Source organism: Hypanus sabinus, chromosome 15, assembly GCF_030144855.1.
Source record: "Hypanus sabinus isolate sHypSab1 chromosome 15, sHypSab1.hap1, whole genome shotgun sequence".
NCBI lineage: Eukaryota > Metazoa > Chordata > Chondrichthyes > Myliobatiformes > Dasyatidae > Hypanus > Hypanus sabinus.
This window is the reverse complement of record NC_082720.1, coordinates 6,322,449-6,466,627: the sequence shown is the minus strand read 5'-3', so window position 1 is coordinate 6,466,627 and position 144,179 is coordinate 6,322,449.

Below are 144,179 nucleotides of genomic sequence, written 5' to 3'. Positions count from 1 at the left end.
TTTCAGCAAAATTGATCTGTACTCTCCATTGACGAATGCATTACTTTCTATACAATGCATTTTGTGATAAGGTTGTGTACATAACTACTCAGGGTGATTTGGAACTGTATAAATAGCGAATGTAGAGGGCTCAGTTGCATCGAATTCTCCAATGCAAGCTGAATTCAGTTACCTACCTGGTACCATTTACAGTGGAACAGACTGTGACTAGGTTTAGATCTGCAAACGCTAATGTTCCACTGTGTGGAAAAGAAGATGTTACTGAAAGTAACTTCTGGAGCTAAGGTAGCACACTCATAAGATTGGTTGCAGACTACTCTAAATCATACGGTGAGTATAATTATAAGGTTTACATCATGTTAGCACATGCTAGATTTCAGCAAAATTGATCTGTACTCTGCATTGAGTTGAATGCATTACTTTCTAATCAATGCATTTTGTGAGTAGGTTGTGTACATAACTACTCAGGGTTATTTGGAACAGTATAGATAGTGAATGTAGAGTGCTCAGTTGCATGGAATTCTCCAATGCAAGCTGAATTCAGTTACCAACCTGGTAACATTTACAGTGGAGCAGCCTTTGACTAGGTTTAGAACTGCAAACGCTAATGTTACACTTTGTAGAAAAGAAGATGTTACTGAAAGTAACTTCTGGAGCTAAGGTAGCACACTCATAAAATTGGTTGCAGACTACTCTTAATCATATGGTGAGTATAATTATAAGGTTTACATCATGTTAGCACATGCTAGATTTCAGCAAAATTGATCTGTACTCTCCATTGACGAATGCATTACTTTCTATACAATGCATTTTGTGATAAGGTTGTGTACATAACTACTCAGGGTGATTTGGAACTGTATAAATAGCGAATGTAGAGGGCTCAGTTGCATCGAATTCTCCAATGCAAGTTGAATTCAGTTACCTACCTGGTACCATTTACAGTGGAACAGACTGTGACTAGGTTTAGATCTGCAAACGCTAATGTTCCACTGTGTGGAAAAGAAGATTTTACTGAAAGTAACTTCTGGAGCTAAGGTAGCACAGTCATAAAATTGGTTGCAGACTACTCTAAATCATATGGTGTGTATAATTAAAAGGTTTACATCATGTTAGCACATACTAGATTTCAGCAAAATTGATCAGTACTCTCCATTGAGGAATGCATTACTTTCTAGTCAATGCATTTTGTGATAAGGTTGTGTACATAACTACTCAGGGTGATTTCGAACTGTATAAATAGTGAATGTAGAGAGCACATTGAATGGAATTCTCCAATGCAAGCTGAATTCAGTTACCTACCTGGTACCATTTACAGTGGAACAGCCTTTGACTTGGTTTAGTTCTGCAGAAGCTAAAGATCACCTGTGTAGAAAACGAGAAGTTACTGAAAGTAACTTCTGAAGCTTAGGTAGCACACTCGTTAAATTGGTTGCAGACTGCTCTAAATCATATGCTGAGTATAATTATAAGGTTTACATCATGTTAGCACAATCTAGATTTCAGCAAAATTGATCTGTACTCTCCATTGACGAATGCATTACTTTCTATACAATGCATTTTGTGATAAGGTTGTGTACATAACTACTCAGGGTGATTTGGAACTGTATAAATAGTGAATGTAGAGAGCACATTGAATGGAATTCTCCAATGCAAGCTGAATTTAGTTACCTACCTGGTACCATTTACAGTGGAACAGCCTTTGACTAGGTTTAGAACCGCAAACGCTAATGTTCCACTGTGTAGAAAAGAAGATGTTACTGAAAGTAACTTCTGAAGCTTAGGTAGCACAGTCATAATATTGGTTGCAGACTACTCTAAATCATATGGTGAGTATACTCATAAAGTTTACATAATGTTAGCACATACTAGATTTCAGCAAAATTGATCTGTACTCTCCATTGACTTGAATGCATTACTTTCTATTCAATGTATTTTGTGATAAGGTTGTGTACATAACTACTCAGGGTGATTTGGAACTGTATAAATAGCGAATGTAGAGGGCTCAGTTGCATCGAATTCTCCAATGCAAGTTGAATTCAGTTACCTTACCGGTACCATTTACAGTGGAACAGACTGTGACTAGGTTTAGATCTGCAAACGCTAATGTTCCACTGTGTGGAAAAGAAGATGTTACTGAAAGTAACTTCTGGAGCTAAGGTAGCACACTCATAAAATTGGTTGCAGACTACTCTAAATCATATGGTGAGTATAATTATAAGGTTTACATCATGTTAGCACATGCTAGATTTCAGCAAAATTGATCTGTACTCTCCATTGAGGAATGCATTACTTTCTAGTCAATGCATTTTGTGATAAGGTTGTGTACATAACTACTCAGGGTGATTTTGAAATGTATAAATAGTGAATGTAGAGAGCACATTGCATGGAATTCTCCAATGCAAGCTGAATTCAGTTACCTACCTGGTACCATTTACAGTGGAACAGCCTTTGACTAGGTTTAGAACTGCAAACGCTAATGTTCCACTTTGTAGAAAAGAAGATGTTACTGAAAGTAACTTCTGGAGCTAAGGTAGCACACTCGTAAAATTGGTTGCAGACTACTCTAAATCATATGGTGAGTATAATTATAAGGTTTACATCATGTTAGCACATGCTAGATTTCAGCAAAATTGATCTGTACTCTCCATTGACGAATGCATTACTTTCTATACAATGCATTTTGTGATAAGGTTGTGTACATAACTACTCAGGGTGATTTGGAACTGTATAAATAGCGAATGTAGAGGGCTCAGTTGCATCGAATTCTCCAATGCAAGCTGAATTCAGTTACCTACCTGGTACCATTTACAGTGGAACAGACTGTGACTAGGTTTAGATCTGCAAACGCTAATGTTCCACTGTGTAGAAAAGAAGATGTTACTGAAAGTAACTTCTTGAGCTAAGGTAGCACACTCATAAGATTGGTTGCAGACTACTCTAAATCATACGGTGAGTATAATTATAAGGTTTACATCATGTTAGCACATGCTAGATTTCAGCAAAATTGATCTGTACTCTGCATTGAGTTGAATGCATTACTTTCTAATCAATGCACTTTGTGAGTAGGTTGTGTACATAACTACTCAGGGTTATTTGGAACTGTATAGATAGTGAATGTAGAGTGCTCAGTTGCATGGAATTCTCCAATGCAAGCTGAATTCAGTTACCAACCTGGTAACATTTACAGTGGAGCAGCCTTTGACTAGGTTTAGAACTGCAAACGCTAATGTTACACTTTGTAGAAAAGAAGATGTTACTGAAAGTAACTTCTGGAGCTAAGGTAGCACACTCATAAAATTGGTTGCAGACTACTCTTAATCATATGGTGAGTATAATTATAAGGTTTACATCATGTTAGCACATGCTAGATTTCAGCAAAATTGATCTGTACTCTCCATTGACGAATGCATTACTTTCTATACAATGCATTTTGTGATAAGGTTGTGTACATAACTACTCAGGGTGATTTGGAACTGTATAAATAGCGAATGTAGAGGGCTCAGTTGCATCGAATTCTCCAATGCAAGTTGAATTCAGTTACCTACCTGGTACCATTTACAGTGGAACAGACTGTGACTAGGTTTAGATCTGCAAACGCTAATGTTCCACTGTGTGGAAAAGAAGATTTTACTGAAAGTAACTTCTGGAGCTAAGGTAGCACAGTCATAAAATTGTTTGCAGACTACTCTAAATCATATGGTGTGTATAATTAAAAGGTTTACATCATGTTAGCACATACTAGATTTCAGCAAAATTGATCAGTACTCTCCATTGAGGAATGCATTACTTTCTAGTCAATGCATTTTGTGATAAGGTTGTGTACATAACTACTCAGGGTGATTTCGAACTGTATAAATAGTGAATGTAGAGAGCACATTGAATGGAATTCTCCAATGCAAGCTGAATTCAGTTACCTACCTGGTACCATTTACAGTGGAACAGCCTTTGACTTGGTTTAGTTCTGCAGAAGCTAAAGATCACCTGTGTAGAAAACGAGAAGTTACTGAAAGTAACTTCTGAAGCTTAGGTAGCACACTCGTTAAATTGGTTGCAGACTGCTCTAAATCATATGCTGAGTATAATTATAAGGTTTACATCATGTTAGCACAATCTAGATTTCAGCAAAATTGATCTGTACTCTCCATTGACGAATGCATTACTTTCTATACAATGCATTTTGTGATAAGGTTGTGTACATAACTACTCAGGGTGATTTGGAACTGTATAAATAGTGAATGTAGAGAGCACATTGAATGGAATTCTCCAATGCAAGCTGAATTTAGTTACCTACCTGGTACCATTTACAGTGGAACAGCCTTTGACTAGGTTTAGAACCGCAAACGCTAATGTTCCACTGTGTAGAAAAGAAGATGTTACTGAAAGTAACTTCTGAAGCTTAGGTAGCACAGTCATAATATTGGTTGCAGACTACTCTAAATCATATGGTGAGTATACTCATAAAGTTTACATAATGTTAGCACATACTAGATTTCAGCAAAATTGATCTGTACTCTCCATTGACTTGAATGCATTACTTTCTATTCAATGTATTTTGTGATAAGGTTGTGTACATAACTACTCAGGGTGATTTGGAACTGTATAAATAGCGAATGTAGAGGGCTCAGTTGCATCGAATTCTCCAATGCAAGCTGAATTCAGTTACCTACCCGGTACCATTTACAGTGGAACAGACTGTGACTAGGTTTAGATCTGCAAACGCTAATGTTCCACTGTGTGGAAAAGAAGATGTTACTGAAAGTAACTTCTGGAGCTAAGGTAGCACACTCATAAAATTGGTTGCAGACTACTCTAAATCATATGGTGAGTATAATTATAAGGTTTACATCATGTTAGCACATGCTAGATTTCAGCAAAATTGATCTGTACTCTCCATTGAGGAATGCATTACTTTCTAGTCAATGCATTTTGTGATAAGGTTGTGTACATAACTACTCAGGGTGATTTTGAAATGTATAAATAGTGAATGTAGAGAGCACATTGCATGGAATTCTCCAATGCAAGCTGAATTCAGTTACCTACCTGGTACCATTTACAGTGGAACAGCCTTTGACTAGGTTTAGAACTGCAAACGCTAATGTTCCACTTTGTAGAAAAGAAGATGTTACTGAAAGTAACTTCTGGAGCTAAGGTAGCACACTCGTAAAATTGGTTGCAGACTACTCTAAATCATATGGTGAGTATAATTATAAGGTTTACATCATGTTAGCACATGCTAGATTTCAGCAAAATTGATCTGTACTCTCCATTGACGAATGCATTACTTTCTATACAATGCATTTTGTGATAAGGTTGTGTACATAACTACTCAGGGTGATTTGGAACTGTACAAATAGCGAATGTAGAGGGCTCAGTTGCATCGAATTCTCCAATGCAAGTTGAATTCAGTTACCTACCTGGTACCATTTACAGTGGAACAGACTGTGACTAGGTTTAGATCTGCAAACGCTAATGTTCCACTGTGTGGAAAAGAAGATGTTACTGAAAGTAACTTCTGGAGCTAAGGTAGCACAGTCATAAAATTGGTTGCAGACTACTCTAAATCATATAGTGAGTATAATTGAAAGGTTTACATCATGTTAGCTCATACTAGATTTCAGCAAAATTGATCTGTACTCTCCATTGAGGAATGCATTACTTTCTAGTCAATGCATTTTGTGATAAGGTTGTGTACATAACTACTCAGGGTGATTTCGAACTGTATAAATAGTGAATGTAGAGAGCACATTGAATTGAATTCTCCAATGCAAGCTGAATTCAGTTACCTACCAGGTACCATTTACAGTGGAACAGCCTTTGACTTGATTTAGTTCTGCAGAAGCTAAAGATCACCTGTGTAGAAAACGAGAAGTTACTGAAAGTAACTTCTGAAGCTTAGGTAGCACACTCGTAAAATTGGTTGCAGACTGCTCTAAATCATATGGTGAGTATAATTATAAGGTTTACATCATGTTAGCACAATCTAGATTTCAGCAAAATTAATCTGTACTCTCCATTGACGAATGCATTACTTTCTATACAATGCATTTTGTGATAAGGTTGTGTACATAACTACTCAGGGTGATTTGGAACTGTATAAATAGCGAATGTAGAGGGCTCAGTTGCATCGAATTCTCCAATGCAAGCTGAATTCAGTTACCTACCTGGTACCATTTACAGTGGAACAGACTGTGACTAGGTTTAGATCTGCAAACGCTAATGTTCCACTGTGTAGAAAAGAAGATGTTACTGAAAGTAACTTCTTGAGCTAAGGTAGCACACTCATAAGATTGGTTGCAGACTACTCTAAATCATACGGTGAGTATAATTATAAGGTTTACATCATGTTAGCACATGCTAGATTTCAGCAAAATTGATCTGTACTCTGCATTGAGTTGAATGCATTACTTTCTAATCAATGCACTTTGTGAGTAGGTTGTGTACATAACTACTCAGGGTTATTTGGAACTGTATAGATAGTGAATGTAGAGTGCTCAGTTGCATTATATTCTCCAATGCAAGCTGAATTCAGTTACCAACCTGGTAACATTTACAGTGGAGCAGCCTTTGACTAGGTTTAGAACTGCAAACGCTAATGTTACACTTTGTAGAAAAGAAGATGTTACTGAAAGTAACTTCTGGAGCTAAGGTAGCACACTCATAAAATTGGTTGCAGACTACTCTTAATCATATGGTGAGTATAATTATAAGGTTTACATCATGTTAGCACATGCTAGATTTCAGCAAAATTGATCTGTACTCTCCATTGACGAATGCATTACTTTCTATACAATGCATTTTGTGATAAGGTTGTGTACATAACTACTCAGGGTGATTTGGAACTGTATAAATAGCGAATGTAGAGGGCTCAGTTGCATCGAATTCTCCAATGCAAGTTGAATTCAGTTACCTACCTGGTACCATTTACAGTGGAACAGACTGTGACTAGGTTTAGATCTGCAAACGCTAATGTTCCACTGTGTGGAAAAGAAGATTTTACTGAAAGTAACTTCTGGAGCTAAGGTAGCACAGTCATAAAATTGGTTGCAGACTACTCTAAATCATATGGTGTGTATAATTAAAAGGTTTACATCATGTTAGCACATACTAGATTTCAGCAAAATTGATCAGTACTCTCCATTGAGGAATGCATTACTTTCTAGTCAATGCATTTTGTGATAAGGTTGTGTACATAACTACTCAGGGTGATTTCGAACTGTATAAATAGTGAATGTAGAGAGCACATTGAATGGAATTCTCCAATGCAAGCTGAATTCAGTTACCTACCTGGTACCATTTACAGTGGAACAGCCTTTGACTTGGTTTAGTTCTGCAGAAGCTAAAGATCACCTGTGTAGAAAACGAGAAGTTACTGAAAGTAACTTCTGAAGCTTAGGTAGCACACTCGTTAAATTGGTTGCAGACTGCTCTAAATCATATGCTGAGTATAATTATAAGGTTTACATCATGTTAGCACAATCTAGATTTCAGCAAAATTGATCTGTACTCTCCATTGACGAATGCATTACTTTCTATACAATGCATTTTGTGATAAGGTTGTGTACATAACTACTCAGGGTGATTTGGAACTGTATAAATAGTGAATGTAGAGAGCACATTGAATGGAATTCTCCAATGCAAGCTGAATTTAGTTACCTACCTGGTACCATTTACAGTGGAACAGCCTTTGACTAGGTTTAGAACCGCAAACGCTAATGTTCCACTGTGTAGAAAAGAAGATGTTACTGAAAGTAACTTCTGAAGCTTAGGTAGCACAGTCATAATATTGGTTGCAGACTACTCTAAATCATATGGTGAGTATACTCATAAAGTTTACATAATGTTAGCACATACTAGATTTCAGCAAAATTGATCTGTACTCTCCATTGACTTGAATGCATTACTTTCTATTCAATGTATTTTGTGATAAGGTTGTGTACATAACTACTCAGCGTGATTTGGAACTGTATAAATAGCGAATGTAGAGGGCTCAGTTGCATCGAATTCTCCAATGCAAGCTGAATTCAGTTACCTACCCGGTACCATTTACAGTGGAACAGACTGTGACTAGGTTTAGATCTGCAAACGCTAATGTTCCACTGTGTGGAAAAGAAGATGTTACTGAAAGTAACTTCTGGAGCTAAGGTAGCACACTCATAAAATTGGTTGCAGACTACTCTAAATCATATGGTGAGTATAATTATAAGGTTTACATCATGTCAGCACATGCTAGATTTCAGCAAAATTGATCTGTACTCTCCATTGAGGAATGCATTACTTTCTAGTCAATGCATTTTGTGATAAGGTTGTGTACATAACTACTCAGGGTGATTTTGAAATGTATAAATAGTGAATGTAGAGAGCACATTGCATGGAATTCTCCAATGCAAGCTGAATTCAGTTACCTACCTGGTACCATTTACAGTGGAACAGCCTTTGACTAGGTTTAGAACTGCAAACGCTAATGTTCCACTTTGTAGAAAAGAAGATGTTACTGAAAGTAACTTCTGGAGCTAAGGTAGCACACTCGTAAAATTGGTTGCAGACTACTCTAAATCATATGGTGAGTATAATTATAAGGTTTACATCATGTTAGCACATGCTAGATTTCAGCAAAATTGATCTGTACTCTCCATTGACGAATGCATTACTTTCTATACAATGCATTTTGTGATAAGGTTGTGTACATAACTACTCAGGGTGATTTGGAACTGTACAAATAGCGAATGTAGAGGGCTCAGTTGCATCGAATTCTCCAATGCAAGTTGAATTCAGTTACCTACCTGGTACCATTTACAGTGGAACAGACTGTGACTAGGTTTAGATCTGCAAACGCTAATGTTCCACTGTGTGGAAAAGAAGATGTTACTGAAAGTAACTTCTGGAGCTAAGGTAGCACAGTCATAAAATTGGTTGCAGACTACTCTAAATCATATAGTGAGTATAATTGAAAGGTTTACATCATGTTAGCTCATACTAGATTTCAGCAAAATTGATCTGTACTCTCCATTGAGGAATGCATTACTTTCTAGTCAATGCATTTTGTGATAAGGTTGTGTACATAACTACTCAGGGTGATTTCGAACTGTATAAATAGTGAATGTAGAGAGCACATTGAATTGAATTCTCCAATGCAAGCTGAATTCAGTTACCTACCAGGTACCATTTACAGTGGAACAGCCTTTGACTTGATTTAGTTCTGCAGAAGCTAAAGATCACCTGTGTAGAAAACGAGAAGTTACTGAAAGTAACTTCTGAAGCTTAGGTAGCACACTCGTAAAATTGGTTGCAGACTGCTCTAAATCATATGGTGAGTATAATTATAAGGTTTACATCATGTTAGCACAATCTAGATTTCAGCAAAATTAATCTGTACTCTCCATTGACGAATGCATTACTTTCTATACAATGCATTTTGTGATAAGGTTGTGTACATAACTACTCAGGGTGATTTGGAACTGTATAAATAGCGAATGTAGAGGGCTCAGTTGCATCGAATTCTCCAATGCAAGCTGAATTCAGTTACCTACCTGGTACCATTTACAGTGGAACAGACTGTGACTAGGTTTAGATCTGCAAACGCTAATGTTCCACTGTGTAGAAAAGAAGATGTTACTGAAAGTAACTTCTTGAGCTAAGGTAGCACACTCATAAGATTGGTTGCAGACTACTCTAAATCATACGGTGAGTATAATTATAAGGTTTACATCATGTTAGCACATGCTAGATTTCAGCAAAATTGATCTGTACTCTGCATTGAGTTGAATGCATTACTTTCTAATCAATGCACTTTGTGAGTAGGTTGTGTACATAACTACTCAGGGTTATTTGGAACTGTATAGATAGTGAATGTAGAGTGCTCAGTTGCATGGAATTCTCCAATGCAAGCTGAATTCAGTTACAAACCTGGTAACATTTACAGTGGAGCAGCCTTTGACTAGGTTTAGAACTGCAAACGCTAATGTTCCACGTTGTAGAAAAGAAGATGTTACTGAAAGTAACTTCTGGAGCTAAGGTAGCACACTCATAAAATTGGTTGTAGACTACTCTAAATCATATGGTGAGTATAATTATAAGGTTTACATCATGTTAGCAGATGCTAGATTTCAGCAAAATTGATCTGTACTCTCCATTGACGAATGCATTACTTTCTATACAATGCATTTTGTGATAAGGTTGTGTACATAACTACTCAGGGTGATTTGGAACTGTATAAATAGCGAATGTAGAGGGCTCAGTTGCATCGAATTCTCCAATGCAGGCTGAATTCACTTACCAACCTGGTAACATTTACAGTGGAGCAGCCTTTGACTAGGTTTAGAACTGCAAACGCTAATGTTCCACTTTGTAGAAAAGAAGATGTTACTGAAAGTAACTTCTGGAGCTAAGGTAGCACACTCATAAAATTGGTTGCAGACTACTCTAAATCATATGGTGAGTGTACTAATAAAGTTTACATAATGTTAGCACATACTAGATTTCAGCAAAATTGATCTGTACTCTCCATTGACTTGAATGCATTACTTTCTATTCAATGTATTTTGTGATAAGGTTGTGTACATAACTACTCAGGGTGATTTGGAACTGTATAAATAGCGAATGTAGAGGGCTCAGTTGCATCGAATTCTCCAATGCAAGCTGAATTCAGTTACCTCCCTGGTAACATTTACTGTGGAACAGCCTTTGACTAGGTTTAGAACTGCAAACGCTAATGTTCCACTTTGTAGAAAAGAAGATGTTACTGAAAGTAACTTCTGGAGCTAAGGTAGCACACTCATAAAATTGGTTGCAGACTACTCTAAATCATATGGTGAGTGTACTAATAAAGTTTACATAATGTTAGCACATACTAGATTTCAGCAAAATTGATCTGTACTCTCCATTGACTTGAATGCATTACTTTCTATTCAATGTATTTTGTGATAAGGTTGTGTACATAACTACTCAGGGTGATTTGGAACTGTATAAATAGCGAATGTAGAGGGCTCAGTTGCATCGAATTCTCCAATGCAAGCTGAATTCAGTTACCTGCCTGGTAACATTTACTGTGGAACAGCCTTTGACTAGGTTTAGAACTGCAAACGCTAATGTTCCACTTTGTAGAAAAGAAGATGTTACTGAAAGTAACTTCTGGAGCTAAGGTAGCACACTCATAAAATTGGTTGCAGACTACTCTAAATCATATGGTGAGTATAATTATAAGGTTTACATCATGTTAGCACATGCTAGATTTCAGCAAAATTGATCTGTACTCTCCATTGACGAATGCATTACTTTCTATACAATGCATTTTGTGATAAGGTTGTGTACATAACTACTCAGGGTGATTTGGAACTGTATAAATAGCGAATGTAGAGGGCTCAGTTGCATCGAATTCTCCAATGCAAGTTGAATTCAGTTACCTACCTGGTACCATTTACAGTGGAACAGACTGTGACTAGGTTTAGATCTGCAAACGCTAATGTTCCACTGTGTAGAAAAGAAGATGTTACTGAAAGTAACTTCTGGAGCTAAGGTAGCACAGTCATAAAATTGGTTGCAGACTACTCTAAATCATATGGTGAGTATAATTATAAGGTTTACATCATGTTAGCACATGCTAGATTTCAGCAAAATTGATCTGTACTCTGCATTGAGTTGAATACATTACTTTCTAATCAATGCATTTTGTGAGTAGGTTGTGTACATAACTACTCAGGGTTATTTGGAACTGTATAGATAGTGAATGTAGAGTGCTCAGTTGCATGGAATTCTCCAATGCAAGCTGAATTCAGTTACCAACCTGGTAACATTTACAGTGCAGCAGCCTTTGACTAGGTTTAGAACTGCAAACGTTAATGTTCCACTTTGTAGAAAAGAAGATGTTACTGAAAGTAACTTCTGGAGCTAAGGTAGCACACTCATAAAATTGGTTGCAGACTACTCTAAATCATATGGTGAGTATAATTAAAAGGTTTACATCATGTTAGCACATACTAGATTTCAGCAAAATTGATCAGTACTCTCCATTGACGAATGCATTACTTTCTAGTCAATGAATTTTGTGATAAGGTTGTGTACATAACTAGTCAGGGTGATTTCGAACTGTATAAATAGTGAATGTAGAGAGCACATTGAATGGAATTCTCCAATGCAAGCTGAATTCAGTTACCTACCTGGTACCATTTACAGTGGAACAGCCTTTGACTTGGTTTAGTTCTGCAGAAGCTAAAGATCACCTGTGTAGAAAACGAGAAGTTACTGAAAGTAACTTCTGAAGCTTAGGTAGCACACTCGTTAAATTGGTTGCAGACTGCTCTAAATCATATGGTGAGTATAATTATAAGGTTTACATCATGTTAGCACAATCTAGATTTCAGCAAAATTGATCTGTACTCTGCTTTGAGTTGAATGCATTACTTTCTATACAATGCATTTTGTGATAAGGTTGTGTACATAACTACTCAGGGTGATTTGGAACTGTATAAATAGTGAATGTAGAGACCTCAGTTGCAAGGAATTCTCCAATGCAGGCTGAATTCAGTTACCTACCTGGTACCATTTACAGTGGAACAGCCCTTGATTAGCTTTAGAACTGCAAACGCTAATGTTCCACTGTGTAGAAAAGAAGATGTTACTGAAAGTAACTTCTGAAGCTTAGGTAGCACAGTCATAAAATTGGTTGCAGACTACTCTAAATCATATGGTGAGTGTACTAATAAAGTTTACATAATGTTAGCACATACTAGATTTCAGCAAAATTGATCTGTACTCTCCATTGACTTGAATGCATTACTTTCTATTCAATGTATTTTGTGATAAGGTTGTGTACATAACTACTCAGGGTGATTTGGAACTGTATAAATAGCGAATGTAGAGGGCTCAGTTGCATCGAATTCTCCAATGCAAGCTGAATTCAGTTACCTACCTGGTAGCATTTACAGTGGAACAGACTGTGACTAGGTTTAGATCTGCAAACGCTAATGTTCCACTGTGTGGAAAAGAAGATGTTACTGAAAGTAACTTCTGGAGCTAAGGTAGCACACTCATAAGATTGGTTGCAGACTACTCTAAATCATATGGTGAGTATAATTATAAGGTTTACATCATGTTAGCACATGCTAGATTTCAGCAATATTGATCTGTACTCTGCATTGAGTTGAATGCATTACTTTCTAATCAATGCATTTTGTGAGTAGGTTGTGTACATAACTACTCAGGGTTATTTGGAACTGTATAGATAGTGAATGTAGAGTGCTCAGTTGCATGGAATTCTCCAATGCAAGCTGAATTCAGTTACCAACCTGGTAACATTTACAGTGGAGCAGCCTTTGACTAGGTTTAGAACTGCAAACGCTAATGTTCCACTGTGTGGAAAAGAAGATGTTACTGAAAGTAACTTCTGGAGCTAAGGTAGCACACTCATAAGATTGGTTGCAGACTACTCTAAATCATATGGTGAGTATAATTATAAGGTTTACATCATGTTAGCACATGCTAGATTTCAGCAAAATTGATCTGTACTCTGCATTGAGTTGAATGCATTACTTTCTAATCAATGCATTTTGTGAGTAGGTTGTGTACATAACTACTCAGGGTGATTTGGAAGGGTATAGATAGTGAATGTAGAGTGCTCAGTTGCATGGAATTCTCCAATGCAAGCTGAATTCAGTTACCAACCTGGTAACATTTACAGTGGAGCAGCCTTTGACTAGGTTTAGAACTGCAAACGCTAATGTTCCACTTTGTAGAAAAGAAGATGTTACTGAAAGTAACTTCTGGAGCTAAGGTAGCACACTCGTTAAATTGGTTGCAGACTGCTCTAAATCATATGGTGAGTATAATTATAAGGTTTACATCATGTTAGAACAATTTAGATTTCAGCAAAATTAATCTGTACTCTCCATTGAGGAATGCATTACTTTCTAGTCAATGCATTTTGTGATAAGGTTGTGTACGTAACTACTCAGGGTGATTTGGAACTGTATAAATAGTGAATGTAGAGACCTCAGTTGCAAGGAATTCTCCAATGCAGGCTGAATTCACTTACCAACCTGGTAACATTTACAGTGGAGCAGCCTTTGACTAGGTTTAGAACTGGAAACGCTAATGTTCCACTTTGTAGAAAAGAAGATGTTACTGAAAGTAACTTCTGGAGCTAAGGTAGCACACTCATAAAATTGGTTGCAGACTACTCTAAATCATATGGTGAGTGTACTAATAAAGTTTACATAATGTTAGCACATACTAGATTTCAGCAAAATTGATCTGTACTCTCCATTGACTTGAATGCATTACTTTCTATTCAATGTATTTTGTGATAAGGTTGTGTACATAACTACTCAGGGTGATTTGGAACTGTATAAATAGCGAATGTAGAGGGCTCAGTTGCATCGAATTCTCCAATGCAAGCTTAATTCAGTTACCTGCCTGGTAACATTTACTGTGGAACAGCCTTTGACTAGGTTTAGAACTGCAAACGCTAATGTTCCACTTTGTAGAAAAGAAGATGTTACTGAAAGTAACTTCTGGAGCTAAGGTAGCACACTCATAAAATTGGTTGCAGACTACTCTAAATCATATGGTGAGTATAATTATAAGGTTTACATCATGTTAGCACATGCTAGATTTCAGCAAAATTGATCTGTACTCTCCATTGACGAATGCATTACTTTCTATACAATGCATTTTGTGATAAGGTTGTGTACATAACTACTCAGGGTGATTTGGAACTGTATAAATAGCGAATGTAGAGGGCTCAGTTGCATCGAATTCTCCAATGCAAGTTGAATTCAGTTACCTACCTGGTACCATTTACAGTGGAACAGACTGTGACTAGGTTTAGATCTGCAAACGCTAATGTTCCACTGTGTAGAAAAGAAGATGTTACTGAAAGTAACTTCTGGAGCTAAGGTAGCACACTCATAAAATTGGTTGCAGACTACTCTAAATCATATGGTGAGTATAATTAAAAGGTTTACATCATGTTAGCACATACTAGATTTCAGCAAAATTGATCAGTACTCTCCATTGACGAATGCATTACTTTCTAGTCAATGAATTTTGTGATAAGGTTGTGTAAATAACTAGTCAGGGTGATTTCGAACTGTATAAATAGTGAATGTAGAGAGCACATTGAATGGAATTCTCCAATGCAAGCTGAATTCAGTTACCTACCTGGTACCATTTACAGTGGAACAGCCTTTGACTTGGTTTAGTTCTGCAGAAGCTAAAGATCACCTGTGTAGAAAACGAGAAGTTACTGAAAGTAACTTCTGAAGCTTAGGTAGCACACTCGTTAAATTGGTTGCAGACTGCTCTAAATCATATGGTGAGTATAATTATAAGGTTTACATCATGTTAGCACAATCTAGATTTCAGCAAAATTGATCTGTACTCTGCTTTGAGTTGAATGCATTACTTTCTATACAATGCATTTTGTGATAAGGTTGTGTACATAACTACTCAGGGTGATTTGGAACTGTATAAATAGTGAATGTAGAGACCTCAGTTGCAAGGAATTCTCCAATGCAGGCTGAATTCAGTTACCTACCTGGTACCATTTACAGTGGAACAGCCCTTGACTAGGTTTAGAACTGCAAACGCTAATGTTCCACTGTGTAGAAAAGAAGATGTTACTGAAAGTAACTTCTGAAGCTTAGGTAGCACAGTCATAAAATTGGTTGCAGACTACTCTAAATCATATGGTGAGTGTACTAATAAAGTTTACATAATGTTAGCACATACTAGATTTCAGCAAAATTGATCTGTACTCTCCATTGACTTGAAAGCATTACTTTCTATTCAATGTATTTTGTGATAAGGTTGTGTACATAACTACTCAGGGTGATTTGGAACTGTATAAATAGCGAATGTAGAGGGCTCAGTTGCATCGAATTCTCCAATGCAAGCTGAATTCAGTTACCTGCCTGGTAACATTTACTGAGGAGCAGACTGTGACTAGGTTTAGATCTGCAAACGCTAATGTTCCACTGTGTGGAAAAGAAGATGTTACTGAAAGTAACTTCTGGAGCTAAATAGCACACTCATAAAATTGGTTGCAGACTACTCTAAATCATATGGTGTGTATAATTATAAGGTTTACATCATGTTAGCACATGCTAGATTTCAGCAAATTTGATCTGTACTCTCCATTGAGTTGAATGCATTACTTTCTAATCAATGCATTTTGTGAGTAGGTTGTGTACATAACTACTCAGGGTGATTTCAAACTGTATAAATAGTGAATGTAGAGAGCACATTGCATGGAATTCTCCAATGCAAGCTGAATTCAGTTACCTACCTGGTACCATTTACAGTGGAACAGCCTTTGACTAGGTTTAGAACTGCAAACGCTAATGTTCCACTTTGTAGAAAAGAAGATGTTACTGAAAGTAACTTCTGGAGCTAAGGTAGCACACTCATAAAATTGGTTGCAGACTACTCTAAATCATATGGTGAGTATAATTATAAGGTATACATCATGTTAGCACATGCTAGATTTCAGCAAAATTGATCTGTACTCTGCATTGAGTTGAATCCATTACTTTCTTATCAATGCATTTTGTGAGTAGGTTGTGTACATAACTACTCAGGGTTATTTGGAACTGTATAGATAGTGAATGTAGAGTGCTCAGTTGCATGGAATTCTCCAATGCAAACTGAATTCAGTTACCAACCTGGTAACATTTACAGTGGAGCAGCCTTTGACTTGGTTTAGTTCTACAAACACTAATGTTCCACTGTGTAGAGAACTTGATGTTACTGAAAGTAACTTCTGGAGCTAAGGTAGCACACTCATAAAATTGGTTGCAGACTACTCTAAATCATATGGTGAGTGTACTAATAAAGTTTACATAATGTTAGCACATACTAGATTTCAGCAAAATTGATCTGTACTCTCCATTGACTTGAATGCATTACTTTCTATTCAATGTATTTTGTGATAAGGTTGTGTACATAACTACTCAGGGTGATTTGGAACTGTATAAATAGCGAATGTAGAGGGCTCAGTTGCATCGAATTCTCCAATGCAAGCTGAATTCAGTTACCTCCCTGGTAACATTTACTGTGGAACAGCCTTTGACTAGGTTTAGAACTGCAAACGCTAATGTTCCACTTTGTAGAAAAGAAGATGTTACTGAAAGTAACTTCTGGAGCTAAGGTAGCACACTCATAAAATTGGTTGCAGACTACTCTAAATCATATGGTGAGTATAATTATAAGGTTTACATCATGTTAGCACATGCTAGATTTCAGCAAAATTGATCTGTACTCTCCATTGACGAATGCATTACTTTCTATACAATGCATTTTGTGATAAGGTTGTGTACATAACTACTCAGGGTGATTTGGAACTGTATAAATAGCGAATGTAGAGGGCTCAGTTGCATCGAATTCTCCAATGCAAGTTGAATTCAGTTACCTACCTGGTACCATTTACAGTGGAACAGACTGTGACTAGGTTTAGATCGGCAAACGCTAATGTTCCACTGTGTAGAAAAGAAGATGTTACTGAAAGTAACTTCTGGAGCTAAGGTAGCACAGTCATAAAATTGGTTGCAGACTACTCTAAATCATATGGTGAGTATAATTATAAGGTTTACATCATGTTAGCACATGCTAGATTTCAGCAAAATTGATCTGTACTCTGCATTGAGTTGAATACATTACTTTCTAATCAATGCATTTTGTGAGTAGGTTGTGTACATAACTACTCAGGGTTATTTGGAACTGTATAGATAGTGAATGTAGAGTGCTCAGTTGCATGGAATTCTCCAATGCAAGCTGAATTCAGTTACCAACCTGGTAACATTTACAGTGCAGCAGCCTTTGACTAGGTTTAGAACTGCAAACGTTAATGTTCCACTTTGTAGAAAAGAAGATGTTACTGAAAGTAACTTCTGGAGCTAAGGTAGCACACTCATAAAATTGGTTGCAGACTACTCTAAATCATATGGTGAGTATAATTAAAAGGTTTACATCATGTTAGCACATACTAGATTTCAGCAAAATTGATCAGTACTCTCCATTGACGAATGCATTACTTTCTAGTCAATGAATTTTGTGATAAGGTTGTGTACATAACTAGTCATGGTGATTTCGAACTGTATAAATAGTGAATGAAGAGAGCACATTGAATGGAATTCTCCAATGCAAGCTGAATTCAGTTACCTACCTGGTACCATTTACAGTGGAACAGCCTTTGACTTGGTTTAGTTCTGCAGAAGCTAAAGATCACCTGTGTAGAAAACGAGAAGTTACTGAAAGTAACTTCTGAAGCTTAGGTAGCACACTCGTTAAATTGGTTGCAGACTGCTCTAAATCATATGGTGAGTATAATTATAAGGTTTACATCATGTTAGCACAATCTAGATTTCAGCAAAATTGATCTGTACTCTGCTTTGAGTTGAATGCATTACTTTCTATACAATGCATTTTGTGATAAGGTTGTGTACATAACTACTCAGGGTGATTTGGAACTGTATAAATAGTGAATGTAGAGACCTCAGTTGCAAGGAATTCTCCAATGCAGGCTGAATTCAGTTACCTACCTGGTACCATTTACAGTGGAACAGCCCTTGACTAGGTTTAGAACTGCAAACGCTAATGTTCCACTGTGTAGAAAAGAAGATGTTACTGAAAGTAACTTCTGAAGCTTAGGTAGCACAGTCATAAAATTGGTTGCAGACTACTCTAAATCATATGGTGAGTGTACTAATAAAGTTTACATAATGTTAGCACATACTAGATTTCAGCAAAATTGATCTGTACTCTCCATTGACTTGAATGCATTACTTTCTATTCAATGTATTTTGTGATAAGGTTGTGTACATAACTACTCAGGGTGATTTGGAACTGTATAAATAGCGAATGTAGAGGGCTCAGTTGCATCGAATTCTCCAATGCAAGCTGAATTCAGTTACCTGCCTGGTAACATTTACTGAGGAGCAGACTGTGACTAGGTTTAGATCTGCAAACGCTAATGTTCCACTGTGTGGAAAAGAAGATTTTACTGAAAGTAACTTCTGGAGCTAAATAGCACACTCATAAAATTGGTTGCAGACTACTCTAAATCATATGGTGAGTATAATTATAAGGTTTACATCATGTTAGCACATGCTAGATTTCAGCAAATTTGATCTGTACTCTCCATTGAGTTGAATGCATTACTTTCTAATCAATGCATTTTGTGAGTAGGTTGTGTACATAACTACTCAGGGTGATTTCAAACTGTATAAATAGTGTATGTAGAGAGCACATTGCATGGAATTCTCCAATGCAAGCTGAATTCAGTTACCTACCTGGTACCATTTACAGTGGAACAGCCTTTGACTAGGTTTAGAACTGCAAACGCTAATGATCCACTTTGTAGAAAAGAAGATGTTACTGAAAGTAACTTCTGGAGCTAAGGTAGCACACTCATAAAATTGGTTGCAGACTACTCTAAATCATATGGTGAGTATTATTATAAGGTTTACATCATGTTAGCACATGCTAGATTTCAGCAAAATTGATCTGTACTCTGCATTGAGTTGAATACATTACTTTCTTATCAATGCATTTTGTGAGTAGGTTGTGTACATAACTACTCAGGGTTATTTGGAACTGTATAGATAGTGAATGTAGAGTGCTCAGTTGCATGGAATTCTCCAATGCAAGCTGAATTCAGTTACCAACCTGGTAACATTTACAGTGCAGCAGCCTTTGACTAGGTTTAGAACTGCAAACGTTAATGTTCCACTTTGTAGAAAAGAAGATGTTACTGAAAGTAACTTCTGGAGCTAAGGTAGCACACTCATAAAATTGGTTGCAGACTACTCTAAATCATATGGTGAGTATAATTAAAAGGTTTACATCATGTTAGCACATACTAGATTTCAGCAAAATTGATCAGTACTCTCCATTGACGAATGCATTACTTTCTAGTCAATGAATTTTGTGATAAGGTTGTGTACATAACTAGTCATGGTGATTTCGAACTGTATAAATAGTGAATGAAGAGAGCACATTGAATGGAATTCTCCAATGCAAGCTGAATTCAGTTACCTACCTGGTACCATTTACAGTGGAACAGCCTTTGACTTGGTTTAGTTCTGCAGAAGCTAAAGATCACCTGTGTAGAAAACGAGAAGTTACTGAAAGTAACTTCTGAAGCTTAGGTAGCACACTCGTTAAATTGGTTGCAGACTGCTCTAAATCATATGGTGAGTATAATTATAAGGTTTACATCATGTTAGCACAATCTAGATTTCAGCAAAATTGATCTGTACTCTGCTTTGAGTTGAATGCATTACTTTCTATACAATGCATTTTGTGATAAGTTTGTGTACATAACTACTCAGGGTGATTTGGAACTGTATAAATAGTGAATGTAGAGACCTCAGTTGCAAGGAATTCTCCAATGCAGGCTGAATTCAGTTACCTACCTGGTACCATTTACAGTGGAACAGCCCTTGACTAGGTTTAGAACTGCAAACGCTAATGTTCCACTGTGTAGAAAAGAAGATGTTACTGAAAGTAACTTCTGGAGCTAAATAGCACACTCATAAAATTGGTTGCAGACTACTCTAAATCATATGGTGAGTATAATTATAAGGTTTACATCATGTTAGCACATGCTAGATTTCAGCAAATTTGATCTGTACTCTCCATTGAGTTGAATGCATTACTTTCTAATCAATGCATTTTGTGAGTAGGTTGTGTACATAACTACTCAGGGTGATTTCAAACTGTATAAATAGTGAATGTAGAGAGCACATTGCATGGAATTCTCCAATGCAAGCTGAATTCAGTTACCTACCTGGTACCATTTACAGTGGAACAGCCTTTGACTAGGTTTAGAACTGCAAACGCTAATGTTCCACTTTGTAGAAAAGAAGATGTTACTGAAAGTAACTTCTGGAGCTAAGGTAGCACACTCATAAAATTGGTTGCAGACTACTCTAAATCATATGGTGAGTATAATTATAAGGTATACATCATGTTAGCACATGCTAGATTTCAGCAAAATTGATCTGTACTCTGCATTGAGTTGAATCCATTACTTTCTTATCAATGCATTTTGTGAGTAGGTTGTGTACATAACTACTCAGGGTTATTTGGAACTGTATAGATAGTGAATGTAGAGTGCTCAGTTGCATGGAATTCTCCAATGCAAACTGAATTCAGTTACCAACCTGGTAACATTTACAGTGGAGCAGCCTTTGACTTGGTTTAGTTCTACAAACACTAATGTTCCACTGTGTAGAGAACTTGATGTTACTGAAAGTAACTTCTGGAGCTAAGGTAGCACACTCATAAAATTGGTTGCAGACTACTATAAATCATATGGTGACTATAATAATAAAGATTACATCATGTTAGCAGATAGTAGTTTTCAGCAAAATTGATCTGTACTCTCATTTGAGTTGAATCCATTACTTTCTATTCAATGCATTTTGGGAGAAGCTTGTGTACATAACTACTCAGGGTCATTTGGACCTGTATACATTTTGCATGTCGAGTGTTCTGTGCCATGGAATACTCCAATTCAGTTGCCTACCTCGTATCATTTACAGTGGAACAGCCTTTGACTTGGTTTAGTTCTGCAGAAGCTAAAGATCACCTGTGTAGAAAACGAGATGGTACTGAAAGTAACTTCTGAAGCTTAGGTAGCACACTCGTAAGACTGGTTGCAGACTGCTCTAAATCATATGGTGAGTATAATTATAAGGTTTACATCAGGTTAGCACAATCTGGATTTCAGCAAAATTGATCTGTACTCTCCATTGACGAATGCATTACTTTCTATACAATGCATTTTGTGATAAGGTTGTGTACATATCTACTCAGGGTGATTTGGAACTGTATAAATAGTGAATGTAGAGAGCACATTGCATGGAATTCTCCAATGCAAGCTGAATTCAGTTACCTACCTGGTACCATTTACAGTGGAACATCCTTTGACTAGGTTTAGAACTGCAAACGCTAATGTTCCACTTTGTAGAAAAGAAGATGTTACTGAAAGTAACTTCTGGAGCTAAGGTAGCACACTCATAAAATTGGTTGCAGACTACTCTAAATCATATGGTGAGTATAATTATAAGGTTTACATCATGTTAGCACAATCTAGATTTCAGCAAAATTGATCTGTACTCTCCATTGACGAATGCATTACTTTCTATACAATGCATTTTGTGATAAGGTTGTGTACATAACTACTCAGGGTGATTTGGAACTGTATAAACAGCGAATGTAGAGGGCTCAGTTGTATCGAATTCTCCAATGCATGCTGAATTCAGTTACCTACCTGGTACCATTTACAGTGGAACAGACTGTGACTTGGTTTAGATCTGCAAACGCTAATGTTCCACTGTGTGGAAAAGAAGATGTTACTGAAAGTAACTTCTGGAGCTAAGGTAGCACACTCATAAAATTGGTTGCAGACTACTCTAAATCATATGGTGAGTATAATTATAAGGTTTACATCATGTTAGCACATGCTAGATTTCAGCAAAATTGATCTGAACTCTGCATTGAGTTGAATGCATTACTTTCTAATCAATGCATTTTGTGAGTAGGTTGTGTACATAACTACTCAGGGTTATTTGGAACTGTATAGATAGTGAATGTAGAGTGCTCAGTTGCATGGAATTCTCCAATGCAAGCTGAATTCAGTTACCAACCTGGTAACATTTACAGTGGAGCAGCCTTTGACTAGGTTTAGAACTGCAAACGTTAATGTTCCACTTTGTAGAAAAGAAGATGATACTGAAATTAACTTCTGGAGCTCAGGTAGCACACTCATAAAATTGGTTGCAGACTACTCTAAATCATATGGTGAGTATAATTATAAGGTTTACATCATGTTAGCACATGCTAGATTTCAGCAAAATTGATCTGTACTCTCCATTGACGAATGCATTACTTTCTATACAATGCATTTTGTGATAAGGTTGTGTACATAACTACTCAGGGTGATTTGGAACTGTATAAATAGCGAATGTAGAGGGCTCAGTTGCATCGAATTCTCCAATGCAAGTTGAATTCAGTTACCTACCTGGTACCATTTACAGTGGAACAGACTGTGACTAGGTTTAGATCTGCAAACGCTAATGTTCTACTGTGTGGATAAGAAGATTTTACTGAAAGTAACTTCTGGAGCTAAGGTAGCACAGTCATAAAATTGGTTGCAGACTACTCTAAATCATATGGTGAGTATAATTATAAGGTTTACATCATGTTAGCACAATCTAGATTTCAGCAAAATTGATCTGTACTCTGCATTGAGTTGAATGCATTACTTTCTAATCAATGCATTTTGTGAGTAGGTTGTGTACATAACTACTCAGGGTTATTTGGAACTGTATAGATAGTGAATGTAGAGTGCTCAGTTGCATGGAATTCTCCAATGCAAGCTGAATTCAGTTACCAACCTGGTAACATTTACAGTGGAGCAGCCTTTGACTAGGTTTAGAACTGCAAACGTTAATGTTCCACTTTGTAGAAAAGAAGATATTACTGAAATTAACTTCTGGAGGTAAGGTAGCACACTCATAAAATTGGTTGCAGACTACTCTAAATCATATGGTGAGTATAATTATAAGGTTTACATCATGTTAGCACATGCTAGATTTCAGCAAAATTGATCTGTACTCTCCATTGACGAATTGATTACTTTCTATACAATGCATTTTGTGATAAGGTTGTGTACATAACTACTCAGGGTGATTTGGAACTGTATAAATAGCGAATGTAGAGGGCTCAGTTGCATCGAATTCTCCAATGCAAGTTGAATTCAGTTACCTACCTGGTACCATTTACAGTGGAACAGACTGTGACTAGGTTTAGATCTGCAAACGCTAATGTTCTACTGTGTGGAAAAGAAGATTTTACTGAAAGTAACTTCTGGAGCTAAGGTAGCACAGTCATAAAATTGGTTGCAGACTACTCTAAATCATATGGTGAGTATAAGTAAAAGGTTTACATCATGTTAGCACATACTAGATTTCAGCAAAATTGATCAGTACTCTCCATTGAGGAATGCATCACTTTCTAGTCAATGCATTTTGTGATAAGGTTGTTTACATAACTACTCAGGGTGATTTCGAACTGTATAAATAGTGAATGTAGAGAGCACATTGAATGGAATTCTCCAATGCAAGCTGAATTCAGTTACCTACCTGGTACCATTTACAGTGGAACAGCCTTTGACTTGGTTTAGTTTTGCAGAAGCTAAAGATCACCTGTGTAGAAAAGAAGATTTTACTGAAAGTAACTTCTGGAGCTCAGGTAGCACACTCATAAAATTGGTTGCAGACTACTCTAAATCATATGGTGAGTATAATGATAAGGTTTACATCATGTTAGCACATGCTAGATTTCAGCAAAATTGATCTGTACTCTGCATTGAGTTGAATGCATTACTTTCTAATCAATGCATTTTGTGAGTAGGTTGTGTACATAACTACTCAGGGTTATTTGGAACTGTATAGATAGTGAATGTAGAGTGCTCATTTGCATGGAATTCTCCAATGAAAGCTGAATTCAGTTACCAACCTGGTAACATTCACAGTGGAGCAGCCTTTGACTAGCTTTAGAACTGCAAACGTTAATGTTCCACTTTGTAGAAAAGAAGATGTTACTGAAAGTAACTTCTGGAGCTAAGGTAGCACACTCATAAAAGTGGTTGCAGACTACTCTAAATCATATGGTGAGTATAATTATAAGGTTTACATCATGTTAGCACATGCTAGATTTCAGCAAAATTGATCTGTACTCTCCATTGACGAATGCATTACTTTCTATACAATGCATTTTGTGATAAGGTTGTATACATAACTACTCAGGGTGATTTGGAACTGTATAAATAGCGAATGCAGAGGGCTCAGTTGCATCGAATTCTCCAATGCAAGTTGAATTCAGTTACCTACCTGGTACCATTTACAGTGGAACAGACTGTGACTAGGTTTAGATCTGCAAACGCTAATGTTCCACTGTGTGGAAAAGAAGATTTTACTGAAAGTAACTTCTGGAGCTAAGGTAGCACAGTCATAAAATTGGTTGCAGACTACTCTAAATCATATGGTGAGTATAATTAAAACGTTTACATCATGTTAGCACATACTAGATTTCAGCAAAATTGATCAGTACTCTCCATTGAGGAATGCATTACTTTCTAGTCAATGCATTTTGTGATAAGGTTGTGTAAATAACTACTCAGGGTGATTTCGAACTGTATAAATAGTGAATGTAGAGAGCACATTGAATGGAATTCTCCAATGCAAGCTGAATTCAGTTACCTACCTGGTACCATTTACAGTGGAACAGCCTTTGACTTGGTTTAGTTCTGCAGAAGCTACAGATCACCTGTGTAGAAAACGAGAAGTTACTGAAAGTAACTTCTGAAGCTTAGATAGCACACTCGTTAAATTGGTTGCAGACTGCTCTAAATCATATGGTGAGCATAATTATAAGGTTTACATCATGTTAGCACAATCTAGATTTCAGCAAAATTGATCTGTACTCTCCATTGACGAATGCATTACTTTCTATACAATGCATTTTGTGATAAGGTTGTGTACATAACTTCTCAGGGTGATTTGGAACTGTATAAATAGTGAATGTAGAGACCTCAGTTGCAAGGAATTCTCCAATGCAGGCTGAATTCAGTTACCTACCTGGTACCATTTACAGTGGAACAGCCCTTGACTAGGTTTAGAACTGCAAACGCTAATGTTCCACTGTGTAGAAAAGAAGATGTTACTGAAAGTAACTTCTGAAGCTTAGGTAGCACAGTCATAAAATTGGTTGCAGACTACTCTAAATCATATGGTGAGTGTACTAATAAAGTTTACATAATGGTAGCACATGCTAGATTTCAGCAAAATTGATCTGTACTCTCCATTGACGAATGCATTACTTTCTATACAATGCATTTTGTGATAAGGTTGTGTACATAACTACTCAGGGTGATTTGGAACTGTATAAATAGCGAATGTAGAGGGCTCAGTTGCATCGAATTCTCCAATGCAAGTTGAGTTCAGTTACCTACCTGGTACCATTTACAGTGGAACAGACTGTGACTAGGTTTAGATCTGCAAACGCTAATGTTCCACTGTGTGGAAAAGAAGATTTTACTGAAAGTAACTTCTGGAGCTAAGGTAGCACAGTCATAAAATTGTTTGCAGACTACTCTAAATCATATGGTGAGTATAATTAAAAGGTTTACATCATGTTAGCACATACTAGATTTCAGCAAAATTGATCAGTACTCTCCATTGAGGAATGCATTACATTCTAGTCAATGAATTTTGTGATAAGGTTGTGTACATAACTACTCAGGGTGATTTCGAACTGTATAAATAGTGAATGTAGAGAGCACATTGAATGGAATTCTCCAATGCAAGCTGAATTCAGTTACCTACCTGGTACCATTTACAGTGGAACAGCCTTTGACTTGGTTTAGTTCTGCAGAAGCTACAGATCACCTGTGTAGAAAACGAGAAGTTACTGAAAGTAACTTCTGAAGCTTAGGTAGCACACTCGTTAAATTGGTTGCAGACTGCTCTAAATCATATGGTGAGTATAATTATAAGGTTTACATCATGTTAGCACAATCTAGATTTCAGCAAAATTGATCTGTACTCTCCATTGACGAATGCATTACTTTCTATACAATGCATTTTGTGATAAGGTTGTGTACATAACTTCTCAGGGTGATTTGGAACTGTATAAATAGTGAATGTAGAGACCTCAGTTGCAAGGAATTCTCCAATGCAGGCTGAATTCAGTTACCTACCTGGTACCATTTACAGTGGAGCAGCGTTTGACTAGGTTTAGAACTGCAAACGCTAATGTTCCACTGTGTAGAAAAGAAGATGTTACTGAAAGTAACTTCTGAAGCTTAGGTAGCACAGTCATAAAATTGGTTGCAGACTACTCTAAATCATATGGTGAGTGTACTAATAAAGTTTACATAATGTTAGCACATACTAGATTTCAGCAAAATTGATCTGTACTCTCCATTGACTTGAATGCATTACTTTCTATTCAATGTATTTTGTGATAAGGTTGTGTACATAACTACTCAGGGTTATTTGGAACTGTATAGATAGTGAATGTAGAGTGCTCAGTTGCATGGAGTACTCCAATGCAAGATGAATTCAGTTACCTACCTGTTAACATTTACAGTGGAACAGCCTTGATTTGGTTTAGGTCTGCAAACACCAATGTTCCACTGTGTAGAAAAGAAGATGTTACTGAAAGTAACTTCTGAAGCAAAGGTAGCACAGACATAAAATTGGTTGCAGTCTACTCTAAATCATATGGTGAGTATATTTATAAGATGTACATGATGTTAGCACATACTAGTATTCAGCAAAATTGATCTGTACTATCCAATGACTTGAATGCATTACTTTCTATTCAATGCATTTTGTGATAAGGTTGTCTACATAACTATTCAAGGTGATTTCGAACTGTATAAATAGTGAATATAGAGAGCTCAGTTGCATGGAATTCTCCAGTGCAAGCTGAATTCAGTTACCTACCTGGTACCATTTACAGAGGAACAGCCTTGACTTGGTTTAGGTCTGCAAACACTAAAGTTCCACTGTGTAGAGAACTTGATGTTACTGGAAGTAACTTCTGGAGCTAAGGTAGCACAGTCATAAAATTGGTTGCAGACTACTCTAAATCATATGGTGAGTATAATTAAAAGGTTTACATCATGTTAGCACATACTAGATTTCAGCAAAATTGATCAGTACTCTCCATTGAGGAATGCATCACTTTCTAGTCAATGCATTTTGTGATAAGGTTGTGTACATAACTACTCAGGGTGATTTAGAACTGTATAAATAGTGAATGTAGAGAGCACATTGAATGGAATTCTCCAATGCAAGCTGAATTCAGTTACCTACCTGGTACCATTTACAGTGGAACAGCCTTTGACTTGGTTTAGTTCTGCAGAAGCTACAGATCACCTGTGTAGAAAACGAGAAGTTACTGAAAGTAACTTCTGAAGCTTAGGTAGCACACTCGTTAAATTGGTTGCAGACTGCTCTAAATCATATGGTGAGCATAATTATAAGGTTTACATCATGTTAGCACAATCTAGATTTCAGCAAAATTGATCTGTACTCTCCATTGACGAATGCATTATTTTCTATACAATGTATTTTGTGATAAGGTTGTGTACATAACTTCTCAGGGTGATTTGGAACTGTATAAATAGTGAATGTAGAGACCTCAGTTGCAAGGAATTCTCCAATGCAGGCTGAATTCAGTTACCTACCTGGTACCATTTACAGTGGAACAGCCTTTGACTTGGTTTAGTTCTGCAGAAGCTACAGATCACCTGTGTAGAAAACGAGAAGTTACTGAAAGTAACTTCTGAAGCTTAGGTAGCACACTCGTTAAATTGGTTGCAGACTGCTCTAAATCATATGGTGAGCATAATTATAAGGTTTACATCATGTTAGCACAATCTAGATTTCAGCAAAATTGATCTGTACTCTCCATTGACGAATGCATTACTTTCTATACAATGCATTTTGTGATAAGGTTGTGTACATAACTTCTCAGGGTGATTTGGAACTGTATAAATAGTGAATGTAGAGACCTCAGTTGCAAGGAATTCTCCAATGCAGGCTGAATTCAGTTACCTACCTGGTACCATTTACAGTGGAACAGCCCTTGACTAGGTTTAGAACTGCAAACGCTAATGTTCCACTGTGTAGAAAAGAAGATGTTACTGAAAGTAACTTCTGAAGCTTAGGTAGCACAGTCATAAAATTGGTTGCAGACTACTCTAAATCATATGGTGAGTGTACTAATAAAGTTTACATAATGTTAGCACATACTAGATTTCAGCAAAATTGATCTGTACTCTCCATTGACTTGAATGCATTACTTTCTATTCAATGTATTTTGTGATAAGGTTGTGTACATAACTACTCAGGGTTATTTGGAACTGTATAGATAGTGAATGTAGAGTGCTCAGTTGCATGGAATTCTCCAATGCAAGCTGAATTCAGTTACCAACCTGGTAACATTTACAGTGGAGCAGCCTTTGACTAGCTTTAGAACTGCAAACGTTAATCTTCCACTTTGTAGAAAAGAAGATGTTACTGAAAGTAACTTCTGGAGCTAAGGTAGCACACTCATAAAATTGGTTGCAGACTACTCTAAATCATATGGTGAGTATAATTATAAGGTTTACATCATGTTAGCACATGCTAGATTTCAGCAAAATTGATCTGTACTCTCCACTGACGAATGCATTACTTTCTATACAATGCATTTTGTGATAAGGTTGTGTACAAAACTACTCAGGGTGATGTGGAACTGTATAAATAGCGAATGTAGAGGGCTCAGTTGCATCGAATTCTCCAATGCAAGTTGAATTCAGTTACCTACCTGGTACCATTTACAGTGGAACAGACTGTGACTAGGTTTAGATCTGCAAACGCTAATGTTCCACTGTGTGGAAAAGAAGATTTTACTGAAAGTAACTTCTGGAGCTAAGGTAGAACAGTCATAAAATTGGTTGCAGACTACTCTAAATCATATGATGAGTATAATTAAAAGGTTTACATCATGTTAGTACATACTAGATTTCAGCAAAATTGATCAGTACTCTCCATTGAGGAATGCATTACTTTCTAGTCAATGCATTTTGTGATAAGGTTGTGTACATAACTTCTCAGGGTGATTTGGAACTGTATAAATAGTGAATGTAGAGACCTCAGTTGCAAGGAATTCTCCAATGCAGGCTGAATTCAGTTACCTACCTGGTACCATTTACAGTGGAGCAGCGTTTGACTAGGTTTAGAACTGCAAACGCTAATGTTCCACTGTGTAGAAAAGAAGATGTTACTGAAAGTAACTTCTGAAGCTTAGGTAGCACAGTCATAAAATTGGTTGCAGACTACTCTAAATCATATGGTGAGTGTACTAATAAAGTTTACATAATGTTAGCACATACTAGATTTCAGCAAAATTGATCTGTACTCTCCATTGACTTGAATGCATTACTTTCTATTCAATGTATTTTGTGATAAGGTTGTGTACATAACTACTCAGGGTTATTTGGAACTGTATAGATAGTGAATGTAGAGTGCTCAGTTGCATGGAGTACTCCAATGCAAGATGAATTCAGTTACCTACCTGTTAACATTTACAGTGGAACAGCCTTGATTTGGTTTAGGTCTGCAAACACCAATGTTCCACTGTGTAGAAAAGAAGATGTTACTGAAAGTAACTTCTGAAGCAAAGGTAGCACAGACATAAAATTGGTTGCAGTCTACTCTAAATCATATGGTGAGTATATTTATAAGATTTACATGATGTTAGCACATACTAGTATTCAGCAAAATTGATCTGTACTATCCAATGACTTGAATGCATTACTTTCTATTCAATGCATTTTGTGATAAGGTTGTCTACATAACTATTCAAGGTGATTTCGAACTGTATAAATAGTGAATATAGAGAGCTCAGTTGCATGGAATTCTCCAGTGCAAGCTGAATTCAGTTACCTACCTGGTACCATTTACAGAGGAACAGCCTTGACTTGGTTTAGGTCTGCAAACACTAAAGTTCCACTGTGTAGAGAACTTGATGTTACTGGAAGTAACTTCTGGAGCTAAGGTAGCACAGTCATAAAATTGGTTGCAGACTACTCTAAATCATATGGTGAGTATAATTAAAAGGTTTACATCATGTTAGCACATACTAGATTTCAGCAAAATTGATCAGTACTCTCCATTGAGGAATGCATCACTTTCTAGTCAATGCATTTTGTGATAAGGTTGTGTACATAACTACTCAGGGTGATTTAGAACTGTATAAATAGTGAATGTAGAGAGCACATTGAATGGAATTCTCCAATGCAAGCTGAATTCAGTTACCTACCTGGTACCATTTACAGTGGAACAGCCTTTGACTTGGTTTAGTTCTGCAGAAGCTACAGATCACCTGTGTAGAAAACGAGAAGTTACTGAAAGTAACTTCTGAAGCTTAGGTAGCACACTCGTTAAATTGGTTGCAGACTGCTCTAAATCATATGGTGAGCATAATTATAAGGTTTACATCATGTTAGCACAATCTAGATTTCAGCAAAATTGATCTGTACTCTCCATTGACGAATGCATTATTTTCTATACAATGTATTTTGTGATAAGGTTGTGTACATAACTTCTCAGGGTGATTTGGAACTGTATAAATAGTGAATGTAGAGACCTCAGTTGCAAGGAATTCTCCAATGCAGGCTGAATTCAGTTACCTACCTGGTACCATTTACAGTGGAACAGCCTTTGACTTGGTTTAGTTCTGCAGAAGCTACAGATCACCTGTGTAGAAAACGAGAAGTTACTGAAAGTAACTTCTGAAGCTTAGGTAGCACACTCGTTAAATTGGTTGCAGACTGCTCTAAATCATATGGTGAGCATAATTATAAGGTTTACATCATGTTAGCACAATCTAGATTTCAGCAAAATTGATCTGTACTCTCCATTGACGAATGCATTACTTTCTATACAATGCATTTTGTGATAAGGTTGTGTACATAACTTCTCAGGGTGATTTGGAACTGTATAAATAGTGAATGTAGAGACCTCAGTTGCAAGGAATTCTCCAATGCAGGCTGAATTCAGTTACCTACCTGGTACCATTTACAGTGGAACAGCCCTTGACTAGGTTTAGAACTGCAAACGCTAATGTTCCACTGTGTAGAAAAGAAGATGTTACTGAAAGTAACTTCTGAAGCTTAGGTAGCACAGTCATAAAATTGGTTGCAGACTACTCTAAATCATATGGTGAGTGTACTAATAAAGTTTACATAATGTTAGCACATACTAGATTTCAGCAAAATTGATCTGTACTCTCCATTGACTTGAATGCATTACTTTCTATTCAATGTATTTTGTGATAAGGTTGTGTACATAACTACTCAGGGTTATTTGGAACTGTATAGATAGTGAATGTAGAGTGCTCAGTTGCATGGAATTCTCCAATGCAAGCTGAATTCAGTTACCAACCTGGTAACATTTACAGTGGAGCAGCCTTTGACTAGCTTTAGAACTGCAAACGTTAATGTTCCACTTTGTAGAAAAGAAGATGTTACTGAAAGTAACTTCTGGAGCTAAGGTAGCACACTCATAAAATTGGTTGCAGACTACTCTAAATCATATGGTGAGTATAATTATAAGGTTTACATCATGTTAGCACATGCTAGATTTCAGCAAAATTGATCTGTACTCTCCACTGACGAATGCATTACTTTCTATACAATGCATTTTGTGATAAGGTTGTGTACAAAACTACTCAGGGTGATGTGGAACTGTATAAATAGCGAATGTAGAGGGCTCAGTTGCATCGAATTCTCCAATGCAAGTTGAATTCAGTTACCTACCTGGTACCATTTACAGTGGAACAGACTGTGACTAGGTTTAGATCTGCAAACGCTAATGTTCCACTGTGTGGAAAAGAAGATTTTACTGAAAGTAACTTCTGGAGCTAAGGTAGAACAGTCATAAAATTGGTTGCAGACTACTCTAAATCATATGATGAGTATAATTAAAAGGTTTACATCATGTTAGTACATACTAGATTTCAGCAAAATTGATCAGTACTCTCCATTGAGGAATGCATTACTTTCTAGTCAATGCATTTTGTGATAAGGTTGTGTACATAACTACTCAGGGTGATTTCGAACTGTATAAATAGTGAATGTAGAGAGCACATTGAATGGAATTCTCCAATGCAAGCTGAATTCAGTTACCTACCTGGTACCATTTACAGAGGAACAGCCTTTGACTTGGTTTAGTTCTGCAGAAGCTAAAGATCACCTGTGTAGAAAACGAGAAGTTACTGAAAGTAACTTCTGAAGCTTAGGTAGCACACTCGTTAAATTGGTTGCAGACTGCTCTAAATCATATGGTGAGTATAATTATAAGGTTTACATCATGTTAGCACAATCTAGATTTCAGCAAAATTGATCTGTACTCTCCATTGACGAATGCATTACTTTCTATACAATGCATTTTGTGATAAGGTTGTGTACATAACTACTCAGGGTGATTTGGAACTGTATAAATAGTGAATGTAGAGACCTCAGTTGCAAGGAATTCTCCAATGCAGGCTGAATTCAGTTACCTACCTGGTACCATTTACAGTGGAACAGCCCTTGACTAGGTTTAGAACTGCAAACGCTAATGTTCCACTGTGTAGAAAAGAAGATGTTACTGAAAGTAACTTCTGAAGCTTAGGTAGCACAGTCATAAAATTGGTTGCAGACTACTCTAAATCATATGGTGAGTGTACTAATAAAGTTTACATAATGTTAGCACATACTAGATTTCAGCAAAATTGATCTGTACTCTCCATTGACTTGAATGCATTACTTTCTATTCAATGTATTTTGTGATAAGGTTGTGTACATAACTACTCAGGGTTATTTGGAACTGTATAGATAGTGAATGTAGAGTGCTCAGTTGCATGGAATTCTCCAATGCAAGCTGAACTCAGTTACCAACCTGGTAACATTTACAGTGGAGCAGCCTTTGACTAGCTTTAGAACTGCAAACGCTAATGTTCCACTTTGTAGAAAAGAAGATGTTACTGAAAGTAACTTCTGGAGCTAAGGTAGCACACTCATAAAATTGGTTGCAGACTACTCTAAATCATATGGTGAGTATAATTATAAGGTTTACATCATGTTAGCACATACTAGATTTCAGCAAAATTGATCTGTACTCTCCATTGAGGAATGCATTACTTTGTAGTCAATGCATTTTGTGATAAGGTTGTGTACATAACTACTCAGGGTGATTTCGAACTGTATAAATAGCGAATGTAGAGGGCTCAGTTGCATCGAATTCTCCAATGCAAGCTGAATTCAGTTACCTACCTGGTAACATTTACTGTGGAGCAGACTGTGACTAGGTTTAGATCTGCAAACGCTAATGTTCCACTGTGTGGAAAAGAAGATGTTACTGAAAGTAACTTCTGGAGCTAAATAGCACAGTCATAAAATTGGTTGCAGACTACTCTAAATCATATGGTGAGTATAATTATAAGGTTTACATCATGTTAGCACATGCTAGATTTCAGCAAAATTGATCTGTACTCTGCATTGAGTTGAATGCATTACTTTCTAATCAATGCATTTTGTGATAAGGTTGTGTACAAAACTACTCAGGGTGATGTGGAACTGTATAAATAGCGAATGTAGAGGGCTCAGTTGCATCGAATTCTCCAATGCAAGTTGAATTCAGTTACCTACCTGGTACCATTTACAGTGGAACAGACTGTGACTAGGTTTAGATCTGCAAACGCTAATGTTCCACTGTGTGGAAAAGAAGATTTTACTGAAAGTAACTTCTGGAGCTAAGGTAGCACAGTCATAAAATTGGTTGCAGACTACTCTAAATCATATGATGAGTATAATTAAAAGGTTTACATCATGTTAGTACATACCAGATTTCAGCAAAATTGATCAGTACTCTCCATTGAGGAATGCATTACTTTCTAGTCAATGCATTTTGTGATAAGGTTGTGTACATAACTACTCAGGGTGATTTCGAACTGTATAAATAGTGAATGTAGAGAGCACATTGAATGGAATTCTCCAATGCAAGCTGAATTCAGTTACCTACCTGGTACCATTTACAGAGGAACAGCCTTTGACTTGGTTTAGTTCTGCAGAAGCTAAAGATCACCTGTGTAGAAAACAAGAAGTTACTGAAAGTAACTTCTGAAGCTTAGGTAGCACACTCGTTAAATTGGTTGCAGACTGCTCTAAATCATCTGGTGAGTATAATTATAAGGTTTACATCATGTTAGCACAATCTAGATTTCAGCAAAATTGATCTGTACTCTCCATTGACGAATGCATTACTTTCTATACAATGCATTTTGTGATAAGGTTGTGTACATAACTACTCAGGGTGATTTGGAACTGTATAAATAGTGAATGTAGAGACCTCAGTTGCAAGGAATTCTCCAATGCAGGCTGAATTCAGTTACCTACCTGGTACCATTTACAGTGGAACAGCCCTTGACTAGGTTTAGAACTGCAAACGCTAATGTTCCACTGTGTAGAAAAGAAGATGTTACTGAAAGTAACTTCTGAAGCTTAGGTAGCACAGTCATAAAATTGGTTGCAGACTACTCTAAATCATATGGTGAGTGTACTAATAAAGTTTACATAATGTTAGCACATACTAGATTTCAGCAAAATTGATCTGTACTCTCCATTGACTTGAATGCATTACTTTCTATTCAATGTATTTTGTGATAAGGTTGTGTACATAACTACTCAGGGTTATTTGGAACTGTATAGATAGTGAATGTAGAGTGCTCAGTTGCATGGAATTCTCCAATGCAAGCTGAACTCAGTTACCAACCTGGTAACATTTACAGTGGAGCAGCCTTTGACTAGCTTTAGAACTGCAAACGCTAATGTTCCACTTTGTAGAAAAGAAGATGTTACTGAAAGTAACTTCTGGAGCTAAGGTAGCACACTCATAAAATTGGTTGCAGACTACTCTAAATCATATGGTGAGTATAATTATAAGGTTTACATCATGTTAGCACATACTAGATTTCAGCAAAATTGATCTGTACTCTCCATTGAGGAATGCATTACTTTGTAGTCAATGCATTTTGTGATAAGGTTGTGTACATAACTACTCAGGGTGATTTCGAACTGTATAAATAGCGAATGTAGAGGGCTCAGTTGCATCGAATTCTCCAATGCAAGCTGAATTCAGTTACCTACCTGGTAACATTTACTGTGGAGCAGACTGTGACTAGGTTTAGATCTGCAAATGCTAATGTTCCACTGTGTGGAAAAGAAGATGTTACTGAAAGTAACTTCTGGAGCTAAATAGCACACTCATAAAATTGGTTGCAGACTACTCTAAATCATATGGGGAGTATAATTATAAGGTTTACATCATGTTAGCACATGCTAGATTTCAGCAAAATTGATCTGTACTCTGCATTGAGTTGAATGCATTACTTTCTAATCAATGCATTTTGTGAGTAGGTTGTGTACATAACTACTCAGGGTGATTTCAAACTGTATAAATAGTGAATGCAGAGAGCACATTGCATGGAATTCTCCAATGCAAGCTGAATTCAGTTACCTATCTGGTACCATTTACAGTGGAACAGCCTTTGACTAGGTTTAGAACTGCAAACGCTAATGTTCCACTTTGTAGAAAAGAAGATGTTACTGAAAGTAACTTCTGGAGCTAAGGTAGCACACTCATAAAATTGGTTGCAGACTACTCTAAATCATATGGTGAGTATAGTTATAAGGTTTACATCATGTTAGCACATACTAGACTTCAGCAAATTTGATCTGTACTCTGCATTGAGTTGAATGCATTACTTTCTAATCAATGCATTTTGTGAGTAGGTTGTGTACATAACTACTCAGGGTTATTTGGAACTGTATAGATAGTGAATGTAGAGTGCTCAGTTGCATGGAATTCTCCAATGCAAGCTGAATTCAGTTACCTACCTGGTAACATTTACTGTGGAGCAGCCTTTGACTTGGTTTAGTTCTACAAACACTAATGTTCCACTTAGAGAACTTGATGTTACTGAAAGTAACTTCTGGAGCTAAGGTAGCACACTCATAAAATTGGTTGCAGACTACTATAAATCATATGGTGACTATAATAATAAAGATTACATCATGTTAGCAGATAGTAGTTTTCAGCAAAATTGATCTGTACTCTCATTTGAGTTGAATCCATTACTTTCTATTCAATGCATTTTGGGAGAAGCTTGTGTACATAACTACTCAGGGTCATTTGGACCTGTATAGATTTTGCATGTCGAGTGTTCTGTGCCATGGAATACTCCAATTCAGTTGCCTACCTCGTATCATTTACAGTGGAACAGCCTTTGACTTGGTTTAGTTCTGCAGAAGCTACAGATCACCTGTGTAGAAAACGAGAAGTTACTGAAAGTAACTTCTGAAGCTTAGGTAGCACACTCGTAAAATTGGTTGCAGACTGCTCTAAATCATATGGTGAGTATAATTATAAGGTTTACATCATGTTAGCACAATCTAGATTTCAGCAAAATTGATCTGTACTCTCCATTGACGAATGCATTACTTTCTATACAATGCATTTTGTGATAAGGTTGTGTACATAACTACTCAGGGTGATTTGGAACTGTATAAATAGTGAATGTAGAGACCTCAGTTGCATGGAATTCTCCAATGCAGGCTGAATTCAGTTACCTACCTGGTACCATTTAGAATGGAACAGCCTTTGACTTGGTTTAGTTCTGCAGAAGCTAAAGATCACCTGTGTAGAAAACGAGAAGTTACTGAAAGTAACTTCTGAAGCTTAGGTAGCACACTCGTAAAATTGGTTGCAGACTACTCTAAATCATATGGTGAGTATAATTATAAGGTTTACATCATGTTAGCACAATCTAGATTTCAGCAAAATTGATCTGTACTCTCCATTGACGAATGCATTACTTTCTATACAATGCATTTTGTGATAAGGTTGTGTACATAACTACTCAGGGTGATTTGGAGCACTATAGATATTGAATGTAGAGTGCCCAGTGCCATGGAACACTCCAATGCAAGCTAAGTTCAGTTACCTACCTGGTACCATTTACCAAAGCAGCCTTTGACTTGGTTTAGTTCTGCAAACGCTAATGTTCCACTGTGTAGAGAACTTGATGTTAATGAAAGTAACTTCTGAAGCTAAGGTAGCACAGTCATAAAATTGGTTTCAGACTACTCTAAATCATATGGTGAGTATAATTATAAGGTTTACATCATGTTAGTACAGCCTAAATTGCAGTAAAATTGATCTGTACACTCCATTCACGAATGCATTACTTTCCATTCAATGCATTTTGTGATAAGGTTGTGTACATAACTACTCAGGGTCAATTGGAACTGTATAGATTTTGCATGTCGAGTGTTCTGTGCCATGGAATACTCCAATGCAAGCTGAATTCAGTTGCCTACCTCGTACCATTTACAGTGGAACAGCCTTTGACATGGTTTAGTTCTGCAGAAGCTAAAGATCACCTGTGTAGAAAACGAGAAGTTACTGAAAGTAACTTCTGAAGCTTAGGTAGCACACTCGTAAAATTGGTTGCAGACTACTCTAAATCATATGGTGAGTATAATTATAGGGTTTACATCATGTTAGCACAATCTAGATTTCAGCAAAATTGATCTGTACTCTCCATTGACGAATGCATTACTTTCTATACAATGCATTTTGTGATAAGGTTGTGTACATAACTACTCAGGGTGATTTGGAACTGTATAAATAGTGAATGTAGAGACCTCAGTTGCATGGAATTCTCCAATGCAGGCTGAATTCAGTTACCTACCTGGTACCATTTACAGTGGAACAGCCTTTGACTAGGTTTAGAACTGCAAACGCTAATGTTCCACTGTGTAGAAAAGAAGATGTTACTGTAAGTAACTTCTGAAGCTTAGGTAGCACAGTCATAAAATTGGTTGCAGACTACTCTAAATCATATGGTGAGTATACTAATAAAGTTTACATAATGTTAGCACATACTAGATTTCAGCAAAATTGATCTGTACTCTCCATTGACTTGAATGCATTACTTTCTATTCAATGTATTTTGTGATAAGGTTGTGTACATAACTACTCAGGGTGATTTGGAACTGTATAAATAGCGAATGTAGAGGGCTCAGTTGCATCGAATTCTCCAATGCAAGCTGAATTCAGTTACCTACCTGGTACCATTTACAGTGGAACAGCCTTTGACTTGGTTTAGTTCTGCAGAAGCTAAAGATCACCTGTGTAGAAAACGAGAAGTTACTGAAAGTAACTTCTGAAGCTTAGGTAGCACACTCGTAAAATTGGTTGCAGACTGCTCTAAATCATATGGTGAGTATAATTATAGGGTTTACATCATGTTAGCACAATCTAGATTTCAGCAAAATTGATCTGTACTCTCCATTGACGAATGCATTACTTTCTATACAATGCATTTTGTGATAAGGTTGTGTACATAACTACTCAGGGTGATTTGGAACTGTCTAAATAGTGAATGTAGAGTGCTCAGTTGCATGCAGTACTCCAATGCAAGATGAATTCAGTTACCTACCTGGTACCATTTACAGAGGAACAGCCTTTGACTTGGTTTAGTTCTACAAACACTAATGTTCCACTGTGTAGAGAACTTGATGTTACTGAAAGTAACTTCTGGAGCTAAGGTAGCACACTCATAAAATTGGTTGCAGACTACTATAAATCATATGGTGACTATAATAATAAAGATTACATCATGTTAGCAGATAGTAGTTTTCAGCAAAATTGATCTGTACTCCCATTTGAGTTGAATCCATTACTTTCTATTCAATGCATTTTGGGAGAAGCTTGTGTACATAACTACTCAGGGTCATTTGGACCTGTATAGATTTTGCATGTCGAGTGTTCTGTGCCATGGAATACTCCAATTCAGTTGCCTACCTCGTATCATTTACAGTGGAACAGCCTTTGACTTGGTTTAGTTCTGCAGAAGCTAAAGATCACCTGTGTAGAAAACGAGATGTTACTGAAAGTAACTTCTGAAGCTTAGGTAGCACACTCGTAAAATTGGTTGCAGACTGCTCTAAATCATATGGTGAGTATAATTATAAGGTTTACATCAGGTTAGCACAATCTGGATTTCAGCAAAATTGATCTGTACTCTCCATTGAGGAATGCATTACTTTCTATACAATGCATTTTGTGATAAGGTTGTGTACATAACTACTCAGGGTTATTTGGAACTGTATAAATAGTGAACGTAGAGAGCACATTGCATGGAATTCTCCAATGCAAGCTGAATTCAGTTACCTACCTGTTACCATTTACAGTGGAACAGCCTTTGACTAGGTTTAGAACTGCAAACGCTAATGTTCCACTTTGTAGAAAAGAAGATGTTACTGAAAGTAACTTCTGGAGCTAAGGTAGCACACTCATAAAATTGGTTGCAGACTACTCTAAATCATATGGTGAGTATACTTATAAGGTTTACATCATGTTAGCACATGCTAGATTTCAGCAAAATTGATCTGTCCTCTCCATTGACGAATGCATTACTTTCTATACAATGCATTTTGTGATAAGGTTGTGTACATAACTACTCAGGCTGATTTGGAACTGTATAAATCGCGAATGTAGAGGGCTCAATTGCATCGAATTCTCCAATGCAAGTTGAATTCAGTTACCTACCTGGTACCATTTACAGTGGAACAGACTGTGACGAGGTTTAGAGCTGCAAACGCTAATGTTCCACTGTGTGGAAAAGAACATGTTACTGAAAGTAACTTCTGGAGCTAAGGTAGCACAGTCATAAAATTGGTTGCAGACTACTCTAAATCATATGGTGAGTATAATTAAAAGGTTTACATCATGTTAGCACATACTAGCTTTCAGCAAAATTGATCTGTACTCTCCATTGAGGAATGCATTACTTTCTAGTCAATACATTTTGTGATAAGGTTGTGTACATAACTACTCAGGGTGATTTCGAACTGTATAAATAGTGAATGTAGAGAGCACATTGAATGGAATTCTCCAATGCAAGCTGAATTCAGTTACCTACCTGGTACCATTTACAGTGGAACAGCCTTTGACTTGGTTTAGTTCTGCAGAAGCTACAGATCAACTGTGTAGAAAACGAGATGTTACTGAAAGTAACTTCTGGAGCTAAGGTAGCACACTCATAAAATTGGTTGCAGACTACTCTAAATCATATGGTGAGTATAATTATAAGGTTTACATCATGTTAGCACATACTAGACTTCAGCAAATTTGATCTGTACTCTGCATTGAGTTGAATGCATTACTTTCTAATCAATGCATTTTGTGAGTAGGTTGTGTACATAACCACTCAGGGTGATTTGGAACTGTATAGATAGTGAATGTAGAGTGCTCGGTTGCATGGAATTCTCCAATGCAAGCTGAATTCAGTTACCTATCTGGTAACATTTACTGTGGAGCAGCATTTGACTTGGTTTAGTTCTACAAACACTAATGTTCCACTGTGTAGAGAACTTGATGTTACTGAAAGTAACTTCTGGAGCTAAGGTAGCACACTCATAAAATTGGTTGCAGACTACTATAAATCATATGGTGACTATAATAATAAAGATTACATCATGTTAGCAGATAGTAGTTTTCAGCAAAATTGATCTGTACTCTCATTTGAGTTGAATCCATTACTTTCTATTCAATGCATTTTGGGAGAAGCTTGTGTACATAACTACTCAGGGTCATTTGGACCTGTATAGATTTTGCATGTCCAGTGTTCTGTGCCATGGAATACTCCAATTCAGTTGCCTACCTCGTATCATTTACAGTGGAACAGCCTTTGACTTGGTTTAGTTCTGCAGAAGCTAAAGATCACCTGTGTAGAAAACGAGATGTTACTGAAAGTAACTTCTGAAGCTTAGGTAGCACACTCGTAAAATTGGTTGCAGACTGCTCTAAATCATATGGTGAGTATAATTATAAGGTTTACATCAGGTTAGCACAATCTGGATTTCAGCAAAATTGATCTGTACTCTCCATTGACGAATGCATTACTTTCTATACAATGCATTTTGTGATAAGGTTGTGTACATAACTACTCAGGGTTATTTGGAACTGTATAAATAGTGAACGTAGAGAGCACATTGCATGGAATTCTCCAATGCAAGCTGAATTCAGTTACCTACCTGGTACCATTTACAGTGGAACAGCCTTTGACTAGGTTTAGAACTGCAAACGCTAATGTTCCACTTTGTAGAAAAGAAGATGTTACTGAAAGTAACTTCTGGAGCTAAGGTAGCACACTCATAAAATTGGTTGCAGACTACTCTAAATCATATGGTGAGTATACTTATAAGGTTTACATCATGTTAGCACATGCTAGATTTCAGCAAAATTGATCTGTCCTCTCCATTGACGAATGCATTACTTTCTATACAATGCATTTTGTGATAAGGTTGTGTACATAACTACTCAGGCTGATTTGGAACTGTATAAATCGCGAATGTAGAGGGCTCAATTGCATCGAATTCTCCAATGCAAGTTGAATTCAGTTACCTACCTGGTACCATTTACAGTGGAACAGACTGTGACTAGGTTTAGAGCTGCAAACGCTAATGTTCCACTGTGTGGAAAAGAACATGTTACTGAAAGTAACTTCTGGAGCTAAGGTAGCACAGTCATAAAATTGGTTGCAGACTACTCTAAATCATATGGTGAGTATAATTAAAAGGTTTACATCATGTTAGCACATACTAGCTTTCAGCAAAATTGATCTGTACTCTCCATTGAGGAATGCATTACTTTCTAGTCAATACATTTTGTGATAAGGTTGTGTACATAACTACTCAGGGTGATTTCGAACTGTATAAATAGTGAATGTAGAGAGCACATTGCATGGAATTCTCCAATGCAAGCTGAATTCAGTTACCTACCTGGTACCATTTACAGTGGAACAGCCTTTGACTTGGTTTAGTTCTGCAGAAGCTACAAATCAACTGTGTAGAAAACGAGATGTTACTGAAAGTAACTTCTGGAGCTAAGGTAGCACACTCATAAAATTGGTTGCAGACTACTCTAAATCATATGGTGAGTATAATTATAAGGTTTACATCATGTTAGCACATACTAGACTTCAGCAAATTTGATCTGTACTCTGCATTGAGTTGAATGCATTACTTTCTAATCAATGCATTTTGTGAGTAGGTTGTGTACATAACCACTCAGGGTGATTTGGAACTGTATTGATAGTGAATGTAGAGTGCTCAGTTGCATGGAATTCTCCAATGCAAGCTGAATTCAGTTACCTATCTGGTAACATTTACTGTGGAGCAGCATTTGACTTGGTTTAGTTCTACAAACACTAATGTTCCACTGTGTAGAGAACTTGATGTTACTGAAAGTAACTTCTGGAGCTAAGGTAGCACACTCATAAAATTGGTTGCAGACTACTATAAATCATATGGTGACTATAATAATAAAGATTACATCATGTTAGCAGATAGTAGTTTTCAGCAAAATTGATCTGTACTCTCATTTGAGTTGAATCCATTACTTTCTATTCAATGCATTTTGGGAGAAGCTTGTGTACATAACTACTCAGGGTCATTTGGACCTGTATAGATTTTGCATGTCCAGTGTTCTGTGCCATGGAATACTCCAATTCAGTTGCCTACCTCGTATCATTTACAGTGGAACAGCCTTTGACTTGGTTTAGTTCTGCAGAAGCTAAAGATCACCTGTGTAGAAAACGAGATGTTACTGAAAGTAACTTCTGAAGCTTAGGTAGCACACTCGTAAAATTGGTTGCAGACTGCTCTAAATCATATGGTGAGTATAATTATAAGGTTTACATCAGGTTAGCACAATCTGGATTTCAGCAAAATTGATCTGTACTCTCCATTGACGAATGCATTACTTTCTATACAATGCATTTTGTGATAAGGTTGTGTACATAACTACTCAGGGTTATTTGGAACTGTATAAATAGTGAACGTAGAGAGCACATTGCATGGAATTCTCCAATGCAAGCTGAATTCAGTTACCTACCTGGTACCATTTACAGTGGAACAGCCTTTGACTAGGTTTAGAACTGCAAACGCTAATGTTCCACTTTGTAGAAAAGAAGATGTTACTGAAAGTAACTTCTGGAGCTAAGGTAGCACACTCATAAAATTGGTTGCAGACTACTCTAAATCATATGGTGAGTATACTTATAAGGTTTACATCATGTTAGCACATGCTAGATTTCAGCAAAATTGATCTGTCCTCTCCATTGACGAATGCATTACTTTCTATACAATGCATTTTGTGATAAGGTTGTGTACATAACTACTCAGGGTGATTTGGAACTGTATAAATAGCGAATGTAGAGGGCTCAATTGCATCGAATTCTCCAATGCAAGTTGAATTCAGTTACCTACCTGGTACCATTTACAGTGGAACAGACTGTGACTAGGTTTAGATCTGCAAACGCTAATGTTCCACTGTGTGGAAAAGAACATGTTACTGAAAGTAACTTCTGGAGCTAAGGTAGCACAGTCATAAAATTGGTTGCAGACTACTCTAAATCATATGGTGAGTATAATTAAAAGGTTTACATCATGTTAGCACATACTAGCTTTCAGCAAAATTGATCTGTACTCTCCATTGAGGAATGCATTACTTTCTAGTCAATGCATTTTGTGATAAGGTTGTGTACATAACTACTCAGGGTGATTTCGAACTGTATAAATAGTGAATGTAGAGAGCACATTGCATGGAATTCTCCAATGCAAGCTGAATTCAGTTACCTACCTGGTACCATTTACAGTGGAACAGCCTTTGACTTGGTTTAGTTCTGCAGAAGCTACAGATCACCTGTGTAGAAAACGAGAAGTTACTGAAAGTAACTTCTGAAGCTTAGGTAGCACACTCGTAAAATTGGTGGCAGACTGCTCTAAATCATATGGTGAGTATAATTATAAGGTTTACATCATGTTAGCACAATCTAGATTTCAGCAAAATTGATCTGTACTCTCCATTGACGAATGCATTACTTTCTATACAATGCATTTTGTGATAAGGTTGTGTACATAACTACTCAGGGTGATTTGGAGCACTATAGATATTGAATGTAGGGTGCCCAGTGCCATGGAACACTCCAATGCAAGCTAAGTTCAGTTACCTACCTGGTACCATTTACCAAAGCAGCCTTTGACTTGGTTTAGTTCTGCAAACGCTAATGTTCCACTGTGTAGAGAACTTGATGTTAATGAAAGTAACTTCTGAAGCTAAGGTAGCACAGTCATAAAATTGGTTTCAGACTACTCTAAATCATATGGTGATATAATTATAAGGTTTACATCATGTTAGCACAGTCTAAATTTCAGTAAATTTGATCTGTACACTCCATTCACGAATGCATTACTTTCCATTCAATGCATTTTGTGATAAGGTTGTGTACATAACTACTCAGGGTCATTTGGAACTGTATAGATTTTGCATGTCGAGTGTTCTGTGCCATGGAATACTCCAATGCAAGCTGAATTCAGTTGCCTACCTCGTACCATTTACAGTGGAACAGCCTTTGACATGGTTTAGTTCTGCAGAAGCTAAAGATCACCTGTGTAGAAAACGAGAAGTTACTGAAAGTAACTTCTGAAGCTTAGGTAGCACACTCGTTAAATTGGTTGCAGACTACTCTAAATCATATGGTGAGTATAATTATAAGGTTTACATCATGTTAGCACATGCTAGATTTCAGCAAAATTGATCTGTACTCTCCATTGACGAATGCATTACTTTCTATAGAATGCATTTTGTGATACGGTTGTGTACATAACTACTCAGGGTGATTTGGAACTGTATAAATAGTGAATGTAGAGACCTCAGTTGCATGGAAGTCTCCAATGCAGGCTGAATTCAGTTACCTACCTGGTACCATTTACAGTGGAACAGCCTTTGACTAGGTTTAGAACTGCAAACGCTAATGTTCCACTGTGTAGAAAAGAAGATGTTACTGTAAGTAACTTCTGAAGCTTAGGTAGCACAGTCATAAAATTGGTTGCAGACTACTCTAAATCATATGGTGAGTATACTAATAAAGTTTACATAATGTTAGCACATACTAGATTTCAGCAAAATTGATCTGTACTCTCCATTGACTTGAATGCATTACTTTCTATTCAATGCATTTTGTGATAAGGTTGTGTACATAACTACTCAGGGTGATTTGGAACTGTATAAATAGCGAATGTAGAGGGTTCAGTTGCATCGAATTCTCCAATGCAAGCTGAATTCAGTTACCTACCTGGTACCATTTACAGTGGAACAGAATGTGACTAGGTTTAGATCTGCAAACGCTAATGTTCCACTGTGTGGAAAAGAAGATGTTACTGAAAGTAACTTCTGGACCTAAGGTAGCACAGTCATAAAATTGGTTGCAGACTACTCTAAATCATATGGTGAGTATAATTAAAAGGTTTACATCATGTTAGCACATACTAGATTTCAGCGAAATTGATCTGTACTCTCCATTGAGGAATGCATTACTTTTTAGTCAAAGCATTTTGTGATAAGGTTGTGTACATAACTACTCAGGGTGATTTTGAACTGTATAAATAGTGAATGTAGAGAGCACATTGCATGGAATTCTCCAATGCAAGCTGAATTCAGTTACCTACCTGGTACCATTTACAGTGGAACAGCCTTTGACTAGGTTTAGAACTGCAAACGCTAATGTTCCACTTTGTAGAAAAGAAGATGTTACTGAAAGTAACTTCTGGAGCTAAGGTAGCACACTCATAAAATTGGTTGCAGACTACTCTAAATCATATGGTGAGTATAATTATAAGGTTTACATCATGTTAGCACATGCTAGATTTCAGCAAAATTGATCTGTACTCTCCATTGACGAATGCATTACTTTCTATACTGCATTTTGTGATAAGGTTGTGTACATAACTACTCAGGGTGTTTTGGAACTGTATAAATAGCGAATGTAGAGGGCTCAGTTGCATCGAATTCTCCAATGCAAGTTGAATTCAGTTACCTACCTGGTACCATTTACAGTGGAACAGACTGTGACTAGGTTTAGATCTGCAAACGCTAAAGTTCCACTGTGTGGAAAAGAAGATGTTACTGAAAGTAACTTCTGGAGCTAAGGTAGCACAGTCATAAAATTGGTTGCAGACTACTCTAAATCATATGGTGAGTATAACTAAAAGGTTTACATCATGTTAGCACATACTAGATTTCAGCAAAATTGATCTGTACTCTCCATTGAGGAATGCATTACTTTCTATTCAATGCATTTTGTGATAAGGTTGTGTACATAACTACTCAGGGTGATTTCGAACTGTATAAATAGTGAATGTAGAGAGCACATTGCATGGAATTCTCCAATGCAAGCTGAATTCAGTTACCTACCTGGTACCATTTACAGTGGAACAGCCTTTGACTTGGTTTAGTTCTGCAGAAGCTACAGATCACCTGTGTAGAAAACGAGAAGTTACTGAAAGTAACTTCTGAAGCTTAGGTAGCACACTCGTAAAATTGGTTGCAGACTGCTCTAAATCATATGGTGAGTATAATTATAAGGTTTACATCATGTTAGCACAATCTAGATTTCAGCAAAATTGATCTGTACTCTCCATTGACGAATGCATTACTTTCTATACAATGCATTTTGTGATAAGGTTGTGTACATAACTACTCAGGGTGATTTGGAACTGTATAAATAGTGTATGTAGAGACCTCAGTTGCATGGAATTCTCCAATGCAGGCTGAATTCAGTTACCTACCTGGTACCATTTACAATGGAACAGCCTTTGACTTGGTTTAGTTCTGCAGAAGCTAAAGATCACCTGTGTAGAAAACGAGAAGTTACTGAAACTAACTTCTGAAGCTTAGGTAGCACACTCGTAAAATTGGTGGCAGACTGCTCTAAATCATATGGTGAGTATAATTATAAGGTTTACATCATGTTAGCACAATCTAGATTTCAGCAAAATTGATCTGTACTCTCCATTGACGAATGCATTACTTTCTATACAATGCATTTTGTGATAAGGTTGTGTACATAACTACTCAGGGTGATTTGGAGCACTATAGATATTGAATGTAGGGTGCCCAGTGCCATGGAACACTCCAATGCAAGCTAAGTTCAGTTACCTACCTGGTACCATTTACCAAAGCAGCCTTTGACTTGGTTTAGTTCTGCAAACGCTAATGTTCCACTGTGTAGAGAACTTGATGTTAATGAAAGTAACTTCTGAAGCTAAGGTAGCACAGTCATAAAATTGGTTTCAGACTACTCTAAATCATATGGTGATATAATTATAAGGTTTACATCATGTTAGCACAGTCTAAATTTCAGTAAAATTGATCTGTACACTCCATTCACGAACGCATTACTTTCCATTCAATGCATTTTGTGATAAGGTTGTGTACATAACTACTCAGGGTCATTTGGAACTGTATAGATTTTGCATGTCGAGTGTTCTGTGCCATGGAATACTCCAATGCAAGCTGAATTCAGTTGCCTACCTCGTACCATTTACAGTGGAACAGCCTTTGACATGGTTTAGTTCTGCAGAAGCTAAAGATCACCTGTGTAGAAAACGAGAAGTTACTGAAAGTAACTTCTGAAGCTTAGGTAGCACACTCATAAAATTGGATGCAGACTACTCTAAATCATATGGTGAGTATAATTATAAGGTTTACATCATGTTAGCACATGCTAGATTTCAGCAAAATTGATCTGTACTCTCCATTGACGAATGCATTACTTTCTATAGAATGCATTTCGTGATACGGTTGTGTACATAACTACTCAGGGTGATTTGGAACTGTATAAATAGTGAATGTAGAGACCTCAGTTGCATGGAAGTCTCCAATGCAGGCTGAATTCAGTTACCTACCTGGTACCATTTACAGTGGAACAGCCTTTGACTAGGTTTAGAACTGCAAACGCTAATGTTCCACTGTGTAGAAAAGAAGATGTTACTGTAAGTAACTTCTGAAGCTTAGGTAGCACAGTCATAAAATTGGTTGTAGACTACTCTAAATCATATGGTGAGTATACTAATAAAGTTTACATAATGTTAGCACATACTAGATTTCAGCAAAATTGATCTGTACTCTCCATTGACTTGAATGCATTACTTTCTATTCAATGCATTTTGTGATAAGGTTGTGTACATAACTACTCAGGGTGATTTGGAACTGTATAAATAGCGAATGTAGAGGGCTCAGTTGCATCGAATTCTCCAATGCAAGCTGAATTCAGTTACCTACCTGGTACTATTTACAGTGGAACAGAATGTGACTAGGTTTAGATCTGCAAACGCTAATGTTCCACTGTGTGGAAAAGAAGATGTTACTGAAAGTAACTTCTGGACCTAAGGTAGCACAGTCATAAAATTGGTTGCAGACTACTCTAAATCATATGGTGAGTATAATTAAAAGGTTTACATCATGTTAGCACATACTAGATTTCAGCGAAATTGATCTGTACTCTCCATTGAGGAATGCATTACTTTTTAGTCAAAGCATTTTGTGATAAGGTTGTGTACATAACTACTCAGGGTGATTTTGAACTGTATAAATAGTGAATGTAGAGAGCACATTGCATGGAATTCTCCAATGCAAGCTGAATTCAGTTACCTACCTGGTACCATTTACAGTGGAACAGCCTTTGACTAGGTTTAGAACTGCAAACGCTAATGTTCCACTTTGTAGAAAAGAAGATGTTACTGAAAGTAACTTCTGGAGCTAAGGTAGCACACTCATAAAATTGGTTGCAGACTACTCTAAATCATATGGTGAGTATAATTATAAGGTTTACATCATGTTAGCACATGCTAGATTTCAGCAAAATTGATCTGTACTCTCCATTGACGAATGCATTACTTTCTATTCTGCATTTTGTGATAAGGTTGTGTACATAACTACTCAGGGTGATTTGGAACTGTATAAATAGCGAATGTAGAGGGCTCAGTTGCATCGAATTCTCCAATGCAAGTTGAATTCAGTTACCTACCTGGTACCATTTACAGTGGAACAGACTGTGACTAGGTTTAGATCTGCAAACGCTAATGTTCCACTGTGTGGAAAAGAAGATGTTACTGAAAGTAACTTCTGGAGCTAAGGTAGCACAGTCATAAAATTGGTTGCAGACTACTCTAAATCATATGGTGAGTATAACTAAAAGGTTTACATCATGTTAGCACATACTAGATTTCAGCAAAATTGATCTGTACTCTCCATTGAGGAATGCATTACTTTCTAGTCAATGCATTTTGTGATAAGGTTGTGTACATAACTACTCAGGGTGATTTCGAACTGTATAAATAGTGAATGTAGAGAGAACATTGCATGGAATTCTCCAATGCATGCTGAATTCAGTTACCTACCTGGTACCATTTACAGTGGAACAGCCTTTGACTAGGTTTAGAACTGCAAACGCTAATGTTCCACTTTGTAGAAAAGAAGATGTTACTGAAAGTAACTTCTGGAGCTAAGGTAGCACACTCATAAAATTGGTTGCAGACTACTCTAACTCATATGGTGAGTATAATTATAAGGTTTACATCATGTTAGCACATACTAGATTTCAGCCAATTTGAACTGTACTCTGCATTGAGTTGAATGCATTACTTTCTAATCAATGCATTTTGTGAGTAGGTTGTGTACATAACTACTCAGGGTTATTTGGAACTGTATAGATAGTGAATGTAGAGTGCTCAGTTGCATGGAATTCTCCAATGCAAGCTGAATTCAGTTACCTACCTGGCAACAAATACTGTGGAGCAGCCTTTGACTTGGTTTAGTTCTACAAACACTAATGTTCCACTGTGTAGAGAACTTGATGTTACTGAAAGTAACTTCTGGAGCTAAGGTAGCACACTCATAAAATTGGTTGCAGACTACTATAAATCATATGGTGACTATAATAATAAAGATTACATCATGTTAGCAGATAGTAGTTTTCAGCAAAATTGTTCTGTACTCTCATTTGAGTTGAATCCATTACTTTCTATTCAATGCATTTTGGGAGAAGCTTGTGTACATAACTACTCAGGGTCATTTGGACCTGTATAGATTTTGCATGTTGAGTGTTCTGTGCCATGGAATACTCCAATTCAGTTGCCTACCTCGTACCATTTACAGTGGAACAGCCTTTGACATGGTTTAGTTCTGCAGAAGCTAAAGATCACCTGTGTAGAAAACGAGAAGTTACTGAAAGTAACTTCTGAAGCTTAGGTAGCACACTCGTAAAATTGGTTGCAGACTGCTCTAAATCATATGGTGAGTATAATTATAAGGTTTACATCATGTTAGCACAATCTAGATTTCAGCAAAATTGATCTGTACTCTCCACTGAGGAATGCATTACTTTGTAGTCAATGCATTTTGTGATAAGGTTGTGTACATAACTACTCAGGGTGATTTCGAACTTTATAAATAGTGAATGTAGAGAGCACATTGAATGGAATTCTCCAATGCAAGCTGAATTCAGTTACCTACCTGGTATCATTTACAGTGGAACAGCCTTTGACTTGGTTTAGTTCTGCAGAAGCTAAAGATCACCTGTGTAGAAAACGAGAAGTTACTGAAAGTAACTTCTGAAGCTTAGGTAGCACACTCGTAAAATTGGTTGCAGACTGCTCTAAATCATATGGTGAGTATAATTATAAGGTTTACATCATGTTAGCACAATCTAGATTTCAGCAAAATTGATCTGTACTCTCCATTGACGAATGCATTACTTTCTATACAATGCATTTTGTGATAAGGTTGTGTACATAACTACTCAGGGTGATTTGGAACTGTATAAATAGTGAATGTAGAGACCTCAGTTGCAAGGAATTCTCCAATGCTGGCTGAATTCAGTTACCTACCTGGTACCATTTACAGTGGAACAGCGTTTGACTAGGTTTAGATCTGCAAATGCTAATGTTCCACTGTGTGGAAAAGAAGATGTTACTGAAAGTAACTTCTGGAGCTAAGGTAGCACAGTCTTAAAATTGGTTGCAGACTACTCTAAATCATATGGTGAGTATAATTATAAGGTTTACATCATGTTAGCACATGCTAGATTTCAGCAAAATTGATCTGTACACTGCATTGAGTTAAATGCATTACTTTCTAATCAATGCATTTTGTGAGTAGGTTGTGTACATAACTACTCAGGGTGATTTCAAACTGTATAAATAGCGAATGTAGAGGGCTCAGTTGCATCGAATTCTCCAATGCAAGCTGAATTCAGTTACCTACCTGGTACCATTTACAGTGGAACAGACTGTGACTAGGTTTAGATCTGCAAAAACGCTAATGTTCCACTGTGTGGAAAAGAAGATGTTACTGAAAGTAACTTCTGGAGCTAAGCTAGCACACTCATAAAATTGGTTGCGGACTACTCTAAATCATATGGTGAGTATAATTATAAGGTTTACATCATGTTAGCACATGCTAGATTTCAGCAAAATTGATCTGTACTCTCCATTGACGAATGCATTACTTTCTATACAATGCATTTTGTGATAAGGTTGTGTACATAACTACTCAGGGTGATTTGGAACTGTATAAATAGCGAATGTAGAGGGCTCAGTTGCATCGAATTCTCCAATGCAAGTTGAATTCAGTTACCTACCTGGTACCATTTACAGTGGAACAGACTGTGACTAGGTTTAGATCTGCAAACGCTAATGTTCCACTTTGTGGAAAAGAAGATGTTACTGAAAGTAACTTCTGGAGCTAAGGTAGCACAGTCATAAAATTGGTTGCAGACTACTCTAAATCATATGGTGAGTATAATTAAAAGGTTTACATCATGTTAGCACATACTAGATTTCAGCAAAATTGATCTGTACTCTGCATTGAGTTCAATGCATTACTTTCTTATCAATGCATTTTGTGAGTAGGTTGTGTACATAACTACTCAGGGTTATTTGGAACTGTATAGATAGTGAATGTAGAGTGCTCAGTTGCATGGAATTCTCCAATGCAAGCTGAATTCAGTTACCAACCTGGTAACATTTACAGTGGAGCAGCCTTTGACTTGGTTTAGTTCTACAAACACTAATGTTCCACTGTGTAGAGAACTTGATGTTACTGAAAGTAACTTCTGGAGCTAAGGTAGCACACTCATAAAATTGGTTGCAGACTACTATAAATCATATGGTGACTATAATAATAAAGATTACATCATGTTAGCAGATAGTAGTTTTCAGCAAAATTGATCTGTACTCTCATTTGAGTTGAATCCATTACTTTCTATTCAATGCATTTTGGGAGAAGCTTGTGTACATAACTACTCAGGGTCATTTGGAACTGTATAGATTTTGCATGTCGAGTGTTCTGTGCCATGGAATACTCCAATTCAGTTGCCTACCTCGTACCATTTACAGTGGAACAGCCTTTGACTTGGTTTAGTTCTGCAGAAGCTAAAGATCACCTGTGTACAAAACGAGATGTTACTGAAAGAAACTTCTGAAGCTTAGGTAGCACACTCGTAAAATTGGTTGCAGACTGCTCTAAATCATATGGTGAGTATAATTATAAGGTTTACATCAGGTTAGCACAATCTGGATTTCAGCAAAATTGATCTGTACTCTCCATTGACGAATGCATTACTTTCTATACAATGCATTTTGTGATAAGGTTGTGTACATAACTACTCAGGGTGATTTGGAACTGTATAAATAGTGAATGTAGAGACCTCAGTTGCATGGAATTCTCCAATGCAGGCTGAATTCAGTTACCTACCTGGTGCCATTTACAGTGGAACAGCCTTTGACTAGGTTTAGGACTACAAACGCTAATGTTCCACTGTGTAGAAAAGAAGATGTTACTGAAAGTAACTTCTGAAGCTTAGGTAGCACAGTCATAAAATTGGTTGCAGACTACTCTAAATCATATGGTGAGTATACTAATAAAGTTTACATAATGTTAGCACATACTAGATTTCAGCAAAATTCATCTGTACTCTCCATTGACTTGAATGCATTACTTTCTATTCAATGCATTTTGTGATAAGGTTGTGTACATAACTACTCAGGGTGATTTGGAACGGTATAAATAGCGAATGTAGAGTGCTCAGTTGCATGGAATTCTCCAATGCAAGCTGAATTCAGCTACCTACCTGGTACCATTTACACTGGAACAGACTGTGACTAGGTTTAGATCTGCAAACGCTAATGTTCCACTGTGTGGAAAAGAAGATGTTACTGAAAGTAACTTCTGGAGCTAAGGTAGCACACTCATAAAATTGGTTGCAGACTACTCTAAATCATATGGTGAGTATAATTATAAGGTTTACATCATGTTAGCACATACTAGATTTCAGCAAAATTGATCTGTACTCTCCATTGAGGAAAGCATTACTTTCTATTCAATGCATTTTGGGAGAAGCATGTGTACATAACTACTCACGGTCATTTGGAACTGTATAGATTTTGCATTAGAGTGTTCTGTGCCTTAGAATACTCCAATGCATGCTGAATTCAGTTGCCTACCTCGTACCATTTACAGTGGAACAGCCTTTGACTTGGTTTAGTTCTGCAAAAGCTAAAGATCAACTGTGTAGAAAACGAGATGTTACTCAAAGTAAGTTCTGAAGCTTAGGTAGCACACTCATTACATTGGTTGCAGACTGCTCTAAATCATATGGTGACTATAATAATAAAGGTTGCATCATGTTAGCTCATACTAATTTTCAGCAAAATTGAACTGTACACAACATTGAGTTGAAAACATTACTTTCTATTCAATGCATTCAGTCTTAACTTTCTGTACATAACTACTCAGGGTGATTTGGAGCACTATAGATATTGAATGTAGAGTCCCCAGTGCCATGGAATACTCCAATGCAAGCTGAATTCAGTTACCTACCTGGTACCATTTACCAAAGCAGCCTTTGACTTGGTTTAGTTCTGCAAACGCTAATGTTCCACTGTGTAGAGAACATGATGTTAATGAAAGTAACTTCTGAAGCTAAGGTAGCACAGTCATAAAATTGGTTTCAGACTACTCTAAATCATATGGTGAGTATAATTATAAGGTTTACTTCATGTTAGCATAATCTAGATTTCAGCAAAATTGATCTGTACTCTCCATTCACGAATGCATTACTTTCTATTCAATGCATTTTGTGATAAGGTTGTGTACATAACTACTCAGGGTGATTTGGAACTGTATAAATAGTGAATGTAGAGAGCTCAGTTGCATGGAATTCTCCAATGCAAGCTGAATTCAGTTACCTACCTGGTAACATTTACAGTGGAGCAGCCTTTGACTTGGTTTAGTTCTGCAAACGCTAATGTTCCACTGTCTAGAGAACGTGATGTTACTGAAAGTAACTTCTGGAGCTAAGGTAGCACACTCATAAAATTGGTTGCAGACTACTCTGAATCATATGGGGAGTGTAATAATAAGGTTTACATCATGTTAGCACATAGTAGATTTCAGCAAAATTGATCTGTACTCACCTTTGATTTCAATGCATTACTTTCTATTCAATGCAATTTGTCAGTAGTTTGTGTACATAACTACTCAGGGTTATTTGGAACTGTATAGATAGTGAATGTAGAGTGCTCAGTTGCATGGAACACTCCCATGAAAGCTGCAGTCAATTAACTGCCTGGTAACATTTAGAGTGGAACAGCCTTTGACTAGGTTTAGATCTGCAAACGCTAATGTTCCACTGTGTAGAAAAGAAGATGTTACTGAAAGTAACTTCAGACGCTAAGGTAGCACAGTCATAAAATTGGTTGCAGACAACTCTAAATCATATGGTGAGTATATTTATAAGGTTTACATCATGTTAGCACATACTAGTTTTCAGCTAAATTGATCTGTACTCTCATTTGAGTTGAATGGATTACTTTCTATTCAATGCATTTTGTGATAAGGTTGTGTACATAACTACTCAGGGTGTTTTGGAACTGTATAAATAGTGAATATAGAGAGCTCAGTTGCATGGAATTCTCCAATGCAAGCTGAATTCAGTTACCTACCTGGTACCATTTACAGTGGAACAGCCTTGACTTGGTTTAGGTCTGCAAACACCAAAGTTCCACTGTGTAGAAAACTTGATGTTACTGGAAGCAACTTCTGGAGCTAAGGATGCGCACTCATAAAATTGGTTGCAGACTACTCTAAATCATATGGTGACTTTAATAATAAAGTTTACATCATGTTAGCACATACTAGTTTTCAGCAAAATTGATATGTACTCTCATTTGAGTTGAATGGATTACTTTCTATTCAATGCATTTTGTGATAAGTTTGTGTACATAACTACTCAGGGTGATTTGGAACTGTCTAAATAGTGAATGTAGAGTGCTCAGTTGCATGGAATTCTCCAATGCAGGCTGAATTCAGTTACCTACCTGGTGCCATTTACAGTGGAACAGACTGTGACTAGGTTTAGATCTGCAAACGCTAATGTTCCACTGTGTGGAAAAGAAGATGTTACTGAAAGTAACTTCTGGAGCTAAGGTAGCACAGTCATAAAATTGGTTGCAGACTACTCTAAATCATATGGTGAGTATAATTAAAAGGTTTACATCATGTTAGCACATACTAGATTTCAGCAAAATTGATCTGTACTCTCCATTGAGGAATGCATTACTTTGTAGTCAATGCATTTTGTGATAAGGTTGTGTACATAACTACTCAGGGTGATTTCGAACTGTATAAATAGTGAATGTAGAGAGCACATTGAATGGAATTCTCCAATGCAAGCTGAATTCAGTTACCTACCTGGTACCATTTACAGTGGAACAGCATTTGACTTGGTTTAGTTCTGCAGAAGCTAAATATCACCTGTGTAGAAAAGAAGATGTTACTGAAAGTAACTTCTGGAGCTAAGGTAGCACACTCATAAAATTGGTTGCAGACTACACTAAATCATATGGTGAGTATAATTATAAGGTTTACATCATGTTAGCACAATCTAGATTTCAGCAAAATTGATCTGTACTCTCCATTGACGAATGCATTACTTTCTATACAATGCATTTTGTGATAAGGTTGTGTACATAACTACTCAGGGTGATTTGGAACTGTATAAATAGTGAATGTAGAGACCTCAGTTGCAAGGAATTCTCCAATGCAGGCTGAATTCAGTTACCTACCTGGTACCATTTACAGTGGAACAGCCTTTGACTAGGTTTAGAACTGCAAACGCTAATGTTCCACTGTGTAGAAAAAAAGATGTTACTGAAAGTAACTTCTGAAGCTTAGGTAGCACAGTCATAAAATTGGTTGCAGACTACTCTAAATCATATGGTGAGTATACTAATAAAGTTTACATAATGTTAGCACATACTAGATTTCAGCAAAATTGATCTGTACTCTTCATTGACTTGAATTCATTACTTTCTATTCAATGTATTTTGTGATAAGGTTGTGTACATAACTACTCAGGGTGATTTGGAACTGTATAAATAGCGAATGTAGAGGGCTCAGTTGCATCGAATTCTCCAATGCAAGCTGAATTCAGTTACCTACCTGGTACCATTTACAGTGGAACAGACTGTGACTAGGTTTAGATCTGCAAACGCTAATGTTCCACTGTGTGGAAAAGAAGATGTTACTGAAAGTAACTTCTGGAGCTAAGGTAGCACAGTCATAAAATTGGTTGCAGAGAACTCTAAATCATATGGTGAGTATATTTATAAGGTTTACATCATGTTAGCACATACTAGTTTTCAGCTAAATTGATCTGTACTCTCATTTGAGTTGAATGGATTACTTTCTATTCAATGCATTTTGTGATAAGGTTGTGTACATAACTACTCAGGGTGATTTGGAACTGTATAAATAGCAAATGTAGAGGGCTCAGTTGCATCGAATTCTCCAATGCAAGTTTAATTCAGTTACCTACCTGGTACCATTTACAGTGGAACAGACTGTGACTAGGTTTAGATCTGCAAACGCTAATTTTCCACTGTGTGGAAAAGAAGATGTTACTGAAAGTAACTGTATAAATAGTGAATGTAGAGAGCACATTGAATGGAATTCTCCAATGCAAGCTGAATTCAGTTACCTACCTGGTACCATTTACAGTGGAACAGCATTTGACTTGGTTTAGTTCTGCAGAAGCTAAATATCACCTGTGTAGAAAAGAAGATGTTACTGAAAGTAACTTCTGTAGCTAAGGTAGCACACTCATAAAATTGGTTGCAGACTACTCTAAAGCATATGGTGAGTATAATTATAAGGTTTACATCATGTTAGCACAATCTAGATTTCAGCAAAATTGATCTGTACTCTCCATTGACGAATGCATTACTTTCTATACAATGCATTTTGTGATAAGGTTGTGTACATAACTACTCAGGGTGATTTGGAACTGTATAAATAGTGAATGTAGAGACCTCAGTTGCAAGGAATTCTCCAATGCAGGCTGAATTCAGTTACCTACCTGGTACCATTTACAGTGGAACAGCCTTTGACTAGGTTTAGAACTGCAAACGCTAATGTTCCACTGTGTAGAAAAAAAGATGTTACTGAAAGTAACTTCTGAAGCTTAGGTAGCACAGTCATAAAATTGGTTGCAGACTACTCTAAATCATATGGTGAGTATACTAATAAAGTTTACATAATGTTAGCACATACTAGATTTCAGCAAAATTGATCTGTACTCTTCATTGACTTGAATTCATTACTTTCTATTCAATGTATTTTGTGATAAGGTTGTGTACATAACTACTCAGGGTGATTTGGAACTGTATAAATAGCGAATATAGAGAGCACATTGCATGGAATTCTCCAATGCAAGCTGAATTCAGTTACCAACCTGGTAACATTTACAGTGGAGCAGCCTTTGACTTGGTTTAGTTCTACAAACACTAATGTTCCACTGTGTAGAGAACTTGATGTTACTGAAAGTAACTTCTGGAGCTAAGGTAGCACACTCATAAAATTGGTTGCAGACTACTATAAATCATATGGTGACTATAATAATAAAGATTACATCATGTTAGCAGATAGTAGTTTTCAGCAAAATTGATCTGTACTCTCATTTGAGTTGAATCCATTACTTTCTATTCAATGCATTTTGGGAGAAGCTTGTGTACATAACTACTCAGGGTCATTTGGAACTGTATAGATTTTGCATGTCGAGTGTTCTGTGCCATGGAATACTCCAATTCAGTTGCCTACCTCGTACCATTTACAGTGGAACAGCCTTTGACTTGGTTTAGTTCTGCAGAAGCTAAAGATCACCTGTGTACAAAACGAGATGTTACTGAAAGAAACTTCTGAAGCTTAGGTAGCACACTCGTAAAATTGGTTGCAGACTGCTCTAAATCATATGGTGAGTATAATTATAAGGTTTACATCAGGTTAGCACAATCTGGATTTCAGCAAAATTGATCTGTACTCTCCATTGACGAATGCATTACTTTCTATACAATGCATTTTGTGATAAGGTTGTGTACATAACTACTCAGGGTGATTTGGAACTGTATAAATAGTGAATGTAGAGACCTCAGTTGCATGGAATTCTCCAATGCAGGCTGAATTCAGTTACCTACCTGGTGCCATTTACAGTGGAACAGCCTTTGACTAGGTTTAGGACTACAAACGCTAATGTTCCACTGTGTAGAAAAGAAGATGTTACTGAAAGTAACTTCTGAAGCTTAGGTAGCACAGTCATAAAATTGGTTGCAGACTACTCTAAATCATATGGTGAGTATACTAATAAAGTTTACATAATGTTAGCACATACTAGATTTCAGCAAAATTCATCTGTACTCTCCATTGACTTGAATGCATTACTTTCTATTCAATGCATTTTGTGATAAGGTTGTGTACATAACTACTCAGGGTGATTTGGAACGGTATAAATAGCGAATGTAGAGTGCTCAGTTGCATGGAATTCTCCAATGCAAGCTGAATTCAGCTACCTACCTGGTACCATTTACACTGGAACAGACTGTGACTAGGTTTAGATCTGCAAACGCTAATGTTCCACTGTGTGGAAAAGAAGATGTTACTGAAAGTAACTTCTGGAGCTAAGGTAGCACACTCATAAAATTGGTTGCAGACTACTCTAAATCATATGGTGAGTATAATTATAAGGTTTACATCATGTTAGCACATACTAGATTTCAGCAAAATTGATCTGTACTCTCCATTGAGGAAAGCATTACTTTCTATTCAATGCATTTTGGGAGAAGCATGTGTACATAACTACTCACGGTCATTTGGAACTGTATAGATTTTGCATTAGAGTGTTCTGTGCCTTAGAATACTCCAATGCATGCTGAATTCAGTTGCCTACCTCGTACCATTTACAGTGGAACAGCCTTTGACTTGGTTTAGTTCTGCAAAAGCTAAAGATCAACTGTGTAGAAAACGAGATGTTACTCAAAGTAAGTTCTGAAGCTTAGGTAGCACACTCATTACATTGGTTGCAGACTGCTCTAAATCATATGGTGACTATAATAATAAAGGTTGCATCATGTTAGCTCATACTAATTTTCAGCAAAATTGAACTGTACACAACATTGAGTTGAAAACATTACTTTCTATTCAATGCATTCAGTCTTAACTTTCTGTACATAACTACTCAGGGTGATTTGGAGCACTATAGATATTGAATGTAGAGTCCCCAGTGCCATGGAATACTCCAATGCAAGCTGAATTCAGTTACCTACCTGGTACCATTTACCAAAGCAGCCTTTGACTTGGTTTAGTTCTGCAAACGCTAATGTTCCACTGTGTAGAGAACATGATGTTAATGAAAGTAACTTCTGAAGCTAAGGTAGCACAGTCATAAAATTGGTTTCAGACTACTCTAAATCATATGGTGAGTATAATTATAAGGTTTACTTCATGTTAGCATAATCTAGATTTCAGCAAAATTGATCTGTACTCTCCATTCACGAATGCATTACTTTCTATTCAATGCATTTTGTGATAAGGTTGTGTACATAACTACTCAGGGTGATTTGGAACTGTATAAATAGTGAATGTAGAGAGCTCAGTTGCATGGAATTCTCCAATGCAAGCTGAATTCAGTTACCTACCTGGTAACATTTACAGTGGAGCAGCCTTTGACTTGGTTTAGTTCTGCAAACGCTAATGTTCCACTGTCTAGAGAACGTGATGTTACTGAAAGTAACTTCTGGAGCTAAGGTAGCACACTCATAAAATTGGTTGCAGACTACTCTGAATCATATGGGGAGTGTAATAATAAGGTTTACATCATGTTAGCACATAGTAGATTTCAGCAAAATTGATCTGTACTCACCTTTGATTTCAATGCATTACTTTCTATTCAATGCAATTTGTCAGTAGTTTGTGTACATAACTACTCAGGGTTATTTGGAACTGTATAGATAGTGAATGTAGAGTGCTCAGTTGCATGGAACACTCCCATGAAAGCTGCAGTCAATTAACTGCCTGGTAACATTTAGAGTGGAACAGCCTTTGACTAGGTTTAGATCTGCAAACGCTAATGTTCCACTGTGTAGAAAAGAAGATGTTACTGAAAGTAACTTCAGACGCTAAGGTAGCACAGTCATAAAATTGGTTGCAGACAACTCTAAATCATATGGTGAGTATATTTATAAGGTTTACATCATGTTAGCACATACTAGTTTTCAGCTAAATTGATCTGTACTCTCATTTGAGTTGAATGGATTACTTTCTATTCAATGCATTTTGTGATAAGGTTGTGTACATAACTACTCAGGGTGTTTTGGAACTGTATAAATAGTGAATATAGAGAGCTCAGTTGCATGGAATTCTCCAATGCAAGCTGAATTCAGTTACCTACCTGGTACCATTTACAGTGGAACAGCCTTGACTTGGTTTAGGTCTGCAAACACCAAAGTTCCACTGTGTAGAAAACTTGATGTTACTGGAAGCAACTTCTGGAGCTAAGGATGCGCACTCATAAAATTGGTTGCAGACTACTCTAAATCATATGGTGACTTTAATAATAAAGTTTACATCATGTTAGCACATACTAGTTTTCAGCAAAATTGATATGTACTCTCATTTGAGTTGAATGGATTACTTTCTATTCAATGCATTTTGTGATAAGTTTGTGTACATAACTACTCAGGGTGATTTGGAACTGTCTAAATAGTGAATGTAGAGTGCTCAGTTGCATGGAATTCTCCAATGCAGGCTGAATTCAGTTACCTACCTGGTGCCATTTACAGTGGAACAGACTGTGACTAGGTTTAGATCTGCAAACGCTAATGTTCCACTGTGTGGAAAAGAAGATGTTACTGAAAGTAACTTCTGGAGCTAAGGTAGCACAGTCATAAAATTGGTTGCAGACTACTCTAAATCATATGGTGAGTATAATTAAAAGGTTTACATCATGTTAGCACATACTAGATTTCAGCAAAATTGATCTGTACTCTCCATTGAGGAATGCATTACTTTGTAGTCAATGCATTTTGTGATAAGGTTGTGTACATAACTACTCAGGGTGATTTCGAACTGTATAAATAGTGAATGTAGAGAGCACATTGAATGGAATTCTCCAATGCAAGCTGAATTCAGTTACCTACCTGGTACCATTTACAGTGGAACAGCATTTGACTTGGTTTAGTTCTGCAGAAGCTAAATATCACCTGTGTAGAAAAGAAGATGTTACTGAAAGTAACTTCTGGAGCTAAGGTAGCACACTCATAAAATTGGTTGCAGACTACACTAAATCATATGGTGAGTATAATTATAAGGTTTACATCATGTTAGCACAATCTAGATTTCAGCAAAATTGATCTGTACTCTCCATTGACGAATGCATTACTTTCTATACAATGCATTTTGTGATAAGGTTGTGTACATAACTACTCAGGGTGATTTGGAACTGTATAAATAGTGAATGTAGAGACCTCAGTTGCAAGGAATTCTCCAATGCAGGCTGAATTCAGTTACCTACCTGGTACCATTTACAGTGGAACAGCCTTTGACTAGGTTTAGAACTGCAAACGCTAATGTTCCACTGTGTAGAAAAAAAGATGTTACTGAAAGTAACTTCTGAAGCTTAGGTAGCACAGTCATAAAATTGGTTGCAGACTACTCTAAATCATATGGTGAGTATACTAATAAAGTTTACATAATGTTAGCACATACTAGATTTCAGCAAAATTGATCTGTACTCTTCATTGACTTGAATTCATTACTTTCTATTCAATGTATTTTGTGATAAGGTTGTGTACATAACTACTCAGGGTGATTTGGAACTGTATAAATAGCGAATGTAGAGGGCTCAGTTGCATCGAATTCTCCAATGCAAGCTGAATTCAGTTACCTACCTGGTACCATTTACAGTGGAACAGACTGTGACTAGGTTTAGATCTGCAAACGCTAATGTTCCACTGTGTGGAAAAGAAGATGTTACTGAAAGTAACTTCTGGAGCTAAGGTAGCACAGTCATAAAATTGGTTGCAGAGAACTCTAAATCATATGGTGAGTATATTTATAAGGTTTACATCATGTTAGCACATACTAGTTTTCAGCTAAATTGATCTGTACTCTCATTTGAGTTGAATGGATTACTTTCTATTCAATGCATTTTGTGATAAGGTTGTGTACATAACTACTCAGGGTGATTTGGAACTGTATAAATAGCAAATGTAGAGGGCTCAGTTGCATCGAATTCTCCAATGCAAGTTTAATTCAGTTACCTACCTGGTACCATTTACAGTGGAACAGACTGTGACTAGGTTTAGATCTGCAAACGCTAATTTTCCACTGTGTGGAAAAGAAGATGTTACTGAAAGTAACTGTATAAATAGTGAATGTAGAGAGCACATTGAATGGAATTCTCCAATGCAAGCTGAATTCAGTTACCTACCTGGTACCATTTACAGTGGAACAGCATTTGACTTGGTTTAGTTCTGCAGAAGCTAAATATCACCTGTGTAGAAAAGAAGATGTTACTGAAAGTAACTTCTGTAGCTAAGGTAGCACACTCATAAAATTGGTTGCAGACTACTCTAAAGCATATGGTGAGTATAATTATAAGGTTTACATCATGTTAGCACAATCTAGATTTCAGCAAAATTGATCTGTACTCTCCATTGACGAATGCATTACTTTCTATACAATGCATTTTGTGATAAGGTTGTGTACATAACTACTCAGGGTGATTTGGAACTGTATAAATAGTGAATGTAGAGACCTCAGTTGCAAGGAATTCTCCAATGCAGGCTGAATTCAGTTACCTACCTGGTACCATTTACAGTGGAACAGCCTTTGACTAGGTTTAGAACTGCAAACGCTAATGTTCCACTGTGTAGAAAAAAAGATGTTACTGAAAGTAACTTCTGAAGCTTAGGTAGCACAGTCATAAAATTGGTTGCAGACTACTCTAAATCATATGGTGAGTATACTAATAAAGTTTACATAATGTTAGCACATACTAGATTTCAGCAAAATTGATCTGTACTCTTCATTGACTTGAATTCATTACTTTCTATTCAATGTATTTTGTGATAAGGTTGTGTACATAACTACTCAGGGTGATTTGGAACTGTATAAATAGCGAATGTAGAGGGCTCAGTTGCATCGAATTCTCCAATGCAAGCTGAATTCAGTTACCTACCTGGTACCATTTACAGTGGAACAGACTGTGACTAGGTTTAGATCTGCAAACGCTAATGTTCCACTGTGTGGAAAAGAAGATGTTACTGAAAGTAACTTCTGGAGCTAAGGTAGCACACTCATAAAATTGGTTGCGGACTACTCTAAATCATATGGTGAGTATAATTATAAGGTTTACATCATGTTAGCACATGCTAGATTTCAGCAAAATTGATCTGTACTCTGCATTGAGTTGAATGTATTACTTTCTAATCAATGCATTTTGTGAGTAGGTTGTGTACATAACTACTCAGGGTGATTTCAAACTGTATAAATAGTGAATGTAGAGAGCACATTGCATGGAATTCTCCAATGCAAGCTGAATTCAGTTACCTACCTGGTACCATTTACAGTGGAACAGCCTTTGACTAGGTTTAGAACTGCAAACGCTAATGTTCCACTGTGTAGAGAACTTGATGTTACTGAAAGTAACTTCTGGAGCTAAGGTAGCACACTCATAAAATTGTTTGCAGACTACTCTAAATCATATGGTGAGTATAATTATAAGGTTTGCATCATGTTAGCACATACTAGATTTCAGCAAAATTGATCTGTACTCTCCATTGAGGAAAGCATTACTTTCAATTCAATGCATTTTGGGAGAAGCATGTGTACATAACTACTCATGGTCATTTGGAACTGTATAGATTTTGCATTAGAGTGTTCTGTGCCTTAGAATACTCCAATGCATGCTGAATTCAGTTGCCTACCTCGTACCATTGACAGTGGAACAGCCTTTGACTTGGTTTAGTTCTGCAAAAGCTAAAGATCAACTGTGTAGAAAACGAGATGTTACTCAAAGTAAGTTCTGAAGCTCAGGTAGCACACTCATTACATTGGTTGCAGACTGCTCTAAATCATATGGTGACTATAATAATAAAGGTTGCATCATGTTAGCTCATACTAATTTTCAGCAAAATTGAACTGTACACAACATTGAGTTGAAAACATTACTTTCTATTCAATGCATTCAGTCTTAACTTTCTGTACATAACTACTCAGGGTGATTTGGAGCACTATAGATATTGAATGTAGAGTCCCCAGTGCCATGGAATACTCCAATGCAAGCTGAATTCAGTTACCTACCTGGTACCATTTACCAAAGCAGCCTTTGACTTGGTTTAGGTCTGCAAACGCTAATGTTCCACTGTGTAGAGAACATGATGTTAATGAAAGTAACTTCTGAAGCTAAGGTAGCACAGTCATAAAATTGGTTTCAGACTACTCTAAATCATATGGTGAGTATAATTATAAGGTTTACTTCATGTTAGCATAATCTAGATTTCAGCAAAATTGATCTGTACTCTCCATTCACGAATGCATTACTTTCTATTCAATGCATTTTGTGATAAGGTTGTGTACATAACTACTCAGGGTGATTTGGAACTGTATAAATAGTGAATGTAGAGAGCTCAGTTGCATGGAATTCTCCAATGCAAGCTGAATTCAGTTACCTACCTGGTAACATTTACAGTGGAGCAGCCTTTGACTTGGTTTAGTTCTGCAAACGCTAATGTTCCACTGTCTAGAGAACGTGATGTTACTGAAAGTAACTTCTGGAACTAAGGTAGCACACTCATAAAATTGGTTGCAGACTACTCTGAATCATATGGGGAGTGTAATAATAAGGTTTACATCATGTTAGCACATAGTAGATTTCAGCAAAATTGATCTGTACTCACCTTTGATTTCAATGCATTACTTTCTATTCAATGCAATTTGTCAGTAGTTTGTGTACGTAACTACTCAGGGTTATTTGGAACTGTATAGATAGTGAATGTAGAGTGCTCAGTTGCATGGAACACTCCAATGAAAGCTGCAGTCAATTAACTGCCTGGTAACATTTAGAGTGGAACAGCCTTTGACTAGGTTTAGATCTGCAAACACTAATGTTCCACTGTGTAGAAAAGAAGATGTTACTGAAAGTAACTTCAGAAGCTAAAGTAGCACAGTCATAAAATTGGTTGCAGACAACTCTAAATCATATGGTGAGTATATTTATAAGGTTTACATCATGTTAGCACATACTAGTTTTCAGCTAAATTGATCTGTACTCTCATTTGAGTTGAATGGATTACTTTCTATTCAATGCATTTTGTGATAAGGTTGTGTACATAACTACTCAGGGTGTTTTGGAACTGTATAAATAGTGAATATAGAGAGCTCAGTTGCATGGAATTCTCCAATGCAAGCTGAATTCAGTTACCTACCTGGTACCATTTACAGTGGAACAGCCTTGACTTGGTTTAGGTCTGCAAACACCAAAGTTCCACTGTGTAGAAAACTTGATGTTACTGGAAGCAACTTCTGGAGCTAAGGATGCGCACTCATAAAATTGGTTGCAGACTACTCTAAATCATATGGTGACTTTAATAATAAAGTTTACATCATGTTAGCACATACTAGTTTTCAGCAAAATTGATATGTACTCTCATTTGAGTTGAATGGATTACTTTCTATTCAATGCATTTTGTGATAAGGTTGTGTACATAACTACTCAGGGTGATTTGGAACTGTCTAAATAGTGAATGTAGAGTGCTCAGTTGCATGCAGTACTCCAATGCAAGATGAATTCAGTTACCTACCTGTTAACATTTACAGTGGAACAGCCTTCATTTGGTTTAGGTCTGCAAACACCAATGTTCCACTGTGTAGAGAAGTTGATGTTACTGGAAGCAACTTCTGGAGCTAAGGTAGCACACTCATGAAATTGGTTGCAGACTACTCTAAATCATATGGTGACTATAATAATATGGTTTACATCATGTTAGCACATACTAGGTTTCAGCTAAATTGAGCTGTACTCTCCATTGACGAATGCATTAATTTCTATTCAATGCACTTTGTGATAAGGTTGTGTACATAACTACTCAGGGTGATTTGGAACTGTATAAATAGTGAATACAGAGTGCTCAGTTGCATGGAGCACTCCAATGCAAGATGAATTCAGTTACCTACCTGTTAACATTTACAGTAGAACAGCCTTTGACTAGGTTTAGATCTGCAAACGCTAATGTTCCACTGTGTAGAAAAGAAGATGTTACTGAAAGTAACTTCTGAAGCGTAGGTAGCACAGTCATAAAATTGGTTGCAGACTACTCGAAATCATATGGGGAGTGTAATAATAAGGTTTACATCATGTTAGCACAGAGTAGATTTCAGCAAAATTGATCTGTACTCTGCTTTGATTTCAATGCATTACTTTCTATTCAATGCAATTTGTGAGTAGTTTGTGTACATAACTAGTCAGGGTTATTTGGAACTGCATAGATAGTGAATGTAGAGTGCTCAGTTGCATGAAATACTCCAAAGAAAGCTGCATTCAATTAACTGCCTGGTAAAATTTAGAGTGGAAGTGCCTTTGACGAGGTTTAGATCTGCAAACGCTAATGTTCCACTGTGTAGAAAAGAAGATGTTACTGAAAGTAACTTCTGAAGCTCAGGTAGCACATTCATAAAATTGGTTGCAGACTACTCTAAATCATATGGTGACTATATTTATAAGGTTTACATCATGTTAGCACATACTGGATTTCAGCAAAATTGATCTGTACTCTCCATTGACTTGAATGCATTACTTTTTATTCAAAGCATTTTGTGATAAGGTTCTGTACATAACTACTCTGGGTGATTTGGAACTGTATAAATAGTGAATATAGAGAGCTAAATTGCATGCAATTCTCCAATGCAAGCTGAATTCTGTTACCTACCTGGTACCATTTACAGTGGAACAGCCTTGACTTGGTTTAGGTCTGCAAACACCAATGTTCCACTGTGTAGAGAACTTGATGTTACTGGAAGTACCTTCTGGAGCTGAGGTTGCACACTCATTAAAATGGTTGCTGACTACTCTTAATCATATGGTGAGTATATTTATAAGGTTTACATCATGTTAGCACATACTAGATTTCAGCAAAATTGATCTGTACTCTCCTTTGACTTGAATGCATTACTTTCTATTCAATGCATTTTGTGATAAGGTTGTGTACATAACTACTCAGGGTGATTTAGAACTGTATAAATAGTGAATATAGAGAGCTCAGTTGCATGGAATTCTCCAGTGCAAGCTGAATTCAGTTACCTACCTGGTACCATTTACAGTGGAACAGCCTTGACTTGGTTTAGGTCTGCAAACACCAAAGTTCCACTGTGTAGAAAACTTGATGTTACCGGAAGCAACTTCTGGAGCTAAGGATGCGCACTCATAAAATTGGTTGCAGACTACTCTAAATCATATGGTGACTTTAATAATAAAGTTTACATCATGTTAGCACATACTAGTTTTCAGCAAAATTGATATGTACTCTCATTTGAGTTGAATGGATTACTTTCTATTCAATGCATTTTGTGATAAGGTTGTGTACATAACTACTCAGGGTGATTTGGAACTGTCTAAATAGTGAATGTAGAGTGCTCAGTTGCATGCAGTACTCCAATGCAAGATGAATTCAGTTACCTACCTGTTAACATTTACAGTGGAATAACCTTCATTTGGTTTAGGTCTGCAAACACCAATGTTCCACTGTGTAGAGAAGTTGATGTTACTGGAAGCAACTTCTGGAGCTAAGGTAGCACACTCATGAAATTGGTTGCAGACTACTCTAAATCATATGGTGACTATAATAATATAGTTTACATCATGTTAGCACATACTAGGTTTCAGCTAAATTGAGCTGTACTCTCCATTGACTTGAATGCATTACTTTCTTTTCAATGCACTTTGTGATAAGGTTGTGTATATAACTACTCAGGGTGATTTGGAACTGTATAAATAGTGAATGTAGAGAGCTCAGTTGCATGGAATTCTCCAGTGCAAGCTGAATTCAGTTACCTACCTGGTAACATTTACAGTGGAGCAGCCTTTGACTTGGTTTAGTTCTGCAAACGCTAATGTTCCAATGTGTAGAGAACGTGATGTTACTGAAAGTAACCTCTGGAGCTAAGGTAGCACACTCATAAAATTGGTTGCAGACTACTCTGAATCATATGGGGAGTGTAATAATAAGGTTTACATCACGTTAGCACATACTAGATTTCAGCAAAATTGATCTGTACTCACATTTGATTTCAATGCATTACTTTCTATTCAATGCAATTTGTGAGTAGTTTGTGTACATAAGTACTCAGGGTTATTTGGAACTGTATAGATAGTGAATGTAGATTGCTCTGTTGCATGGAACACTCCAATGAAAGCTGCAGTCAATTAACTGCCTGGTAACATTTAGAGTGGAACAGCCTTTGACTAGGTTTAGATCTGCAAACGCTAAAGTTCCACTGTGTCGTAAAGAAGATGTTACTGAAAGTAACTTCTGAAGCTAAGGTAGCACAGTCATAAAATTGGTTGCAGACTACTCTAAATCATATGGTGAGTATATTTATAAGGTTTACATCATGTTAGCACATACTAGATTTCATCAAAATTGATCTGTACTCTCCATTGTCTTGAATGCATTACTTTCTATTCAAAGCATTTTGTGATAAGGTTGTGTACATAACTACTCAGGGTGTTTTGGAACTGTATAAATAGTGAATATAGAGAGCTCAGTTGCATGGAATTCTCCAATGCACGCTGAATTCAGTTACCTACCTGGTACCATTTACAGTGGAACAGCCTTGACTTGGTTTAGGTCTGCAAACACCAATGTTCCACTGTGTAGAAAACTTGATGTTACTGGAAGCAACTTTCGGAGCTAAGGATGCGCACTCATAAAATTGGTTGCAGACTACTCTAAATCATATGGTGACTTTAATAATAAAGTTTACATCATGTTAGCACATAGTAGATTTCAGCAAAATTGATATGTACTCTCATTTGAGTTGAATGGATTACTTTCTATTCAATGCATTTTGTGATAAGGTTGTGTACATCACTACTCAGGGTGATTTGGAACTGTCTAAATAGTGAATGTAGAGTGCTCAGTTGCATGCAGTACTCCAATGCAAGATGAATTCAGTTACCTACCTGTTAACATTTACAGTGGAACAGCCTTGATTTGGTTTAGGTCTGCAAACACCAATGTTCCACTGTGTAGAGAAGTTGATGTTACTGGAAGCAACTTCTGGAGCTAAGGTAGCACACTCATAAAATTGGTTGCAGACTACTCTAAATCATATGGTGACTATAATAATATAGTTTACATCATGTTAGCACATACTAGGTTTCAGCTAAATTGAGCTGTACTCTCCATTGACGAATGCATTAATTTCTATTCAATGCACTTTGTGATAAGGTTGTGTACATAACTACTCAGGGTGATTTAGAACTGTATAAATAGTGAATACAGAGTGCTCAGTTGCATGGAGTACTCCAATGCAAGATGAATTCAGTTACCTACCTGTTAACATTTACAGTAGAACAGCCTTTGACTAGGCTTAGATCTGCAAACGCTAATGTTCCACTGTGTAGAAAAGAAGATGTTACTGAAAGTAACTTCTGAAGCGTAGGTAGCACAGTCATAAAATTGGTTGCAGACTACTCGAAATCATATGGGGAGTGTAATAATAAGGTTTACATCATGTTAGCACAGAGTAGATTTCAGCAAAATTGATCTGTACTCTGCTTTGATTTCAATGCATTACTTTCTATTCAATGCAATTTGTGAGTAGTTTGTGTACATAACTAGTCAGGGTTATTTGGAACTGCATAGATAGTGAATGTAGAGTGCTCAGTTGCATGGAATACTCCAAAGAAAGCTGCATTCAATTAACTGCCTGGTAAAATTTAGAGTGGAAGTGCCTTTGACTAGGTTTAGATCTGCAAACGCTAATGTTCCACTGTGTAGATAAGAAGATGTTACTGAAAGTAACTTCTGAAGCTCAGGTAGCACAGTCATAAAATTGGTTGCAGACTACTCTAAATCATATGGTGAGTATATTTATAAGGTTTACATCATGTTAGCACATACTGGATTTCAGCAAAATTGATCTGTACTCTCCATTGACTTGAATGCATTACTTTTTCTTCAAAGCATTTTGTGATAGGGTTCTGTACATAACTACTATGGGTGATTTGGAACTGTATAAATAGTGAATATAGAGAGCTAAATTGCATGCAATTCTCCAATGCAAGCTGAATTCAGTTACCTACCTGGTACCATTTACAGTGGAACAGCCTTGACTAGGTTTAGGTCAGCAAACACCAATGTTCCACTGTGTAGAGAACTTGATGTTACTGGAAGTACCTTCTGGAGCTGAGGTTGCACACTCATTAAAATGGTTGCAGACTACTCTAAATCATATGGTGAGTATATTTATAAGGTTTACATCATGTTAGCACATACTAGATTTCAGCAAACATGATCTGTACTCTCCATTGGCTTGAATGCATTACTTTCTATTCAATGCATTTTGTGATAAGATTGTGTACATAACTACTCAGGGTGATTTGGAACTGTATAAATAGTGAATATAGAGAGCTCAGTTGCATGGAATTCTCCAGTGCAAGCTGAATTCAGTTACCTTCCTGGTACCATTTACAGTGGAACAGCCTTGACTTGGTTTAGATCTGCAAATGCTAATGTTAAACTGTGTAGAAAAGAAGATGTTACTGAAAGTATCTTCTGAAGCAAAGGTAGCACAGTCATAAAATTGGTTGCAGACTACTCTAAATCATATGGTGAGTATATTTATAAGGTTTACATCATGTTAGCACATACTAGATTTCAGCAAAATTGATCTGTACTCTCCTTTGACTTGAATGCATTACTTTCTATTCAATGCATTTTGTGATAAGGTTGTGTACATAACTACTCAGGGTGATTTAGAACTGTATAAATAGTGAATATAGAGAGCTCAGTTGCATGGAATTCTCCAGTGCAAGCTGAATTCAGTTACCTACCTGGTATCATTTACAGTGGAACAACCTTGACTTGGTTTAGGTCTGCAAACACCAATGTTCCACTGTGTAGAGAACTTGATGTTACTGGAAGTACCTTCTGGAGCTGAGGTTGCACACTCATTAAAATGGTTGCAGACTACTCTAAATCATATGGTGAGTATATTTATAAGGTTTACATCATGTTAGCACATACTAGATTTCAGCAAAATTGATATGTACTCTCATTTGAGTTGAATGGATTACTTTCTATTCAATGCATTTTGTGATAAGGTTGTGTACATAACTACTCAGGGTGATTTGGAACTGTCTAAATAGTGAATGTAGAGTGCTCAGTTGCATGCAGTGCTCCAATGCAAGATGAATTCAGTAACCTACCTGTTAACATTTACAGTGGAACAGCCTTGATTTGGTTTAGGTCTGCAAACACCAATGTTCCACTGTGTAGAGAAGTTGATGTTACTGGAAGCAACTTCTGGAGCTAAGGTAGCACACTCATAAAATTGGTTGCAGACTACTCTAAATCATATAGTGACTATAATAATATAGTTTACATTATGTTAGCACATACTAGGTTTCAGCTAAATTGAGCTGTACTCTCCATTGACGAATGCATTAATTTCTATTCAATGCACTTTGTGATAAGGTTGTGTACATAACTACTCAGGGTGATTTAGAACTGTATAAATAGTGAATACAGAGTGCTCAGTTGCATGGAGTACTCCAATGCAAGATGAATTCAGTTACCTACCTGTTAACATTTACAGTAGAACAGCCTTTGACTAGGTTTAGATCTGCAAACGCTAATGTTCCAATGTGTAGAAAAGAAGATGTTACTGAAAGTAACTTCTGAAGCTAAGGTAGCACAGTCATAAAATTGGTTGCAGACTACTCGAAATCATATGGGGAGTGTAATAATAAGGTTTACATCATGTTAGCACAGAATAGTTTTCAGCAAAATTGATCTGTACTCTGCTTTGATTTCAATGCATTACTTTCTATTCAATGCAATTTGTGAGTAGTTTGTGTACATAACTAGTCAGGGTTATTTGGAACTGCATAGATAGTGAATGTAGAGTGCTCAGTTGCATGGAATACTCCAAAGAAAGCTGCATTCAATTAACTGCCTGGTAAAATTTAGAGTGGAAGTGCCTTTGACTAGGTTTAGATCTGCAAACGCTAATGTTCCACTGTGTAGATAAGAAGATGTTACTGAAAGTAACTTCTGAAGCTCAGGTAGCACAGTCATAAAATTGGTTGCAGACTACTCTAAATCATATGGTGAGTATATTTATAAGGTTTACATCATGTTAGCACATACTGGATTTCAGCAAAATTGATCTGTACTCTCCATTGACTTGAATGCATTACTTTTTCTTCAAAGCATTTTGTGATAGGGTTCTGTACATAACTACTATGGGTGATTTGGAACTGTATAAATAGTGAATATAGAGAGCTAAATTGCATGCAATTCTCCAATGCAAGCTGAATTCAGTTACCTACCTGGTACCATTTACAGTGGAACAGCCTTGACTAGGTTTAGGTCAGCAAACACCAATGTTCCACTGTGTAGAGAACTTGATGTTACTGGAAGTACCTTCTGGAGCTGAGGTTGCACACTCATTAAAATGGTTGCAGACTACTCTAAATCATATGGTGAGTATATTTATAAGGTTTACATCATGTTAGCACATACTAGATTTCAGCAAACATGATCTGTACTCTCCATTGGCTTGAATGCATTACTTTTTCTTCAAAGCATTTTGTGATAGGGTTCTGTACATAACTACTATGGGTGATTTGGAACTGTATAAATAGTGAATATAGAGAGCTAAATTGCATGCAATTCTCCAATGCAAGCTGAATTCAGTTACCTACCTGGTACCATTTACAGTGGAACAGCCTTGACTAGGTTTAGGTCAGCAAACACCAATGTTCCACTGTGTAGAGAACTTGATGTTACTGGAAGTACCTTCTGGAGCTGAGGTTGCACACTCATTAAAATGGTTGCAGACTACTCTAAATCATATGGTGAGTATATTTATAAGGTTTACATCATGTTAGCACATACTAGATTTCAGCAAACATGATCTGTACTCTCCATTGGCTTGAATGCATTACTTTCTATTCAATGCATTTTGTGATAAGATTGTGTACATAACTACTCAGGGTGATTTGGAACTGTATAAATAGTGAATATAGAGAGCTCAGTTGCATGGAATTCTCCAGTGCAAGCTGAATTCAGTTACCTTCCTGGTACCATTTACAGTGGAACAGCCTTGACTTGGTTTAGATCTGCAAATGCTAATGTTAAACTGTGTAGAAAAGAAGATGTTACTGAAAGTATCTTCTGAAGCAAAGGTAGCACAGTCATAAAATTGGTTGCAGACTACTCTAAATCATATGGTGAGTATATTTATAAGGTTTACATCATGTTAGCACATACTGGATTTCAGCAAAATTGATCTGTACTCTCCATTGACTTGAATGCATTACTTTTTCTTCAAAGCATTTTGTGATAGGGTTCTGTACATAACTACTATGGGTGATTTGGAACTGTATAAATAGTGAATATAGAGAGCTAAATTGCATGCAATTCTCCAATGCAAGCTGAATTCAGTTACCTACCTGGTACCATTTACAGTGGAACAGCCTTGACTAGGTTTAGGTCAGCAAACACCAATGTTCCACTGTGTAGAGAACTTGATGTTACTGGAAGTACCTTCTGGAGCTGAGGTTGCACACTCATTAAAATGGTTGCAGACTACTCTAAATCATATGGTGAGTATATTTATAAGGTTTACATCATGTTAGCACATACTAGATTTCAGCAAAATTGATCTGTACTCTCCTTTGACTTGAATGCATTACTTTCTATTCAATGCATTTTGTGATAAGGTTGTGTACATAACTACTCAGGGTGATTTAGAACTGTATAAATAGTGAATATAGAGAGCTCAGTTGCATGGAATTCTCCAGTGCAAGCTGAATTCAGTTACCTTCCTGGTACCATTTACAGTGGAACAGCCTTGACTTGGTTTAGATCTGCAAATGCTAATGTTAAACTGTGTAGAAAAGAAGATGTTACTGAAAGTATCTTCTGAAGCAAAGGTAGCACAGTCATAAAATTGGTTGCAGACTACTCTAAATCATATGGTGAGTATATTTATAAGGTTTACATCATGTTAGCACATACTGGATTTCAGCAAAATTGATCTGTACTCTCCATTGACTTGAATGCATTACTTTTTCTTCAAAGCATTTTGTGATAGGGTTCTGTACATAACTACTATGGGTGATTTGGAACTGTATAAATAGTGAATATAGAGAGCTAAATTGCATGCAATTCTCCAATGCAAGCTGAATTCAGTTACCTACCTGGTACCATTTACAGTGGAACAGCCTTGACTAGGTTTAGGTCAGCAAACACCAATGTTCCACTGTGTAGAGAACTTGATGTTACTGGAAGTACCTTCTGGAGCTGAGGTTGCACACTCATTAAAATGGTTGCAGACTACTCTAAATCATATGGTGAGTATATTTATAAGGTTTACATCATGTTAGCACATACTAGATTTCAGCAAAATTGATCTGTACTCTCCTTTGACTTGAATGCATTACTTTCTATTCAATGCATTTTGTGATAAGGTTGTGTACATAACTACTCAGGGTGATTTAGAACTGTATAAATAGTGAATATAGAGAGCTCAGTTGCATGGAATTCTCCAGTGCAAGCTGAATTCAGTTACCTACCTGGTACCATTTACAGTGGAACAGACTGTGACTAGGTTTAGATCTGCAAACGCTAATGTTCCACTGTGTGGAAAAGAAGATGTTACTGAAAGTAACTTCTGGAGCTAAGGTAGCACAGTCATAAAATTGGTTGCAGAGAACTCTAAATCATATGGTGAGTATATTTATAAGGTTTACATCATGTTAGCACATACTAGTTTTCAGCTAAATTGATCTGTACTCTCATTTGAGTTGAATGGATTACTTTCTATTCAATGCATTGTGTGATAAGGTTGTGTACATAACTACTCAGGGTGATTTGGAACTGTATAAATAGCAAATGTAGAGGGCTCAGTTGCATCGAATTCTCCAATGCAAGTTTAATTCAGTTACCTACCTGGTACCATTTACAGTGGAACAGACTGTGACTAGGTTTAGATCTGCAAACGCTAATTTTCCACTGTGTGGAAAAGAAGATGTTACTGAAAGTAACTGTATAAATAGTGAATGTAGAGAGCACATTGAATGGAATTCTCCAATGCAAGCTGAATTCAGTTACCTACCTGGTACCATTTACAGTGGAACAGCATTTGACTTGGTTTAGTTCTGCAGAAGCTAAATATCACCTGTGTAGAAAAGAAGATGTTACTGAAAGTAACTTCTGTAGCTAAGGTAGCACACTCATAAAATTGGTTGCAGACTACTCTAAAGCATATGGTGAGTATAATTATAAGGTTTACATCATGTTAGCACAATCTAGATTTCAGCAAAATTGATCTGTACTCTCCATTGACGAATGCATTACTTTCTATACAATGCATTTTGTGATAAGGTTGTGTACATAACTACTCAGGGTGATTTGGAACTGTATAAATAGTGAATGTAGAGACCTCAGTTGCAAGGAATTCTCCAATGCAGGCTGAATTCAGTTACCTACCTGGTACCATTTACAGTGGAACAGCCTTTGACTAGGTTTAGAACTGCAAACGCTAATGTTCCACTGTGTAGAAAAAAAGATGTTACTGAAAGTAACTTCTGAAGCTTAGGTAGCACAGTCATAAAATTGGTTGCAGACTACTCTAAATCATATGGTGAGTATACTAATAAAGTTTACATAATGTTAGCACATACTAGATTTCAGCAAAATTGATCTGTACTCTTCATTGACTTGAATTCATTACTTTCTATTCAATGTATTTTGTGATAAGGTTGTGTACATAACTACTCAGGGTGATTTGGAACTGTATAAATAGCGAATGTAGAGGGCTCAGTTGCATCGAATTCTCCAATGCAAGCTGAATTCAGTTACCTACCTGGTACCATTTACAGTGGAACAGACTGTGACTAGGTTTAGATCTGCAAACGCTAATGTTCCACTGTGTGGAAAAGAAGATGTTACTGAAAGTAACTTCTGGAGCTAAGGTAGCACACTCATAAAATTGGTTGCGGACTACTCTAAATCATATGGTGAGTATAATTATAAGGTTTACATCATGTTAGCACATGCTAGATTTCAGCAAAATTGATCTGTACTCTGCATTGAGTTGAATGTATTACTTTCTAATCAATGCATTTTGTGAGTAGGTTGTGTACATAACTACTCAGGGTGATTTCAAACTGTATAAATAGTGAATGTAGAGAGCACATTGCATGGAATTCTCCAATGCAAGCTGAATTCAGTTACCTACCTGGTACCATTTACAGTGGAACAGCCTTTGACTAGGTTTAGAACTGCAAACGCTAATGTTCCACTGTGTAGAGAACTTGATGTTACTGAAAGTAACTTCTGGAACTAAGGTAGCACACTCATAAAATTGGTTGCAGACTACTCTGAATCATATGGGGAGTGTAATAATAAGGTTTACATCATGTTAGCACATAGTAGATTTCAGCAAAATTGATCTGTACTCACCTTTGATTTCAATGCATTACTTTCTATTCAATGCAATTTGTCAGTAGTTTGTGTACGTAACTACTCAGGGTTATTTGGAACTGTATAGATAGTGAATGTAGAGTGCTCAGTTGCATGGAACACTCCAATGAAAGCTGCAGTCAATTAACTGCCTGGTAACATTTAGAGTGGAACAGCCTTTGACTAGGTTTAGATCTGCAAACACTAATGTTCCACTGTGTAGAAAAGAAGATGTTACTGAAAGTAACTTCAGAAGCTAAAGTAGCACAGTCATAAAATTGGTTGCAGACAACTCTAAATCATATGGTGAGTATATTTATAAGGTTTACATCATGTTAGCACATACTAGTTTTCAGCTAAATTGATCTGTACTCTCATTTGAGTTGAATGGATTACTTTCTATTCAATGCATTTTGTGATAAGGTTGTGTACATAACTACTCAGGGTGTTTTGGAACTGTATAAATAGTGAATATAGAGAGCTCAGTTGCATGGAATTCTCCAATGCAAGCTGAATTCAGTTACCTACCTGGTACCATTTACAGTGGAACAGCCTTGACTTGGTTTAGGTCTGCAAACACCAAAGTTCCACTGTGTAGAAAACTTGATGTTACTGGAAGCAACTTCTGGAGCTAAGGATGCGCACTCATAAAATTGGTTGCAGACTACTCTAAATCATATGGTGACTTTAATAATAAAGTTTACATCATGTTAGCACATACTAGTTTTCAGCAAAATTGATATGTACTCTCATTTGAGTTGAATGGATTACTTTCTATTCAATGCATTTTGTGATAAGGTTGTGTACATAACTACTCAGGGTGATTTGGAACTGTCTAAATAGTGAATGTAGAGTGCTCAGTTGCATGCAGTACTCCAATGCAAGATGAATTCAGTTACCTACCTGTTAACATTTACAGTGGAACAGCCTTGATTTGGTTTAGGTCTGCAAACACCAATGTTCCACTGTGTAGAGAAGTTGATGTTACTGGAAGCAACTTCTGGAGCTAAGGTAGCACACTCATGAAATTGGTTGCAGACTACTCTAAATCATATGGTGACTATAATAATATGGTTTACATCATGTTAGCACATACTAGGTTTCAGCTAAATTGAGCTGTACTCTCCATTGACGAATGCATTAATTTCTATTCAATGCACTTTGTGATAAGGTTGTGTACATAACTACTCAGGGTGATTTGGAACTGTATAAATAGTGAATACAGAGTGCTCAGTTGCATGGAGCACTCCAATGCAAGATGAATTCAGTTACCTACCTGTTAACATTTACAGTAGAACAGCCTTTGACTAGGTTTAGATCTGCAAACGCTAATGTTCCACTGTGTAGAAAAGAAGATGTTACTGAAAGTAACTTCTGAAGCTTAGGTAGCACAGTCATAAAATTGGTTGCAGACTACTCGAAATCATATGGGGAGTGTAATAATAAGGTTTACATCATGTTAGCACAGAGTAGATTTCAGCAAAATTGATCTGTACTCTGCTTTGATTTCAATGCATTACTTTCTATTCAATGCAATTTGTGAGTAGTTTGTGTACATAACTAGTCAGGGTTATTTGGAACTGCATAGATAGTGAATGTAGAGTGCTCAGTTGCATGAAATACTCCAAAGAAAGCTGCATTCAATTAACTGCCTGGTAAAATTTAGAGTGGAAGTGCCTTTGACGAGGTTTAGATCTGCAAACGCTAATGTTCCACTGTGTAGATAAGAAGATGTTACTGAAAGTAACTTCTGAAGCTCAGGTAGCACAGTCATAAAATTGGTTGCAGACTACTCTAAATCATATGGTGACTATATTTATAAGGTTTACATCATGTTAGCACATACTGGATTTCAGCAAAATTGATCTGTACTCTCCATTGACTTGAATGCATTACTTTTTATTCAAAGCATTTTGTGATAAGGTTCTGTACATAACTACTCTGGGTGATTTGGAACTGTATAAATAGTGAATATAGAGAGCTAAATTGCATGCAGTTCTCCAATGCAAGCTGAATTCTGTTACCTACCTGGTACCATTTACAGTGGAACAGCCTTGACTTGGTTTAGGTCTGCAAACACCAATGTTCCACTGTGTAGAGAACTTGATGTTACTGGAAGTACCTTCTGGAGCTGAGGTTGCACACTCATTAAAATGGTTGCTGACTACTCTTAATCATATGGTGAGTATATTTATAAGGTTTACATCATGTTAGCACATACTAGATTTCAGCAAAATTGATCTGTACTCTCCTTTGACTTGAATGCATTACTTTCTATTCAATGCATTTTGTGATAAGGTTGTGTACATAACTACTCAGGGTGATTTAGAACTGTATAAATAGTGAATATAGAGAGCTCAGTTGCATGGAATTCTCCAGTGCAAGCTGAATTCAGTTACCTACCTGGTACCATTTACAGTGGAACAGCCTTGACTTGGTTTAGGTCTGCAAACACCAAAGTTCCACTGTGTAGAAAACTTGATGTTACCGGAAGCAACTTCTGGAGCTAAGGATGCGCACTCATAAAATTGGTTGCAGACTACTCTAAATCATATGGTGACTTTAATAATAAAGTTTACATCATGTTAGCACATACTAGTTTTCAGCAAAATTGATATGTACTCTCATTTGAGTTGAATGGATTACTTTCTATTCAATGCATTTTGTGATAAGGTTGTGTACATAACTACTCAGGGTGATTTGGAACTGTCTAAATAGTGAATGTAGAGTGCTCAGTTGCATGCAGTACTCCAATGCAAGATGAATTCAGTTACCTACCTGTTAACATTTACAGTGGAATAACCTTCATTTGGTTTAGGTCTGCAAACACCAATGTTCCACTGTGTAGAGAAGTTGATGTTACTGGAAGCAACTTCTGGAGCTAAGGTAGCACACTCATGAAATTGGTTGCAGACTACTCTAAATCATATGGTGACTATAATAATATAGTTTACATCATGTTAGCACATACTAGGTTTCAGCTAAATTGAGCTGTACTCTCCATTGACTTGAATGCATTACTTTCTTTTCAATGCACTTTGTGATAAGGTTGTGTATATAACTACTCAGGGTGATTTGGAACTGTATAAATAGTGAATGTAGAGAGCTCAGTTGCATGGAATTCTCCAGTGCAAGCTGAATTCAGTTACCTACCTGGTAACATTTACAGTGGAGCAGCCTTTGACTTGGTTTAGTTCTGCAAACGCTAATGTTCCAATGTGTAGAGAACGTGATGTTACTGAAAGTAACTTCTGGAGCTAAGGTAGCACACTCATAAAATTGGTTGCAGACTACTCTGAATCATATGGGGAGTGTAATAATAAGGTTTACATCACGTTAGCACATACTAGATTTCAGCAAAATTGATCTGTACTCACATTTGATTTCAATGCATTACTTTCTATTCAATGCAATTTGTGAGTAGTTTGTGTACATAAGTACTCAGGGTTATTTGGAACTGTATAGATAGTGAATGTAGATTGCTCTGTTGCATGGAACACTCCAATGAAAGCTGCAGTCAATTAACTGCCTGGTAACATTTAGAGTGGAACAGCCTTTGACTAGGTTTAGATCTGCAAACGCTAAAGTTCCACTGTGTCGTAAAGAAGATGTTACTGAAAGTAACTTCTGAAGCTAAGGTAGCACAGTCATAAAATTGGTTGCAGACTACTCTAAATCATATGGTGAGTATATTTATAAGGTTTACATCATGTTAGCACATACTAGATTTCATCAAAATTGATCTGTACTCTCCATTGTCTTGAATGCATTACTTTCTATTCAAAGCATTTTGTGATAAGGTTGTGTACATAACTACTCAGGGTGTTTTGGAACTGTATAAATAGTGAATATAGAGAGCTCAGTTGCATGGAATTCTCCAATGCACGCTGAATTCAGTTACCTACCTGGTACCATTTACAGTGGAACAGCCTTGACTTGGTTTAGGTCTGCAAACACCAATGTTCCACTGTGTAGAAAACTTGATGTTACTGGAAGCAACTTTCGGAGCTAAGGATGCGCACTCATAAAATTGGTTGCAGACTACTCTAAATCATATGGTGACTTTAATAATAAAGTTTACATCATGTTAGCACATAGTAGATTTCAGCAAAATTGATATGTACTCTCATTTGAGTTGAATGGATTACTTTCTATTCAATGCATTTTGTGATAAGGTTGTGTACATCACTACTCAGGGTGATTTGGAACTGTCTAAATAGTGAATGTAGAGTGCTCAGTTGCATGCAGTACTCCAATGCAAGATGAATTCAGTTACCTACCTGTTAACATTTACAGTGGAACAGCCTTGATTTGGTTTAGGTCTGCAAACACCAATGTTCCACTGTGTAGAGAAGTTGATGTTACTGGAAGCAACTTCTGGAGCTAAGGTAGCACACTCATAAAATTGGTTGCAGACTACTCTAAATCATATGGTGACTATAATAATATAGTTTACATCATGTTAGCACATACTAGGTTTCAGCTAAATTGAGCTGTACTCTCCATTGACGAATGCATTAATTTCTATTCAATGCACTTTGTGATAAGGTTGTGTACATAACTACTCAGGGTGATTTAGAACTGTATAAATAGTGAATACAGAGTGCTCAGTTGCATGGAGTACTCCAATGCAAGATGAATTCAGTTACCTACCTGTTAACATTTACAGTAGAACAGCCTTTGACTAGGCTTAGATCTGCAAACGCTAATGTTCCACTGTGTAGAAAAGAAGATGTTACTGAAAGTAACTTCTGAAGCGTAGGTAGCACAGTCATAAAATTGGTTGCAGACTACTCGAAATCATATGGGGAGTGTAATAATAAGGTTTACATCATGTTAGCACAGAGTAGATTTCAGCAAAATTGATCTGTACTCTGCTTTGATTTCAATGCATTACTTTCTATTCAATGCAATTTGTGAGTAGTTTGTGTACATAACTAGTCAGGGTTATTTGGAACTGCATAGATAGTGAATGTAGAGTGCTCAGTTGCATGGAATACTCCAAAGAAAGCTGCATTCAATTAACTGCCTGGTAAAATTTAGAGTGGAAGTGCCTTTGACTAGGTTTAGATCTGCAAACGCTAATGTTCCACTGTGTAGATAAGAAGATGTTACTGAAAGTAACTTCTGAAGCTCAGGTAGCACAGTCATAAAATTGGTTGCAGACTACTCTAAATCATATGGTGAGTATATTTATAAGGTTTACATCATGTTAGCACATACTGGATTTCAGCAAAATTGATCTGTACTCTCCATTGACTTGAATGCATTACTTTTTCTTCAAAGCATTTTGTGATAGGGTTCTGTACATAACTACTATGGGTGATTTGGAACTGTATAAATAGTGAATATAGAGAGCTAAATTGCATGCAATTCTCCAATGCAAGCTGAATTCAGTTACCTACCTGGTACCATTTACAGTGGAACAGCCTTGACTAGGTTTAGGTCAGCAAACACCAATGTTCCACTGTGTAGAGAACTTGATGTTACTGGAAGTACCTTCTGGAGCTGAGGTTGCACACTCATTAAAATGGTTGCAGACTACTCTAAATCATATGGTGAGTATATTTATAAGGTTTACATCATGTTAGCACATACTAGATTTCAGCAAACATGATCTGTACTCTCCATTGGCTTGAATGCATTACTTTCTATTCAATGCATTTTGTGATAAGATTGTGTACATAACTACTCAGGGTGATTTGGAACTGTATAAATAGTGAATATAGAGAGCTCAGTTGCATGGAATTCTCCAGTGCAAGCTGAATTCAGTTACCTTCCTGGTACCATTTACAGTGGAACAGCCTTGACTTGGTTTAGATCTGCAAATGCTAATGTTAAACTGTGTAGAAAAGAAGATGTTACTGAAAGTATCTTCTGAAGCAAAGGTAGCACAGTCATAAAATTGGTTGCAGACTACTCTAAATCATATGGTGAGTATATTTATAAGGTTTACATCATGTTAGCACATACTAGATTTCAGCAAAATTGATCTGTACTCTCCTTTGACTTGAATGCATTACTTTCTATTCAATGCATTTTGTGATAAGGTTGTGTACATAACTACTCAGGGTGATTTAGAACTGTATAAATAGTGAATATAGAGAGCTCAGTTGCATGGAATTCTCCAGTGCAAGCTGAATTCAGTTACCTACCTGGTATCATTTACAGTGGAACAACCTTGACTTGGTTTAGGTCTGCAAACACCAATGTTCCACTGTGTAGAGAACTTGATGTTACTGGAAGTACCTTCTGGAGCTGAGGTTGCACACTCATTAAAATGGTTGCAGACTACTCTAAATCATATGGTGAGTATATTTATAAGGTTTACATCATGTTAGCACATACTAGATTTCAGCAAAATTGATATGTACTCTCATTTGAGTTGAATGGATTACTTTCTATTCAATGCATTTTGTGATAAGGTTGTGTACATAACTACTCAGGGTGATTTGGAACTGTCTAAATAGTGAATGTAGAGTGCTCAGTTGCATGCAGTGCTCCAATGCAAGATGAATTCAGTAACCTACCTGTTAACATTTACAGTGGAACAGCCTTGATTTGGTTTAGGTCTGCAAACACCAATGTTCCACTGTGTAGAGAAGTTGATGTTACTGGAAGCAACTTCTGGAGCTAAGGTAGCACACTCATAAAATTGGTTGCAGACTACTCTAAATCATATGGTGACTATAATAATATAGTTTACATTATGTTAGCACATACTAGGTTTCAGCTAAATTGAGCTGTACTCTCCATTGACGAATGCATTAATTTCTATTCAATGCACTTTGTGATAAGGTTGTGTACATAACTACTCAGGGTGATTTAGAACTGTATAAATAGTGAATACAGAGTGCTCAGTTGCATGGAGTACTCCAATGCAAGATGAATTCAGTTACCTACCTGTTAACATTTACAGTAGAACAGCCTTTGACTAGGTTTAGATCTGCAAACGCTAATGTTCCAATGTGTAGAAAAGAAGATGTTACTGAAAGTAACTTCTGAAGCTTAGGTAGCACAGTCATAAAATTGGTTGCAGACTACTCGAAATCATATGGGGAGTGTAATAATAAGGTTTACATCATGTTAGCACAGAATAGTTTTCAGCAAAATTGATCTGTACTCTGCTTTGATTTCAATGCATTACTTTCTATTCAATGCAATTTGTGAGTAGTTTGTGTACATAACTAGTCAGGGTTATTTGGAACTGCATAGATAGTGAATGTAGAGTGCTCAGTTGCATGGAATACTCCAAAGAAAGCTGCATTCAATTAACTGCCTGGTAAAATTTAGAGTGGAAGTGCCTTTGACTAGGTTTAGATCTGCAAACGCTAATGTTCCACTGTGTAGATAAGAAGATGTTACTGAAAGTAACTTCTGAAGCTCAGGTAGCACAGTCATAAAATTGGTTGCAGACTACTCTAAATCATATGGTGAGTATATTTATAAGGTTTACATCATGTTAGCACATACTGGATTTCAGCAAAATTGATCTGTACTCTCCATTGACTTGAATGCATTACTTTTTCTTCAAAGCATTTTGTGATAGGGTTCTGTACATAACTACTATGGGTGATTTGGAACTGTATAAATAGTGAATATAGAGAGCTAAATTGCATGCAATTCTCCAATGCAAGCTGAATTCAGTTACCTACCTGGTACCATTTACAGTGGAACAGCCTTGACTAGGTTTAGGTCAGCAAACACCAATGTTCCACTGTGTAGAGAACTTGATGTTACTGGAAGTACCTTCTGGAGCTGAGGTTGCACACTCATTAAAATGGTTGCAGACTACTCTAAATCATATGGTGAGTATATTTATAAGGTTTACATCATGTTAGCACATACTAGATTTCAGCAAACATGATCTGTACTCTCCATTGGCTTGAATGCATTACTTTTTCTTCAAAGCATTTTGTGATAGGGTTCTGTACATAACTACTATGGGTGATTTGGAACTGTATAAATAGTGAATATAGAGAGCTAAATTGCATGCAATTCTCCAATGCAAGCTGAATTCAGTTACCTACCTGGTACCATTTACAGTGGAACAGCCTTGACTAGGTTTAGGTCAGCAAACACCAATGTTCCACTGTGTAGAGAACTTGATGTTACTGGAAGTACCTTCTGGAGCTGAGGTTGCACACTCATTAAAATGGTTGCAGACTACTCTAAATCATATGGTGAGTATATTTATAAGGTTTACATCATGTTAGCACATACTAGATTTCAGCAAACATGATCTGTACTCTCCATTGGCTTGAATGCATTACTTTCTATTCAATGCATTTTGTGATAAGATTGTGTACATAACTACTCAGGGTGATTTGGAACTGTATAAATAGTGAATATAGAGAGCTCAGTTGCATGGAATTCTCCAGTGCAAGCTGAATTCAGTTACCTTCCTGGTACCATTTACAGTGGAACAGCCTTGACTTGGTTTAGATCTGCAAATGCTAATGTTAAACTGTGTAGAAAAGAAGATGTTACTGAAAGTATCTTCTGAAGCAAAGGTAGCACAGTCATAAAATTGGTTGCAGACTACTCTAAATCATATGGTGAGTATATTTATAAGGTTTACATCATGTTAGCACATACTGGATTTCAGCAAAATTGATCTGTACTCTCCATTGACTTGAATGCATTACTTTTTCTTCAAAGCATTTTGTGATAGGGTTCTGTACATAACTACTATGGGTGATTTGGAACTGTATAAATAGTGAATATAGAGAGCTAAATTGCATGCAATTCTCCAATGCAAGCTGAATTCAGTTACCTACCTGGTACCATTTACAGTGGAACAGCCTTGACTAGGTTTAGGTCAGCAAACACCAATGTTCCACTGTGTAGAGAACTTGATGTTACTGGAAGTACCTTCTGGAGCTGAGGTTGCACACTCATTAAAATGGTTGCAGACTACTCTAAATCATATGGTGAGTATATTTATAAGGTTCACATCATGTTAGCACATACTAGATTTCAGCAAAATTGATCTGTACTCTCCTTTGACTTGAATGCATTACTTTCTATTCAATGCATTTTGTGATAAGGTTGTGTACATAACTACTCAGGGTGATTTAGAACTGTATAAATAGTGAATATAGAGAGCTCAGTTGCATGGAATTCTCCAGTGCAAGCTGAATTCAGTTACCTACCTGGTACCATTTACAGTGGAACAACCTTGACTTGGTTTAGGTCTGCAAACACCAATGTTCCACTGTGTAGAGAACTTGATGTTACTGGAAGTACCTTCTGGAGCTGAGGTTGCACACTCATTAAAATGGTTGCAGACTACTCTAAATCATATGGTGAGTATATTTATAAGGTTTACATCATGTTAGCACATACTAGATTTCAGCAAAATTGATATGTACTCTCATTTGAGTTGAATGGATTACTTTCTATTCAATGCATTTTGTGATAAGGTTGTGTACATAACTACTCAGGGTGATTTGGAACTGTCTAAATAGTGAATGTAGAGTGCTCAGTTGCATGCAGTGCTCCAATGCAAGATGAATTCAGTAACCTACCTGTTAACATTTACAGTGGAACAGCCTTGATTTGGTTTAGGTCTGCAAACACCAATGTTCCACTGTGTAGAGAAGTTGATGTTACTGGAAGCAACTTCTGGAGCTAAGGTAGCACACTCATAAAATTGGTTGCAGACTACTCTAAATCATATGGTGACTATAATAATATAGTTTACATTATGTTAGCACATACTAGGTTTCAGCTAAATTGAGCTGTACTCTCCATTGACGAATGCATTAATTTCTATTCAATGCACTTTGTGATAAGGTTGTGTACATAACTACTCAGGGTGATTTAGAACTGTATAAATAGTGAATACAGAGTGCTCAGTTGCATGGAGTACTCCAATGCAAGATGAATTCAGTTACCTACCTGTTAACATTTACAGTAGAACAGCCTTTGACTAGGTTTAGATCTGCAAACGCTAATGTTCCAATGTGTAGAAAAGAAGATGTTACTGAAAGTAACTTCTGAAGCTTAGGTAGCACAGTCATAAAATTGGTTGCAGACTACTCGAAATCATATGGGGAGTGTAATAATAAGGTTTACATCATGTTAGCACAGAATAGATTTCAGCAAAATTGATCTGTACTCTGCTTTGATTTCAATGCATTACTTTCTATTCAATGCAATTTGTGAGTAGTTTGTGTACATAACTAGTCAGGGTTATTTGGAACTGCATAGATAGTGAATGTAGAGTGCTCAGTTGCATGGAATACTCCAAAGAAAGCTGCATTCAATTAACTGCCTGGTAAAATTTAGAGTGGAAGTGCCTTTGACTAGGTTTAGATCTGCAAACGCTAATGTTCCACTGTGTAGATAAGAAGATGTTACTGAAAGTAACTTCTGAAGCTCAGGTAGCACAGTCATAAAATTGGTTGCAGACTACTCTAAATCATATGGTGAGTATATTTATAAGGTTTACATCATGTTAGCACATACTGGATTTCAGCAAAATTGATCTGTACTCTCCATTGACTTGAATGCATTACTTTTTCTTCAAAGCATTTTGTGATAGGGTTCTGTACATAACTACTATGGGTGATTTGGAACTGTATAAATAGTGAATATGGAGAGCTAAATTGCATGCAATTCTCCAATGCAAGCTGAATTCAGTTACCTACCTGGTACCATTTACAGTGGAACAGCCTTGACTAGGTTTAGGTCAGCAAACACCAATGTTCCACTGTGTAGAGAACTTGATGTTACTGGAAGTACCTTCTGGAGCTGAGGTTGCACACTCATTAAAATGGTTGCAGACTACTCTAAATCATATGGTGAGTATATTTATAAGGTTTACATCATGTTAGCACATACTAGATTTCAGCAAACATGATCTGTACTCTCCATTGGCTTGAATGCATTACTTTCTATTCAATGCATTTTGTGATAAGATTGTGTACATAACTACTCAGGGTGATTTGGAACTGTATAAATAGTGAATATAGAGAGCTCAGTTGCATGGAATTCTCCAGTGCAAGCTGAATTCAGTTACCTTCCTGGTACCATTTACAGTGGAACAGCCTTGACTTGGTTTAGATCTGCAAATGCTAATGTTAAACTGTGTAGAAAAGAAGATGTTACTGAAAGTATCTTCTGAAGCAAAGGTAGCACAGTCATAAAATTGGTTGCAGACTACTCTAAATCATATGGTGAGTATATTTATAAGGTTTACATCATGTTAGCACATACTAGATTTCAGCAAAATTGATCTGTACTCTCCTTTGACTTGAATGCATTACTTTCTATTCAATGCATTTTGTGATAAGGTTGTGTACATAACTACTCAGGGTGATTTAGAACTGTATAAATAGTGAATATAGAGAGCTCAGTTGCATGGAATTCTCCAGTGCAAGCTGAATTCAGTTACCTACCTGGTACCATTTACAGTGGAACAACCTTGACTTGGTTTAGGTCTGCAAACACCAATGTTCCACTGTGTAGAGAACTTGATGTTACTGGAAGTACCTTCTGGAGCTGAGGTTGCACACTCATTAAAATGGTTGCAGACTACTCTAAATCATATGGTGAGTATATTTATAAGGTTTACATCATGTTAGCACATACTAGATTTCAGCAAAATTGATATGTACTCTCATTTGAGTGGAATGGATTACTTTCTATTCAATGCATTTTGTGATAAGGTTGTGTACATAACTACTCAGGGTGATTTGGAACTGTCTAAATAGTGAATGTAGAGTGCTCAGTTGCATGCAGTGCTCCAATGCAAGATGAATTCAGTAACCTACCTGTTAACATTTACAGTGGAACAGCCTTGATTTGGTTTAGGTCTGCAAACACCAATGTTCCACTGTGTAGAGAAGTTGATGTTACTGGAAGCAACTTCTGGAGCTAAGGTAGCACACTCATAAAATTGGTTGCAGACTACTCTAAATCATATGGTGACTATAATAATATAGTTTACATTATGTTAGCACATACTAGGTTTCAGCTAAATTGAGCTGTACTCTCCATTGACGAATGCATTAATTTCTATTCAATGCACTTTGTGATAAGGTTGTGTACATAACTACTCAGGGTGATTTAGAACTGTATAAATAGTGAATACAGAGTGCTCAGTTGCATGGAGTACTCCAATGCAAGATGAATTCAGTTACCTACCTGTTAACATTTACAGTAGAACAGCCTTTGACTAGGTTTAGATCTGCAAACGCTAATGTTCCAATGTGTAGAAAAGAAGATGTTACTGAAAGTAACTTCTGAAGCTTAGGTAGCACAGTCATAAAATTGGTTGCAGACTACTCGAAATCATATGGGGAGTATATTTATAAGGTTTACATCATGTTAGCACATACTAGATTTCAGCAAAATTGATATGTACTCTCATTTGAGTTGAATGGATTACTTTCTATTCAATGCATTTTGTGATAAGGTTGTGTACATAACTACTCAGGGTGATTTGGAACTGTCTAAATAGTGAATGTAGAGTGCTCAGTTGCATGCAGTGCTCCAATGCAAGATGAATTCAGTAACCTACCTGTTAACATTTACAGTGGAACAGCCTTGATTTGGTTTAGGTCTGCAAACACCAATGTTCCACTGTGTAGAGAAGTTGATGTTACTGGAAGCAACTTCTGGAGCTAAGGTAGCACACTCATAAAATTGGTTGCAGACTACTCTAAATCATATGGTGACTATAATAATATAGTTTACATTATGTTAGCACATACTAGGTTTCAGCTAAATTGAGCTGTACTCTCCATTGACGAATGCATTAATTTCTATTCAATGCACTTTGTGATAAGGTTGTGTACATAACTACTCAGGGTGATTTAGAACTGTATAAATAGTGAATACAGAGTGCTCAGTTGCATGGAGTACTCCAATGCAAGATGAATTCAGTTACCTACCTGTTAACATTTACAGTAGAACAGCCTGTGACTAGGTTTAGATCTGCAAACGCTAATGTTCCAATGTGTAGAAAAGAAGATGTTACTGAAAGTAACTTCTGAAGCTTAGGTAGCACAGTAATAAAATTGGTTGCAGACTACTCGAAATCATATGGGGAGTGTAATAATAAGGTTTACATCATGTTAGCACAGAATAGATTTCAGCAAAATTGATCTGTACTCTGCTTTGATTTCAATGCATTACTTTCTATTCAATGCAATTTGTGAGTAGTTTGTGTACATAACTAGTCAGGGTTATTTGGAACTGCATAGATAGTGAATGTAGAGTGCTCAGTTGCATGGAATACTCCAAAGAAAGCTGCATTCAATTAACTGCCTGGTAAAATTTAGAGTGGAAGTGCCTTTGACTAGGTTTAGATCTGCAAACGCTAATGTTCCACTGTGTAGATAAGAAGATGTTACTGAAAGTAACTTCTGAAGCTCAGGTAGCACAGTCATAAAATTGGTTGCAGACTACTCTAAATCATATGGTGAGTATATTTATAAGGTTTACATCATGTTAGCACATACTGGATTTCAGCAAAATTGATCTGTACTCTCCATTGACTTGAATGCATTACTTTTTCTTCAAAGCATTTTGTGATAGGGTTCTGTACATAACTACTATGGGTGATTTGGAACTGTATAAATAGTGAATATGGAGAGCTAAATTGCATGCAATTCTCCAATGCAAGCTGAATTCAGTTACCTACCTGGTACCATTTACAGTGGAACAGCCTTGACTAGGTTTAGGTCAGCAAACACCAATGTTCCACTGTGTAGAGAACTTGATGTTACTGGAAGTACCTTCTGGAGCTGAGGTTGCACACTCATTAAAATGGTTGCAGACTACTCTAAATCATATGGTGAGTATATTTATAAGGTTTACATCATGTTAGCACATACTAGATTTCAGCAAACATGATCTGTACTCTCCATTGGCTTGAATGCATTACTTTCTATTCAATGCATTTTGTGATAAGATTGTGTACATAACTACTCAGGGTGATTTGGAACTGTATAAATAGTGAATATAGAGAGCTCAGTTGCATGGAATTCTCCAGTGCAAGCTGAATTCAGTTACCTTCCTGGTACCATTTACAGTGGAACAGCCTTGACTTGGTTTAGATCTGCAAATGCTAATGTTAAACTGTGTAGAAAAGAAGATGTTACTGAAAGTATCTTCTGAAGCAAAGGTAGCACAGTCATAAAATTGGTTGCAGACTACTCTAAATCATATGGTGAGTATATTTATAAGGTTTACATCATGTTAGCACATACTAGATTTCAGCAAAATTGATCTGTACTCTCCTTTGACTTGAATGCATTACTTTCTATTCAATGCATTTTGTGATAAGGTTGTGTACATAACTACTCAGGGTGATTTAGAACTGTATAAATAGTGAATATAGAGAGCTCAGTTGCATGGAATTCTCCAGTGCAAGCTGAATTCAGTTACCTACCTGGTACCATTTACAGTGGAACAACCTTGACTTGGTTTAGGTCTGCAAACACCAATGTTCCACTGTGTAGAGAACTTGATGTTACTGGAAGTACCTTCTGGAGCTGAGGTTGCACACTCATTAAAATGGTTGCAGACTACTCTAAATCATATGGTGAGTATATTTATAAGGTTTACATCATGTTAGCACATACTAGATTTCAGCAAAATTGATATGTACTCTCATTTGAGTTGAATGGATTACTTTCTATTCAATGCATTTTGTGATAAGGTTGTGTACATAACTACTCAGGGTGATTTGGAACTGTCTAAATAGTGAATGTAGAGTGCTCAGTTGCATGCAGTGCTCCAATGCAAGATGAATTCAGTAACCTACCTGTTAACATTTACAGTGGAACAGCCTTGATTTGGTTTAGGTCTGCAAACACCAATGTTCCACTGTGTAGAGAAGTTGATGTTACTGGAAGCAACTTCTGGAGCTAAGGTAGCACACTCATAAAATTGGTTGCAGACTACTCTAAATCATATGGTGACTATAATAATATAGTTTACATTATGTTAGCACATACTAGGTTTCAGCTAAATTGAGCTGTACTCTCCATTGACGAATGCATTAATTTCTATTCAATGCACTTTGTGATAAGGTTGTGTACATAACTACTCAGGGTGATTTAGAACTGTATAAATAGTGAATACAGAGTGCTCAGTTGCATGGAGTACTCCAATGCAAGATGAATTCAGTTACCTACCTGTTAACATTTACAGTAGAACAGCCTTTGACTAGGTTTAGATCTGCAAACGCTAATGTTCCAATGTGTAGAAAAGAAGATGTTACTGAAAGTAACTTCTGAAGCTTAGGTAGCACAGTCATAAAATTGGTTGCAGACTACTCGAAATCATATGGGGAGTGTAATAATAAGGTTTACATCATGTTAGCTCAGAATAGTTTTCAGCAAAATTGATCTGTACTCTGCTTTGATTTCAATGCATTACTTTCTATTCAATGCAATTTGTGAGTAGTTTGTGTACATAACTAGTCAGGGTTATTTGGAACTGCATAGATAGTGAATGTAGAGTGCTCAGTTGCATGGAATACTCCAAAGAAAGCTGCATTCAATTAACTGCCTGGTAAAATTTAGAGTGGAAGTGCCTTTGACTAGGTTTAGATCTGCAAACGCTAATGTTCCACTGTGTAGATAAGAAGATGTTACTGAAAGTAACTTCTGAAGCTCAGGTAGCACAGTCATAAAACTGGTTGCAGACTACTCTAAATCATATGGGGAGTATATTTATAAGGTTAACATCATGTTAGCACATACTGGATTTCAGCAAAATTGATCTGTACTCTCCATTGACTTGAATGCATTACTTTTTATTCAAAGCATTTTGTGATAGGGTTCTGTACATAACTACTCTGGGTGATTTGGAACTGTATAAATAGTGAATATAGAGAGCTAAATTGCATGCAATTCTCCAATGCAAGCTGAATTCAGTTACCTACCTGGTACCATTTACAGTGGAACAGCCTTGACTTGGTTTAGGTCTGCAAACACCAATGTTCCACTGTGTAGAGAACTTGATGTTACTGGAAGTACCTTCTGGAGCTGAGGTTGCACACTCATTAAAATGGTTGCAGACTACTCTAAATCATATGGTGAGTATATTTATAAGGTTTACATCATGTTAGCACATACTAGATTTCAGCAAACATGATCTGTACTCTCCATTGGCTTGAATGCATTACTTTCTATTCAATGCGTTTTGTGATAAGGTTGTGTACATAACTACTCAGGGTGATTTGGAACTGTATAAATAGTGAATATAGAGAGCTCAGTTGCATGGAATTCTCCAGTGCAAGCTGAATTCAGTTACCTACCTGGTACCATTTACAGTGGAACAGCCTTGTCTTGGTTTAGGTCAGCAAACACCAAAGTTCCACTGTGTAGAGAACTTGATGTTACTGGAAGTAACTTCTGCAGCTAAGGTAGCACACTCATAAAATTGGTTGCAGACTACTCTAAATCATAAGGTGACTATAATAATATAGTTTACATCATGTTAGCACATACTAGTTTTCAGGTAAATTGAGCTGTACTCTCCATTGACTTGAATGCATTACTTTCTCTTCACTGCATTTTGTGATAAGGTTGTGTACATAACTACTCAGGGTGATTTGGAACTGTATAAATAGTGAATATAGAGAGCTCAGTTGCATGGAATTCTCCAATGCAAGCTGAATTCAGTTACCTACCTGGTAGCATTTACAGTGGAACAGCCTTGACTTGGTTTAGATCTGCAAATGCTAATGTTAAACTGTGTAGAAAAGAAGATGTTACTGAAAGTATCTTCTGAAGCAAAGGTAGCACAGTCATAAAATTGGATGCAGACTACTCTAAATCATATGGTGAGTATATTTATAAGGTTTACATCATGTTAGCACATACTAGATTTCAGCAAAATTGATCTGTACTCTCCTTTGACTTGAATGCATTACTTTCTATTCAATGCATTTTGTGATAAGGTTGTGTACATAACTACTCAGGGTGATTTAGAACTGTATAAATAGTGAATATAGAGAGCTCAGTTGCATGGAATTCTCCAGTGCAAGCTGAATTCAGTTACCTACCTGGTACCATTTACAGTGGAACAGCCTTGACTTGGTTTAGGTCTGCAAACACCAAAGTTCCACTGTGTAGAGAACTTGATGTTACTGTAAGTACCTTCTGGAGCTGAGGTTGCACACTCATTAAAATGGTTGCAGACTACTCTAAATCATATGGTGAGTATATTTATAAGGTTTACATCATGTTAGCACATACTCATTTCAGCAAACATGATCTGTACTCTCCATTGGCTTGAATGCATTACTTTCTATTCAATGCATTTTGTGATAAGGTTGTGTACATAACTACTCAGGGTGATTTGGAACTGTATAAATAGTGAATATAGAGAGCTCAGTTGCATGGAATTCTCCAGTGCAAGCTGAATTCAGTTACCTACCTGGTACCATTTACAGTGGAACAGCCTTGACTTGGTTTAGGTCAGCAAACACCAAAGTTCCACTGTGTAGAGAACTTGATGTTACTGGAAGTAACTTCTGCAGCTAAGGTAGCACACTCATAAAATTGGTTGCAGACTACTCTAAATCATAAGGTAGTCATGGAATTCTCCAACGCAAGCTGAATTCAGTTACCTACCTGGTAGCATTTACAGTGGAACAGCCTTGACTTGGTTTAGATCTGCAAATGCTAATGTTAAACTGTGTAGAAAAGATGTTACTGAAAGTATCTTCTGAAGCAAAGGTAGCACAGTCATAAAATTGGTTGCAGACTACTCTAAATCATATGGTGAGTATATTTATAAGGTTTACATCATGTTAGCACATACTAGATTTCAGCAAAATTGATCTGTACTCTCCTTTGACTTGAATGCATTACTTTCTATTCAATGCATTTTGTGATAAGGTTGTGTACATAACTACTCAGGGTGATTTAGAACTGTATAAATAGTGAATATAGAGAGCTCAGTTGCATGGAATTCTCCAGTGCAAGCTGAATTCAGTTACCTACCTGGTACCATTTACAGTGGAACAGCCTTGACTTGGTTTAGGTCTGCAAACACCAAAGTTCCACTGTGTAGAGAACTTGATGTTACTGGAAGTAACTTCTGGAGCTAAGGTAGCACACTCATAAAATTGGTTGCAGACTACTCTAAATCATATGGTGACTATAATAATATAGTTTACATCATGTTAGCACATACTAGTTTTCAGCTAAATTGAGCTGTACTATCCATTGACTTGAATGCATTACTTTCTATTCAATGCACTTTGTGATAAGGTTGTGTATATAACTACTCAGGGTGATTTGGAACTGTATAAATAGTGAATGTAGAGAGCTCAGTTGCATGGAATTCTCCAATGCAAGCTGAATTCAGTTACCTACCTGGTAACATTTACAGTGGAGCAGCCTTTGACTTGGTTTAGTTCTGCAAACGCTGATGTTCCAATGAGTAGAGAACGTGATGTTACTGAAAGTAACTTCTGGAGCTAAGGTAGCACACTCATAAAATTGGTTGCAGACTACTCTAAATCATATGGTGACTATAATAATATAGTTTACATCATGTTAGCACATACTAGATTTCAGCAAACATGATCTGTACTCTCCATTGGCTTGAATGCATTACTTTCTATTCAATGCATTTTGTGATAAGGTTGTGTACATAACTACTCAGGGTGATTTGGAACTGTATAAATAGTGAATATAGAGAGCTCAGTTGCATGGAATTCTCCAGTGCAAGCTGAATTCAGTTACCTACCTGGTACCATTTACAGTGGAACAGCCTTGACTTGGTTTAGGTCAGCAAACACCAAAGTTCCACTGTGTAGAGAACTTGATGTTACTGGAAGTAACTTCTGCAGCTAAGGTAGCACACTCATAAAATTGGTTGCAGACTACTCTAAATCATAAGGTAGTCATGGAATTCTCCAATGCAAGCTGAATTCAGTTACCTACCTGGTAGCATTTACAGTGGAACAGCCTTGACTTGGTTTAGATCTGCAAATGCTAATGTTAAACTGTGTAGAAAAGAAGATGTTACTGAAAGTAACTTCTGGAGCTAAGGTAGCACAGTCATAAAATTGGTTGCAGACTACTCCAAATCATATGGTGAGTATATTTATAAGGTTTACATCATGTTAGCACATACTAGATTTCAGCAAAATTGATCTGTACTCTCCTTTGACTTCAATGCATTACTTTCTATTCAATGCATTTTGTGATAAGGTTGTGTACATAACCACTCAGGGTGATTTAGAACTGTATAAATAGTGAATATAGAGAGCTCAGTTGCATGGAATCCTCCAGTGCAAGCTGAATTCAGTTACATACCTGGTACCATTTACAGTGGAACAGCCTTGACTTGGTTTAGGTCTGCAAACACCAAAGTTCCACTGTGTAGAGAACTTGATGTTACTGGAAGTAACTTCTGGAGCTAAGGTAGCACACTCATAAAATTGGTTGCAGACTACTCTAAATCATATGGTGACTATAATAATATAGTTTACATCATGTTAGCACATACTAGATTTCAGCAAAATTGATCTGTACTCTCCTTTGACTTGAATGCATTACTTTCTATTCAATGCATTTTGTGATAAGGTTGTGTACATAACTACTCAGGGTGATTTAGAACTGTATAAATAGTGAATATAGAGAGCTCAGTTGCATGGAATTCTCCAGTGCAAGCTGAATTCAGTTACCTACCTGGTACCATTTACAGTGGAACAGCCTTGACTTGGTTTAGGTCTGCAAACACCAAAGTTCCACTGTGTAGAGAACTTGATGTTACTGGAAGTACCTTCTGGAGCTGAGGTTGCACACTCATTAAAATGGTTGCAGACTACTCTAAATCATATGGTGAGTATATTTATAAGGTTTACATCATGTTAGCACATACTAGATTTCAGCAAACATGATCTGTACTCTCCATTGGCTTGAATGCATTACTTTCTATTCAATGCATTTTGTGATAAGGTTGTGTACATAACTACTCAGGGTGATTTGGAACTGTATAAATAGTGAATATAGAGAGCTCAGTTGCATGGAATTCTCCAGTGCAAGCTGAATTCAGTTACCTACCTGGTACCATTTACAGTGGAACAGCCTTGACTTGGTTTAGGTCAGCAAACACCAAAGTTCCACTGTGTAGAGAACTTGATGTTACTGGAAGTAACTTCTGCAGCTAAGGTAGCACACTCATAAAATTGGTTGCAGACTACTCTAAATCATAAGGTAGTCATGGAATTCTCCAACGCAAGCTGAATTCAGTTACCTACCTGGTAGCATTTACAGTGGAACAGCCTTGACTTGGTTTAGATCTGCAAATGCTAATGTTAAACTGTGTAGAAAAGAAGATGTTACTGAAAGTATCTTCTGAAGCAAAGGTAGCACAGTCATAAAATTGGTTGCAGACTACTCTAAATCATATGGTGAGTATATTTATAAGGTTTACATCATGTTAGCACATACTAGATTTCAGCAAAATTGATCTGTACTCTCCTTTGACTTGAATGCATTACTTTCTATTCAATGCATTTTGTGATAAGGTTGTGTACATAACTACTCAGGGTGATTTAGAACTGTATAAATAGTGAATATAGAGAGCTCAGTTGCATGGAATTCTCCAGTGCAAGCTGAATTCAGTTACCTACCTGGTATCATTTACAGTGGAACAACCTTGACTTGGTTTAGGTCTGCAAACACCAATGTTCCACTGTGTAGAGAACTTGATGTTACTGGAAGTACCTTCTGGAGCTGAGGTTGCACACTCATTAAAATGGTTGCAGACTACTCTAAATCATATGGTGAGTATATTTATAAGGTTTACATCATGTTAGCACATACTAGATTTCAGCAAAATTGATATGTACTCTCATTTGAGTTGAATGGATTACTTTCTATTCAATGCATTTTGTGATAAGGTTGTGTACATAACTACTCAGGGTGATTTGGAACTGTCTAAATAGTGAATGTAGAGTGCTCAGTTGCATGCAGTGCTCCAATGCAAGATGAATTCAGTAACCTACCTGTTAACATTTACAGTGGAACAGCCTTGATTTGGTTTAGGTCTGCAAACACCAATGTTCCACTGTGTAGAGAAGTTGATGTTACTGGAAGCAACTTCTGGAGCTAAGGTAGCACACTCATAAAATTGGTTGCAGACTACTCTAAATCATAAGGTAGTCATGGAATTCTCCAACGCAAGCTGAATTCAGTTACCTACCTGGTACCATTTACAGTGGAACAGCCTTGACTTGGTTTAGGTCTGCAAACACCAAAGTTCCACTGTGTAGAGAACTTGATGTTACTGGAAGTAACTTCTGGAGCTAAGGTAGCACACTCATAAAATTGGTTGCAGACTACTCTAAATCATATGGTGACTATAATAATATAGTTTACATCATGTTAGCACATACTAGTTTTCAGCTAAATTGAGCTGTACTATCCATTGACTTGAATGCATTACTTTCTATTCAATGCACTTTGTGATAAGGTTGTGTATATAACTACTCAGGGTGATTTGGAACTGTATAAATAGTGAATGTAGAGAGCTCAGTTGCATGGAATTCTCCAATGCAAGCTGAATTCAGTTACCTACCTGGTAACATTTACAGTGGAGCAGCCTTTGACTTGGTTTAGTTCTGCAAACGCTGATGTTCCAATGAGTAGAGAACGTGATGTTACTGAAAGTAACTTCTGGAGCTAAGGTAGCACACTCATAAAATTGGTTGCAGACTACTCTAAATCATATGGTGACTATAATAATATAGTTTACATCATGTTAGCACATACTAGATTTCAGCAAACATGATCTGTACTCTCCATTGGCTTGAATGCATTACTTTCTATTCAATGCATTTTGTGATAAGGTTGTGTACATAACTACTCAGCGTGATTTGGAACTGTGTAAATAGTGAATATAGAGAGCTCAGTTGCATGGAATTCTCCAGTGCAAGCTGAATTCAGTTACCTACCTGGTACCATTTACAGTGGAAGAGCCTTGACTTGGTTTAGGTCAGCAAACACCAAAGTTCCACTGTGTAGAGAACTTGATGTTACTGGAAGTAACTTCTGCAGCTAAGGTAGCACACTCATAAAATTGGTTGCAGACTACTCTAAATCATAAGGTAGTCATGGAATTCTCCAATGCAAGCTGAATTCAGTTACCTACCTGGTAGCATTTACAGTGGAACAGCCTTCACTTGGTTTAGATCTGCAAATGCTAATGTTAAACTGTGTAGAAAAGAAGATGTTACTGAAAGTAACTTCTGAAGCGTAGGTAGCACAGTCATAAAATTGGTTGCAGACTACTCGAAATCATATGGGGAGTGTAATAATAAGGTTTACATCATGTTAGCACAGAGTAGATTTCAGCAAAATTGATCTGTACTCTGCTTTGATTTCAATGCATTACTTTCTATTCAATGCAATTTGTGAGTAGTTTGTGTACATAACTACTCAGGGTTATTTGGAACTGTATAGATAGTGAATGTAGAGTGCTCAGTTGCATGGAACACTCCCATGAAAGCTGCAGTCAATTAACTGCCTGGTAACATTTAGAGTGGAAGTGCCTTTGACTAGGTTTAGATCTGCAAACGCTAATGTTCCACTGTGTAGATAAGAAGATGTTACTGAAAGTAACTTCTGAAGCTCAGGTAGCACAGTCATAAAATTGGTTGCAGACTACTCTAAATCATATGGTGAGTATATTTATAAGGTTTACATTATGTTAGCACTTACTGGATTTCAGCAAAATTGATCTGTACTCTCCATTGACTTGAATGCATTACTTTTTATTCAAAGCATTTTGTGATAAGGTTCTGTACATAACTACTCTGGGTGATTTGGAACTGTATAAATAGTGAATATAGAGAGCTAAATTGCATGCAATTCTCCAATGCAAGCTGAATTCAGTTACCTACCTGGTACCATTTACAGTGGAACAGCCTTGACTTGGTTTAGGTCTGCAAACACCAATGTTCCACTGTGTAGAGAACTTGGTGTTACTGGAAGTACCTTCTGGAGCTGAGGTTGCACACTCATTAAAATGGTTGCAGACTACTCTAAATCATATGGTGAGTATATTTATAAGGTTTACATCATGTTAGCACATACTAGATTTCAGCAAACATGATTTGTACTCTCCATTGGCTTGAATGCATTACTTTCTATTCAATGCATTTTGTGATAAGGTTGTGTACATAACTACTCAGGGTGATTTGGAACTGTATAAATAGTGAATATAGAGAGCTCAGTTGCATGGAATTCTCCAGTGCAAGCTGAATTCAGTTACCTACCTGGTACCATTTACAGTGGAACAGCCTTGACTTGGTTTAAGTCAGCAAACACCAAAGTTCCACTGTGTAGAGAACTTGATGTTACTGGAAGTAACTTCTGCAGCTAAGGTAGCACACTCATAAATTTGGTTGCAGACTACTCTAAATCATAAGGTGACTATAATAATATAGTTTACATCATGTTAGTACATACTAGTTTTCAGCTAAATTGAGCTGTACTCTCCATTGACTTGAATGCATTACTTTCTCTTCACTGCATTTTGTGATAAGGTTGTGTACATAACTAATCAGGGTGATTTGGAACTGTATAAATAGTGAATATAGAGAGCTCAGTTGCATGGAATTCTCCAGTGCAAGCTGAATTCAGTTACCTTCCTGGTACCATTTACAATGGAACAGCCTTGACTTGGTTTAGATCTGCAAATGCTAATGTTAAACTGTGTAGAAAAGAAGATGTTACTGAAAGTATCTTCTGAAGCAAAGGTAGCACAGTCATAAAATTGGTTGCAGACTACTCTAAGTCATATGGTGAGTATATTTATAAGATTTACATGATGTTAGCACATACTAGTATTCAGCAAAATTGATCTCTACTCTCCATTGACTTGAATGCATTACTTTCTATTCAATGCATTTTGAGATAAGGTTGTGTACATAACTACTCAGGGTGATTTAGAACTGTATAAATAGTGAATATAGAGAGCTCAGTTGCATGGAATTCTCCAGTGCAAGCTGAATTCAGTTACCTACCTGGTACCATTTACAGTGGAACAGCCTTGACTTGGTTTAGGTCTGCAAACACCAAAGTTCCACTGTGTAGAGAACTTGATGTTACTGGAAGTAACTTCTGGAGCTAAGGTAGCACTCTCATAAAATTGGTTGCAGACTACTCTAAATCATATGGTGACTATAATAATATAGTTTACATCATGTTAGCACATACTAGTTTTCAGCTAAATTGAGCTGTACTCTCCATTGACTTGAATGCATTACTTTCTATTCAATGCACTTTGTGATAAGGTTGTGTATATAACTACTCAGGGTGATTTGGAACTGTCTAAATAGTGAATGTAGAGTGCTCAGTTGCATGCAGTACTCCAATGCAAGCTGAATTCAGTTACCTACCTGGTAACATTTACAGTGGAGCAGCCTTTGACTTGGTTTAGTTCTGCAAACGCTAATGTTCCAATGTGTAGAGAACGTGATGTTACTGAAAGTAACTTCTGGAGCTAAGGTAGCACACTCATAAAATTGGTTGCAGACTACTCTGAATCATATGGGGAGTGTAATAATAAGGTTTACATCACGTTAGCACATAGTAGATTTCAGCAAAATTGATCTGTACTCACATTTGATTTCAATGCATTACTTTCTATTCAATGCAATTTGTGAGTAGTTTGTGTACATAACTACTCAGGGTTATTTGAAACTGTATAGATAGTGAATGTAGATTGCTCAGTTGCATGGAGTACTCCAATACAAGATGAATTCAGTTACCTACCTGTTAACATTTACAGTAGAACAGCCTTTGACTAGGTTTAGATCTGCAAACGCTAATGTTCCACTGTGTAGAAAAGAAGATGTTACTGAAAGTAACTTCTGAAGCTTAGGTAGCACAGTCATAAAATTGGTTGCAGACTACTCGAAATCATATGGGGAGTGTAATAATAAGGTTTACATCATGTTAGCACAGAGTAGATTTCAGCAAAATTGATCTGTACTCTGCTTTGATTTCAATGCATTACTTTCTATTCAATGCAATTTGTGAGTAGTTTGTGTACATAACTACTCAGGGTTATTTGGAACTGTATAGATAGTGAATGTAGAGTGCTCAGTTGCATGGAACACTCCCATGAAAGCTGCAGTCAATTAACTGCCTGGTAACATTTAGAGTGGAAGTGCCTTTGACTAGGTTTAAATCTGCAAACGCTAATGTTCCACTGTGTAGATAAGAAGATGTTACTGAAAGTAACTTCTGAAGCTCAGGTAGCACAGTCATAAAATTGGTTGCAGACTACTCTAAATCATATGGTGAGTATATTTATAAGGTTTACATTATGTTAGCACTTACTGGATTTCAGCAAAATTGATCTGTACTCTCCATTGACTTGAATGCATTACTTTTTATTCAAAGCATTTTGTGATAAGGTTCTGTACATAACTACTCTGGGTGATTTGGAACTGTATAAATAGTGAATATAGAGAGCTAAATTGCATGCAATTCTCCAATGCAAGCTGAATTCAGTTACCTACCTGGTACCATTTACAGTGGAACAGCGTTGACTTGGTTTAGGTCTGCAAACACCAATGTTCCACTGTGTAGAGAACTTGGTGTTACTGGAAGTACCTTCTGGAGCTGAGGTTGCACACTCATTAAAATGGTTGCAGACTACTCTAAATCATATGGTGAGTATATTTATAAGGTTTACATCATGTTAGCACATACTAGATTTCAGCAAACATGATCTGTACTCTCCATTGGCTTGAATGCATTACTTTCTATTCAATGCATTTTGTGATAAGGTTGTGTACATAACTACTCAGGGTGATTTGTGACTGTATAAATAGTGAATATAGAGAGCTGAGTTGCATGGAATTCTCCAGTGCAAGCTGAATTCAGTTACCTACCTGGTACCATTTACAGTGGAACAGCCTTGACTTGGTTTAGGTCAGCAAACACCAAAGTTCCACTGTGTAGAGAACTTGATGTTACTGGAAGTAACTTCTGCAGCTAAGGTAGCACACTCATAAATTTGGTTGCAGACTACTCTAAATCATAAGGTGACTATAATAATATAGTTTACATCATGTTAGTACATACTAGTTTTCAGCTAAATTGAGCTGTACTCTCCATTGACTTGAATGCATTACTTTCTCTTCACTGCATTTTGTGATAAGGTTGTGTACATAACTACTCAGGGTGATTTGGAACTGTATAAATAGTGAATATAGAGAGCTCAGTTGCATGGAATTCTCCAATGCAAGCTGAATTCAGTTACCTACCTGGTAGCATTTACAGTGGAACAGCCTTGACTTGGTTTAGATCTGCAAATGCTAATGTTAAACTGTGTAGAAAAGAAGATGTTACTGAAAGTATCTTCTGAAGCAAAGGTAGCACAGTCATAAAATTGGTTGCAGACTACTCTAAGTCATATGGTGAGTATATTTATAAGATTTACATGATGTTAGCACATACTAGTATTCAGCAAAATTGATCTCTACTCTCCATTGACTTGAATGCATTACTTTCTATTCAATGCATTTTGAGATAAGGTTGTGTACATAACTACTCAGGGTGATTTAGAACTGTATAAATAGTGAATATAGAGAGCTCAGTTGCATGGAATTCTCCAGTGCAAGCTGAATTCAGTTACCTACCTGGTACCATTTACAGTGGAACAGCCTTGACTTGGTTTAGGTCTGCAAACACCAAAGTTCCACTGTGTAGAGAACTTGATGTTACTGGAAGTAACTTCTGGAGCTAAGGTAGCACACTCATAAAATTGGTTGCAGACTACTCTGAATCATATGGGGAGTGTAATAATAAGGTTTACATCACGTTAGCACATAGTAGATTTCAGCAAAATTGATCTGTACTCACATTTGATTTCAATGCATTACTTTCTATTCAATGCAATTTGTGAGTAGTTTGTGTACATAACTACTCAGGGTTATTTGAAACTGTATAGATAGTGAATGTAGATTGCTCTGTTGCATGGAACACTCCAATGAAAGCTGCAGTCAATTAACTGCCTGGTAACATTTAGAGTGGATCAGCCTTTGACTAGGTTTAGATCTGCAAACGCTAAAGTTCCACTGTGTAGTAAAGAAGATGTTACTGAAAGTAACTTCTGAAGCTAAGGTAGCACAGTCATAATATTGGTTGCAGACTACTCTAAATCATATGGTGAGTATATTTATAAGGTTTACATCATGTTAGCACATACTAGATTTCATCAAAATTGATCTGTACTCTCCATTGTCTTGAATGCATTACTTTCTATTCAAAGCATTTTGTGATAAGGTTGTGTACATAACTACTCAGGGTGTTTTGGAACTGTATAAATAGTGAATATAGAGAGCTCAGTTGCATGGAATTCTCCAATGCACGCTGAATTCAGTTACCTACCTGGTACCATTTACAGTGGAACAGCCTTGACTTGGTTTAGGTCTGTAAACACCAATGTTCCACTCTGTAGAAAACTTGATGTTACTGGAAGCAACTTTCGGAGCTAAGGATGCGCACTCATAAAATTGGTTGCAGACTTCTCTAAATCATATGGTGACTTTAATAATAAAGTTTACATCATGTTAGCACATACTAGTTTTCAGCAAAATTGATATGTACTCTCATTTGAGTTGAATGGATTACTTTCTATTCAATGCATTTTGTGATAAGGTTGTGTACATAACTACTCAGGGTGATTTGGAACTGTCTAAATAGTGAATGTAGAGTGCTCAGTTGCATGCAGTACTCCAATGCAAGATGAATTCAGTTACCTACCTGTTAACATTTACAGTGGAACAGCCTTGATTTGGTTTAGGTCTGCAAACACCAAAGTTCCACTGTGTAGAGAAGTTGATGTTACTGGAAGCAACTTCTGCAGCTAAGGTAGCACACTCATAAAATTGGTTGCAGACTACTCTAAATCATATGGTGACTATAATAATATAGTTTACATCATGTTAGCACATACTAGGTTTCAGCTAAATTGAGCTGTACTCTCCATTGACGAATGCATTAATTTCTATTCAATGCACTTTGTGATAAGGTTGTGGACAGAACTACTCAGGGTGATTTGGAACTGTATGAATAGTGAATACAGAGTGCTCAGTTGCATGGAGTACTCCAATACAAGATGAATTCAGTTACCTACCTGTTAACATTTACAGTAGAACAGCCTTTGACTAGGTTTAGATCTGCAAACGCTAATGTTCCACTGTGTAGAAAAGAAGATGTTACTGAAAGTAACTTCTGAAGCTTAGGTAGCACAGTCATAAAATTGGTTGCAGACTACTCGAAATCATATGGGGAGTGTAATAATAAGGTTTACATCATGTTAGCACAGAGTAGATTTCAGCAAAATTGATCTGTACTCTGCTTTGATTTCAATGCATTACTTTCTATTCAATGCAATTTGTGAGTAGTTTGTGTACATAACTACTCAGGGTTATTTGGAACTGTATAGATAGTGAATGTAGAGTGCTCAGTTGCATGGAACACTCCCATGAAAGCTGCAGTCAATTAACTGCCTGGTAACATTTAGAGTGGAAGTGCCTTTGACTAGGTTTAAATCTGCAAACGCTAATGTTCCACTGTGCAGATAAGAAGATGTTACTGAAAGTAACTTCTGAAGCTCAGGTAGCACAGTCATAAAATTGGTTGCAGACTACTCTAAATCATATGGTGAGTATATTTATAAGGTTTACATTATGTTAGCACTTACTGGATTTCAGCAAAATTGATCTGTAGTCTCCATTGACTTGAATGCATTACTTTTTATTCAAAGCATTTTGTGATAAGGTTCTGTACATAACTACTCTGGGTGATTTGGAACTGTATAAATAGTGAATATAGAGAGCTAAATTGCATGCAATTCTCCAATGCAAGCTGAATTCAGTTACCTACCTGGTACCATTTACAGTGGAACAGCCTTGACTTGGTTTAGGTCAGCAAACACCAAAGTTCCACTGTGTAGAGAACTTGATGTTACTGGAAGTAACTTCTGCAGCTAAGGTAGCACACTCATAAAATTGGTTGCAGACTACTCGAAATCAATAGGTGACTATAATAATATAGTTTACATCATGTTAGTACATACTAGTTTTCAGCTAAATTGAGCTGTACTCTCCATTGACTTGAATGCATTACTTTCTCTTCACTGCATTTTGTGATAAGGTTGTGTACATAACTACTCAGGGTGATTTGGAACTGTATAAATAGTGAATATAGAGAGCTCAGTTGCATGGAATTCTCCAATGCAAGCTGAATTCAGTTACCTACCTGGTAGCATTTACAGTGGAACAGCCTTGACTTGGTTTAGATCTGCAAATGCTAATGTTAAACTGTGTAGAAAAGAAGATGTTACTGAAAGTATCTTCTGAAGCAAAGGTAGCACAGTCATAAAATTGGTTGCAGACTACTCTAAGTCATATGGTGAGTATATTTATAAGATTTACATGATGTTAGCACATACTAGTATTCAGCAAAATTGATCTCTACTCTCCATTGACTTGAATGCATTACTTTCTATTCAATGCATTTTGAGATAAGGTTGTGTACATAACTACTCAGGGTGATTTGGAACTGTATAAATAGTGAATATAGAGAGCTCAGTTGCATGGAATTCTCCAGTGCAAGATGAATTCAGTTACCTACCTGGTACCATTTACAGTGGAACAGCCTTGACTTGGTTTAGGTCTGCAAACGCTAATATTCCACTGTGTGGAAAAGAAGATGTTACTGAAAGTAACTTCTGAAGCTTAGGTAGCACAATCATAAAATTGGTTGCAGACTACTCGAAATCATATGGGGAGTGTAATAATAAGGTTTACATCATGTTAGCACATAGTAGATTTCAGCAAAATTGATCTGTACTCACATTTGATTTCAATGCATTACTTTCTATTCAATGCAATTTGTGAGTAGTTTGTGTACATAACTACTCAGGGTTATTTGGAACTGTATAGATAGTGAATGTAGAGAGCTCTGTTGCATGGAACACTCCAATGAAAGCTGCAGTCCATTAACTGCCTGGTAACATTTAGAGTGGAACAGCCTTTGACTAGGTTTAGATCTGCAAACGCTAAAGTTCCACTGTGTAGTAAAGAAGATGTTACTGAAAGTAACTTCTGAAGCTAAGGTAGCACAGTCATAAAATTGGTTGGAGACTACTCTAAATCATATGGTGAGTATATTGATAAGGTTTACATCATGTTAGCACATACTAGATTTCATCAAAATTGATCTGTACTCTCCATTGTCTTGAATGCATTACTTTCTATTCAAAGCATTTTGTGATAAGGTTGTGTACATAACTACTCAGGGTGATTTGGAACTGTATAAATAGTGAATATAGAGAGCTCAGTTGCATGGAATTCTCCAGTGCAAGCTGAATTCAGTTACCTACCTGGTACCATTTACAGTGGAACAGCCTTGACTTGGTTTAGGTCAGCAAACACCAAAGTTCCACTGTGTAGAGAACTTGATGTTACTGGAAGTAACTTCTGAAGCTTAGGTAGCACAAACATAAAATTGGTTGCAGACTACTCGAAATCATATGGTGACTATAATAATAAGGTTTACATCATCTTAGCACATACTAGTTTTCAGCAAAATTGATCTCTACTCTCCAATGACATGAATGCATTACTTTCTCTTCACTGCATTTTGTGATAAGGTTGTGTACATAACTACTCAGGGTGATTTGGAACTGTATAAATAGTGAATATAGAGAGCTCAGTTGCATGGAATTCTCCAATGCAAGCTGAATTCAGTTACCTACCTGGTAGCATTTACAGTGGAACAGCCTTGACTTGGTTTAGATCTGCAAATGCTAATGTTAAACTGTGTAGAAAAGAAGATGTTACTGAAAGTATCTTCTGAAGCAAAGGTAGCACAGTCATAAAATTGGTTGCAGACTACTCTAAGTCATATGGTGAGTATATTTATAAGATTTACATGATGTTAGCACATACTAGTATTCAGCAAAATTGATCTCTACTCTCCATTGACTTGAATGCATTACTTTCTATTCAATGCATTTTGAGATAAGGTTGTGTACATAACTACTCAGGGTGATTTGGAACTGTATAAATAGTGAATATAGAGAGCTCAGTTGCATGGAATTCTCCAGTGCAAGCTGAATTCAGTTACCTACCTGGTACCATTTACAGTGGAACAGCCTTGACTTGGTTTAGGTCTGCAAACGCTAATATTCCACTGTGTGGAAAAGAAGATGTTACTGAAAGTAACTTCTGAAGCTTAGGTAGCACAATCATAAAATTGGTTGCAGACTACTCGAAATCATATGGGGAGTGTAATAATAAGGTTTACATCATGTTAGCACATAGTAGATTTCAGCAAAATTGATCTGTACTCACATTTGATTTCAATGCATTACTTTCTATTCAATGCAATTTGTGAGTAGTTTGTGTACATAACTACTCAGGGTTATTTGGAACTGTATAGATAGTGAATGTAGAGAGCTCTGTTGCATGGAACACTCCAATGAAAGCTGCAGTCCATTAACTGCCTGGTAACATTTAGAGTGGAACAGCCTTTGACTAGGTTTAGATCTGCAAACGCTAAAGTTCCACTGTGTAGTAAAGAAGATGTTACTGAAAGTAACTTCTGAAGCTAAGGTAGCACAGTCATAAAATTGGTTGGAGACTACTCTAAATCATATGGTGAGTATATTGATAAGGTTTACATCATGTTAGCACATACTAGATTTCATCAAAATTGATCTGTACTCTCCATTGTCTTGAATGCATTACTTTCTATTCAAAGCATTTTGTGATAAGGTTGTGTACATAACTACTCAGGGTGATTTGGAACTGTATAAATAGTGAATATAGAGAGCTCAGTTGCATGGAATTCTCCAGTGCAAGCTGAATTCAGTTACCTACCTGGTACCATTTACAGTGGAACAGCCTTGACTTGGTTTAGGTCTGCAAACACCAAAGTTCCACTGTGTAGAGAACTTGATGTTACTGGAAGTAACTTCTGAAGCTTAGGTAGCACAAACATAAAATTGGTTGCAGACTACTCGAAATCATATGGTGACTATAATAATAAGGTTTACATCATCTTAGCACATACTAGTTTTCAGCAAAATTGATCTCTACTCTCCAATGACATGAATGCATTACTTTCTATTCAATGCATTTTGTGATTAGGTTGTCTACATAACTACTCAGGGTGATTTGGAACTGTATAAATAGTGAATATAGAGAGCTCAGCTGCATGGAATTCTCCAATGCAAGCTGAATTCAGTTACCTACCTGGTATCATTTACAGTGGAACAACCTTGACTTGGTTTAGGTCTGCAAACAGCAATGTTCCACTGTGTAGAGAACTTGATGTTACTGGAAGTACCTTCTGGAGCTAAGGTTGCACACTCATAAAAATGGTTGCAGAGTACTCTAAATCATATGGTGAGTACATTTATAAGGTTTACATCATGTTAGCACATACTAGATTTCAGCAAAATTGATCTGTACTCTCCATTGACTTGAATGCATTACTTTCTCTTCAATGCACTTTGTGTTAAGTTTGTGTATATAACTACTCAGGGTGATTTGGAACTGTATAAATAGTGAATGTTGAGAGCTCAGTTGCATGGAATTCTCCAATGCAAGCTGCATTCAGTTACCTACCTGGTACCATTTACAGTGGAAAAGCCTTGACTTGGTTTAGATCTGCAAACGCTAATGTTCCACTGTGTAGAAAAGAAGATGTTACTGAAAGTAACTTCTGAAGCTAAGGTAGCACAGTCATAAAATTTTTTGCAGACTACTATAAATCATATGGTGACTATAATAATAAGGTTTACATCATCTTAGCACATACTAGTTTTCAGCAAAATTGATCTCTACTCTCCAATGACTTGAATGCATTACTTTCTATTCAATGCATTTTGTGATTAGGTTGTGTACATAACTACTCAGGGTGATTTGGAACTGTATAAATAGTGAATATAGAGAGCTCAGCTGCATGGAATTCTCCAATGCAAGCTGAATTCAGTTACCTACCTGGTAGCATTTACAGTGGAACAGCCTTGACTTGGTTTAGATCTGCAAATGCTAATGTTAAACTGTGTAGAAAAGAAGATGTTACTGAACGTATCTTCTGAAGCAAAGGTAGCACAGACATAAAATTGGTTGCAGACTACTCTAAATCATATGGTGAGTATATTTATAAGGTTTACATCATGTTAGCACATACTAGATTTCAGCAAAATTGATCTGTACTCTCCTTTGACTTGAATGCATTACTTTCTATTCAATGCATTTTGTGATAAGGTTGTGTACATAACTACTCAGGGTGATTTAGAACTGTATAAATAGTGAATATAGAGAGCTCAGTTGCATGGAATTCTCCAGTGCAAGCTGAATTCAGTTACCTACCTGGTACCATTTACAGTGGAACAGCCTTGACTTGGTTTAGGTCTGCAAACAGCAATGTTCCACTGTGTAGAGAACTTGATGTTACTGGAAGTACCTTCTGGAGCTAAGGTTGCACACTCATAAAAATGGTTGCAGAGTACTCTAAATCATATGGTGAGTATATTTATAAGGTTTACATCATGTTAGCACATACTAGATTTCAGCAAAATTGATCTGTACTCTCCATTGACTTGAATGCATTACTTTCTCTTCAATGCACTTTGTGTTAAGTTTGTGTATATAACTACTCAGGGTGATTTGGAACTGTATAAATAGTGAATGTTGAGAGCTCAGTTGCATGGAATTCTCCAATGCAAGCTGCATTCAGTTACCTACCTGGTACCATTTACAGTGGAAAAGCCTTGACTTGGTTTAGATCTGCAAACGCTAATGTTCCACTGTGTAGAAAATAAGATGTTACTGAAAGTAACTTCTGAAGCAAAGGTAGCACAGACATAAAATTGGTTGCAGACTACTCTAAGTCATATGGTGAGAATATATTTATAAGATTTACATGATGTTAGCACATACTAGTATTCAGCAAAATTGATCTCTACTCTCCATTGACTTGAATGCATTACTTTCTATTCAATGCATTTTGAGATAAGGTTGTGTACATAACTACTCAGGGTGATTTGGAACTGTATAAATAGTGAATATAGAGAGCTCAGTTGCATGGAATTCTCCAGTGCAAGCTGAATTCAGTTACCTACCTGGTACCATTTACAGTGGAACAGCCTTGACTTGGTTTAGGTCTGCAAACGCTAATATTCCACTGTGTGGAAAAGAAGATGTTACTGAAAGTAACTTCTGAAGCTTAGGTAGCACGATCATAAAATTGGTTGCAGACTACTCGAAATCATATGGGGAGTGTAATAATAAGGTTTACATCATGTTAGCACATAGTAGATTTCAGCAAAATTGATCTGTACTCTCCTTTGATTTCAATGCATTACTTTCTATTCAATGCAATTTGTGAGTAGTTTGTGTACATAACTAGTCAGGGTTATTTGGAACTGCATAGATAGTGAATGTAGATTGCTCAGTTGCATGGAATACTCCAAAGAAAGCTGCATTCAATTAACTGCCTGGTAACATTTAGAGTGGAACAGCCTTGACTTGGTTTAGATCTGCAAACGCTAATGTTCCACTGTGTAGAAAAGAAGATGTTACTGAAAGTAACTTCTGAAGCTAAGGTAGCACAGTCATAAAATGTTTTGCAGACTACTATAAATCATATGGTGACTATAATAATAAGGTTTACATCATCTTAGCACATACTAGTTTTCAGCAAAATTGATCTCTACTCTCCAATGACTTGAATGCATTACTTTCTATTCAATGCATTTTGTGATTAGGTTGTGTACATAACTACTCAGGGTGATTTGGAACTGTATAAATAGTGAATATAGAGAGCTCAGCTGCATGGAATTCTCCAATGCAAGCTGAATTCAGTTACCTACCTGGTAGCATTTACAGTGGAACAGCCTTGACTTGGTTTAGATCTGCAAATGCTAATGTTAAACTGTGTAGAAAAGAAGATGTTACTGAACGTATCTTCTGAAGCAAAGGTAGCACAGACATAAAATTGGTTGCAGACTACTCTAAATCATATGGTGAGTATATTTATAAGGTTTACATCATGTTAGCACATACTAGATTTCAGCAAAATTGATCTGTACTCTCCTTTGACTTGAATGCATTACTTTCTATTCAATGCATTTTGTGATAAGGTTGTGTACATAACTACTCAGGGTGATTTAGAACTGTATAAATAGTGAATATAGAGAGCTCAGTTGCATGGAATTCTCCAGTGCAAGCTGAATTCAGTTACCTACCTGGTACCATTTACAGTGGAACAGCCTTGACTTGGTTTAGGTCTGCAAACAGCAATGTTCCACTGTGTAGAGAACTTGATGTTACTGGAAGTACCTTCTGGAGCTAAGGTTGCACACTCATAAAAATGGTTGCAGAGTACTCTAAATCATATGGTGAGTATATTTATAAGGTTTACATCATGTTAGCACATACTAGATTTCAGCAAAATTGATCTGTACTCTCCATTGACTTGAATGCATTACTTTCTCTTCAATGCACTTTGTGTTAAGTTTGTGTATATAACTACTCAGGGTGATTTGGAACTGTATAAATAGTGAATATAGAGAGCTCAGTTGCATGGAATTCTCCAATGCAAGCTGAATTCAGTTACCTACCTGGTACGATTTACAGTGGAACAGCCTTGACTTGGTTTAGGTCTGCAAACACCAATGTTCCACTGTGTAGAAAACTTGATGTTACTGGAAGCAACTTCTGGAGCTAAAGATGCATACTCATAAAATTGGTTGCAGACTACTATAAATCATATGGTGACTATAATAATAAGGTTTACATCATCTTAGCACATACTAGTTTTCAGCAAAATTGATCTCTACTCTCCAATGACTTGAATGCATTACTTTCTATTCAATGCATTTTGTGATTAGGTTGTGTACATAACTACTCAGGGTGATTTGGAACTGTATAAATAGTGAATATAGAGAGCTCAGCTGCATGGAATTCTCCAATGCAAGCTGAATTCAGTAACCTACCTGGTAGCATTTACAGTGGAACAGCCTTGACTTGGTTTAGATCTGCAAATGCTAATGTTAAACTGTGTAGAAAAGAAGATGTTACTGAACGTATCTTCTGAAGCAAAGGTAGCACAGACATAAAATTGGTTGCAGACTACTCTAAATCATATGGTGAGTATATTTATAAGGTTTACATCATGTTAGCACATACTAGATTTCAGCAAAATTGATCTGTACTCTCCTTTGACTTGAATGCATTACTTTCTATTCAATGCATTTTGTGATAAGGTTGTGTACATAACTACTCAGGGTGATTTAGAACTGTATAAATAGTGAATATAGAGAGCTCAGTTGCATGGAATTCTCCAGTGCAAGCTGAATTCAGTTACCTACCTGGTACCATTTACAGTGGAACAGCCTTGACTTGGTTTAGGTCTGCAAACACCAAAGTTCCACTGTGTAGAGAACTTGATGTTACTGGAAGTAACTTCTGGAGCTAAGGTAGCACACTCATAAAATTGGTTGCAGACTACTCTGAATCATATGGGGAGTGTAATAATAAGGTTTACATCACGTTAGCACATAGTGGATTTCAGCAAAATTGATCTGTACTCACATTTGATTTCAATGCATTACTTTCTATTCAATGCAATTTGTGAGTAGTTTGTGTACATAACTACTCAGGGTTATTTGGAACTGTATAGATAGTGAATGTAGATTGCTCTGTTGCATGGAACACTCCAATGAAAGCTGCAGTCAATTAACTGCCTGGTAACATTTAGAGTGGAACAGCTTTGACTAGGTTTAGATCTGCAAACGCTAAAGTTCCACTGTGTAGTAAAAAAGATGTTACTGAAAGTAACTTCTGAAGCTAAGGTAGCACAGTCATAAAATTGGTTGCAGACTACTCTAAATCATATGGTGAGTATATTTATAAGGTTTACATCATGTTAGCGCATACTAGATTTCAGCAAAATTGATCAGTACTCTCCTTTGATTTCAATGCATTACTTTCTATTCAATGCAATTTGTGAGTAGTTTGTGTACATAACTAGTCAGGATTATTTGGAACTGCATAGATAGTGAATGTAGAGTGCTCAGTTGCATGGAATACTCCAAAGAAAGCTGCATTCAATTAACTGCCTGGTAACATTTAGAGTGGAACAGCCTTGACTTGGTTTAGATCTGCAAACGCTAATGTTCCACTGTGTAGAAAAGAAGATGTTACTGAAAGTAACTTCTGAAGCAAAGGTAGCACAGACATAAAATTGGTTGCAGACTACTCTAAGTCATATGGTGAGTATATTGATAAGATTTACATGATGTTAGCACATACTAGTATTCAGCAAAATTGATCTCTACTCTCCATTGACTTGAATGCATTACTTTCTATTCAATGCATTTTGAGATAAGGTTGTGTACATAACTACTCAGGGTGATTTGGAACTGTATGAATAGTGAATATAGAGAGCTCAGTTGCATGGAATTCTCCAGTGCAAGCTGAATTCAGATACCTACCTGGTACCATTTACAGTGGAACAGCCTTGACTTGGTTTAGGTCTGCAAAAGCTAATATTGCACTGTGTGGAAAAGAAGATGTTACTGAAAGTAACTTCTGAAGCTAAGGTAGCACACTCATAAAATTGGTTGCAGACTACTCGAAATCATATGGGGAGTGTAATAATAAGGTTTACATCATGTTAGCACATAGTAGATTTCAGCAAAATTGATCTGTACTCTCCTTTGATTTCAATGCATTACTTTCTATTCAATGCAATTTGTGAGTAGTTTGTGTACATAACTAGTCAGGGTTATGTGGAACTGCATAGATAGTGAATGTAGAGTGCTCAGTTGCATGGAATACTCCAAAGAAAGCTGCATTCAAATAACTGCCTTGTAACATTTAGAGTGGAACAGCCTTGACTTGGTTTAGATCTGCAAACGCTAATGTTCCACTGTGTAGAAAAGAAGATGTTACTGAAAGTAACTTCTGAAGCTAAGGTAGCACAGTCATAAAATTGGTTGCAGACTACTATAATTCATATGGTGACTATAATAATAAGGTTTACATCATCTTAGCACATACTAGTTTTCAGCAAAATTGATCTGTACTCTCCAATGACTTGAATGCATTACTTTCTATTCAAAGCATTTTGTGATAAGGTTGTGTACATAACTACTCAGGGTGATTTGGAACTGTATAAATAGTGAATATAGAGAGCTAAATTGCATGCAATTCTCCAATGGAAGCTGAATTCAGTTAACTGCCTGGTAACATTTAGAGTGGAACAGCCTTGACTTGGTTTAGATCTGCAAACGCTAATGTTCCACTGTGTGGAAAAGAAGATGTTACTGAAAGTAACTTCTGAAGCTTAGGTAGCACAGTCATAAAATTGGTTGCAGACTACTCGAAATCATATGGGGAGTGTAATAATAAGGTTTACATCACGTTAGCACATAGTGGATTTCAGCAAAATTGATCGGTACTCACATTTGATTTCAATGCATTACTTTCTATTCAATGCAATTTGTGAGTAGTTTGTGTACATAACTACTCAGGGTTATTTGGAACTGTATAGATAGTGAATGTAGATTGCTCTGTTGCATGGAACACTCCAATGAAAGCTGCAGTCAATTAACTGCCTGGTAACATTTAGAGTGGAACAGCTTTGACTAGGTTTAGATCTGCAAACGCTAAAGTTCCACTGTGTAGTAAAGAAGATGTTACTGAAAGTAACTTCTGAAGCTAAGGTAGCACAGTCATAAAATTGGTTGCAGACTACTCTAAATCATATGGTGAGTATATTTATAAGGTTTACATCATGTTAGCACATACTAGATTTCAGCAAAATTGATCAGTACTCTCCTTTGATTTCAATGCTTTACTTTCTATTCAATGCAATTTGTGAGTAGTTTGTGTACATAACTAGTCAGGGTTATTTGGAACTGTATAGATAGTGAATGTAGAGTGCTCAGTTGCATGGAATACTGCAAAGAAAGCTGCATTCAATTAACTGCCTGGTAACATTTAGAGTGGAACAGCCTTGACTTGGTTTAGATCTGCAAACGCTAATGTTCCACTGTGTAGAAAAGAAGATGTTACTGAAAGTAACTTCAGAAGCTAAGGTAGCACAGTCATAAAATTGGTTGCAGACTACGCTAAATCATATTGTGAGTATATCTATGTTTACATCATGTTAGCACATACTGGATTTCAGCAAATTTGATCTGTACTCTCCTTTCACTTGAATGCATTACTTTTTATTCAAAGCATTTTGTGATAAGGTTGTGTACATAACTACTCAGGGTGATTTGGAACTGTATACATAGTGAATCTAGAGAGCTAAATTGCATGCAATTCTCCAATGCAAGCTGAATTCAGTTACCTACCTGGTACCATTTACAGTGGAACAGCCTTGACTTGGTTTAGGTCTGCAAACACCAATGTTCCACTGTGTAGAGAACTTGATGTTACTGGAAGTACCTTCTGGAGCTGAGGTAGCACACTCATAAAAATGGTTGCAGACTACTCTAAATCATATGGTGAGTATATTTATAAGGTTTACATCATGTTAGCACATACTAGATTTCAGCAAAATTGATCTGTACTCTCCATTGGCTTGAATGCATTACTTTCTATTCACTGCATTTTGTGATAAGGTTGTGTACATAACTACTCAGGGTGATTTGGAACTGTATAAAAAGTGAATATAGAGAGCTAAGTTGCATGGAATTCTCCAGTGCAAGCTGAATTCAGTTACCTACCTGGTACCATTTACAGTGGAACAGCCTTGACTTGGTTTAGGTCTGCAAACACCAATGTTCCACTGTGCAGAGAACTTGATGTTACTGGAAGTACCTTCTGGAGCTAAGGTTGCACACTCATAAAAATGGTTGCAGATTACTCTAAATCATATGGTGAGTATATTTATAAGGTTTACATCATGTTAGCACATACTAGATTTCAGCAAAATTGATCTGTACTCTCCATTGACTTGAATGCATTACTTTGTATTCAATGCATTTTGTGATAAGGTTGTCTACATAACTACTCAGGGTGATTTGGAACTGTATAAATAGTGAATATAGAGAGCTCAGTTGCATGGAATTCTCCAGTGCAAGCTGAATTCAGTAACCTACCTGGTACCATTTACAGAGGAACAGTCTTGACTTGGTTTAGGTCTGCAAACACCAAAGTTCCACTGTGTAGAGAACTTGATGTTACTGGAAGTAACTTCAGGAGCTAAGTTAGCACAGTCATAAAATTGGTTGCAGACTACTCTAAATCATATGGTGAGTATAAAAATATTGTTTACATCATGTTAGCACATACTAGTTTTCAGCAAAATTGATCTGTACTCTCATTTGAGTTGAATGGATTACTTTCTATTCAATGCATTTTGTGATAAGGTTGTCTACATAACTGCTCAGGGTGATTTGGAACTGTATAAATAGTGAATATAGAGAGCTCAGTTGCATGGAATTCTCCAGTGCAAGCTGAATTCAGTTACCTACCTGGTACCATTTACAGTGGAACAGCCTTGACTTGGTTTAGGTCTGCAAACACCAATGTTCCACTGTGTAGAAAACTTGATGTTACTGGAAGCAACTTCTGGAGCTAAGGATGCACACTCATAAAGTTGGTTGCAGACAACTCTGAATCATATGGTGACTATAATAATAATGTTTACATCATGTTAGCACATACTAGTTTTCAGCAAAATTGATATGTACTCTCATTTTAGTTGAATGGATTACTTTCTATTCAAAGCATTTTGTGATAAGGTTGTGTACATATCTACACAGGGTGATTTGGAACTGTCTAAATAGTGAATGTAGAGTGCTCAGTTGCATGGAGTACTCCAATGCAAGATGAATTCAGTTAGCTACCTGTTAACATTTACAGTAGAACTGCCTTTGACTAGGTTTAGATCTGCAAACGCTAATGTTCCACTGTGTAGAAAAGATGTTACTGAAAGTAACTTCTGAAGCTTAGGTAGCACAGACATAAAATTGGTTGCAGACTACTCGAAATCATATGGGGAGTGTAATAATAAGGTTTACATCATGTTAGCACATAGTAGATTTCAGCAAAATTGATATGTACTCTGCTTTGATTTCAATGCAATACTTTCTATTCAATGCAATTTGTGAGTAGTTTGTGTACATAACTAGTCAGGGTTATTTGGAACTGCATAGATAGAGAATGTAGAGTGCTCAGTTGCATGGAATACTCCAAAGAAAGCTGCATTCAATTAACTGCCTGGTAACATTTAGAGTGGAACAGCCTTGACTGGGTTTAGATCTGCAAACGCTAATGTTCCACTGAGTAGAAAAGAAGATGTTACTGAAAGTAACTTCTGAAGCTAAGGTAGCACAGTCATAAAATTGGTTGCAGACTACTCTAAATCATATGGTGAGTATATCTATGTTTACATCATGTTAGCACATACTGGATTTCAGCAAATTTGATCTGTACTCTCCTTTCACTTGAATGCATTACTTTTTATTCAAAGCATTTTGTGATAAGGTTGTGTACATAACTACTCAGGGTGCTTTGGAACTGTATACATAGTGAATATAGAGAGCTAAATTGCATGCAATTCTCCAATGCAAGCTGAATTCAGTTACCTACCTGGTACCATTTACAGAGGAACAGCCTTGACTTGGTTTAGGTCTGCAAACACTAAAGTTCCACTGTGTAGAGAACTTGATGTTACTGGAAGTAACTTCTGGAGCTAAGGTAGCACAGTCATAAAATTGGTTGCAGACAACTCTAAATCATATGGTGACTATAATAATAAAGTTTACATCATGTTAGCACATACTAGTTTTCAGCAAAATTGATATGTACTCTCATTTGAGTTGAATGGATTACTTTCTATTGAATGCATTTTGTGATAAGGTTGTGTACATAACTACACAGGGTGATTTGGAACTGTCTAAATAGTGAATGTAGAGTGCTCAGTTGCATGGAGTACTCCAATGCAAGATGAATTCAGTTACCTACCTGTTAACATTTACAGTAGAACAGCCTTTGACTAGGTTTAGATCTGCAAACGCTAATGTTCCACTGTGTAGAAAAGAAGATGTTACTGGAAGTAACTTCTGTAGCTAAGGTAGACAGTCATAAAATTGGTTGCAGACTACTCTAAATCATATGGTGAGTATATTAATATTGTTTCTATCATGTTAGCACATACTAGTTTTCAGCAAAATTGATCTGTACTCTCATTTGTGTTGAATGGATTACTTTCTATTCAATGCATTTTGTGTAGGGTTGTGTACATAACTACTCAGGGTGATTTGGAACTGTATAAATAGTGAATATAGAGAGCTCAGTTGCATGGAATTCTCCAATGCAAGCTGAATTCAGTTACCTACCTAGTACCATTTACAGTGGAACAGCCTTGACTTGGTTTAGGTCTGCAAACAGCAATGTTCCACTCTGTAGAAAACTTGATGTTACTGGAAGCAACTTCTGGAGCTAAGGATGCACACTCATAAAATTGGTTGCAGAGTACTCTAAATCATATGGTGACTTTAATAATAAAGTTTACATCATGATAACACATACTAGTTTTCAGCAAAATTGATCTGTGCTCTCATTTGAGTTGAATGGATTACATTCTATTCAATGCATTTTGTGATAAGGTTGTGTACATAACTACTCAGGGTGATTTGGAACTGTCTAAATAGTGAATGTAGAGTGCTCAGTTGCATGGAATTCTCCAATGCAAGCTGAATTCAGTTACCTACCTGGTACCATTTACAGTGGAGCAGCCTTTGACTTGGTTTAGATCTGCATACGCTAATGTTCCACTGTGTAGAAAAGAAGATGTTACTGAAAGTAACTTCAGAAGCTAAGGTAGCACAGTCTTAAAATTGGTTGCAGACTACTCTAAATCATATGGTGAATATATTTATAAGGTTTACATCATGTTAGCACATACTATATTTCAGCAAAATTGATCTGTACTCTCCATTGACTTGAATGGATTACTTTCTATTGAATGCATTTTGTGATAAGGTTGTGTACATAACTACTCAGGGTGATTTGGAACTGTCTAAATAGTGAATGTAGAGTGCTCAGTTGCATGGAGTACTCCAATGCAAGATGAATTCAGTTACCCACCTGTTAACATTTACAGTAGAACAGCCTTTGACTAGGTTTAGATCTGCAAAAGCTAATGTTCCACTGTGTAGAAAAGAAGATGTTACTGAAAGTAACTTCAGAAGCTAAGGTAGCACAGTCTTAAAATTGGTTGCAGACTACTCTGAATCATATGGTGACTATAATAATAATGTTTACATCATGTTAGCACATACTAGTTTTCAGCAAAATTGATCTGTACTCTCATTTGAGTTGAATGGATTACTTTCTATTCAATGCATTTTGTGATAAGGTTGTGTACATAACTACTCAGGGTGATTTGGAACTGTATACATAGTGAATATAGAGAGCTAAATTGCATGCAATTCTCCAATGCAAGCTGAATTCAGTTACCTACCTGGTACCATTTACAGTGGAACAGCCTTGATTTGTTTTAGGTCTGCAAACACCAATGTTCCACTGTGTAGAAAAGAAGATGTTACTGAAAGTAACTTCTGAAGCAAAGGTAGCACAGACATAAAATTGGTTGCAGACTACTCTAAATCATATGGTGAGTATATTGATAAGATTTACATGATGTTAGCACATACTAGTATTCAGCAAAATTGATCTGTAATCTCCAATGACTTGAATGCATTACTTTCTATTCAATGCATTTTGTGATTAGGTTGTGTACATAACTACTCAGGGTGATTTGGAACTGTATAAATAGTGAATGTAGAGTGCTCAGTTGCATGGAATACTCCAAAGAAAGCTGCATTCAATTAACTGCCTGGTAACATTTAGAGTGGAACAGCCTTGACTGGGTTTAGATCTGCAAACGCTAATGTTCCACTGAGTAGAAAAGAAGATGTTACTGAAAGTAACTTCTGAAGCTAAGGTAGCACAGTCATAAAATTGGTTGCAGACTACTCTAAATCATATGGTGAGTATATCTATGTTTACATCATGTTAGCACATACTGGATTTCAGCAAATTTGATCTGTACTCTCCTTTCACTTGAATGCATTACTTTTTATTCAAAGCATTTTGTGATAAGGTTGTGTACATAACTACTCAGGGTGCTTTGGAACTGTATACATAGTGAATATAGAGAGCTAAATTGCATGCAATTCTCCAATGCAAGCTGAATTCAGTTACCTACCTGGTACCATTTACAGAGGAACAGCCTTGACTTGGTTTAGGTCTGCAAACACTAAAGTTCCACTGTGTAGAGAACTTGATGTTACTGGAAGTAACTTCTGGAGCTAAGGTAGCACAGTCATAAAATTGGTTGCAGACAACTCTAAATCATATGGTGACTATAATAATAAAGTTTACATCATGTTAGCACATACTAGTTTTCAGCAAAATTGATATGTACTCTCATTTGAGTTGAATGGATTACTTTCTATTGAATGCATTTTGTGATAAGGTTGTGTACATAACTACACAGGGTGATTTGGAACTGTCTAAATAGTGAATGTAGAGTGCTCAGTTGCATGGAGTACTCCAATGCAAGATGAATTCAGTTACCTACCTGTTAACATTTACAGTAGAACAGCCTTTGACTAGGTTTAGATCTGCAAACGCTAATGTTCCACTGTGTAGAAAAGAAGATGTTACTGGAAGTAACTTCTGTAGCTAAGGTAGACAGTCATAAAATTGGTTGCAGACTACTCTAAATCATATGGTGAGTATATTAATATTGTTTCTATCATGTTAGCACATACTAGTTTTCAGCAAAATTGATCTGTACTCTCATTTGTGTTGAATGGATTACTTTCTATTCAATGCATTTTGTGTAGGGTTGTGTACATAACTACTCAGGGTGATTTGGAACTGTATAAATAGTGAATATAGAGAGCTCAGTTGCATGGAATTCTCCAATGCAAGCTGAATTCAGTTACCTACCTAGTACCATTTACAGTGGAACAGCCTTGACTTGGTTTAGGTCTGCAAACAGCAATGTTCCACTCTGTAGAAAACTTGATGTTACTGGAAGCAACTTCTGGAGCTAAGGATGCACACTCATAAAATTGGTTGCAGAGTACTCTAAATCATATGGTGACTTTAATAATAAAGTTTACATCATGATAACACATACTAGTTTTCAGCAAAATTGATCTGTGCTCTCATTTGAGTTGAATGGATTACATTCTATTCAATGCATTTTGTGATAAGGTTGTGTACATAACTACTCAGGGTGATTTGGAACTGTCTAAATAGTGAATGTAGAGTGCTCAGTTGCATGGAATTCTCCAATGCAAGCTGAATTCAGTTACCTACCTGGTACCATTTACAGTGGAGCAGCCTTTGACTTGGTTTAGATCTGCATACGCTAATGTTCCACTGTGTAGAAAAGAAGATGTTACTGAAAGTAACTTCAGAAGCTAAGGTAGCACAGTCTTAAAATTGGTTGCAGACTACTCTAAATCATATGGTGAATATATTTATAAGGTTTACATCATGTTAGCACATACTATATTTCAGCAAAATTGATCTGTACTCTCCATTGACTTGAATGGATTACTTTCTATTGAATGCATTTTGTGATAAGGTTGTGTACATAACTACTCAGGGTGATTTGGAACTGTCTAAATAGTGAATGTAGAGTGCTCAGTTGCATGGAGTACTCCAATGCAAGATGAATTCAGTTACCCACCTGTTAACATTTACAGTAGAACAGCCTTTGACTAGGTTTAGATCTGCAAAAGCTAATGTTCCACTGTGTAGAAAAGAAGATGTTACTGAAAGTAACTTCAGAAGCTAAGGTAGCACAGTCTTAAAATTGGTTGCAGACTACTCTGAATCATATGGTGACTATAATAATAATGTTTACATCATGTTAGCACATACTAGTTTTCAGCAAAATTGATCTGTACTCTCATTTGAGTTGAATGGATTACTTTCTATTCAATGCATTTTGTGATAAGGTTGTGTACATAACTACTCAGGGTGATTTGGAACTGTATACATAGTGAATATAGAGAGCTAAATTGCATGCAATTCTCCAATGCAAGCTGAATTCAGTTACCTACCTGGTACCATTTACAGTGGAACAGCCTTGATTTGTTTTAGGTCTGCAAACACCAATGTTCCACTGTGTAGAAAAGAAGATGTTACTGAAAGTAACTTCTGAAGCAAAGGTAGCACAGACATAAAATTGGTTGCAGACTACTCTAAATCATATGGTGAGTATATTGATAAGATTTACATGATGTTAGCACATACTAGTATTCAGCAAAATTGATCTGTAATCTCCAATGACTTGAATGCATTACTTTCTATTCAATGCATTTTGTGATTAGGTTGTGTACATAACTACTCAGGGTGATTTGGAACTGTATAAATAGTGAATGTAGAGTGCTCAGTTGCATGGAGTACTCCAATGCAAGATGAATTCAGTTACCTACCTGTTAACATTTACAGTAGAACTGCCTTTGACTAGGTTCAGATCTGCAAACGCTAATGTTCCACTGTGTAGAAAAGAAGATGTTACTGAAAGTAACTTCTGAAGCTTAGGTAGCACAGTCATAAAATTGGTTGCAGACTATTCAAAATCATATGGGGAGAGTAATAATAAGATTTACATCATGTTAGCACAAAGTAGATTTCAGCAAAATTGATCTGTACTCTCCTTTGATTTCAATGCATTACTTTCTATTGAATGCAATTTGTGAGTAGTTTGTGTACATAACTATTCAGGGTGCTTTGGAACTGTATACATAGTGAATATAGAGAGCTAAATTGCATGCAATTCTCCAATGCAAGCTGAATTCAGTTACCTACCTGGTACCATTTACAGTGGAACAGCCATTGACTAGGTTTAGAACTGCAAACGCTTATGTTCCACTGTGTAGAAAACTTGATGTTACTGGAAGTAACTTCTGGAGCTAAGGTAGCACACTCATAAAATTGGTTGCAGACTACTCTAAATCATATGGTGACTATAATAATAAAGTTTACATCATGTTAGCACATACTAGTTTTCAGCAAAATTGATATGTACTAACATTTGAGTTGAATGGATTACTTTCTATTCAATGCATTTTGTGATAAGGTTGTGTACATAACTAGTCAGGGTGATTTGGAACTGTCTAAATAGTGAATGTAGAGTGCTCAGTTGCATGGAGTACTCCAATGCAAGATGAATTCAGTTACCTACCTGTTAACATTTACAGTGGAACAGCCTTGATTTGGTTTAGGTCTGCAAACACCGATGTTCCACTGTGTAGAAAAGAAGATGTTACTGAAAGTAACTTCTGAAGCAAAGGTAGCACAGACATAAAATTGGTTGCAGACTACTCTAAATCATATGGTGAGTATATTTATAAGATTTACATGATGTTAGCACATACTAGTATTCAGCAAAATTGATCTGTACTCTCCAATGACTTGAATGCATTACTTTCTATTCAATGCATTTTGTGATAAGGTTGTCTACATAACTATTCAAGGTGATTTCGAATTGTATAAATAGTGAATATAGAGAGCTCAGTTGCATGGAATTCTCCAGTGCAAGCTGAATTCAGTTACCTACCTGGTACCATTTACAGAGGAACAGCCTTGACTTGGTTTAGGTCTGCAAACACTAAAGTTCCACTGTGTAGAGAACTTGATGTTACTGGAAGTAACTTCTGGAGCTAAGGTAGCACAGTCATAAAATTGGTTGCAGACTACTCTAAATCATATGGTGAGTATAAAAATATAGTTTACATCATGTTAGCACATACTAGTTTTCAGCAAAATTGATCTGTATTCTCATTTGAGATGAATGGATTACTTTCTATTCAATGCATTTTGTGATAAGGTTGTCTACATAACTGCTCAGGGTGATTTGGAACTGTATAAATAGTGAATATAGAGAGCTCAGTTGCATGGAATTCTCCAGTGCAAGCTGAATTCAGTTACCTACCTGGTACCATTTACAGTGGAACAGCCTTCACTTGGTTTAGGTCTGCAAACACCAATGTTCCACTGTGTAGAAAACTTGATGTTACTGGAAGCAACTTCTGGAGCTAAGGATGCGCACTCATAAAATTGGTTGCAGACTACTCTGAATCATATGGTGACTATAATAATAATGTTTACATCATGTTAGCACATACTAGTTTTCAGCAAAATTGATCTGTACTCTCATTTGAGTTGAATGGATTACTTTCTATTCAATGCATTTTGTGATAAGGTTGTGTACATAACTACACAGGGTGATTTGGAACTGTCTAAATAGTGAATGTAGAGTGCTCAGTTGCATGGAGTACTCCAATGCAAGATGAATTCAGTTAGCTACCTGTTAACATTTACAGTAGAACTGCCTTTGACTAGGTTTAGATCTGCAAACGCTAATGTTCCACTGTGTAGAAAAGATGTTACTGAAAGTAACTTCTGAAGCTTAGGTAGCACAGACATAAAATTGGTTGCAGACTACTCGAAATCATATGGGGAGTGTAATAATAAGGTTTACATCATGTTAGCACATAGTAGATTTCAGCAAAATTGATCTGTACTCTGCTTTGATTTCAATGCAATACTTTCTATTCAATGCAATTTGTGAGTAGTTTGTGTACATAACTAGTCAGGGTTATTTGGAACTGCATAGATAGAGAATGTAGAGTGCTCAGTTGCATGGAATACTCCAAAGAAAGCTGCATTCAATTAACTGCCTGGTAACATTTAGAGTGGAACTGCCTTTGACTAGGTTTAGATCTGCAAACGCTAATGTTCCACTGAGTAGAAAAGAAGATGTTACTGAAAGTAACTTCTGAAGCTAAGGTAGCACAGACATGAAATTGGTTGCAGACTACTCTAAATCATATGGTGAGTATATCTATGTTTACATCATGTTAGCACATAGTGGATTTCAGCAAATTTGATCTGTACTCTCCTTTCACTTGAATGCATTACTTTTTATTCAAAGCATTTTGTGATAAGGTTGTGTACATAACTACTCAGGGTGCTTTGGAACTGTATACATAGTGAATATAGAGAGCTAAATTGCATGCAATTCTCCAATGCAAGCTGAATTCAGTTACCTACCTGGTACCATTTACAGTGGAACAGACTTGACTTGGTTTAGGTCTGCAAACACCAATGTTCCACTGTGTAGAAAACTTGATGTTACTGGAAGCAACTTCTGGAGCTAAGGATGCACACTCATAAAATTGGTTGCAGACTACTCTAAATCATATGCTGACTATAATAATGTTTACATCATGTTAGCTCATACTAGTTTTCAGCAAAATTGATATGTACTCTCATTTGAGTTGAATGGATTACTTTCTATTCAATGCATTTTGTGATAAGGTTGTGTACATAACTACTCAGGGTGATTTGGAACTGTCTAAATAGTGAATGTAGAGTGCTCAGTTGCATGGAGTACTCCAATGCAAGATGAATTCAGTTACCTACCTGTTAACATTTACAGTGGAACAGCCTTGATTTGGTTTAGGTCTGCAAACACCAATGTTCCACTGTGTAGAAAAGAAGATGTTACTGAAAGTAACTTCTGAAGCAAAGGTAGCACAGACATGAAATTGGTTGCAGACTACTCTAAATCATATGGTGAGTATATTTATAAGATTTACATGATGTTAGCACATACTAGTATTCAGCAAAATTGATCTGTACTCTCCAATGACTTGAATGCATTACTTTCTATTCAATGCATTTTGTGATTAGGTTGTGTACATAACTACTCAGGGTGATTTGGAACTGTATAAATAGTGAATATAGAGAGCTCAGTTGCATGGAATTCTCCAGTGCAAGCTGAATTCAGTTACCTACCTGGTACCATTTACAGTGGAACAGCCTTGACTTGGTTTAGGTCTCCAAACACCAATGTTCGACTGTGTAGAAAACTTGATGTTACTGGAAGCAACTTAAGGACCTAAGGATGTACACTCATAAAATTGGTTGCAGACAACTCTAAATCATATGGTGACTATAATAATAAAGTTTACATCATGTTAGCACATACTAGTTTTCAGCAAAATTGATATGTACTCTCATTTGAGTTGAATGGATTACTATCTATTGAATGCATTTTGTGATAAGGTTGTGGACATAACTACACAGGGTGATTTGGAACTGTCTAAATAGTGAATGTAGAGTGCTCAGTTGCATGGAGTACTCCAATGCAAGATGAATTCAGTTACCTACCTGTTAACATTTACAGTAGAACAGCCTTTGACTAGGTTTAGATCTGCAAACGCTAATGTTCCACTGTGTAGAAAAGAAGATGTTACTGGAAGTAACTTCTGTAGCTAAGGTAGACAGTCATAAAATTGGTTGCAGACTACTCTAAATCATATGGTGAGTATATTAATATTGTTTATATCATGTTAGCACATACTAGTTTTCAGCAAAATTGATCTGTACTCTCATTTGAGTTGAATGGATTACTTTCTATTCAATGCATTTTGTGTAGGGTTGTGTACATAACTACTCAGGGTGATTTGGAACTGTATAAATAGTTAATATAGAGAGCTCAGTTGCATGGAATTCTCCAATACAAGCTGAATTCAGTTACCTACCTAGTACCATTTACAGTGGAACAGCCTTGACTTGGTTTAGGTCTGCAAACAGCAATGTTCCACTCTGTAGAAAACTTGATGTTACTGGAAGCAACTTCTGGAGCTAAGGATGCACACTCATAAAATTGGTTGCGGAGTACTCTAAATCATATGGTGACTTTAATAATAAAGTTTACATCATGATAACACATACTAGTTTTCAGCAAAATTGATCTGTACTCTCATTTGAGTTGAATGGATTACTTTCTATTCAATGCATTTTGTGTAGGGTTGTGTACATAACTACTCAGGGTGATTTGGAACTGTATAAATAGTGAATATAGAGAGCTCAGTTGCATGGAATTCTCCAATGCAAGCTGAATTCAGTTACCTACCTGGTACCATTTACAGAGGAACAGCCTTGACTTGGTTTAGGTCTGCAAACACTAAAGTTGCACTGTGTAGAGAACTTGATGTTACTGGAAGTAACTTCTGGAGCTAAGGTAGCACAGACATAAAATTGGTTGCAGACTACTCTAAATCATATGGTGAGTATAAAAATATAGTTTACATCATGTTAGCACATACTAGTTTTCAGCAAAATTGATCTGTACTCTCATTTGAGTTGAATGGATTACTTTCTATTCAATGCATTTTGTGATAAGGTTGTCTACATAACTGCTCAGGGTGATTTGGAACTGTCTAAATAGTGAATGTAGAGTGCTCAGTTGCATGGAGTACTCCAATGCAAGATGAATTCAGTTACCTACCTGTTAACATTTACAGTGGAACAGCCTTGATTTGGTTTAGGTCTGCAAACACCAATGTTCCACTGTGTAGAAAAGAAGATGTTACTGAAAGTAACTTCTGAAGCAAAGGTAGCACAGACATAAAATTGGTTGCAGACTACTCTAAATCATATGGTGAGTATATTTATAAGATTTACATGATGTTAGCACATACTAGTATTCAGCAAAATTGATCTGTACTCTCCAATGACTTGAATGCATTACTTTCTATTCAATGCATTTTGTGATTAGGTTGTGTACATAACTACTCAGGGTGATTTGGAACTGTATAAATAGTGAATATAGAGAGCTCAGTTGCATGGAATTCTCCAGTGCAAGCTGAATTCAGTTACCTACCTGGTACCATTTACAGTGGAACAGCCTTGACTTGGTTTAGGTCTCCAAACACCAATGTTCGACTGTGTAGAAAACTTGATGTTACTGGAAGCAACTTACGGACCTAAGGATGTACACTCATAAAATTGGTTGCAGACAACTCTAAATCATATGGTGACTATAATAATAAAGTTTACATCATGTTAGCACATACTAGTTTTCAGCAAAATTGATATGTACTCTCATTTGAGTTGAATGGATTACTATCTATTGAATGCATTTTGTGATAAGGTTGTGGACATAACTACACAGGGTGATTTGGAACTGTCTAAATAGTGAATGTAGAGTGCTCAGTTGCATGGAGTACTCCAATGCAAGATGAATTCAGTTACCTACCTGTTAACATTTACAGTAGAACAGCCTTTGACTAGGTTTAGATCTGCAAACGCTAATGTTCCACTGTGTAGAAAAGAAGATGTTACTGGAAGTAACTTCTGTAGCTAAGGTAGACAGTCATAAAATTGGTTGCAGACTACTCTAAATCATATGGTGAGTATATTAATATTGTTTATATCATGTTAGCACATACTAGTTTTCAGCAAAATTGATCTGTACTCTCATTTGAGTTGAATGGATTACTTTCTATTCAATGCATTTTGTGTAGGGTTGTGTACATAACTACTCAGGGTGATTTGGAACTGTATAAATAGTTAATATAGAGAGCTCAGTTGCATGGAATTCTCCAATGCAAGCTGAATTCAGTTACCTACCTAGTACCATTTACAGTGGAACAGCCTTGACTTGGTTTAGGTCTGCAAACAGCAATGTTCCACTGTGTAGAAAACTTGATGTTACTGGAAGCAACTTCTGGAGCTAAGGATGCACACTCATAAAATTGGTTGCGGAGTACTCTAAATCATATGGTGACTTTAATAATAAAGTTTACATCATGATAACACATACTAGTTTTCAGCAAAATTGATCTGTACTCTCATTTGAGTTGAATGGATTACTTTCTATTCAATGCATTTTGTGTAGGGTTGTGTACATAACTACTCAGGGTGATTTGGAACTGTATAAATAGTGAATATAGAGAGCTCAGTTGCATGGAATTCTCCAATGCAAGCTGAATTCAGTTACCTACCTGGTACCATTTACAGAGGAACAGCCTTGACTTGGTTTAGGTCTGCAAACACTAAAGTTGCACTGTGTAGAGAACTTGATGTTACTGGAAGTAACTTCTGGAGCTAAGGTAGCACAGTCATAAAATTGGTTGCAGACTACTCTAAATCATATGGTGAGTATAAAAATATAGTTTACATCATGTTAGCACATACTAGTTTTCAGCAAAATTGATCTGTACTCTCATTTGAGTTGAATGGATTACTTTCTATTCAATGCATTTTGTGATAAGGTTGTCTACATAACTGCTCAGGGTGATTTGGAACTGTATAAATAGTGAATATAGAGAGCTCAGTTGCATGGAATTCTCCAGTGCAAGCTGAATTCAGTTACCTACCTGGTACCATTTACAGTGGAACAGCCTTGACTTGGTTTAGGTCTGCAAACACCAATGTTCCACTGTGTAGAAAACTTGATGTTACTGGAAGCAACTTCTGGAGCTAAGGATGCACACTCATAAAATTGGTTGCAGACTACTCTAAATCATATGCTGACTATAATAATGTTTACATCATGTTAGCTCATACTAGTTTTCAGCAAAATTGATATGTACTCTCATTTGAGTTGAATGGATTACTTTCTATTCAATGCATTTTGTGATAAGGTTGTGTACATAACTACTCAGGGTGATTTGGAACTGTCTAAATAGTGAATGTAGAGTGCTCAGTTGCATGGAGTACTCCAATGCAAGATGAATTCAGTTACCTACCTGTTAACATTTACAGTGGAACAGCCTTGATTTGGTTTAGGTCTGCAAACACCAATGTTCCACTGTGTAGAAAAGAAGATGTTACTGAAAGTAACTTCTGAAGCAAAGGTAGCACAGACATAAAATTGGTTGCAGACTACTCTAAATCATATGGTGAGTATATATATAAGATTTACATGATGTTAGCACATACTAGTATTCAGCAAAATTGATCTGTACTCTCCAATGACTTGAATGCATTACTTTCTATTCAATGCATTTTGTGATTAGGTTGTGTACATAACTACTCAGGGTGATTTGGAACTGTATAAATAGTGAATATAGAGAGCTCAGTTGCATGGAATTCTCCAGTGCAAGCTGAATTCAGTTACCTACCTGGTACCATTTACAGTGGAACAGCCTTGACTTGGTTTAGGTCTCCAAACACCAATGTTCGACTGTGTAGAAAACTTGATGTTACTGGAAGCAACTTACGGACCTAAGGATGTACACTCATAAAATTGGTTGCAGACAACTCTAAATCATATGGTGACTATAATAATAAAGTTTACATCATGTTAGCACATACTAGTTTTCAGCAAAATTGATATGTACTCTCATTTGAGTTGAATGGATTACTATCTATTGAATGCATTTTGTGATAAGGTTGTGGACATAACTACACAGGGTGATTTGGAACTGTCTAAATAGTGAATGTAGAGTGCTCAGTTGCATGGAGTACTCCAATGCAAGATGAATTCAGTTACCTACCTGTTAACATTTACAGTAGAACAGCCTTTGACTAGGTTTAGATCTGCAAACGCTAATGTTCCACTGTGTAGAAAAGAAGATGTTACTGGAAGTAACTTCTGTAGCTAAGGTAGACAGTCATAAAATTGGTTGCAGACTACTCTAAATCATATGGTGAGTATATTAATATTGTTTATATCATGTTAGCACATACTAGTTTTCAGCAAAATTGATCTGTACTCTCATTTGAGTTGAATGGATTACTTTCTATTCAATGCATTTTGTGTAGGGTTGTGTACATAACTACTCAGGGTGATTTGGAACTGTATAAATAGTTAATATAGAGAGCTCAGTTGCATGGAATTCTCCAATGCAAGCTGAATTCAGTTACCTACCTAGTACCATTTACAGTGGAACAGCCTTGACTTGGTTTAGGTCTGCAAACAGCAATGTTCCACTGTGTAGAAAACTTGATGTTACTGGAAGCAACTTCTGGAGCTAAGGATGCACACTCATAAAATTGGTTGCGGAGTACTCTAAATCATATGGTGACTTTAATAATAAAGTTTACATCATGATAACACATACTAGTTTTCAGCAAAATTGATCTGTACTCTCATTTGAGTTGAATGGATTACTTTCTATTCAATGCATTTTGTGTAGGGTTGTGTACATAACTACTCAGGGTGATTTGGAACTGTATAAATAGTGAATATAGAGAGCTCAGTTGCATGGAATTCTCCAATGCAAGCTGAATTCAGTTACCTACCTGGTACCATTTACAGAGGAACAGCCTTGACTTGGTTTAGGTCTGCAAACACTAAAGTTGCACTGTGTAGAGAACTTGATGTTACTGGAAGTAACTTCTGGAGCTAAGGTAGCACAGTCATAAAATTGGTTGCAGACTACTCTAAATCATATGGTGAGTATAAAATTATAGTTTACATCATGTTAGCACATACTAGTTTTCAGCAAAATTGATCTGTACTCTCATTTGAGTTGAATGGATTACTTTCTATTCAATGCATTTTGTGATAAGTTTGTCTACATAACTGCTCAGGGTGATTTGGAACTGTATAAATAGTGAATATAGAGAGCTCAGTTGCATGGAATTCTCCAGTGCAATCTGAATTCAGTTACCTACCTGGTACCATTTACAGTGGAACAGCCTTGACTTGGTTTAGGTCTGCAAACACCAATGTTCCACTGTGTAGAAAACTTGATGTTACTGGAAGCAACTTCTGGAGCTAAGGATGCACACTCATAAAATTGGTTGCAGACAACTCTGAATCATATGGTGACTATTATAATAATGTTTACATCATGTTAGCACATACTAGTTTTCAGCAAAATTGATATGTACTCTCATTTTAGTTGAATGGATTACTTTCTATTCAAAGCATTTTGTGATAAGGTTGTGTACATAACTACACAGGGTGATTTGGAACTGTCTAAATAGTGAATATAGAGTGCTCAGTTGCATGGAGTACTCCAATGCAAGATGAATTCAGTTAGCTACCTGTTAACATTTACAGTAGAACTGCCTTTGACTAGGTTTAGATCTGCAAACGCTAATGTTCCACTGTGTAGAAAAGATGTTACTGAAAGTAACTTCTGAAGCTTAGGTAGCACAGACATAAAATTGGTTGAAGACTACTCGAAATCATATGGGGAGTGTAATAATAAGGTTTACATCATGTTAGCACATAGTAGATTTCAGCAAAATTGATCTGTACTCTGCTTTGATTTCAATGCAATACTTTCTATTCAATGCAATTTGTGAGTAGTTTGTGTACATAACTAGTCAGGGTTATTTGGAACTGCATAGATAGAGAATGTAGAGTGCTCAGTTGCATGGAATACTCCAAAGAAAGCTGCATTCAATTAACTGCCTGGTAACATTTAGAGTGGAACTGCCTTTGACTAGGTTTAGATCTGCAAACGCTAATGTTCCACTGAGTAGAAAAGAAGATGTTACTGAAAGTAACTTCTGAAGCTAAGGTAGCACAGTCATAAAATTGGTTGCAGACTACTCTAAATCATATGGTGAGTATATCTATGTTTACATCATGTTAGCACATACTGGATTTCAGCAAATTTGATCTGTACTCTCCTTTCACTTGAATGCATTACTTTTTATTCAAAGCATTTTGTGATAAGGCTGTGTACATAACTACTCAGGGTGCTTTGGAACTGTATACATAGTGAATATAGAGAGCTAAATTGCATGCAATTCTCCAATGCAAGCTGAATTCAGTTACCTACCTTGTACCATTTACAGTGGAACAGACTTGACTTGGTTTAGGTCTGCAAACACCAATGTTCCACTGTGTAGAAAACTTGATGTTACTGGAAGCAACTTCTGGAGCTAAGGATGCACACTCATAAAATTGGTTGCAGACTACTCTAAATCATATGCTGACTATAATAATAAGTTTTACATCATGTTAGCACATACTAGTTTTCAGCAAAATTGATATGTACTCTCATTTGAGTTGAATGGATTACTTTCTATTCAATGCATTTTGTGATAAGGTTGTGTACATAACTACTCAGGGTGATTTGGAACTGTCTAAATAGTGAATGTAGAGTGCTCAGTTGCATGGAGTACTCGAATGCAAGATGAATTCAGTTACCTACCTGTTAACATTTACAGTAGAACTGCCTTTGACTAGGTTTAGATCTGCAAACGCTAATGTTCCACTGTGTAGAAAAGAAGATGTTACTGAAAGTAACTTCTGAAGCTAAGGTAGCACCGTCATAAAATTGGTTGCAGACTACTCTAAATCATATGGTGAGCATATCTATGTTTACATCATGTTAGCACATACTGGTTTTCAGCAAATTTGATCTGTACTCTCCTTTCACTTGAATGCATTACTTTTTATTCAGAGCATTTTGTGATAAGGTTGTGTACATAACTACTCAGGGTGATTTGGAACTGTATACATAGTGAATATAGAGAGCTAAATTGCATGCAATTCTCCAATGCAAGCTGAATTCAGTTACCTACCTGGTACCATTTACAGTGGAACAGCCTTGATTTGGTTCAGGTCTGCAAACACCAATGTTCCACTGTGTAGAAAAGAAGAAGTTACTGAAAGTAACTTCTGAAGCAAAGGTAGCACAGTCATAAAATTGTTTGCAGACTACTCTAAATCATATGGTGAGTATATTTATAAGATTTACATGATGTTAGCACAGACTAGTATTCAGCAAAATTGATCTGTACTCTTCAATGACTTGAATGCATTACTTTCTATTCAATGCATTTTGTGATAAGGTTGTGTACATAACTACTCAGGATGATTTGGAACTGTATAAATAGTGAATATAGAGAGCTCAGTTGCATGGAATTCTCCAATGCAAGCTGAATTCAGTTACCTACCTGGTACCATTTACAGTGGAACAGCCTTGACTTGGTTTAGGTCTGCAAACACCAAAGTTCCACTGTGTAGAGAACTTGATGTTACTGGAAGTAACTTCTGGAGCTAAGGTAGCACACTCATAAAATTGGTTGCAGACTACTCTAAATCATATGGTGACTATAATAATAAAGTTTACATCATGTTAGCACATACTAGGTTTCAGCAAAATTGATCTGTACTCTCATTTGTGTTGAATGGATTACTTTCTATTCAATGCATTTTGTGATAAGGTTGTGTACATGACTACACAGGGTGATTTGGAACTGTCTAAATAGTGAATGTAGAGTGCTCAGTTGCATGGAGTACTCCAATGCAAGATGAATTCAGTTACCTACCTGTTAACATTTACAGTAGAACAGCCTTTGACTAGGTTTAGATCTGCAAACGCTAATGTTCCACTGTGTAGAAAAGAAGATGTTACTGAAAGTAACTTCTGAAGCTTAGGTAGCACAGTCATAAAATTGGTTGCAGAATACTCAAAATCATATGGGGAGTGTAATAATAAGGCTTACATCATGTTAGCACAAAGTAGATTTCCGCAAAATTGATCTGTACTCTCCTTTGATTTCAATGCATTACTTTCTATTGAATGCAATTTGTGAGTAGTTTGTGTACATAACTAGTCAGGGTTATTTGGAAGTGCATAGATAGTGAATGTAGAGTGCTCAGTTGCATGGAATACTCCAAAGAAAGCTGCATTCAATTAACTGCCTGGTAACATTTAGAGTGGAACTGCCTTTGACTAGGTTTAGATGTGCAAACGCTAATGTTCCACTGTGTAGAAAAGAAGATGTTACTGAAATTAACTTCTGAAGCTAAGGTAGCACAGTCATAAAATTGGTTGCAGACTACTCTAAATCATATGGTGAGTGTACTAATAAAGTTTACATAATGTTAGCACATACTAGATTTCAGCAAAATTGATCTGTACTCTCCAATGACTTGAATGCATTACTTTCTATTCAATGCATTTTGTGATAAGGTTGTCTACATAACTATTCAAGGTGATTTCGAACTGTATAAATAGTGAATATAGAGAGCTCAGTTGCATGGAATTCTCCAGTGCAAGCTGAATTCAGTTACCTACCTGGTACCATTTACAGAGGAACAGCCTTGACTTGGTTTAGGTCTGCAAACACTAAAGTTCCACTGTGTAGAGAACTTGATGTTACTGGAAGTAACTTCTGGAGCTAAGGTAGCACAGTCATAAAATTGGTTGCAGACTACTCTAAATCATATGGTGAGTATAAAAATATAGTTTACATCATGTTAGCACATACTAGTTTTCAGCAAAATTGATCTGTACTCTCATTTGAGTTGAATGGATTACTTTCTATTCAATGCATTTTGTGATAAGGTTGTCTACATAACTGCTCAGGGTGATTTGGAACTGTATAAATAGTGAATATAGAGAGCTCAGTTGCATGGAATTCTCCAGTGCAAGCTGAATTCAGTTACCTACCTGGTACCATTTACAGTGGAACAGCCTTGACTTGGTTTAGGTCTGCAAACTCCAATGTTCCACTGTGTAGAAAACTTGATGTTACTGAAAGTAACTTCTGAAGCTAAGGTAGCACAGTCATAAAATTGGTTGCAGACTACTCTAAATCATATGGTGAGTATATCTATGTTTACATCATGTTAGCACATAGTGGATTTCAGCAAATTTGATCTGTACTCTCCTTTCACTTGAATGCATTACTTTTTATTCAAAGCATTTTGTGATAATGTTGTGTACATAACTACTCAGGGTGCTTTGGAACTGTATACATAGTGAATATAGAGAGCTAAATTGCATGCAATTCTCCAATGCAAGCTGAATTCAGTTACCTACCTGGTACCATTTACAGTGGAACAGACTTGACTTGGTTTAGGTCTGCAAACACCAATGTTCCACTGTGTAGAAAACTTGATGTTACTGGAAGCAACTTACGGACCTAAGGATGTACACTCATAAAATTGGTTGCAGACAACTCTAAATCATATGGTGACTATAATAATAAAGTTTACATCATGTTAGCACATACTAGATTTCAGCAAAATTGATATGTACTCTCATTTGAGTTGAATGGATTACTATCTATTGAATGCATTTTGTGATAAGGTTGTGTACATAACTACACAGGGTGATTTGGAACTGTCTAAATAGTGAATGTAGAGTGCTCAGTTGCATGGAGTACTCCAATGCAAGATGAATTCAGTTACCTACCTGTTAACATTTACAGTAGAACAGCCTTTGACTAGGTTTAGATCTGCAAACGCTAATGTTCCACTGTGTAGAAAAGAAGATGTTACTGGAAGTAACTTCTGTAGCTAAGGTAGACAGTCATAAAATTGGTTGCAGACTACTCTAAATCATATGGTGAGTATATTAATATTGTTTATATCATGTTAGCACATACTAGTTTTCAGCAAAATTGATCTGTACTCTCATTTGAGTTGAATGGATTACTTTCTATTCAATGCATTTTGTGTAGGGTTGTGTACATAACTACTCAGGGTGATTTGGAACTGTATAAATAGTTAATATAGAGAGCTCAGTTGCATGGAATTCTCCAATGCAAGCTGAATTCAGTTACCTACCTAGTACCATTTACAGTGGAACAGCCTTGACTTGGTTTAGGTCTGCAAACAGCAATGTTCCACTGTGTAGAAAACTTGATGTTACTGGAAGCAACTTCTGGAGCTAAGGATGCACACTCATAAAATTGGTTGCGGAGTACTCTAAATCATATGGTGACTTTAATAATAAAGTTTACATCATGATAACACATACTAGTTTTCAGCAAAATTGATCTGTACTCTCATTTGAGTTGAATGGATTACTTTCTATTCAATGCATTTTGTGTAGGGTTGTGTACATAACTACTCAGGGTGATTTGGAACTGTATAAATAGTGAATATAGAGAGCTCAGTTGCATGGAATTCTCCAATGCAAGCTGAATTCAGTTACCTACCTGGTACCATTTACAGAGGAACAGCCTTGACTTGGTTTAGGTCTGCAAACACTAAAGTTGCACTGTGTAGAGAACTTGATGTTACTGGAAGTAACTTCTGGAGCTAAGGTAGCACAGTCATAAAATTGGTTGAAGACTACTCGAAATCATATGGGGAGTGTAATAATAAGGTTTACATCATGTTAGCACATAGTAGATTTCAGCAAAATTGATCTGTACTCTGCTTTGATTTCAATGCAATACTTTCTATTCAATGCAATTTGTGAGTAGTTTGTGTACATAACTAGTCAGGGTTATTTGGAACTGCATAGATAGAGAATGTAGAGTGCTCAGTTGCATGGAATACTCCAAAGAAAGCTGCATTCAATTAACTGCCTGGTAACATTTACAGTGGAACTGCCTTTGACTAGGTTTAGATCTGCAAACGCTAATGTTCCACTGAGTAGAAAAGAAGATGTTACTGAAAGTAACTTCTGAAGCTAAGGTAGCACAGTCATAAAATTGGTTGCAGACTACTCTAAATCATATGCTGACTATAATAATAAGTTTTACATCATGTTAGCACATACTAGTTTTCAGCAAAATTGATATGTACTCTCATTTGAGTTGAATGGATTACTTTCTATTCAATGCATTTTGTGATAAGGTTGTGTACATAACTACTCAGGGTGATTTGGAACTGTCTAAATAGTGAATGTAGAGTGCTCAGTTGCATGGAGTACTCGAATGCAAGATGAATTCAGTTACCTACCTGTTAACATTTACAGTAGAACTGCCTTTGACTAGGTTTAGATCTGCAAACGCTAATGTTCCACTGTGTAGAAAAGAAGATGTTACTGAAAGTAACTTCTGAAGCTAAGGTAGCACCGTCATAAAATTGGTTGCAGACTACTCTAAATCATATGGTGAGCATATCTATGTTTACATCATGTTAGCACATACTGGTTTTCAGCAAATTTGATCTGTACTCTCCTTTCACTTGAATGCATTACTTTTTATTCAGAGCATTTTGTGATAAGGTTGTGTACATAACTACTCAGGGTGATTTGGAACTGTATACATAGTGAATATAGAGAGCTAAATTGCATGCAATTCTCCAATGCAAGCTGAATTCAGTTACCTACCTGGTACCATTTACAGTGGAACAGCCTTGATTTGGTTCAGGTCTGCAAACACCAATGTTCCACTGTGTAGAATAGAAGAAGTTACTGAAAGTAACTTCTGAAGCAAAGGTAGCACAGTCATAAAATTGTTTGCAGACTACTCTAAATCATATGGTGAGTATATTTATAAGATTTACATGATGTTAGCACAGACTAGTATTCAGCAAAATTGATCTGTACTCTTCAATGACTTGAATGCATTACTTTCTATTCAATGCATTTTGTGATAAGGTTGTGTACATAACTACTCAGGATGATTTGGAACTGTATAAATAGTGAATATAGAGAGCTCAGTTGCATGGAATTCTCCAATGCAAGCTGAATTCAGTTACCTACCTGGTACCATTTACAGTGGAACAGCCTTGACTTGGTTTAGGTCTGCAAACACCAAAGTTCCACTGTGTAGAGAACTTGATGTTACTGGAAGTAACTTCTGGAGCTAAGGTAGCACACTCATAAAATTGGTTGCAGACTACTCTAAATCATATGGTGACTATAATAATAAAGTTTACATCATGTTAGCACATACTAGGTTTCAGCAAAATTGATCTGTACTCTCATTTGTGTTGAATGGATTACTTTCTATTCAATGCATTTTGTGATAAGGTTGTGTACATGACTACACAGGGTGATTTGGAACTGTCTAAATAGTGAATGTAGAGTGCTCAGTTGCATGGAGTACTCCAATGCAAGATGAGTTCAGTTACCTACCTGTTAACATTTACAGTAGAACAGCCTTTGACTAGGTTTAGATCTGCAAACGCTAATGTTCCACTGTGTAGAAAAGAAGATGTTACTGAAAGTAACTTCTGAAGCTTAGGTAGCACAGTCATAAAATTGGTTGCAGAATACTCAAAATCATATGGGGAGTGTAATAATAAGGCTTACATCATGTTAGCACAAAGTAGATTTCCGCAAAATTGATCTGTACTCTCCTTTGATTTCAATGCATTACTTTCTATTGAATGCAATTTGTGAGTAGTTTGTGTACATAACTAGTCAGGGTTATTTGGAAGTGCATAGATAGTGAATGTAGAGTGCTCAGTTGCATGGAATACTCCAAAGAAAGCTGCATTCAATTAACTGCCTGGTAACATTTAGAGTGGAACTGCCTTTGACTAGGTTTAGATGTGCAAACGCTAATGTTCCACTGTGTAGAAAAGAAGATGTTACTGAAAGTAACTTCTGAAGCTAACGTAGCACAGTCATAAAATTGGTTGCAGACTACTCTAAATCATATGGTGAGTGTACTAATAAAGTTTACATAATGTTAGCACATACTAGATTTCAGCAAAATTGATCTGTACTCTCCAATGACTTGAATGCATTACTTTCTATTCAATGCATTTTGTGATAAGGTTGTCTACATAACTATTCAAGGTGATTTCGAACTGTATAAATAGTGAATATAGAGAGCTCAGTTGCATGGAATTCTCCAGTGCAAGCTGAATTCAGTTACCTACCTGGTACCATTTACAGAGGAACAGCCTTGACTTGGTTTAGGTCTGCAAACACTAAAGTTCCACTGTGTAGAGAACTTGATGTTACTGGAAGTAACTTCTGGAGCTAAGGTAGCACAGTCATAAAATTGGTTGCAGACTACTCTAAATCATATGGTGAGTATAAAAATATAGTTTACATCATGTTAGCACATACTAGTTTTCAGCAAAATTGATCTGTACTCTCATTTGAGTTGAATGGATTACTTTCTATTCAATGCATTTTGTGATAAGGTTGTCTACATAACTGCTCAGGGTGATTTGGAACTGTATAAATAGTGAATATAGAGAGCTCAGTTGCATGGAATTCTCCAGTGCAAGCTGAATTCAGTTACCTACCTGGTACCATTTACAGTGGAACAGCCTTGACTTGGTTTAGGTCTGCAAACTCCAATGTTCCACTGTGTAGAAAACTTGATGTTACTGAAAGTAACTTCTGAAGCTAAGGTAGCACAGTCATAAAATTGGTTGCAGACTACTCTAAATCATATGGTGAGTATATCTATGTTTACATCATGTTAGCACATAGTGGATTTCAGCAAATTTGATCTGTACTCTCCTTTCACTTGAATGCATTACTTTTTATTCAAAGCATTTTGTGATAAGGTTGTGTACATAACTACTCAGGGTGCTTTGGAACTGTATACATAGTGAATATAGAGAGCTAAATTGCATGCAATTCTCCAATGCAAGCTGAATTCAGTTACCTACCTGGTACCATTTACAGTGGAACAGACTTGACTTGGTTTAGGTCTGCAAACACCAATGTTCCACTGTGTAGAAAACTTGATGTTACTGGAAGCAACTTACGGACCTAAGGATGTACACTCATAAAATTGGTTGCAGACAACTCTAAATCATATGGTGACTATAATAATAAAGTTTACATCATGTTAGCACATACTAGTTTTCAGCAAAATTGATATGTACTCTCATTTGAGTTGAATGGATTACTATCTATTGAATGCATTTTGTGATAAGGTTGTGTACATAACTACACAGGGTGATTTGGAACTGTCTAAATAGTGAATGTAGAGTGCTCAGTTGCATGGAGTACTCCAATGCAAGATGAATTCAGTTACCTACCTGTTAACATTTACAGTAGAACAGCCTTTGACTAGGTTTAGATCTGCAAACGCTAATGTTCCACTGTGTAGAAAAGAAGATGTTACTGGAAGTAACTTCTGTAGCTAAGGTAGACAGTCATAAAATTGGTTGCAGACTACTCTAAATCATATGGTGAGTATATTAATATTGTTTATATCATGTTAGCACATACTAGTTTTCAGCAAAATTGATCTGTACTCTCATTTGAGTTGAATGGATTACTTTCTATTCAATGCATTTTGTGTAGGGTTGTGTACATAACTACTCAGGGTGATTTGGAACTGTATAAATAGTTAATATAGAGAGCTCAGTTGCATGGAATTCTCCAATGCAAGCTGAACTCAGTTACCTACCTAGTACCATTTACAGTGGAACAGCCTTGACTTGGTTTAGGTCTGCAAACAGCAATGTTCCACTGTGTAGAAAACTTGATGTTACTGGAAGCAACTTCTGGAGCTAAGGATGCACACTCATAAAATTGGTTGCGGAGTACTCTAAATCATATGGTGACTTTAATAATAAAGTTTACATCATGATAACACATACTAGTTTTCAGCAAAATTGATCTGTACTCTCATTTGAGTTGAATGGATTACTTTCTATTCAATGCATTTTGTGTAGGGTTGTGTACATAACTACTCAGGGTGATTTGGAACTGTATAAATAGTGAATATAGAGAGCTCAGTTGCATGGAATTCTCCAATGCAAGCTGAATTCAGTCACCTACCTGGTACCATTTACAGAGGAACAGCCTTGACTTGGTTTAGGTCTGCAAACACTAAAGTTGCACTGTGTAGAGAACTTGATGTTACTGGAAGTAACTTCTGGAGCTAAGGTAGCACAGTCATAAAATTGGTTGCAGACTACTCTAAATCATATGGTGAGTATAAAAATATACTTTACATCATGTTAGCACATACTAGTTTTCAGCAAAATTGATCTGTACTCTCATTTGAGTTGAATGGATTACTTTTTATTCAATGCATTTTGTGATAAGGTTGTCTACATAACTGCTCAGGGTGATTTGGAACTGTATAAATAATGAATATAGAGAGCTCAGTTGCATGGAATTCTCCAGTGCAAGCTGAATTCAGTTACCTACCTGGTACCATTTACAGTGGAACAGCCTTGACTTGGTTTAGGTCTGCAAACACCAATGTTCCACTGTGTAGAAAACTTGATGTTACTGGAAGCAACTTCTGGAGCTAAGGATGCACACTCATAAAATTGGTTGCAGACAACTCTGAATCATATGGTGACTATTATAATAATGTTTACATCATGTTAGCACATACTAGTTTTCAGCAAAATTGATATGTACTCTCATTTTAGTTGAATGGATTACTTTCTATTCAAATAATTTTGTGATAAGGTTGTGTACATAACTACACAGGGTGATTTGGAACTGTCTAAATAGTGAATATAGAGTGCTCAGTTGCATGGAGTACTCCAATGCAAGATGAATTCAGTTAGCTACCTGTTAACATTTACAGTAGAACTGCCTTTGACTAGGTTTAGATCTGCAAACGCTAATGTTCCACTGTGTAGAAAAGATGTTACTGAAAGTAACTTCTGAAGCTTAGGTAGCACAGACATAAAATTGGTTGCAGACTACTCGAAATCATATGGGGAGTGTAATAATAAGGTTTACATCATGTTAGCACATAGTATATTTCAGCAAAATTGATCTGTACTCTGCTTTGATTTCAATGCAATACTTTCTATTCAATGCAATTTGTGAGTAGTTTGTGTACATAAGTAGTCAGGGTTATTTGGAACTGCATAGATAGAGAATGTAGAGTGCTCAGTTGCATGGAATACTCCAAAGAAAGCTGCATTCAATTAACTGCCTGGTAACATTTAGAGTGGAACTGCCTTTGACTAGGTTTAGATCTGCAAACGCTAATGTTCCACTGAGTAGAAAAGAAGATGTTACTGAAAGTAACTTCTGAAGCTAAGGTAGCACAGTCATAAAATTGGTTGCAGACTACTCTAAATCATATGGTGAGTATATCTATGTTTACATCATGTTAGCACATACTGGATTTCAGCAAATTTGATCTGTACTCTCCTTTCAC